The sequence below is a fragment of the Pseudophryne corroboree genome, chromosome 1, assembly GCF_028390025.1.
Source record: "Pseudophryne corroboree isolate aPseCor3 chromosome 1, aPseCor3.hap2, whole genome shotgun sequence".
NCBI lineage: Eukaryota > Metazoa > Chordata > Amphibia > Anura > Myobatrachidae > Pseudophryne > Pseudophryne corroboree.
Window position 1 is genome coordinate 301,053,295 of NC_086444.1, and position 139,731 is coordinate 301,193,025.

General features: G+C 46.2%; 1 protein-coding gene across 1 annotated transcript; it reads left to right on the forward strand.

Moving 5' to 3' along the window:
* The first annotated feature begins 34,465 nt into the window (after positions 1-34,465).
* PPTC7 (protein phosphatase targeting COQ7) lies at positions 34,466-116,294 on the forward strand. The gene is made up of 6 exons (XM_063964400.1): positions 34,466-35,061; positions 87,474-87,653; positions 92,581-92,779; positions 101,016-101,139; positions 102,530-102,659; positions 114,538-116,294. Exons 1-6 carry the CDS (start codon positions 34,860-34,862, stop codon positions 114,594-114,596), a joined length of 894 nt encoding a protein of 297 aa, XP_063820470.1. The 5' UTR covers positions 34,466-34,859; the 3' UTR covers positions 114,597-116,294.
* The last annotated feature ends 23,437 nt before the right edge of the window (positions 116,295-139,731 follow it).

The window sequence follows — 139,731 nt, forward strand, 5'->3', positions numbered from 1 at the left end:
GCTTTGTATTTGTTTGTTGCTTACTGCTAATAGGCCTGGGGATTTGGTATTACACTCTGCCAATCCAGACCTAGCAGTAAGACTGGAGTCAGTCGTTTAGCTTGCTGGGGTTCTGTTACTACTCTGTGAACTTAGCAAGTTTGCGGCTGTATTCTTAGACTTGCCTGTCTAATCCTGTCTCACTGTGCTAGGTGTCAGGGGTCAGTTTAGTGGCAGTAAGCTAAAACCTGTGCACTGCAAGTGAGAAATAGGATTGTGGAGACTCTCCTTGTGTCTATCATTCCATCTCTGACCAAGGAGTTTACTGCCACACCCGTTGGTAACCCTTTAGGGTTTTGCTGTTGCCCTTAGCAACAGCATTTCGGGTTCTCTACGTATTAAAACACAACATCTTGCTTTTTACATCTGAGCAGTTCTAATACAAGGGAGATACCCAGTTCCTTAGCCTCTGGGCTTCTCTGTTCACTTCGTGTGTATTTTGTTACCCTATTACCTTCTGTGTACGTTATGTCATATTCCCCAGTTTGTCTGTGAGTCCATTTGTTTTGCATAACAGTTCAAACACCAGTACATTCCTGCAGACACTGGAGTGCATAACAGTTCTGACACCAGTACTTTCCTGCAGGCACTGGTGTGCATAACAGTAACCCTTGGAGAGGGGTAATTCGGTAATAAAGTCCATAGAAATATGGGTCCAGGGTTTCTAAGGAATGGACAGTGGACGAAGCAACCCCGCAGGAGGCAGACGAAGAGTTTTGTGCTGAGCACATTGAGGACATGAATTGACATAATCTTGTATATCCTTCTTCATGGTGTCCCACCAATATGACCTTCGTAGAAATTCACACATTTTTTGAACTCCAGGATGACCGGAAAACTTGGAGATATGAGCCCACTGCAGTAACTTTGGTCGAAATTCAACTGGTACAGACATTCTCCTAGGAGGAGGACCCAGAGAGGTGGGAGCTGCTGAAATAGAGACTGGACTGAGAATTAAACTCTTTTCAAAGGAATTCTCCTCATCTGAGGCCATTAAAGAACGAGACAGAGCATCAGCCTTAGCGTTAAGAGTCCCGGCCCAGTACTTAATAACGAACGAGAACCGAGTGAAGAAGAGCGCCCATCTAGCTTGACGGGGATTCAAGCACTGGGCCGTCTTGATATACAACAAGTTCTTGTGATCGGTGTAAATAGTAATTAGGTGTTTAGCACCTTCCAATAAGTACCTCCATTCTTCTAGGGCAGATTTTATTGCTAAAAGTTCCTGATCTCCAATGGTGTAGTTTCGTTCAGCAGGAGAGAACTTACGAGAATGGAAACCACATGGATGTAACTTCCCATCAGAAGAGTACTGTGAAAGGACGGCACCGATGCCTACTGAGGAAGCATCGACTTCCAAGAAGAATGGTTTTGAGAAATTCGGTTGTTGGAGTACCGGAGCAGACATAAAGGCTGATTTCAACCGGGCAAATGCTTCTACAGCTTCGGAAGACCAGAGACTTGGGTCAGACCCCTTTTTGGTTAGGGCAGTAATGGGTGCAACGATGGTAGAAAATCCCTTAATGAATATCCGGTAGTAATTTGTAAAGCCCAGGAATCTTTGTACCGCTTTCAAGGAGAGAGGCTGAGTCCAGTTCCGAATGGCAGTGAGTTTTTCCGGATCCATGCGAAGCTCCGTACCCGAGATGACATAACCGAGGAACGGAATCGAAGGGACCGCAAAGATACATTTGGAAATCTTGCCGTAGAGACAATTCCTTCGTAAGCGAAGTACTTCTTTGACCTGTACTCTGTGCTCTGCAAGATTCTTAGAAAATATCAGAATGTCATCCAAGTACACCACTACGCTTTGGTATAACATATCTCGGAAGATTTCATTTACAAATCCCTGAAAAACGTCAGGGGCATTGCTGAGACCAAACGGCATTACCAGATATTCGTAATGCCCGTCCCTGGTATTGAAGGCCGTCTTCCATTCGTCCCCCTGTCGGATACGTATCAGATTATAGGCTCCTCTTAAGTCGAGCTTAGTGAAGACGTGGGCTCCACTAACCCTATCAAATAGCTCAGTAATTAGCGGCAAAGGGTATTTGTTCTTAACGGTGATATCGTTTAAGCCACGATAATCAATACATGGTCTTAACCCCCCATCCTTCTTCTTCACGAAAAAGAAACCTGCTCCAGCTGGGGAGGTAGAGGGGTGAATGAATCCTTTCAGTAGATTAGATTTGATATAGTCCGACATAGCTTGGGTCTTGGGTAATGACAAGGGATATGTGCGTCCCCGGGGTGGCATTTTCCCTGGGATAAGCTCAATGGGACAGTCCCAGGGTCTATGGGGTGGTAACTGATCGGCCACCTGTTCCGAGAACACATCTGTGAACTCCCGGTAGGCCTCCGGAATGAGCTCCTCATCCGACTTGGAAGATGCACGGAGCGGGTAGACAGGAGTGAGACAACTAGAGTGACAAAACGAACTCCAGGACAATATTTGTGACGACTTCCAGTCGACGTGAGGGTTGTGAATTTTAAGCCAAGGTAGACCAAGAACAAGATCGTGAGGCATCTCCGGAATTACTAGAAACTCCAAATGTTCTTGATGCAGAGCTCCGACCTGCAGCTTGATTGGCTCTGTGCGACTTGTAATAAGACCATTAGATATTTTGGTACCATTGATGGCAGTCAACGTTATAGGTCGTTTGACAGACTGTAACTGTAAACCCAGACTCTGAACACAAGAAAGAGAAACAAAATTCCCTGCAGCCCCAGAGTCCAGCAGGGCCTTAACAGGTTTGGCTATAGACTCAGAAAACAGAGACATGGAGAGTAAACAATCCACTGTCGGAGAAGATTTAGATGTAACCCCTAACTTGACTCCTCCGGAACAAGCTAGGCCTGCCCATTTCCCGGACGGGACTTGCAGAACTTGATAAAGTGATCCGCGGCTCCACAGTAGAGGCAGAGTTTACCCTCACGACGGCGCTGTCGTTCCTCCGGGGACAGCCGGGATTGGTTGATTTGCATGGGTTCGTCCGGACTCGGGGTAACTGTTTGCTTAGGCGGGAGAAGCCAGAATCTGGATCGATCCGACCGACTACGTTCGCCACCTCATTCCTGCATGCGAAGATCCACCTTGACACAGAGTGAGATCAACTCTTCTAAAGGATCCAGCAGATCCCTAGTGACCAGCTCGTCCTTCAGACGGTCAGAGAGCCCGTTCCAGAAAGCGGCCCTGAGAGCATCATTATTCCAGCGTAGTTCTGAGGCAATGGTCTGGAAGTGAACCACATACTGTCCCACAGAACGGGAGCCATGACGGACTCGGAGCAGGTCCGAGGAAGCAGTGGTCGTTCTGCTGGGCTCATCAAAAATCCTTCGGAATGACGCAATGAAATTAGTGTAACTGGAAACCAATGGGTTAGATCGTTCCCACAACGGAGACACCCAATCCAACGCTGAACCTTCAAGAAAGGAAATAATGTATGCCACTTTGGACCGATCCGTGGGGAAATTGTGTGAGAGAAGTTCAAAATGCACCTCGCATTGGTTGAGAAAACCACGGCAATTCTTTGGATTCCCATTAAAGCGAGAGGGAGTGGGAAGCTGAAGGCGTGACCTGGGTCCAGACGAGGATTGAACATTACTGGAGATGACTACTGGAGCGGGTACTGGAGCAGGAGCCGGAACTACTGAAGCCAGGGAGGCCTGAATTTGATCCAGCCGGCTGGATAATTCCTGGAGATACTGCATCACCTGGCTCTGTGCCGTCTCCTGACTCTGAACTCGGGAAGCCAAGTTTTGGATGGCGCTTGACTCTGGGTTCCGATCCCCCGAGTCCATGGGGCCTGAGTATACTGTCACTGACCTGGGTTGGGAGTGTTGTGAACTCGGGGGTTCTTCCGATGGTAGGGAAGAGGAACCACAGCTGGGCCGGAGCAGGGATGGCCGGATGTAGGTTTTTCTCATGCAGAACTTAGCCGTTGTAACCGACATGTAATGCTAAAGAATTAGTTGTGGCCAAGGCTTGGAAGCGATGCTGAAGTACACAGAATGAAGAACTTGTGAGCGATGTTGAGGAAATGAATGAAGATTTGTGAACGATGTTGAAGCACACAGAAGAATGAAGAACTTGAGCGATGCTGAAGAGATGAATGAAGATTTGAGAACGATGTTGAAGCACACAGAAGAATGAAGAACTTGAGCGATGCTGAAGAGATGAATGAAGATTTGAGAACGATGTTGAAGCACACAGAAGAATGAACAACTTGTGAGCGATGCTGAAGAAATTAATGAAGATTTGAGAACGATGTTGAAGCACACAGAAGAATGAAGAACTTGTGAGCGATGTTGAAGAAATGAATGAGGATTTGAGAACGATGTTGAAGCACACAGAAGAATGAAGAACTTGTGAGTGATGTTGAAGAAATAAATGAGGATTTGAGATTCAGTGTAACTCTGGAAGTTTGGGAGGCGTTCCACTTAGGGATACCCTGTAATACTGAAAGCACAGGAGGTATCCCTATGAGAGATACACTGTAACGCTGCTAACGCAGAGAATGTCCCACTGAGTGATACACTGTAACGCTGGTAGCACAGGGAAGGTTCCACTGAGTGATACACTGTAACACTGGTAGCACGGGGAAGGTGTTGGAGGTAAACCTCCTTTAGCCTCAGCCTTCTCTGAGAGGACTCCAACAACAGCCTGTCTTTTGCATTCAGAACTACCTGTGAATAAAATATGTGCCGTGCAGCCAGCTGGAGAAATCAAATATTCACACACTCAGCCTGGTGTATTCAATCTGAGTTCTGGTTTAATGTTCTTACATACATATATATATATACTTGGAAAAAAAAACTCAGAGGAGTTTACAGTTTAACCTCAGGGTTGTGTCCTCTTCCTGATAACGGTCTTGTTCTTTTCCTTTTCTTTATCTCTATCAGACATGGCTTACCCACAAGTTCCTTTCTTTATCTCTATCAGACATGGCTTACCCACAAGTTCCTCTTTTTGCTAACAGAATATTTCATCATTCTATACTTTTCTTTTTCCCCCAGCATATTTAAGCATATCATATATTAATGCTAAAGTAAGTTTATAATCTATTGAATATAACAAAATGGAGTAACATTGGCTTTGTTGCAGAATCACACTAATGCTTGCCCATCTACCTTCCTCATTTTTCCCTCCTTTTGATTCTCAAAAAGACATCACACTATACCTTGCTACCCTACTTCGCCGAGCAGGCCAGGCGATGACCTGGTCAAGTACGTCTGTCTCCCTGGGCCTATTGCCAGGGGAGGGTAATAACCATCCCGTACAGACAAAATAGTCACAAGGCATAGATGCATAAGAGGCCTTTTTACAGTCTTTTTTGATTGCTTCCATTTTTGTAGACGGGTGGTCTGTCATTACGTGATTCAATATCATCATATTCATCTTGGTCACATTCATCCATTTCCTCTGTATGCTCGAATTTTACGTGTTTAGCAGGTTTCTTTTTGTTTATATTGCGTTTTACTTTTTTCGAAGTGCATGAAATACAACAGAGAATAATATGTATGAGTACATATACCAACAAACATACTCCAGCTACTTTTGCAATTAGGAGAACAATGCCCATTAACCATCCTCCAATCCCCTTGAACCAATTTGCAGGGTTTAACCATCCAAAATCCCAGTCTCCCCATGTCCATGATGATTCCTCCACCTTTCTCACAAACTGCTGTTTTATATCTTCTGCTTCCTGCATTTTTGCTTACTGCCCTCCTGTTTCTCTTATGCTTGGCTTCTAACAGCCATGCCCATTCGTTACTCTTATGCAGGGAGGGCCTTGTCCAACATCCAGTCATACATGACCATTTCAAACTGTTTTCTGGGTAACACTTCCAACATGTCTGTACCCTTGCAAAGTATATTTTCCCCATGTACTGTAATCAAATTTACATTTTAGTCTGACATTCCATTGCTTTTTCCATTGGTTCCTGTCCACGCTCACACAAACATTTATCCCTGCCTTCCATTTTTGCACACTGGAGTATAAGCCACACTGCATGTCTTTCTTACACTTCAGGGGTATTTATTCATGGTTACAGGGTATTTTTCCTGCTTATCTCAGGGGCTGGAGTAGGACCTTGACTTACAGGCGTGTTTACCAAATGTACAGTAAATACAATTGCAACAATCAACATTGCGGATCCCAAATAACTCCCCCCACAGGGACCTATCAGGCTTAGGTCCAAGTAAATGCATAGTTATTACTTTCCTGGGGGTTTAATAGTGATCTTGGTCTTTTTGCAGTGCGATGCATGCACCCACGCGTCTCGACCCTCGAGTTTCACCGAGGTGGGGGTCACTAGCAACACTTGGAAAAGACCATCATATCTGGGCTCAAGTGCTCCTCTCACGTGTCTTTTTAGGTAGACCCAATCGCCAATCTGGATGCTGTGTGGTCCAAGATCAGCTCTTTCAGGTCCTGAGGATAAAACTTGAGAATGTATTTCAGTTAGGTGTTCATTCAACTGCTTTATATACTCTGTCATATTTCCATGTTTATGCTGCAGTTCCTAGGGCAAATAACACCCTGTCTTGGGTTTTGTCCCAAATAAAATCTCATAAGGTGAGTACCCTGTTTCCTTGCCTGGTGTTGTTCTAACTGCAAACAATTCTAAGGGCAAGCACTCTACCTATGCTTTCCCTGTCTCTTGCATGGCTTTCTGTATTTTAAGTTTTAGGGTCCCATTAAGGTGTTCAATTCGGCCACTGGCCTGAGGCCTATAAGGAGTGTGAAAGGCTTGTTGTACCCCTACATCTTCCATTATGTGCCTCATAACTTCTCCTGTAAAGTGTGAACCCCTATCTGACTATTACTTCTGGAACCCCAAATCTGCATACTATTTCTGCTATTATTTTCTTTGCAGTAGAGATGGCATTTGCTTTGGCCACTGGCCACGCCTCAGGCCATCTGCTAAAAATGTCAGTACATGTTAGGGCATATTCATATGTTCCATGCTTTGGCATGTGTATATAATCAATTTGAAGTCTCTGAAAAGGGAAATAAGCTTGTGGTGTCTGTCCAAGGCTTGTCCTTGTTCTTCTTCCTGGATTGTTCTCTGCACATATCCAGCATTGGTCTGTAAAGTTCTTTGCTGCCACATAAAATCCTGGTGCTATCCAGTGGTCCTGTACCAGCATAGTCATTTGTTCTTTTCCCTTGTGATCTGATCCATGGGATACATGTAGCATAGGTGGTTATAGTGCTCTTGGTAAGCACCATTTGTCTTCTTTCTTCCATAACCCTAAACAGGTTTCCTTGGCTCCCATCTTTTCCCATGCCTTGTGTTCTATTTTTGCTTGTTCTTGTAGCTTGATGAGAGTCTTTATGTTCACTTCTTCTGCTTCTTCCTGAACATAAATGGCTGGTTCATGTTTGTTCTTTAGGGCTGCCTTTCTTGCTTCTGCATATGCATTTCCTCTACTTTCTTCTGTTTCTTCCTTGGTGTGTGCCTTGGTCTTTATGACTGCCATTTGTTTAGGCAGTTTCAATGCTCTTGTTAGTCTTTGTATTAGATGCCCATTCTTTATAAGTTTACCTGCTCCTGTAAGGAAACTTCTGTTCTTCCAGACTTCATGCGGAGAAACAATTGCATACCCCGCCACCCTGTATCCTTGAACATAATAACTAGAACCATCGGTAAAAAATAAAAAATTTATATTATGTATCGGTCTGTCATCAATCTTCCAATCTGGCTGTATTTCTTCCACCATGAGGGCTATACAGTCATGTTCTTGTTCCGGGTATGGTTCTGTTCTTTCCTCTGGATGTACTTCTTCATCTTTCCCTCCTTTTGAACCGTCAGGTATATCTTTAAGAGGTAGTAAAGTTGCAGGGTTGAGAGTGGTACATCTCTTAATAGCAAGGTTGCTTGCTGATAGAAGGGCTACTTCATATTTTGTCAGCCTTGCTGTGCTGAGATGTCTTGTAGATGTCTGTTGCAGTATTTCTGTGACTGCATGTGGAAATTGTATGGTAAGTGGGTGATCTATCACAACATCTGCACATTTGTCCTTTAGGATGGCTGCAGCTGCTACTGACCTTATGCAGGTTGGTGATCCTTGCATCACTCCATCCAGCGCTGCTGAATAATAAGCGACCTCCTGTGTCAGGACTCCTGTTGCATGTCCCCTATGTTCATGGCAGAACAAGGTAAAAGGCTTTGTGTAGTCTGGGAGTCCCAGGGCTGGAGCTGAACATATGGCTTCCTTCATCTGCTTAACTGCCACCCATTGTGTCTCTTGCTCTTCTTGGGAGTTTGTAGCAGTCTTCTTGGCATTATACAGTGGTTGCATAAGGGCTGAAACTCCTGGTATCCAGTCTCTGACATAGGACACCAAACCTAGAAAGGCTCTTTTCTGTGTTAAGGTCTGTGGATTTGGAGCATCCAGTATAACTTTTATTCTTTCTGTTGTATGGTGGCATGTTCCTTGAGAAATGCAGTGTCCTTCTGGGCAAATTGCAGCTTGGCTTGTGTCACTCGGCAGTCTTTATCTGCAAGAAACTTTAACAATGATATTGTCTCTTCTTGGCATTGCTGTTTGGTAGCAGTTGCTAGTAGTAGATCATCCACATATTGCAGTAGCTGAGTTTCTTCTGGATACTCAGGTGCCCATTTCTTCAAGACTGTGGCCATGGCTTCTGTGAACTCTGATGGGCTTGTAGCTCCTCCTTGAGGTAGTCTTGTCCAGCAATATTGCTGTCCATCATGTGCAAGCATATCTTTGATCTGTACTCCTATGGCTGCTGTCTGTTCCTTATTCAAGGGGTACTGTTTTATAGTTACTGGTACAGTTCCTGGTTTGATAGCTTCACAGGTTGGACCTTCATGGTTCCCACATCTCTTTTTCCTTTTGCCCATACCTTGTCTGGAACTCCCCATCCTCGCCAGGTTTTAATTTGTTCTGGGGTTTCTTCTTCATCCTCTTCTGCGGTGGTTGCTAGAAATATCTTTATAGCGAATTGCACTTGATCATAGTCTGTGGGTGATAGTGCTGTCTTGAATATCACCTTGTTCCCTCTGTACAGAATACTTGCTTGTAGTTTCTGCAGCAAATCTGCTCCCAGCAAGTTGACTGGGCAGGTGGGAGATACTAGGAACTCTACTGGGATTTCATGTGGATGTCCTTGTACTTGTACATTGAGGATCCTAGTTTTCCTCAGCTGGATCTTTTCTCCACTTAATCCCTTTGCTGTCACTGGTTTTCCTGTAATGAGGTGTGCTGGTACTTCTTCCTGTCTTATAACTGATTGGCTTGCCTCAGTATCAAGCAGGCAGGAACCATTTTCTCCCGTTGGCAGTTTGACTTTAATAAACCCATCTTCCATTCTGTCGGGGGGGTTCATCGGGAGTATCATTGGTACTGGGGTGCCGGGACTTCAGTCTGACTTATCCTTGGGGGCTTGATTGCCCCTTTTCTCTATCCAACTCTTATATGTGCGACAGTCTCTTTTGAAGTGTCCTGGTTTCTTGCACCAGAAGCATTTACCCGATTCGGGCTTGATCATGGCTCTTCCTTCCCCTTCTAATTTTTTTCTTTGAGCCTTCTTCTGTGACCAGGTAGACGGTTTTGGGTTTGGCTACCTTTTTCTCCTTTTCCAGATCTTCTAAGGCCTCTACCGTATCCATAATTTGATCCATAGGTGTAGACCTATATGCAGAAGTACTAGTAATTAATTTCTGTTTTAGACTTGGTCTTAAACCTTCCAATACTCGATATCTGACCATCCTTTCTCCTGCTTCTGGGTCCAAACCTTCATTTCGGACCATATCCTTAATTTTACAGCGGTAACCTCTAAACGGTTGTTCTCCTTGTGGTCCAATGGCTTCTGGATACTTTTGATTTCTTAAATAACACCATCTCCTTAGGCGTGCCACAAATTGTGGTCCACTGGCTATAGTTTTCCTTTGTGCTTCTAGTACATCTTCTATCTGTTCATGATAATCAGTGGCTTGATGAGCTGCCATATCCTTAATCTGTCTTAGATCACCCTCTGCTAATTTATTTTTACATATTTGTTCCACATCTACCCATGCTGCGGAATGTAAATTACACATAGTCTCCATATATAACCCAAACCGTCCTGACTGTTTGTAGGGATCTGGGCTATCTTTTATTATGGCTGTAACTTCCATTACTGAAAAAGGGGTATGTTGTTCTCTTGTAAGAAACTGTGGTCTAAAATTATTCTGTCCTCCTTGAACATATCCCTCCTCATTCGCTAATATAGCCTGTCCTCCTCTTGGATTGACATAGGCATAGGTACGTACTGGGTAACAAGCAGGAACATTTAAGTTTTCTGATTCATCTTCTTCCTCAATTTCATGCATCTGTAGAGTTCCATTTTTTGCTTCAGTGTAAAATACATTTCTTGTTCCCAGTCTCCCCTTTCTCAGTTTTCTTTTGTCTTTATGAGACAATGGGGATCCTGAATGCATTTCCCCTTGACCGGGCAGGTTGTACGGTTTCAGTCTATTTATCATTAATGGAGTTCTGTGGCCTGTTCCTATCTGGGGTGTACAGTTGGGACATGTCATCCTCTCTGGTTCCAACAAAGATGCACATTGGGGACATTTAGTTAAATCAGGGTACTGGTTCCATACTATGAGGTTGCCCTGGGGTTCCCAGATTTGCGGGGTAAGGGGGTGGATCTGTGACTAGTGTAGGTACTGGGACTGGTATTACAGGTGGAGGAGGGGGCGGATTGGGAATAACTGGCACATTATGGCCCTGGTTCGTTCCTGTAGTTGCTAAACAGACTGTCATATGCTGGTCATCTTCCCTCTCTTTCTTCTTCCTTTCCTCCTCCTGCTCCCATTTCTCACTTGCTGTTAGCCAAATATAAACCTGATCCCCTATCTTGCGTTTTTCTATCCATTCCCTATTACAGATTCTGAACTTTCTCCATTTGTCAGTGTTAAATTCCCCATCTGGAGGAAATCCTCCCCTTTTAAATACCTTGGCTATATCTTTGACTGCATGTGGTCCAACCTCCTGTTTAACTATTTCCACAGGGGTTAATTCACCCTTGCTATTAGAGGTTCCCATCCTGCCTTCTGCCAACTTATAAACACTTCTCTCTCCGATATGAGTTACACAATTTCAGTACTCTATGTTGATTATTGTAAAGATGGGTTTCCTGAACACTACAGGTTTACCTCTGTCCTACTGATTACATACACCTGTAATCATTCAGTTTCCTTATGGGTGGACTCACACTCTTCCGTTATCAAGGTATATCTCAATCTGGTGGGTCTGACAGAATAGGGACAAAATAATCTTTCAGGTTCTTTCAGTATCTGGCGCAAGTCCTTGCCTTCCCTTAGATTAACAAAACCATGACATCCTGTCGTTAATATACCTTTCATATAACCCACAGTTTTACCATAAGCCCCTTCTTCATGTCCCCTACGCCTTTTAAAACCTGATATATCTTTTTCAGTGCGTATTACAAATGTAATATTTACTGACCCATGAGGACCTTGCACAAACCACTTTAAACTAACAGTATAACACCCACAACCATATGAGCTTTCAAAATCAATACATTCTTCAATTTCAGACATAAATTTACATTACTGTTCTGATACAAAAGAGGCAAGGCTTTTACTAGGAAGCGCTTGAGTTGAACAGAGAAAACTGACACCTCTGACACAGACGTTAAAACACGTAAAGTAACAATTGGCGAAAATCGCAATCAATTTGTTACTTACCGCGGTTTAAACGGTTCCAACGTCTAGAGTCAGGTGACTTGTTGCTCCTCTATTCAACTTCTTGGCTTCCCGGGTTTCGGCACCATGAAAATGTTGGAGGTAAACCTCCTTTAGCCTCAGCCTTCTCTGAGAGGACTCCAACAGCCTGTCTTTTGCATTCAGAACTACCTGTGAATAAAATATGTGCCGTGCAGCCAGCTGGAGAAATCAAATATTCACACACTCAGCCTGGTGTATTCAATCTGAGTTCTGGTTTAATGTTCTTACATACATATATATATATATATATATATATATATACTTGAAAAAAAAAACTCAGAGGAGTTTACAGTTTAACCTCAGGGTTGTGTCCTCTTCCTGATAACGGTCTTGTTCTTTTCCTTTTCTTTATCTCTATCAGACATGGCTTACCCACAAGTTCCTTTCTTTATCTCTATCAGACATGGCTTACCCACAAGTTCCTCTTTTTGCTAACAGAATATTTCATCATTCTATACTTTTCTTTTTCCCCCAGCATATTTAAGCATATCATATATTAATGCTAAAGTAAGTTTATAATCTATTGAATATAACAAAATGGAGTAACATTGGCTTTATTGCAGAATCACACTAATGCTTGCCCATCTACCTTCCTCAAAGGTTCCACTGAGTGATACACTGTAACGCTGGTAGCACAGGGAATGTTCCACTGAGTGATACACTGTAACGCTGGTAGCACAGGGAATGTCCCAATGAGAGATACTTTGTAACGCTGGTAGCACAGGGAATGTTCCACTGAGTGATACACTGTAACGCTGGTAGCACAGGGAATGTCCCACTGAGAGATACTCTGTAACGCTGGTGGCACAGGGAATGTCCCCCTGAAAGATACTCTGCAATGCTGGAACACAGGAGACGCACAGCTTGAGAACACGCTGAACGCCGCTAGCACTGGTGATCATTGGAAAAGACGATACTCAGGCGCCGGGGCTCTGTACGGCGTCTGCCTTTGAACTTCCCGCCCTCTCCTGATTGGCGAAAGGGGCCGATGATGTCACCCGCTCACCACGCTCTCGTGGATGCCGGGCGCAATGGCGGCGCCCACACCCCGGGAACCCGCCGGAGGCAGCGCCAGCAAGACGCGACGACCCGGAGCCCACCGGGGGCGATGACCGCCGGGAGACCCAGCGCACCCAGAGCGGTAAGCGCGGCAGCCGCAGCGCCGCGAGTGTGACACTATCACCCTCAAACCAATGGGCAAACTGAGAGGGTGAATCAAGACTTGGAGGCCTTCCTCCGTATCTATGTATCTTCTTCCCAGGACGATTGGGTTCAACTTCTCCCATTGGCTGAATTCTGCCACAACAATCAGTATCATTCTTCATCTTCCAACATGCCATTCTTCACCAATTATGGGTTTCACCCAAAAGTTTCTGAGTTCCAGTCGCTTCCTGCAACATCGGTGCCTGCAGCTGATATCACGATTCGACAGTTTTCAAATAACTGGAAGAATGTTCGTGCAGCTCTTTTGACAGCATCATCCAGGAGATTTGCGGATAAGAAGCGTAGGGCAATCCCTGCCCTTAAAGTTGGTGACCGCGTTTGGCTGTCTACGGAGAATCTACAACTGAGGGTTCTGAGTATGAAATTCGCTCCCCGCTATATCGGACCTTACCTGATTGAGCAAGTCGTCAACCCAGTGGCTTACAAATTTCAGCTACCTCCGTTTTTGAAAGTTCCTAAGACGTTTCATGTTTCTCTCCTCAAACCAGTGATTTTGAATCGCTTTCATTCAGCGCTTCCCTCTGCTCCCAAAGTCCAGACTCAACGTAGTATTGTGTATGAGGTCGCCAAGATCCTGGATTCTCGCATTAGATATGGTCGTCTTCAGTATCTGATAGATTGGAAGGGCTATGGTCCTGAGGAACGTTCCTGGACAAATGCATCTGATGTCCATGCTCCTAAATTGATCCAGAAATTCTATTTCAGATTTCCGCGAAAACCTAAGATGTGTCCTGGGGCCACTCCTAAAGGGGGGGTGCTGTCACGATCCGGGTAACTAGACGCCGGTTCCTACCTGTTAGGTGCCTCCTGAGATTGGCTCAGCGAGCCAGGGCCGGGCTATAGCTATGTTTTTGGCTATTGCCTGCAGCGCTGGTTTTAGCGGCCTCCTCAGTGTGTGCACTTGCGGTGGTGCGGCGCTCTCAATCCCGTTGCGGCTGTCACTGCCGCGCCCGTGGTCCTCTGCTGGATGTGCGTCCTCTGTGTGCTCCGGCCGCCGCTTCCATTCCTGTGGCCGCTGTGCGCGTCTGGGCGCGTGGAGTTTCTGCTGCTGTGGCCTCCGCCGCCATTGTTGTATAACACATGGTTTCGGAGTGCTTCTTTCCCCTTCAGTCTCCTATCCATGGACTTGGATCACATGTCACCATTCTCCCCTATCCACAGTGCTGCTGGAGCCAGGGCATAATTGTCAGCCAATGCCTGCTATCCAGCAGATATAAATATCCTGTCCCACAACCCAGAAGGTTGTCAGTGCTTCAATTGTCTCTCCAGGGATTCCAGTGTGCAGTTCACTGTGGACTCTCCTGTGGACCTTTCCTGTAGCATAGCCTGACTCCCTGGTGGTTTCCCTCTGCGGTGCAGTTCCAGCTCTCCTGTACTAGTGCCCTTGGTGCAACCTGCCTCCTTTGTTCCCGCACCCAGCACTAGCAGAGTGTATGACTCCGGCTTTCCAGCATCCACTTTCCAGCAGTCCTCTGTATACATTCCTGCCGGTACTCACTAATATTGTGGAGTACAAATCCTGCGAACCCCAGCTTCATTCACAGCTTACCTGCGAACCCCAGCTGCATTCACAGGGTAACAAGCAGGAACATTTAAGTTTTCTGATTCATCTTCTTCCTCAATTTCATGCATCTGTAGAGTTCCATTTTTTGCTTCAGTGTAAAATACATTTCTTGTTCCCAGTCTCCCCTTTCTCAGTTTTCTTTTGTCTTTATGAGACAATGGGGATCCTGAATGCATTTCCCCTTGACCGGGCAGGTTGTACGGTTTCAGTCTATTTATCATTAATGGAGTTCTGTGGCCTGTTCCTATCTGGGGTGTACAGTTGGGACATGTCATCCTCTCTGGTTCCAACAAAGATGCACATTGGGGACATTTAGTTAAATCAGGGTACTGGTTCCATACTATGAGGTTGCCCTGGGGTTCCCAGATTTGCGGGGTAAGGGGGTGGATCTGTGACTAGTGTAGGTACTGGGACTGGTATTACAGGTGGAGGAGGGGGCGGATTGGGAATAACTGGCACATTATGGCCCTGGTTCGTTCCTGTAGTTGCTAAACAGACTGTCATATGCTGGTCATCTTCCCTCTCTTTCTTCTTCCTTTCCTCCTCCTGCTCCCATTTCTCACTTGCTGTTAGCCAAATATAAACCTGATCCCCTATCTTGCGTTTTTCTATCCATTCCCTATTACAGATTCTGAACTTTCTCCATTTGTCAGTGTTAAATTCCCCATCTGGAGGAAATCCTCCCCTTTTAAATACCTTGGCTATATCTTTGACTGCATGTGGTCCAACCTCCTGTTTAACTATTTCCACAGGGGTTAATTCACCCTTGCTATTAGAGGTTCCCATCCTGCCTTCTGCCAACTTATAAACACTTCTCTCTCCGATATGAGTTACACAATTTCAGTACTCTATGTTGATTATTGTAAAGATGGGTTTCCTGAACACTACAGGTTTACCTCTGTCCTACTGATTACATACACCTGTAATCATTCAGTTTCCTTATGGGTGGACTCACACTCTTCCGTTATCAAGGTATATCTCAATCTGGTGGGTCTGACAGAATAGGGACAAAATAATCTTTCAGGTTCTTTCAGTATCTGGCGCAAGTCCTTGCCTTCCCTTAGATTAACAAAACCATGACATCCTGTCGTTAATATACCTTTCATATAACCCACAGTTTTACCATAAGCCCCTTCTTCATGTCCCCTACGCCTTTTAAAACCTGATATATCTTTTTCAGTGCGTATTACAAATGTAATATTTACTGACCCATGAGGACCTTGCACAAACCACTTTAAACTAACAGTATAACACCCACAACCATATGAGCTTTCAAAATCAATACATTCTTCAATTTCAGACATAAATTTACATTACTGTTCTGATACAAAAGAGGCAAGGCTTTTACTAGGAAGCGCTTGAGTTGAACAGAGAAAACTGACACCTCTGACACAGACGTTAAAACACGTAAAGTAACAATTGGCGAAAATCGCAATCAATTTGTTACTTACCGCGGTTTAAACGGTTCCAACGTCTAGAGTCAGGTGACTTGTTGCTCCTCTATTCAACTTCTTGGCTTCCCGGGTTTCGGCACCATGAAAATGTTGGAGGTAAACCTCCTTTAGCCTCAGCCTTCTCTGAGAGGACTCCAACAGCCTGTCTTTTGCATTCAGAACTACCTGTGAATAAAATATGTGCCGTGCAGCCAGCTGGAGAAATCAAATATTCACACACTCAGCCTGGTGTATTCAATCTGAGTTCTGGTTTAATGTTCTTACATACATATATATATATATATATATATATATACTTGAAAAAAAAAAACTCAGAGGAGTTTACAGTTTAACCTCAGGGTTGTGTCCTCTTCCTGATAACGGTCTTGTTCTTTTCCTTTTCTTTATCTCTATCAGACATGGCTTACCCACAAGTTCCTTTCTTTATCTCTATCAGACATGGCTTACCCACAAGTTCCTCTTTTTGCTAACAGAATATTTCATCATTCTATACTTTTCTTTTTCCCCCAGCATATTTAAGCATATCATATATTAATGCTAAAGTAAGTTTATAATCTATTGAATATAACAAAATGGAGTAACATTGGCTTTATTGCAGAATCACACTAATGCTTGCCCATCTACCTTCCTCAAAGGTTCCACTGAGTGATACACTGTAACGCTGGTAGCACAGGGAATGTTCCACTGAGTGATACACTGTAACGCTGGTAGCACAGGGAATGTCCCAATGAGAGATACTTTGTAACGCTGGTAGCACAGGGAATGTTCCACTGAGTGATACACTGTAACGCTGGTAGCACAGGGAATGTCCCACTGAGAGATACTCTGTAACGCTGGTGGCACAGGGAATGTCCCCCTGAAAGATACTCTGCAATGCTGGAACACAGGAGACGCACAGCTTGAGAACACGCTGAACGCCGCTAGCACTGGTGATCATTGGAAAAGACGATACTCAGGCGCCGGGGCTCTGTACGGCGTCTGCCTTTGAACTTCCCGCCCTCTCCTGATTGGCGAAAGGGGCCGATGATGTCACCCGCTCACCACGCTCTCGTGGATGCCGGGCGCAATGGCGGCGCCCACACCCCGGGAACCCGCCGGAGGCAGCGCCAGCAAGACGCGACGACCCGGAGCCCACCGGGGGCGATGACCGCCGGGAGACCCAGCGCACCCAGAGCGGTAAGCGCGGCAGCCGCAGCGCCGCGAGTGTGACACTATCACCCTCAAACCAATGGGCAAACTGAGGGTGAATCAAGACTTGGAGGCCTTCCTCCGTATCTATGTATCTTCTTCCCAGGACGATTGGGTTCAACTTCTCCCATTGGCTGAATTCTGCCACAACAATCAGTATCATTCTTCATCTTCCAACATGCCATTCTTCACCAATTATGGGTTTCACCCAAAAGTTTCTGAGTTCCAGTCGCTTCCTGCAACATCGGTGCCTGCAGCTGATATCACGATTCGACAGTTTTCAAATAACTGGAAGAATGTTCGTGCAGCTCTTTTGACAGCATCATCCAGGAGATTTGCGGATAAGAAGCGTAGGGCAATCCCTGCCCTTAAAGTTGGTGACCGCGTTTGGCTGTCTACGGAGAATCTACAACTGAGGGTTCTGAGTATGAAATTCGCTCCCCGCTATATCGGACCTTACCTGATTGAGCAAGTCGTCAACCCAGTGGCTTACAAATTTCAGCTACCTCCGTTTTTGAAAGTTCCTAAGACGTTTCATGTTTCTCTCCTCAAACCAGTGATTTTGAATCGCTTTCATTCAGCGCTTCCCTCTGCTCCCAAAGTCCAGACTCAACGTAGTATTGTGTATGAGGTCGCCAAGATCCTGGATTCTCGCATTAGATATGGTCGTCTTCAGTATCTGATAGATTGGAAGGGCTATGGTCCTGAGGAACGTTCCTGGACAAATGCATCTGATGTCCATGCTCCTAAATTGATCCAGAAATTCTATTTCAGATTTCCGCGAAAACCTAAGATGTGTCCTGGGGCCACTCCTAAAGGGGGGGTGCTGTCACGATCCGGGTAACTAGACGCCGGTTCCTACCTGTTAGGTGCCTCCTGAGATTGGCTCAGCGAGCCAGGGCCGGGCTATAGCTATGTTTTTGGCTATTGCCTGCAGCGCTGGTTTTAGCGGCCTCCTCAGTGTGTGCACTTGCGGTGGTGCGGCGCTCTCAATCCCGTTGCGGCTGTCACTGCCGCGCCCGTGGTCCTCTGCTGGATGTGCGTCCTCTGTGTGCTCCGGCCGCCGCTTCCATTCCTGTGGCCGCTGTGCGCGTCTGGGCGCGTGGAGTTTCTGCTGCTGTGGCCTCCGCCGCCATTGTTGTATAACACATGGTTTCGGAGTGCTTCTTTCCCCTTCAGTCTCCTATCCATGGACTTGGATCACATGTCACCATTCTCCCCTATCCACAGTGCTGCTGGAGCCAGGGCATAATTGTCAGCCAATGCCTGCTATCCAGCAGATATAAATATCCTGTCCCACAACCCAGAAGGTTGTCAGTGCTTCAATTGTCTCTCCAGGGATTCCAGTGTGCAGTTCACTGTGGACTCTCCTGTGGACCTTTCCTGTAGCATAGCCTGACTCCCTGGTGGTTTCCCTCTGCGGTGCAGTTCCAGCTCTCCTGTACTAGTGCCCTTGGTGCAACCTGCCTCCTTTGTTCCCGCACCCAGCACTAGCAGAGTGTATGACTCCGGCTTTCCAGCATCCACTTTCCAGCAGTCCTCTGTATACATTCCTGCCGGTACTCACTAATATTGTGGAGTACAAATCCTGCGAACCCCAGCTTCATTCACAGCTTACCTGCGAACCCCAGCTGCATTCACAGCTTACCTGCGAACCCCAGCTTCATTCACAGCTTACCTGCGAACCCATCTGCATTCACAGCTTACCTGTGAACCCCAGCTTCATTCACAGCTTACCTGCGAACCCCAGCTTCATTCACAGCTTACCTGTGAACCCCAGCTTCATTCACAGCTTACCTGCGAACTCCAGCTTCATTCACAGCTTACCTGCGAACCCCAGCTTCATTCACAGCTTACCTGCGAACCCCAGCTTCATTCACAGCTTACCTGCGAACCCCAGCTTCATTCACAGCTCACCTGCAAACCCCAGTTGCATTCACAGCTCACCTGCGAACCCCAGCTTCATTCACAGCTTACCTGCGAACCCCAGCTTCATTCACAGCTTACCTGCGAACCCATCTGCATTCACAGCTTACCTGTGAACCCCAGCTTCATTCACAGCTTACCTGCGAACCCCAGCTTCATTCACAGCTTACCTGTGAACCCCAGCTTCATTCACAGCTTACCTGCGAACTCCAGCTTCATTCACAGCTTACCTGCGAACCCCAGCTTCATTCACAGCTTACCTGCGAACCCCAGCTTCATTCACAGCTTACCTGCGAACCCCAGCTTCATTCACAGCTCACCTGCAAACCCCAGTTGCATTCACAGCTCACCTGCGAACCCCAGCTTCATTCACAGCTTACCTGTGAACCCCAGCTTCATTCACAGCTTACCAGCGAACCCCAGCTTCATTCACAGCTCACCTGCGAACCCCAGCTTCATTAACAGCTTACCTGCGAACCCCAGCTTCATTCACAGCTTACCAGCGAACCCCAGCTTCATTCACTGCTTACCTGCGAACCCCAGCTTCATTCACAGCTTACCTGCGAACCCCAGCTTCATTCACAGCTCACCTGCGAACCCCAGCTTCATTCACAGCTTACCTGCGAACCCCAGCTTCATTAACAGCTTACCAGCGAACCCCAGCTTCATTCACAGCTTACCTGCGAACCCCAGCTTCATTCACAGCTTACCTGTGAACCCCAGCTGCATTCTCAGTTCTTCCTGTGAACCCCAGCTTCACTCTCAGCTTTATCTGCGATCCCCAGCATCTCCTTTTACCTCACCTGGGTCCCCAAGTATATACAGCACTCCCACTCACATTCTGGATTACTGGTCTTAACCAGTTGTGGGGTTATTGTTCGTTTGTGACATTTCTTGTTTAGTAGCACATTATTGACTCTTATAATTTAATAAAAACCCTCAAAGACATCTTCTGTTGTCGTGGTCACGCCTTCGGGCATCTGGTACTACTGTCTAGCGGATGTCTAGGAGTCTTCTCTCACCTCCTAAATTCCGGTACCCGTCAGCCCCTACAACTGAGGCTTCCAGTTACCGACACCAGCCCTTAGCTGTGACAACGTTTACCTATTAAAAACCTACTCACTTGACCTAGGAAGCATATAATTGTTTTGAAGTTAATTTTATTTATTTTAGTTTGCCTTACTTGCCACTTGGTCTTTTCCACTTACTTTATTTCAGAGAATATAATGCGGGGTTGGTTTGCATATTTAGGCATAAGCTTACAAATGGCAAAATTACATATATAATACATGTATAGTAGAAATATTTAGGCTACTTGCAATGTCTTAGGCAGTGTCAACTGCAATTATAGCTCATGGTTCAAACAAGCTGAGATACTAGAAAGGTCTCCTACGCCCGAGAGTAGGTCCGCTGTCTGCTCAGTTTGCACATCAAATTGGATTTAATTTGTGTTTCTATATTAATCATTTATTATTTACACAATATACACTTTTATCTGTGGGCTGAACTATTTCCATTTGCTCTATATCAACATAATACAGTGAAGGTTTAGCGTTCATTCTGGCATCCTGCACCTTTCAAACCCTGTGCAGTTTCTCTTTCCTGAATGGAGTGTCGCTCCCTGCTGTGGTGCTTCTAGCACACTCTGGTCTGTATCTCAGTGCTGAGATACAGACCAGAGTGTGCTAGAAGCATTAAAGCAGAGAGTGACACTCCAGGAAGGAATGAGGAACTGCACTGGTTTTGAAAGGTAGAATGAACACTAAACCTTCACTGCATTATGTTGATATAAAACAAATGGAAATAGTTCAGCCCACAGATAAAAGTGTATATTATGTAAATAATAAATGATTAATATACAAACACAAATTAAACCCAATTTGATGTGCAAACTGAGCAGACAGCTGACCTACTCTCAGGTGGAGGAGGCCTTTCTAGCATCTCAGCCTGTATATTACAGGACAGTATTCACTCTTCAGAATGTATGAGTAACTGTAACGGGAATAAGATAGTCAAATAGGGGAAATCCTGCTGTTAGATGTAAGATCCTAACAGGACTAATATCCAATTTGGCCACACACATAAAGACTGACAGGGCCTATTATCAGGAGTGGTGGGAATGTGGCCAGTGTTGTTTGGACGTGGTCAGTGGCATGAGGACAGTACCATAGGAAGCAAACCTAGCACCTACCTCCAACCACCTATAACCCCCTCCATATACCCTATGGTTTATGCAGTAATAAAAGTGAAGAGTAGGAAGAACATCAAAACAGTCTCTCACGATGGGGCAAGCTACTGGCTGATCATGAAAGTCTCTCAACATCAGGATTATACTATGTAACCGGGTAAATTGGGAGGTAAAGGTTTTTATTTTATTGACCACTGAAGACAAAAATCCAAACTATGGTTATTACTATTTTATTGTATAAAGAGTTTTAACGTAATGTAGCATGAAAATGTGCACATTTCCAGTATTCAACCCTGAACCAAGTTCATGTGTGTAGAAGGAAAATCTAAGAAACATAAATAAATAATAAGAATTTACTCACCGGTAATTCTATTTCTCGTAGTCCGTAGTGGATGCTGGGAACTCTGTAAGGACCATGGGGAATAGACGGGCTCCGCAGGAGACTGGGCACTCTAAAAGAAAGATTAGGTACTATCTGGTGTGCACTGGCTCCTCCCTCTATGCCCCCCCTCCAGACCTCAGTTAGGGAAATTGTGCCCGGAAGAGTTGACACAACAAGGAAAGGATTTGGAATCCAGGGTAAGACTCATACCAGCCACACCAATCACACTGTACAACTTGTGATAACCATACCCAGTTAACAGTATGAACAACAACTGAGCCTCCTTGTACGGATGGCTCATAACAATAACCCTTTAGTGAAGCAATAACTATATACATGTATTGCAGAGAGTCCGCACTTGGGACGGGCGCCCAGCATCCACTACGGACTACGAGAAATAGAATTACCGGTGAGTAAATTCTTATTTTCTCTGACGTCCTAGTGGATGCTGGGAACTCCGTAAGGACCATGGGGATTATACCAAAGCTCCCAAACGGGTGGGAGAGTGCGGATGACTCTGCAGCACCGAATGAGCAAACTCAAGGTCCTCCTCAGCCAGGGTATCAAACTTGTAGAATTTTGCAAATGTGTTTGAACCCGACCAAGTAGCAGCTCGGCAAAGCTGCAATGCCGAGACCCCTCGGGCAGCCGCCCAAGAAGAGCCCACCTTCCTTGTGGAATGGGCTTTTACTGATTTCGGATGCGGCAATCCAGCCGCAGAATGAGCCTGCTGAATCGTTACAGATCCAGCGAGCAATAGTTTGCTTTGAAGCAGGAGCACCCAGCTTGTTGGGTGCATGCAGGATAAATAGCGAGTCAGTTTTCCTGACTCCAGCCGTCCTGGAAACATAAATTTTCAAAGCCCGGACTACGTCCAGCAACTTGGAATCCTCCAAGTCCCGAGTAGCCGCAGGCACCACAATAGGTTGGTTCAAATGAAACGCTGATACCACCTTTGGGAGAAATTGGGGACGAGTCCTCAATTCTGCCCTGTCCATATGGAAGATCAGATACGGGCTTTTACATGACAAAGCCGCCAATTCTGACACACGCCTAGCTGAAGCTAAGGCCAACAGCACGACCACCTTCCACGTGAGATACTTTAGCTCCACGGTCCTAAGTGGCTCAAACCAGTGTGATTTCAGGAAATCTAACACAACGTTAAGATCCCAAGGTGCCACTGGAGGCACAAAAGGGGGCTGAATATGCAGCACTCCCTTAACAAACGTCTGAACTTCAGGCAGTGAAGCCAGTTCTTTTTGAAAGAAAATAGATAGGGCCGAAATCTGGTCCTTTATGGACCCCAATTTTAGGCCCATAGTCACCCCTGAGTGTAGGAAGTGCAGAAATCGACCCAGCTGAAATTCCTTTGTTGGGGCCTTCCTGGCCTCACACCAAGCGACATATTTCCGCCATATGCGGTGATAATGCTTTGCTGTCACATCCTTCCTAGCTTTTATCAGCGTAGGAATCACTTCATCTGGAATGCCCTTTTCCGTTAGGATCCGGCGTTCAACCGCCATGCCGTCAAACGCAGCCGCGGTAAGTCTTGGAACAGACAGGGCCCCTGCTGTAACAGGTCCTGTCTGAGAGGCAGAGGCCATGGGTCCTCTGAGATCATTTCTTGTAGTTCTGGGTACCAAGTTCTTCTTGGCCAATCCGGAACGATGAGTATAGTTCTTACTCCTCTCTTTCTTACTATCCTCAGTACCTTGGGTATGAGAGGAAGAGGAGGGAACACATAAACCGACTGGTACACCCACGGTGTCACTAGTGCGTCCACAGCTATCGCCTGAGGGTCCCTTGACCTGGCGCAATATTTTTTTAGCTTTTTGTTGAGGCGGGACGCCATCATGTCCACCCGTGGCAGTTCCCAGCGATTTACAATCTGTGTGAAGACTTCTTGATGAAGTCCCCACTCTCCCGGGTGGAGGTCGTGCCTGCTGAGGAAGTCTGCTTCCCAGTTGTCCACTCCCGGAATGAACACTGCTGACAGTGCTAGCACGTGATTCTCCGCCCATCGAAGAATCCTTGTGGCTTCTGCCATTGCCATCCTGCTTCTCGTGCCGCCCTGGCGGTTTACATGGGCGACCGCCGTGATGTTGTCTGATTGAATCAGTACTGGGTGGTTTTGAAGCAGGGGCTCTGCTTGACTCAGGGCGTTGTAAATGGCCCTTAGTTCCAGTATATTTATGTGTAGTGAAGTCTCCAGACTTGACCACTGTCCTTGGAAGTTTCTTCCCTGAGTGACTGCCCCCCATCCTCGGAGGCTTGCATCCGTGGTCACCAGGACCCAGTCCTGTATGCCGAATCTGCGGCCCTCGAGAAGATGAGCACTCTGCAGCCACCACAGCAGAGACACCCTGGCCCTTGGGGACAGGGTGATCAACCGATGCATCTGAAGATGCGATCCGGACCATTTTTCCAACAGATCCCACTGAAAGATCCTTGCATGGAACCTGCCGAATGGAATTGCTTCGTAAGAAGCCACCATCTTTCCCAGGACTCGCGTGCAGTGATGCACCGACACCTGTTTTGGTTTCAGGAGGTCCCTGACCAGAGATGACAATTCCTGGGCCTTCTCCACCGGGAGAAACACCTTCTTCTGTTCTGTGTCCAGAATCATGCCCAAGAAAAGCAGACGCGTCGCAGGAATCAGCTGCGACTTTGGGATATTCAGAATCCAGCCGTGCTGTTGCAACACCTCCTGAGAGAGTGCTACGCTGACCAACAACTGCGCTCTGGACCTCGCCTTTATGAGGAGATCGTCCAAGTACGGGATAATTATAACTCCCTTCTTCCGAAGGAGTATCATCATTTCGGCCATTACCTTGGTAAATATTCTCGGTGCCGTGGAGAGACCAAACAGCAACGTCTGGAATTGGTAATGACAGTCATGTACCACAAACCTGAGGTATTCCTGGTGAGGTGGGTAGATGGGGACATGCAAGTAAGCATCCTTGATGTCCAGCGACACCATAAAATCCCCCTCTTCCAGGCTTGCAATAACCGCCCTGAGCGATTCCATTTTGAACTTGAACTTCTTTATATAAGTGTTCAAGGATTTTAAATTCAGAATGGGTCTCACCGAACCGTCCGGTTTCGGTACCACAAACATTGTGGAATAGTAACCCCTGCCCTGTTGAAGGAGGGGGACCTTGATTATCACCTGCTGGAGGTACAGCTTGTGAATTGCCGCCAGTACTACCTCCCTTTCCCTGGGAGCAGCTGGCAAGGCTGATTTGAGGTAGCGGCGAGGGGGAGTCGCCTCGAACTCCAGCTTGTATCCCTGAGATACAATTTGTACAGCCCAGAGATCCACTTGTGAGCGAACCCACTGGTTGCTGAAGTTTCTGAGACGCGCCCCCACCGCACCTGGCTCCGCCTGTGGTGCCCCAACGTCATGCGGTGGACTTAGTGGAAGCAGGGGAGGATTTTTGTTCCTGGGAACTGGCTGCCTGGTGCAGCTTCTTTCCTCTACCCTTGCCTCTGGCCAGAAAGGATGCTCCTCTGACCCGCTTGCCTTTCTGAGGCCGAAAGGACTGCACTTGATAATACGGTGCTTTCTTAGGCTGTGAGGGAACCCGAGGTAAAAAAGTCGACTTCCCAGCAGTTGCTGTGGATACGAGGTCCGAGAGACCATCCCCAAACAATTCCTCACCCTTATAAGGCAAAACCTCCATGTGTTTTTTAGAATCAGCATCACCTGTCCACTGCCGAGTCCATAATACTCTCCTGGCAGAAATGGACATTGCATTAATTCTAGATGCCAGCAGGCAAATGTCCCTCTGGGCATCCCGCATATATAAGACGACGTCTTTTATATGTTCGATGGTTAGCAAAACAGTATCCTTGACGAGGGAATCAATGTTGTCTGACAGGGTATCAGTCCATGCTGCTGCAGCGCTACACATCCAGGCTGAAGCAATAGCAGGTCTCAGTAGAGTACCAGAGTGTGTATACACAGACTTCAGGATAGCTTCCTGCTTTCTATCCGCAGGCTCCTTTAGGGCGGCCGTATCCTGAGACGGTAGTGCCACCCTTCTAGATAAGCGTGTCAGCACCTTGTCCACCCTAGGGGATGTTTCCCAACGTAACCTATCCGTTGGCGGGAAAGGGTACGCCATCAGTAACCTCTTAGAAATCACTAGTTTCTTATCAGGGGAACGCCACGCTTCTTCACACAAATCATTTAATTCATCAGATGGGGGAAAAAATAAGAATTTACTTACCGATAATTCTATTTCTCGGAGTCCGTAGTGGATGCTGGGGTTCCTGAAAGGACCATGGGGAATAGCGGCTCCGCAGGAGACAGGGCACAAAAGTAAAGCTTTCCGATCAGGTGGTGTGCACTGGCTCCTCCCCCTATGACCCTCCTCCAAGCCAGTTAGGTACTGTGCCCGGACGAGCATACACAATAAGGGAGGAATTTTGAATCCCGGGTAAGACTCATACCAGCCACACCAATCACACCGTACAACTTGTGATCTAAACCCAGTTAACAGTATGATAACAGCGGAGCCTCTGAAAAGATGGCTCACAACAATAATAACCCGATTTTTGTAACTATGTACAAGTATTGCAGATAATCCGCACTTGGGATGGGCGCCCAGCATCCACTACGGACTCCGAGAAATAGAATTATCGGTAAGTAAATTCTTATTTTCTCTATCGTCCTAGTGGATGCTGGGGTTCCTGAAAGGACCATGGGGATTATACCAAAGCTCCCAAACGGGCGGGAGAGTGCGGATGACTCTGCAGCACCGAATGAGAGAACTCCAGGTCCTCCTTAGCCAGGGTATCAAATTTGTAGAATTTAGCAAACGTGTTTGCCCCTGACCAAGTAGCTGCTCGGCAAAGTTGTAAAGCCGAGACCCCTCGGGCAGCCGCCCAAGATGAGCCCACCTTCCTTGTGGAATGGGCATTTACATATTTTGGCTGTGGCAGGCCTGCCACAGAATGTGCAAGCTGAATTGTATTACACATCCAACTAGCAATAGTCTGCTTAGAAGCAAGAGCACCCAGTTTGTTGGGTGCATACAGGATAACAGCAAGTCAGTTTTCCTGACTCCAGCCGTCCTGGAACATATTTTCAGGGCCCTGACAACATCTAGCAACTTGGAGTCCTCCAAGTCCCTAGTAGGTGCAAGGCACCACAATAAGCTGGTTCAGGTGAAACACTGACACCACCTTAGGGAGAGAACTGGGGACGAGTCCACAGCTCTGCCCTGTCCGAATGGACAAACAGATATGGGCTTTTTTGAGAAAAAACCACCAATTTGACACTCGCCTGGTCCAGGCCAGGGCCAAGAGCATGGTCACTTTTCATGTGAGATGCTTCAAATCCACAGATTTGACTGGTTTTAAACCAATGTGATTTGAGGAATCCCAGAACTACGTTGAGATCCCACAGTGCCACTGGAGGCACAAAAGGGGGTTGTATATGCAATACTCCCTTGACAAACTTCTGGACTTCAGGAACTGAAGCCAATTCTTTCTGGAAGAAAATCGACAGGGCCGAAATTTGAACCTTAATGGACCCCAATTTGAGGCCCATAGACACTCCTGTTTGCAGGAAATGCAGGAAACGACCGAGTTGAAATTTCTTTGTGGGGCCTTCCTGGCCTCACACCACGCAACATATTTTCGCCACATGTGGTGATAATGTTGTGCGGTCACCTCCTTTCTGGCTTTGACCAGGGTAGGAATGACCTCTTCCGGAATGCCTTTTTCCCTTAGGATCCGGCTTTCCACCGCCATGCCGACAAACGCAGCTGCGGTAAGTCTTGGAACAGACATGGTACTTGCTGAAGCAAGTCCCTTCTTAGCGGCAGAGGCCATAAGACCTCTGTAAGCATCTCTTGAAGTTCCGGGTACCAAGTCCTTCTTGGCCAATCCGGAGCCATGAGTATAGTTCTTACTCCTCTACGTCTTATAATTCTCAGCACCTTAGGTATGAGAAGCAGAGGAGGGAACACATACACCGACTGGTACACCCACGGTGTTACCAGAACGTCCACAGCTATTGCCTGAGGGTCTCTTGACCTGGCGCAATACCTGTCCCGTTTTTTGTTCAGACGGGACGCCATCATGTCCACCTTTGGTATTTCCCAACGGTTTACAATCATGTGGAAAAAACTTCCCGATGAAGTTTCCACTCTCCCGGGTGGAGGTCGTGCCTGCTGAGGAAGTCTGCTTCCCAGTTTCCATTCCCGGGATGAAACACTGCTGACAGTGCTATCACATGAATTTCCGCCCAGCGAAAAGTCCTTGCAGTTTTTGCCATTGCCCTCCTGCTTCTTGTGTCGCCCTGTCTGTTTACGTGGGCGACTGCCGTGATGTTTTTCCCACTGGATCAATACCGGCTGACCTTGAAGCAGAGGTCTTGCTAAGCTTAGAGCATTATAAATTTACCCTTAGCTCCAGTATATTTATGTGGAGAAAAGTCTCCAGACTTGATCACACTCCCTGGAAATTTTTTCCTTGTGTGACTGCTCCCCAGCCTCTCGGGCTGGGCTCCGTGGTCACCAGCATCCAATCCTGAATGCCGAATCTGCGGCCCTCTAGAAGATGAGCACTCTATAACCACCACAGGAGAGACACCTTTGTCCTTGGATATAGGGTTATCCGCTGATGCATCTGAAGATGCGATCCGGACCATTTGTCCAGCAGATCCCACTGAAAAGTTCTTGCGTGAAATCTGCCGAATGGAATTGCTTCGTAGGAAGCCACCATTTTTACCAGGACCCTTGTGCAATGATGCACTGTTTTTAGGAGGTTCCTGACTAGCTCGGATAACTCCCTGGCTTTCTCTTCCGGGAGAAACACCTTTTTCTGGACTGTGTCCAGAATCATCCCTAGGCACAGCAGACGTGTCGTCGGGATCAGCTGCGATTTTGGAATATTTAGAATCCACCCGTGCTGTTGTAGCAGTATCCTAGATAGTGCTACTCCGACCTCCAACTGTTCCCTGGACTATGCCCTTATCAGGAGATCGTCCAAGTAAGGGATAATTAAGACGCCTTTTCTTCGAAGAAGAATCATCATTTCGGCCATTACCTTGGTAAAGACCCGGGGTGCCGTGGACAATCCAAACGGCAGCGTCTGAAACTGATAGTGACAGTTCTGCACCACGAACCTGAGGTACCCTTAGTGAGAAGGGCAAATTTGGGACATAGAGGTAAGGATCCCTGATGTCCCGGGACACTATATAGTCCCCTTCTTCCTGGTTCGTTATCACTGCTCTGAGCGACTCCATCTTGATTTGAACCTTTGTAAGTGTTCAAAAAAATTTTTTAGAATAAGTCTCACCTAGCCTTCTGGCTTCAGTACCACAATATAGTGTGGAATAATACCCCTTTTCTTGTAGTAGGAGGGGTAATTTAATTTTCACCTGCTGGGAATACAGCTTGTGAATTTTTTCCCATACTGCCTCCTTGTCGGAGGGAGACCTTGGTAAAGCAGACTTCAGGAGCCTGCGAAGGGGAAACTTCTCGACATTCCAATCTGTACCCCTGGGATACTACTTGTAGGATCCAGGGGTCCTGTACGGTCTCAGCGCCATGCTGAGAACTTGTCAGAAGCGGTGGAACGCTTCTGTTCCTGGGAATGGGCTGCCTGCTGCAGTCTTCTTCCCTTTCCTCTATCCCTGGGCAGATATGATCTTATAGGGACGAAAGGACTGAGGCTGAAAAGACGGTGTCTTTTTCTGCAGAGATGTGACTTAGGGTAAAAACGGTGGATTTTCCAGCAGTTGCCGTGGCCACCAGGTCCGATGGACCGACCCCAAATAACTCCTCTTCCTTTATACGGCAATACACCTTTGTGCCGTTTGGAATCTGCATCACCTGACCACTGTCGTGTCCATGACATCTTCTGGCAGTTATGGACATCGCATTTACTCTTGATGCCAGAGTGCAAATATCCCTCTGTGCATCTCGCATATATAGAAATGCATCCTTTAAATGCTCTATAGTCAATAAAATACTGTCCCTGTCAAGGGTATCAATATTTTTAGTCAGGGAATCCGACCAAGCCACCCCAGCTCTGCACATCCAGGCTGAGGCGATCGCTGGTCGCAGTATAACACCAGTATGTGTGTATATACTTTTTATGATATTTTCCAACCTCCTGTCAGCTGGACCTTGAGGACGGCCCTATCTATAGACGGTACCGCCACTTGTTTTGATAAGCGTGTGAGCGCCTTATCCACCCTAAGGGGTGTTTCCCAACGCGCCCTAACTTCTGGCGGGAAAGGGTATACCGCCCATAATTTTCTATCGGGGGGAACCCACGCATCATCACACACTTTATTTAATTTATCTGATTCAGGAAAAACTATGGTAGTTTTTTCACATCCCACATAATACCCTCTTTTGTGGTACTTGTAGTATCAGAAATATGTAACACCTCCTTCATTGCCTTTAACGTGTGGCCCTAATAAGGAATACGTTTGTTTATTCACCGTCGACACTGTCTGTGTCTGTGTCGACCGACTAAAGTAAACGGGCGTTTTAAAACCCCTGACGGTGTTTTTGAGACGTCTGGACCGGTACTAATTGTTTGTCGGCCGTCTCATGTCGTCAACCGACCTTGCAGCGTGTTGACATTATCACGTAATTCCCTAAATAAGCCATCCATTCCGGTGTCGACTCCCTAGAGAGTGACATCACCATTACAGGCAATTGCTCCGCCTCCTCACCAACATCGTCCTCCTACATGTCGACACACACGTACCGACACACAGCACACACACAGGGAATGCTCTGATAGAGGACAGGACCCACTAGCCCTTTGGAGAGACAGAGGGAGAGTTTGCCAGCACACACCAAAAACGCTATAATTATATAGGGACAACCTTATATAAGTGTTTTCCCTTATAGCATCTTTTTTATATATTTCTAACGCCAAATTAGTGCCCCCCCTCTCTGTTTTAACCCTGTTTCTGTAGTGCAGTGCAGGGGAGAGCCTGGGAGCCTTCCCTCCAGCCTTTCTGTGAGGGAAAATGGCGCTGTGTGCTGAGGAGATAGGCCCCGCCCCTTTTTCGGCGGCCTCGTCTCCCGCTCTTAACGGATTCTGGCAGGGGTTAAATATCTCCATATAGCCTCCGGAGGCTATATGTGAGGTATTTTTAGCCAAAATAGGTATTCATTTGCCTCCCAGGGCGCCCCCCTCCCAGCGCCCTGCACCCTCAGTGACTGCCGTGTGAAGTGTGCTGAGAGGAAAATGGCGCACAGCTGCAGTGCTGTGCGCTACCTTTAGAAGACTGAGGAGTCTTCTGCCGCCGATTCTGGACCTCTTCTTACTTCAGCATCTGCAAGGGGGCCGGCGGCAAGGCTCCGGTGACCATCCAGGCTGTACCTGTGATCGTCCCTCTGGAGCTGATGTCCAGTAGCCAAGAAGCCAATCCATCCTGCACGCAGGTGAGTTCACTTCTTCTCCCCTAAGTCCCTCGTTGCAGTGATCCTGTTGCCAGCAGGACTCACTGTAAAATAAAAAACCTAAGCTAAACTTTTCTAAGCAGCTCTTTAGGAGAGCCACCTAGATTGCACCCTTCTCGGCCGGGCACAAAAATCTAACTGGCTTGGAGGAGGGTCATAGGGGGAGGAGCCAGTGCACACCACCTGATCGGAGAGCTTTACTTTTGTGCCCTGTCTCCTGCGGAGCCGCTATTCCCCATGGTCCTTTCAGGAACCCCAGCATCCACTAGGACGATAGAGAAAACACTGGCTGCTTTTTCTCCCCAAACATAATACCCCTCTTGGTGGTAACCGGGTTAATATCAGAAATGTGCAATACATCTTTCATTGCAGTAATCATGCATCGGATGGCTTTTGTAGACTGTACATTTATCTCATCCTCATCTACACTGGAGTCAGACTCCGTGTCGACATCTGTGTCTACCATCTAAGCTAGCGGGCGTTTATGAGCCCCTGACGGCTTCTGAGTCGCCTGGGCAGGCGCGGGCTGAGACCCCGGCTGTCCCAAGGCTGCTGCGTCATCGAACCTTTTATGTAAGGAGTTGACACTGTCGGTTAAGACCTTCCACATATCCAATCAGGTGTCGGCCCCGTCGGGGGCGACACCACACTTATCTGCCCCTGCTCCGCCTCCACGTAACCCTCATCAAACATGTCGACACAGCCGTACCGACACACCGCACACACAGGGAATGCTCAGACTGAGGACAGGACCCCACAAAGTCCTTTGGGGAGACAGAGAGTATGCCAGCACACACCACAGCGCTATATAACACAGGGATTTACACTATAAAAAGTGATTTACCCAATAGCTGCTTAATATCTTATTTGCGCCTAAATTTATGTGCCCCCCCTCTCTTTTTTACCCTTCTTGTATCAGGATACTGCAGGGGAGAGCCTGGGGAGCTGCTTCCAGCGGAGCTGTGAAGGGAAAATGGCGCTGGTGTGCTGAGGAAGAAGGCCCCGCCCCCTCAGCGGCGGGCTTCTGTCCCGCGTTTTCTGTAACTTAATGGCGGGGGTTTGTACACATATACAGTTTCCAGGCTGTATTATGTGTATTTTATGCCAAAAGGTATTATAATTGCTGCCCAGGGCGCCCCCCCCCCCCCCAGCGCCCTGCACCCTACAGTGACCGGAGTGTGTGGTGTGCTGTGGGAGCAATGGCGCACAGCTGCGGTGCTGTGCGCTACCTTAATGAAGACAGGAGTTTTCTGACGACGATTTCATCGCTTCTCTTCTGTCTTCTGGCTCTGCAAGGGGGACGGCGGCGCGGCTCCGGGAATGGACGATCGAGATCAGGCCCTGTGTTCGAACCCTCTGGAGCTAATGGTGTCCAGTAGCCTAAGAAGCACAAGCTAGCTGCAAGCAGGTAGGTTTGCTTCTCTCCCCTCAGTCCCACGTAGCAGTGAGTCTGTTGCCAACAGATCTTACTGAAAATAAAAAACCTAACAAATACTTTCTTTTCTAGCAAGCTCAGGAGAGCCCACTAGGAGCACCCAGCTCTGGCCGGGCACAGATTCTAACTGAGGTCTGGAGGAGGGGCATAGAGGGAGGAGCCAGTGCACACCAGATAGTACCTAATCTTTCTTTTAGAGTGCCCAGTCTCCTGCGGAGCCCGTCTATTCCCCATGGTCCTTACGGAGTTCCCAGCATCCACTAGGACGTCAGAGAAATATAAAATGAGCAGCCAGGTATCATCATCCGGATGGGTCTATTTCTGTATGGAGTGCAGTGGCTGCAGCCTCGTTAGCCCCATTATTAATCTAGCCCTGCATAGGTGAGATCTGACAATTTGGCCAATCATGACTAGTGTATATGGCATGTTTAAAGTTATAATGCCCACATGGTTAAAAAGCTTTATGTAATATTGCAACTGTGTTGGGATATTGGCAGAGGCACTCTTTTGTCGGCATACTGACTGTCAACGTAATAACTACCGTATTTGCCGGCGTATAAGACGACTGGGCGTATAAGACGACCCCCAACATTTTCACTCAAAATATAGAGTTTGTTATATACTCGCCGTATAAGACTACCCCCTTCCACACACCAAATAAAACGTAAAAGAACATCAGATTTGTGACATACTGTATATTATGACCTGATAAGAGATTTGGATAGGGAGTATTTATCAATGTATGCATAAGAAGGGGGGAGGGGGCGAGTAGAAAGTTGTAAAATGTATAAAAGTATACCCCTGTGTGCATTTAGTGTTACCGGTTTCACATGAGTGCCATTAGTATTAGTATTAGTGCCATTACAGTACCTGTCATTGTCACCATTGTACGGCCACAACGCGACTGCAGCGCCTCCGGCCAGTCCCTGCATCTCCCTGTAATTGGCACTAGTGACCCGCCGCGGCCGCACTGGATATCGCGCGATACTGGATGGTGAGTAGAATGAGGTGGGCGGGCATCGGGAGGCCACTATGGGCACCGGGCGAGTATCGGAAGGCCACTATGGCAGCTATGTCTATCCCAACTGAAGTGCACCCGGCGTATAAGACGACCCCCCCACTTGGAGGCATGTTTTTCAGGGCAAAAAAGTAGTCTTATACGCCAGCAAATACTGTATATACCAAATTGGGGGGTATAGAATAGCATCAGTTTTGATACAGAGAGGGATGAATGGTTTATTATGATGATCTTCTAGAAAATCAAACTTGAAAGGGGAATTGGAGGGGGATGCGCACTACAAGCTCCAGGGTGGCAGAGTTTGCTGTGGGGAGTCTATCCGGTGTGCCGGGGGCCAGACCGTTCCAGCTTTTACCCAATCACATCAATTTGTGGCATTGATGAATGTGGTCACTTTCAAAACAGCAAGTGATCCAGCAAGGAGCAAGTTCCACAGACTTTACTGACATCTTCTGCCATATACTACCGTACTGTCTCATTGGGGCCTGTTGTATATGCTAGGATGTCAGGGCCTTTATTACCAAATACATGCTGCAACATTACACACCCTATAGTGGCGGTATTATAATGTTCTTCACTTTGCCCCAGACATTCCAATGAATCTGGCAAGCCTGTAATCCGCTCAGTGAGATAATAAAGGGTATTTCTCATCTTTAATCTACGGTTGTAACACCATAAAAGCATTTGTTCCAGGACTGCGCAGGAAGCGTACACCTTACCCATGTGACAGCAGCGCACTGCCCAAAATAGTGTCGTCTCCCCCCCACCCCCCCCGGGGTGCTGCTATATACGGCTCATGGAAGGATAATAAATACATGTGCTCCTGGGCGGCAGAGCCATTTCCTCCCTGGTGTCTGCAGCCCGGTGATCACTCACAGCACACTGCTCTCACTGTTGGCACAGTACGCGCTGCCGCTGCCGCTGCCGGGAATCCTCAGCTCGTGGCGTAGTAGTGACGTCAGGCGGTCACGTGCCCCGCCGCCGCAGCAGCCTCCCTCCTCCGGCCTCCGGAGTATGTCAGTGCGGTCCAAGATGGCGGCGGCAGAGGTCAGCTGGACGCGAGAGAGCCGGCACTGAAGTGCGGGGCGCACAGACACACGGGCTGCGGGAGGGAGCCGGGAGACAGCACCGGAGGCCAGGGAAGGCTGCTGAGTGTCACTGAGGAAGAGGAGGGAGCGAGCGACACGGAGGAGGACAAGGAGGAGGGCAAGAGGCGCGGGGGGCCGTCCGGGGCCATGTTCTCGGTACTGTCATACGGCCGGTTGGTTGCCAGAGCGGTGCTCGGTGGCCTCTCCCAGACGGATTCCCGGGACTACAGCCTAGTGACCGCCAGCTGCGGCTTCGGGAAAGATGCCAGGAAGGGAATCCTGAAGAAGGGCATGTGCTACGGGGACGACGCGTGCTTCGTTGCCCGGCACCGGACGGCAGATGTCCTGGGTGAGTGTGACCCTCCGGTATACACGGTGCACTGTATCCCATAATAACCGGCAGTGTGACCGTCACTGACCGCTGTGAGCTGTCTGTGTGTAACCCCAGGCCGGGGTCCATGTGTCCTGTGTAATAACACATACTGTATATGCATCAGCTGTAGTAATACCCCATAGTAGCCCGCCCTGTAGCGGCGATCTGCCTGATACTTCTCTGACCGTGCGATTTTGGTGCGTTTTACCTGCGTTTCTGTAGCGCAAGTAGACCGGCTGCTTTCCCATATGATGTGGAAATCTTTATTCAGAGCTTAAATATGAAACCAGTTGTATTGGCACAGATCCCAGCATAGCTTAGTCCTTGCACAGACGAGTCCTTATTGCACGGTATGACATTCCGAAAGTGATGCTTTATCTACACGTAAGTTAACTTTAGTAAACGCTGTGTTTGTCCTAATAGTATGGCTGTCACCTACGGATCTTTAGCTTACTGCTGTACAACCATATATCCTGTGCTGCTGCTGCTTTCTGTTACAATTGTGTATTAAACAGCTGATAGGGAAATCGGTTTCATATTTTTTAGTTTCCTTCATTTATTGCGCAATGTTACCTTTTCTGTAAATCACATAAGTAATCTTTACAGCAGTTTCTTTCAGCATTTTGACCTATTGACTTTCAGACATTTTACCCTTGTAGAGGACACAGGACTGGAATCTATCCTGACCTCCTATTGGCAAGAAACCTGTATCCCAACCTTACCTCTGGTGTAAACCAATCTGAGCAGGATGTTTCTTCTCCTGTTTATAGAACCACTGGTTTCTGTTACGTGTATTTTTTTATTTTTTTTTGTAAATGTGCAGCATTTTTTTTTCTCACTTTCCTCCTTTTGAGAATAAAATGTAGTTCTCTATTATGTGATAACTGAGAATAGGATCCAAAGGTTGGTGCTTTTACTACTAAATATATGCATTCATAACTTGCGCCTGACTCATGTCTGCTTTTCACCTAATTGAATGCAATGGTTAAGTTACGGGTAGAGTCAAAGCATTCTTTAATATCTAATGTCACTTTAGCAAATGGGTTCACTTGCAAAGAGGGACTGGAAAAATAAATGAATGTAGCAAACAGTCATTGTGTAAAATAAACTGTTGCTATATTAAACGCGTGTAGTCAGGGTTCATAATATATATAGATAATAAGAATTTACTCACTGGTAATTCTATATCTCGTAGTCAGTAGTGGATGCTGGGACTCCGTAAGGACCATGGGGAATAGCGGCTCCGCAGGAGACTGGGCACAACTAAAAGAAAGCTTTAGACTAACTGGTGTGCACTGGCTCCTCCCACTATGACCCTCCTCCAGACTTCAGTTAGGATACTGTGCCCGGAAGAGCTGACACAAGAAGGAAGGATTTTGAATCCCGGGTAAGACTCATACCAGCCACACCAATCACACCGTATAACTCGTGATACAATACCCAGTTAACAGTATGATAACAACTGAGCCTCTCAACAGATGGCTCAACAATAACCCTTTAGTTAGGCAATAACTATATACAAGTATTGCAAACAATCCGCACTTGGGATGGGCGCCCAGCATCCACTACGGACTACGAGAAATAGAATTACCGGTGAGTAAATTCTTATTTTCTCTAACGTCCTAAGTGGATGCTGGGACTCCGTAAGGACCATGGGGATTATACCAAAGCTCCCAAACGGGCGGGAGAGTGCGGATGACTCTGCAGCACCGAATGGGCAAACTCTAGGTCCTCCTCATCCAGGGTGTCAAACTTGTAGAATTTAGCAAACGTGTTTGACCCCGACCAAGTAGCTGCTCGGCAAAGTTGTAGAGCCGAGACCCCTCGGGCAGCCGCCCAAGAAGAGCCCACCTTCCTCGTGGAATGGGCTTTCACTGATTTAGGATGCCGCAGTCCAGCCGCAGAATGTGCAAGCTGAATCGTACTACAGATCCAGCGAGCAATAGTCTGCTTTGAAGCAGGTGCACCCAACTTGTTGAGCGCATACAGGATAAATAGCGAGTCAGTCTTTCTGACTCCCGCTGTCCTGGAAACATAAATTTTCAGGGCCCTGACTACGTCCAACAACTTGGAAGCCTCCAAGTCTTTAGTAGCCGCAGGCACCACGATAGGTTGGTTCAGATGAAAGGCTGATACCACCTTAGGGAGAAATTGGAGACGAGTCCTCAATTCTGCCCTATCCATATGGAAAATCAGATAAGGGCTTTTACATGACAAAGCCGCCAATTCTGATACACGCCTGGCCGAAGCCAAGGCCAACAACATGACCACTTTCCACGTGAGATATTTCAATTCCACGGTTTTCAGTGGCTCAAACCAATGTGACTTTAGGAAATCCAACACCACGTTGAGATCCCAAGGTGCCACTGGAGGCACAAAAGGGGGCTGAATATGCAGCACTCCCTTAACAAAAGTTTGAACTTCAGGTAGAGAAGCCAGTTCTCTCTGGAAGAAAATCGATAGAGCCGAAATCTGGACCTTAATGGAACCCAATTTTAGGCCCATAGTCACCCCTGACTGTAGGAAGTGCAGGAAACGGCCCAGCTGAAATTCCTCCGTTGGGGCCTTCCTGGCCTCACACCACGCAACATATTTTCGCCATATGCGGTGATAATGGTTTGCGGTTACTTCTTTCCTAGCTTTAATCAGCGTAGGAATGACTTCCTCCGGAATGCCCTTTTCCTTCAGGTTCCGGTGTTCAACCGCCATGCCGTCAAACGCAGCCGCGGTAAGTCTTGGAACAGACAGGGCCCCTGCTGCAGCAGGTCCTGTCTGAGCGGCAGAGGCCATGGGTCCTCTGACATCATTTCTTGCAGTTCCGGGTACCAAGCTCTTCTTGGCCAATCCGGAACAATGAGTATAGTTCTTACTCCTCTTCTCCTTATTATCCTCAGTACCTTTGGTATGAGAGGAAGAGGAGGGAACACACAAACCGACCGGTACTCCCACGGTGTCACTAGAGCGTCCACAGCTATCGCCTGCGGGTCTCTTGACCTGGCGCAATATCTTTCTAGCTTTTTGTTTAGGCGGGACGCCATCATGTCCACCTGTGGCCGTTCCCAACGGTTTACAATCAGTTGGAAGACTTCTGGATGAAGTCCCCACTCTCCCGGGTGGAGGTCGTACCTGCTGAGGAAGTCTGCTTCCCAGTTGTCCACTCCCGGAATGAACACTGCTGACAGTGCTAACACGTGATTTCCGCCCATCGGAGAATCCTTGTGGCTTCTGCCATCGCCGTCCTGCTTCTCGTGCCGCCCTGTCGGTTTACATGGGCGACTGCCGTGATGTTGTCTGACTGGAGCAGTACTGGCTGATTTTGAAGCAGGGGTTTTGCCTGACTTAGGGCATTGTAAATGGCCCTCAGTTCCAGAATATTTATGTGTAGGGAAGTCTCCTGACTTGACCATAGTCCCTGGAAGTTTCTTCCCTGTGTGACTGCCCCCCAGCCCCGAAGGCTGGCGTCCGTGGTCACCAGGACCCAGTCCTGTATGCCGAATCTTCGGCCCTCTCGAAGATGAGCACTTTGCAGCCACCACAGCAGAGACACCCTGGTCCTTGGAGACAGGGTTATCAGACGATGCATCTGAAGATGCGATCCTAACCACTTGTCCAACAGGTCCCACTGAAAGGTTCTCGCATGGAACCTGCCGAATAGAATTGCTTCGTAGGAAGCTACCATCTTTCCCAAGATCCGCGTGCAGTGATGCACCGACACCTGTTTTGGTTTTAGGAGGCCTCTGACTAGAGATGACAGCTCCTTGGCCTTCTCCTCCGGGAGAAACACTTTTTTCTGTTCTGTGTCCAGAACCATCCCCAGGAACAGTAGACGTGTCGTAGGGACCAGCTGTGACTTTGGAATATTTAGAATCCAGCCGTACTGTTGTAGCACCTCCCGAGATAGTGCTACCCCGACCAACAACTGCTCCCTGGACCTCGCCTTTATCAGGAGATCGTCCAAGTACGGGATAATTAAAACTCCCTTCTTTCGAAGGAGTGTCATCATTTCGGCCATTACCTTGGTAAATACCCTCGGAGCCGTGGATAGACCAAACGGCAATGTCTGGAATTGGTAATGACAATCCTGTACCACAAATCTGAGGTACTCCTGGTGAGGATGGTAAATGGGGACATGCAGGTAAGCATCCTTGATGTCCAGTGATACCATGTAATCCCCCTCGTCCAGGCTTGCAATAACCGCCCTGAGCGATTCCATCTTGAACTTGAATTTTTTTATATATGTGTTAAAGGATTTCAAATTTAAAATGGGTCTCACCGAACCGTCCGGTTTCGACACCACAAACATTGTTGAATAGTAACCCCGTCCTTGTTGAAGTAGGGGCACCTTTACTATCACGTGCTGGGAATACAGCTTGTGAATTGCCTCTAACACTGCCTCCCTGCCTGAGGGAGTTGTTGGCAAGGCAGATTTGAGGAAACGGCGGGGTGGAGATGTCTCGAATTCCAGCTTGTACCCCTGAGATACTACTTGAAAGATCCAGGGTTCCACCCGTGAGCGAGCCCACTGATCGCTGAAATTTTTGAGACGGGCCCCCACCGTACCTGGCTCCGCCTGTGGAGCCCCAGCGTCATGCTGTGGACTTAGAGGAAGCGGGGGAGGACTTTTGCTCCTGGGAACTGGCTGTATGCTGCAGCTTTTTCCCTCTGCCTCTGGGCAGAAAGGACGCACCTTTAACCCGCTTGCCCTTATTGGGCCGAAAGGACTGTACCTGATAATACGGTGCTTTCTTTGGCTGTGAGGGAACATGGGGTAAAAATGTAGACTTCCCAGCTGTTGCTGTGGAAACGAGGTCCGAGAGACCATCCCCGAACAACTCCTCACCCTTATAAGGCAAAACTTCCATGTGCCTTTTAGAATCTGCATCTCCAGTCCACTGCCGAGTCCATAACCCTCTCCTGGCAGAAATGGACATTGCACTTATTTTGGATGCCAGCCAGCAAATATCCCTCTGTGCATCCCTCATGTATAAGAGTGCGTCTTTAATATGCTCTACGGTTAGCAATATAGTGTCCCTGTCTAGGGTATCAATATTTTCCGACAGGGAATCTGACCACGCAGCTGCAGCACTGCACATCCATGCTGACGCAATAGCTGGTCTCAGTATAACACCTGTGTGTGTATATATAGACTTCAGGATAGCCTCCTGCTTTCTATCAGCAGATTCCTTCAGGGCGGCCGTATCCGGAGACGGTAGTGCCACCTTCTTTGACAAGCGTGTGAGCGCTTTATCCACCCTAGGGGATGTTTCCCAACGTGACCTATCCTCTGGCGGGAAAGGGTACGCCATTAGTAACCTCTTAGAAATTACCATTTTCTTATCGGGGGAAGCCCACGCTTCTTCACACACTTCATTTAATTCGTCAGATGGAGGAAAAACTGGTAGTTTTTTCTCTCCAAACATAATACCCTTTTTTTGTGGTACCTGGGGTAACATCAGAAATGTGCAACACATTTTCTCTAACGTCCTAAGTGGATGCTGGGGACTCCGTAAGGACCATGGGGAATAGCGGCTCCGCAGGAGACTGGGCACATCTAAAGAAAGCTTTAGGACTAACTGGTGTGCACTGGCTCCTCCCCCTATGACCCTCCTCCAAGCCTCAGTTAGATTTCTGTGCCCGACGAGAAGGGTGCACACTAGGGGCTCTCCTGAGCTCTTTGTGAAAGTTTTAGTTTAGGTTTATTATTTTCAGTGAGACCTGCTGGCAACAGGCTCACTGCATCGAGGGACTAAGGGGAGAAGAAGCGAACTCACCTGCGTGCAGAGTGGATTGGGCTTCTTGGCTACTGGACATTTGCTCCAGAGGGACGATCACAGGTTCAGCCTGGATGGGTCCCGGAGCCGCGCCGCCGGCCCCCTTACAGAGCCAGAAGAGCGAAGAGGTCCGGAAAATCGGCGGCAGAAGACGATCCTGTCTTCAGATAAGGTAGCGCACAGCACCGCAGCTGTGCGCCATTGCTCTCAGCACACTTCACACTCCGGTCACTGAGGGTGCAGGGCGCTGGGGGGGCAGCGCCCTGAGACGCAATAAATCGATAAAAACCTTATATGGCTAAAATAAATGCATCACATATAACTCCTGGGCTATATGGATGCATTTAACCCCTGCCAAAACATACAGAAAAACGGATGATAAGGACGCCGAGAAAGGGGCGGAGCCTATCTCCTCAGCACACTGGCGCCATTTTCCCTCACAGCTCAGTTGGAGGGAAGCTCCCTGGCTCTCCCCTGCAGTCACTACACTACAGAAAGGGGTTAAAAAAGAGAGGGGGGCACAAATTAGGCGCAGTATAAACAATACAGCAGCTATAAAGGGAAAAACACTTATATAAGGTTATCCCTGTATATATATAGCGCTCTGGTGTGTGCTGGCAAACTCTCCCTCTGTCTCCCCAAAGGGCTAGTGGGGTCCTGTCCTCTATCAGAGCATTCCCTGTGTGTGTGCTGTGTGTCGGTACGTTTGTGTCGACATGTATGAGGAGAAAAATGATGTGGAGACGGAGTAGAGTGTCTGTAATAGTGTTGTCACCCCCTAGGGGGTCGACACCTGAGTGGATGTACTGTTGAAATTGCGTGACAGTGTCAACTTTGTATTAAAGACAGTGGTTGACATGAGACAGCCGGCTACTCAGCTTGTGCATGTCCAGACGTCTCATACAGGGGCTCTAAAGCGCCCGTTACCTCAGATACAGACGCCGACACGGATACTGACTCCTGTGTCGACGGTGAAGAGACAACCGTGATTTCCAATAGGGCCACACATTGCATGATTGAGGCAATGGAAAATGTTTACACTTTTCTGATAATATGAATACCACCAAAAAAAAAAAAAAAAGGGGGTATTATGTTTGGTGAGGAAAAACTTCCTGTAGTTTTCCTGAATCTGAGAAATAAAATGAGGTGTGTGATGATGCGTGGGTTTCCCCCCGATAACAATTGATAATTTCTAAAAAGTTATTGGCAGTATACCTTTTCCCGCCAGAGGTTAGGGTGCGTTGGGAAACACCCCCTAGGGTGGATAAAGCGCTCACACGCTTGTAAGAACAAGGGCTCTATCCTCTCCTGAGATGGCCGCCCTTAAGGATCCTGCTGATAGAAAGCAGGAGGGTATCCTAAAATGTATTTACACACATACTGGTGTTATACTGCGACCAGCAATCGCCTCAGCCTGGATGTGCAGTGCTGGGTTGGCGTGGTCGGATTCCCTGACTGGAAATATTGATATCCTAGATAAGGACAGTATATTATTGCCTATAGAGCAATTAAAAGATGCATTTCTATATATGCATGATGCACAGCGGAATAATTGCCGACTGGCATCAAGTATAGGTGCGTTGTCCAATTCTACCAGTAAAATGGTCAGGTGATGCGGATTCCAAACGGCATTTGGAAGTATTGCCTTACAAAAAAAAGGGGATGTACCCCTGGTCGCCTCTCAAAATAAGACGCCGTATTATCAGGCGCAGTCCTGGTCGGCAAGCGGACAAAAGGGTTCCTCTTTTCTGCACATGACAGAGGGAGAGGAAAATGGCTGCAGAGATTAGCCAGTTCCCAGGAACAGAAACCCTTTTCTGCCTCTGCCAAGCCCTCAGTATGACGCTAGGGCTTTACAAGTTCAGGCACGGTGGGGGCCCGTTCTCAATGAATTTCAGTGCGCAGTGGGCTCACTCGCAAGTAGACCCCTGGATCCTTCAGGTAATATTTTCAGGGGTACAAATTGGAATTCGAGACGTATTCCCCTCGCCGTTTCCAAAAGTCTGTTTTACCGACGTCTCCCGCTGACAGGGAGGCAGTTTTGGAAGCCATTCACAAGCTGTATTCCCAGCAGGTGATAATTAAGGTACCCCTCCTGCAACAGGGAACGGGGTATTATTCCACACTATTGTGGTACCGAAGCCAGACGGCTCGGTGAGACCGATTTTAAAATCTAAAATCTTTGAACTCTTACATACAGAGGTTCAAATTCAAAATTGAGTCACTCAGAGCAGTGATTGCAAACCTGGAAGAAGGGGACTACATGAGGTCTCGGGACATCAAGGATGCTTACCTTCATGTCAAAAATTTACCCTTCTCAATGGTACAGAACTGTCACTATCAGTTCAGACGCTGCCGTAGGGATGGGCCACGGCACCCCGGGTCTTTACTGAAGTAATGACCGAAATGATGATATTCCTTCGAAGGAAGGGAATTTTAGTTATCCTTTACTTGGACGATTCCCTGATAAGGGTAAGATCCAGGGAACAGCTGGAGATCGGTGTAGCACTATCTCAGGTAGTGTTGCGGCAGCACGATTGGATTCTCAATATTCCAAAATCGCAGCTGGTTCCGACGACTTGTCTTCTGTTCCTAGGGATGATCCTGGACACAGTCCAGAAAGAAGGTGTTTCTCCCGGAGGAGAAAGCCAGGGAGTTATCCGAGCTAGTCAGGAACCTCCTAAAACCGAACCAAGTCTCAGTGCATCAATGCACAAGGGTTCTGGGTAAAAATGGTGGCTTCCTACGAAGCAATCCCATTCGGCAGATTCCACGCAAGACTTTCCAGTGAAACCTACTGGACAAATGGTCCGGGTCGCATCTTCAGATGCATCAGCGGATAACCCTGTCACCAGGGACAAGGGTATCCCTCCTGTGGTAGTTGCAGAGTGCTCATCTTCTAGAGGGCCGCAGATTCGGCATTCAGGACTGGGTCCTGGTGACCACGGATGCCAGCCTGCGAGGCTGGGGAGCAGTCACACAGGGAAGGAATATCCAGGGCTTATGGTCAAGCCTGGAGACATCACTTCACATAAATATCCTGAAGCTAAGTGCCATTTACAATGCTCTAAGCTTAACAAGACCTCTGCTTCAAGGTCAGCCGGTGTTGATCCAGTCGGACAACATTACGGCAGTCAGCCACGTAAACAGGCAGGGTGCCACAAGAAGCAGGAGGGCAATGGCAGAAGCTGCAAGGATTCTCCGCTGGGCGGAAAATCATGTAATAGCACGGTCAACAGTATTCATTCCGGGAGTGGACAACTGGGAAGCAGACTTCCTCAGCACGACCTCCACCCGGGAGAGTGGGGACTTCACCCAGAAGTCGTCCACATGATTATAAAACTCGACAGGTATTGCGCCAGGTCAAGAGACCCTCAGGCAATAGTTGTAGACGCTCTGGTAACACCGTGGGTGTACCAGTCAGTATATGTGTTCCCTTATCTGCCTCTCATACCCAAGGTACTGAGATTGATAAGATGGAGAGGAGTAAGCACTATATTCGTGGCTCCGGATGGGCCAAAAAGGACTTGGTAACCGGAACTTCAAGAGAGGCTCACGGAGGATCCGTGGCCTCTACCTCTAAGAAGGGACCTGCTCCAGCAAGGACCCTGTCTGTTCCAAGACTTACTGCGGCTGCGTTTGACGGCATGGCGTTGGAACGCCGGATCCTGAAGGAAAAAAGGCATTCCGGATGAAGTCATCCCTATCCTGATCAAAAGCCAGGAAGGATGTAACCGCAAAAACATTATCACCGCAATTGGCGAAAATATGTTGCGTAGTGCGAGGCCAGTAAGGCCCGACGGAGGAAATTCAACTGGGTCGATTCCTACATTTCCTGCAAACAGGAGTGTCTATGGGCCTGAACTTGGGGTCCATTAAGGTTCAGATTTCGGCCCTGTCAATTTTCTTCCAAAAAAGAACTAGCTTCAGTCCCTGAAGTTTAGACGTTTGTAAAAGGGGTACTGCATATACAGCCTCCTTTTGTGCCTCCAGTGGCAATTTGGGATCTCAATGTAGTTTGGGTTCCAAAAGTCACATTGGTTTGAACCACTTAAATCTGTGGAGTTAAAATATCTCACATGGAAAGTGGTCATGCTGTTGGCCCTGGCCTAGGCCAGGCGCGTGTCAGGATTGGCGGCTTTATCCTGTAAAAGCCCTTTATCTGATTTTCCATTCGGACAGGGCGGAATTGAGGACTCGTCCTCAGTTTCTCCCTAAGGTGGTTCCAGCGTTTTCACCTGAACCAACCTTTTGTGGTGCCTGCGGCTACTAGGGACTTGGAGGAATCCAAGTTGCTGGATGTTGTCAGGGCCCTGAAAATATGTTCCAGGACGGCTGGAGTCAGGAAATCTGACTCGCTGTTTATCCTGTATGCACCCAACATGCTGGGTGCTCCTGCTTCTAAGCAGACTATTGCTCGTTGGATTTGTAGTACAATTCAGCTTGCACATTCTGTGGCAGGCCTGCCACAGCTAAAATCTGTAAAAGCCCCTTCCACAAGGAAAGTGGGCTCATCTTGGGCGGCTGCCCGAGGGATCTCGGCTTTACAACTTTGCCGAGCAGCTACTTGGTCAGGGGCAAACACGTTTGCTAAATTCTACAAATTTGATACCCTGGCTGAGGAGGACCTGGAGTTCTCTCATTCGGTGCTGCAGAGTCATCCGCACTCTCCCGCCCGTTTGGGAGCTTTGGTATAATCCCCATGGTCCTTACGGAGTCCCCAGCATCCACTTAGGACGTTAGAGAAAATAAGAATTTACTTACCGATAATTCTATTTCTCGTAGTCCGTAGTGGATGCTGGGCGCCCATCCCAAGTGCGGATTGTCTGCAATACTTGTACATAGTTATTGTTACAAAAATCGGGTTATTATTGTTGGGAGCCATCTTTTCAGAGGCTCCTCTGTTGTCATACTGTTAACTGGGTTCAGATCACAAGTTATACGGTGTGATTGGTGTGGCTGGTATGAGTCTTACCCGGGATTCAAAATCCTTCCTTATTGTGTACGCTCGTCCGGGCACAGTATCCTAACTGAGGCTTGGAGGAGGGTCATAGGGGGAGGAGCCAGTGCACACCAGTTAGTCCTAAAGCTTTCTTTAGATGTGCCAGTCTCCTGCGGAGCCGCTATTCCCCATGGTCCTTACGGAGTCCCCAGCATCCACTACGGACTACGAGAAATAGAATTATCGGTAAGTAAATTCTTATTTTTCATTGCCTCAATCATGTAACGTGTGGCCCTATTGGAAGTTACATTTGTCTCATCGTCGTCGACACTGGAGTCAGTATCCGTGTCGACATCTGTGTCTGCCATTTGAGGTAGCGGGCGTTTTAGAGCCCCTGATGGCTTTTGAGACGCCTGGGCAGGCACAGGCTGAGAAGTTGGCTGTCCCATATTTGGTATGTCGTCAAACCTTTTATGCAAGGAGTCGACACTGTCGCGTAATTCCTTCCACAGAACCATCCACTCAGGTGTCGACCCCGCAGGGGGTGACATCACATTTATCGGCATTTGCTCCGCCTCCACATAAGCCTCCTCATCAAACATGTCGACACAGCCGTACCGACACCCTGCAAACACACAGGGAATGCTCTGACAGAGGACAGGACCCCACAAAGCCCTTTGGGGAGACAGAGAGAGAATATGCCAGCACACACCAGAGCGCTATATAACACCGGGATCCCACTATTAATGAGTGTTTTTTTCCCTTATAGCTGCTTATATTATATATATACTGCGCCTAAATTTAGTGCCCCCCCTCTCTTTTTTTACCCTTATGTAGCTTGCCACAATGCAGGGGAGAGCCAGGGAGCGTCTTTCCAGCGGAGCTGTGAGGGAAAAATGGCGCCAGTGTGCTGAGGGAGATAGCCCCGCCCCTTTTCCGGCGGACTTCTCCCGCTTTTTCTGGAATTTTGGCAGGGGTATTTTTACACCTATATAGCCTTCCTGACTATATATGGTGTAGATTTGCCAGCCAAGGTGTCTTATATTGCCCTCAGGGCGCCCCCCCCCCCCCCCCCCCCCCCAGCGCCCTGCACCCATCAGTGATCGGAGTGTGAGGTGTGCATGAGGAGCAATGGCGCACAGCTGCAGTGCTGTGCGCTACCTTGTTGAAGACAGAAGTCTTCTGCCGCCGATTTTCCGGAACACTTCTTGCTTCTGGCTCTGTAAGGGGGCCGGCGGCGCGGCTCCGGGAACGAACACCAAGGTCGGGTCCTGCGGTCGATCCCTCTGGAGCTAATGGTGTCCAGTAGCCTAAGAAGCCCAAACTACCACCAGTTAGGTAGGTTCGCTTCTTCTCCCCTTAGTCCCTCGCTGCAGTGAGTCTGTTGCCAGCAGATCTCACTGTAAAATAAAAAACCTAAAATATACTTTCTTTCTAGGAGCTCAGGAGAGCCCCTAGTGTGCATCCAGCTCAGCCGGGCACAAGATTCTAACTGAAGTCTGGAGGAGGGTCATAGTGGGAGGAGCCAGTGCACACCAGTTAATCTAAAGCTTTCTTTTAGTTGTGCCCAATCTCCTGCGGAGCCGCTATTCCCCATGGTCCTTACGGAGTCCCAGCATCCACTTAGGACGTTAGCGAAATATATATTTACTGTGATACAGGTAAAAGGACCCAAGCTATTACAATGCCAAGCTTGTTGTGAAATGGAATGTGAAGTCCAACTGTAATAATTATCTAATATTAAGTTCCCTATCAGAATGATACCAATGGTTCTTCCAAGGATGCTCTTGTATTATTCTACAGGCTGCAGCGGTGCTTCTAGTTGACTAACAATATGGAAAAAGCAGATTGCATGGCCAGAAAGGGTTGGGGGGAGGGGCTGACGTTTATCATATATAATAGTCTATTTCTGAGGTTTTGTTGAATGATGCAACATAACATTCTTTGTTCAAAATGTATTGTTTCATAAGTTCAAGAAAATTAACATTTGTCCAGTGCGCTCCTTTTGGAATTTATAGCTAGCAAAGCAAACGCATGGCAGCTCCCACTTCTGTTAACCTTTACAATTAATGGGTGCGCTATGGAGCAGTTCAGTTGTTTTCGGTAGCCCGTTAATTGTCGCGCCCAAACAGACTGGGTTTAGCAGCGTAGAATGAACTACAGAGTTTTTGCATATTTCTGCTCGCCACTTCAGGAGGCTGTGAGCAGAAATGTCAGGCACCCACTAGTAAAAGTTGCCAGGGAAAACAATTGAATCGCCCTCTATGAATGGTTGTTTTGCTTCAGCTAAATATCAAGAGAACATATAGTTTCAAAAATATTTCTTTGAAGATCCCCCCCCCCCCCCCTTTGTTATTTGAATGCTAGACTATGACTTTTCAAGTACAAGGAACCAGAAACGGACATTAAGCAGGCCGTTTGTGGCCCTCTAACCAGAGGAGCACTTAGGTCCTGTACCTAATCATTTTTGTGCCAGAATTGACCTCTTTTGCAATATAGTCAAATGTCAACAATTACAATGGGGATAATTCATTTGTTTTGTGATGCCGAAACATATTGGGCACTCACCGGGCTATTCATTTGTTGCCCCTGTTGGGTGTGCACGCAGGTTATACGCACCCATTAGTACCGGGTTTAGTTGCACAAAGTGCCTAAACCCATCTAAAGTACATGTTAGAGCGCTCAACTCCTGTTTAAGTGTCCAAACTACGGAATTTACACACATTTCAGCTTGCACCTCAGGAGGCTGCGAGCTGATATGTGTCTCCCTGGCTGCATGCCTGCCCATCGGAACAACAATTGAATTGCTCCATTGGGTGCCATCTAGTGGTGACTGGAGAGACCAACAATTTAATTGTTCTCAGAATATTGACTTTAGGGTTAGGCACTTGAGGTAGGGGTTTAAGATAGGGGAGAGAGACTCATCCGAACGTTAGACAGTCACATGACTGCTGGACCCCGTAAGATGACACTGGGAGCAGGAAAGTGACCACTGGGCCACCAAGAACGACATTTGAACATGATGACATTTCATCACAGTCTACATGAGGAATGGCAACATCGATATTATGACAATGTCCCACAACTCGCTAATTCATTATGTAACCGCTTAGTGCGTGATTGGATGGTGATGACCAGCCAACAATATTAACCTTCTATTTGGGATGTGCGAACACTTTTAGCAAATGTTTTTGGAAGTGACCTGTGAGGCCCATGAAAAATATTTTGCTTAGCTACTAAACAGATTTCCATACATTGCTGTGCATTTCCATTTGTACATGATGTTCATACATAAATGCATCAGGTAGTTGCTGTTTAATACCCCTTTCACATCGCACAAATAACCCGGTATCGACACTGTATATTGCCGTGTCGAAACGGGTCAGTGTGCGATGTGAAAGCTCCTTTGCTGAATTAGCGGGTCGCCTGACCCGGTAATTCAACCCGGTAAAAAAGAAGGGTTATTACCGGGTTGAATACTGGGTCAGGTGCAGTGTGAATGGGAGCCGTTTCGATGCGACACTGCTCCCATTCACAGCATAGAGAGAGGCGGCGCAGGAGATGAGCTCATCTCCCAGCGCCGCCTCCACCCCCGCCCCTGCTGCTGCACCCCCCCGCTGGCAACCGACAAGGTATATTGCCGGGTCGGAAAGCCAGCAAAGGAGCGCAAATGCCGGATCCCACCCGGTAAGGACACGTTTCTCTTACCAGGTGGCATCCGGCATTTGCGATCTGAAAGCAGCATAACTTTCTTGGAGGGCGATTCTATGCTCATAATGTGGTTTAGCTCCCAGGCAAAGAGCTATCCAATTACTTCTTGCAGTGGTCACTATTCCTGGCTATAATGCCCAGGATTAGTTGAGGTAAACAGCAGCACCCAGGCTAGGTGTTGGGTGCGAAGCAGCTGTCTGGTTATGATTAGCCCCTGAAGTCCTACCTAACGCACGTATTTCTATTCATCCCTCAGAACGGTGTGAGCAGAAATCAGTGATAAGCATACCCTCTGGGCTAGTCTGCCCTTGTAATTAAGTAGCTCCAGGGCACTTAGCCCTGGAGCCAAATTACCGCAAAAGAGTTGAACTATCCCCATGTTGATGTGACTCATAACAGCATTTTCATAGTCTGTTGCTGATTAGATGGAAATAATGTCACAATGTTTATTCTATATTCATATAGGTGGAATATTTACCAGAGCAATGGTTTGTGCAGGTTTACAGATGTAGCCATGTTCATCTTTGCTGCCATGCAGCAGCACTGTTTGCTGTATGGCGTGCCAGGCTGTGACTGTTCACCGCCTGGCATGCCGTGATGCATCGTGCCGCATTTACAAGTATCCTGCTTGAAGAATGACCTTGAGGCATCTCTTTCAAATCTAATTTGTGGCTTCCATCTCAGTCACACATGGGCTTTGTAGATACAGATATTTAATTTACGTAGCTGTAAACGAATAGGGACATTGCAAACACAGTAACATTATGCTTGTTTATTCTGTGAAAAGCTTCTTCATTTGAGCAGACTTTGTTTCTGTTGAAGAGTGCTGTCCCTTTCTGGGGAGTGGAATAATAGATGTACAGTAAAAAATGAGTCACGACAGTGGAAGCATGTTGTGCTAGGTCTAGTGACTTTTTCTACAATTAATGCCTAAAAAGTTTGATGACTCATGTGCACAACTAATTTTTCCATTTCATTCTTCCCATAAAAGGGATCAAGCTTGTTTTGTAGACTGATTGTGTGTACCTCAAACCAGATGCAGGAACTTCACACTTTGTTTCCTGGGCCCTTGTATTCTTGTTCATCCTATAACCAGGTTCAGTGGGGAGCGTGCAGATAGAAGCACTAGTCCGTGTATGCTGCAAGATACACTTACTAACTCAGAATCCGCTTAATTGGCCAGGTGTACTCGCGTACACTAGGATTTTTTTGCGGTACAAAGCAGCAACATGAAGGGGGGAAAAAATGTAGCATACATTACACGTATGAGTTCATACTGCACATTGCAGCTGTACGATAGACTCAACATATTAGTCATGTTATACATGTTAGACTTTTAATATATTGTTCAGCTAGTGGGAAGAAGCTTTTAATGGATCTGGTCGACTTCATAGGAATGGAACAAGTAGTGTGTGTGGTTCCTTGTCTTTATCTAGGTGTGGAAAGGTGACACATGTTACTGGCTTCTTTCCAGATTTTAGAGGCGCTGTCAAGCTTTCAGATCTGGTAATGCTGAAGGTCATATGAAGGACATCATAGGTATTTGAATTCCATTTGGCTTTATCATGGCATAAACGGGCTGTTTGCACAGTGCTCACTTCCACTGGCACCGTCCTTGCACTAATCTGCAGGCTGCAATACTTAGCAAATATAATTGAGAGCGATTACGGTCATGAAAATGGACTAGAAGAGACTTGTGCAGCGGCACCAACATGATGGCTGTTGGTGCCTTTGGAAGAAAACTTGCAGTAAGAGAGGATATAGATTAGAGCAATAATTTTTTTTTTTTTTTAAGTAGGCTTTAAAGAAATATTCTCTTGGAAGACTTTTCTAATTGTTTGTACAGCTCTACTCAGTGGTTTTCAAAATCGTATATCCCTAGTTGCTAAGTTTAAAGACTAGCCTATCCTGTATGGCACAGATGCGTTTTGCATGGCAGCCTGCACTTATAACTAGTGCATAATATATGTAACTGTAATTGACAAAATGGTGGCACCACCGCTCAAATTTTGTTAGCCCCTCTTGCTATCCCTTCTGATGTCTTAATGATGGATACAGTAAAAGCACAATTGATTATCGCTTCTGATTTCCCGTCTAAAGTGACGAAAGGTAGGCGGGACTGTATACAAATTTCTCTGACGTCCTAAGTGGATGCTGGGACTCCGTAAGGACCATGGGGAATAGCGGCTCCGCAGGAGACTGGGCACAACTAAAAGAAAGCTTTAGACTAACTGGTGTGCACTGGCTCCTCCCACTATGACCCTCCTCCAGACTTCAGTTAGAATCTTGTGCCCGGCTGAGCTTGATGCACACTAGGGGCTCTCCTGAGCTCCTAGAAAGAAAGTATATTTTAGTTTTTTTATTTTACATTGAGATCTGCTGGCAACAGACTCACTGCAGCGAGGGACTAAGGGGAGAAGAAGCGAACCTACCTGACTGGAGATAGTTTGGGCTTCTTAGGCTACTGGACACCATTAGCTCCAGAGGGATCGAACACAGGACCCGACCTCGATCGTTCGGTCCCGGAGCCGCGCCGCCGTCCCCCTTACAGAGCCAGAAGCAAGAAGTGGCCCGGAAAATCGGCGGCAGAAGACTTCGGTCTTAAACAAGGTAGCGCACAGCACTGCAGCTGTGCGCCATTGCTCCTCATGCACACCTCACACTCCGGTCACTGATGGGTGCAGGGCGCTGGGGGGGGGGCGCCCTGAGCAGCAATATAAACACCTTGGCTGGCAAATCATCACAATATATAGTCCCAGGGCTATATATGTGATAAATTACCCCTGCCAGAATTCCTGAAAAAAGCGGGAGAAAAGTCCGCCGAAAAATGGGCGGGGCTAACTCCCTCAGCACACTGGCGCCATTTTTCCCTCACAGCTCCGCTGGAAGGATCGCTCCCTGGCTCTCCCCTGCAGTATCAAGCTACAAAGGGTAAAAAAAGAGAGGGGAGGCACTAAATTTAGGCGCAGTATAACTATATAGCAGCTATAAGGGAAATAATTCAGTTAATCCCTGTATTATAGCGCTCTGGTGTGTGCTGGCATACTCTCTCTCTGTCTCCCCAAAGGGCTTTGTGGGGTCCTGTCCTCTGTCAGAGCATTCCCGGTGTGTGTGCGGTGTCGGTACGGCTGTGTCGACATGTTTGATGAGGAGGCTTATGTGGAGGCGGAGCAGATGCCTATAAATGTGATGTCACCCCCTGCGGGGCAGACACCTGAGTGGATGGTTATGTGGAAGGAATTACGTGACAGTGTCGACTCCTTACATAAAAGGTTTGACGACATACCGAATATGGGACAGCCGGCTTCTCAGCCTGTGCCTGCCCAGGCGTCTCAAAAGCCATCAGGGGCTCTAAAACGCCCGCTACCTCAAATGGCAGACACAGATGTCGACACGGATACTGACTCCAGTGTCGACGACGATGAGACTAATGTAACTTCCAATAGGGCCACACGTTACATGATTGAGGCTATGAAAAATGTGTTGCACATTTCTGATGTTACCCCAGGTACCACAAAAAAGGGTATTATGTTTGGAGAGAAAAAACTACCAGCAGTTTTTCCTCCATCTGAGGAGTTAAATGGTGTGTGAAGAAGCGTGGGCTTCCCCCGATAAGAAACTAGTAATTTCTAAAAGGTTACTAATGACGTACCCTTTCCCGCCAGAGGATAGGTCACGTTGGGAAACATCCCCTAGGGTGGATAAAGCGCTCACACGCTTGTCAAAGCAGGTGGCACTACCATCTCCGGATACGGCCGCCCTAAAGGAACCTGCTGATAGAAAGCAGGAGGCTATCCTGAAGTCTGTATATACACACACAGGTATTATACTGAGACCAGCTATTGCTTCAGCATGGATGTGCAGTGCTGCAGCTGCGTGGTCAGATTCCCTGTCGGAAAATATTGATACCCTAGACAGGGACACTATATTGCTAACCGTAGAGCATATTAAAGACGCAGTCTTATACATGAGAGATGCACAGAGGGATATTTGCCGGGTGGCATCTAAAATAAGTGCAATGTCCATTTCTGCCAGGAGAGGGTTATGGACTCGGCAGTGGACAGGTGATGCAGACTCTAAAAGGCACATGGAAGTTTTGCCTTATAAAGGTGAGGAGTTGTTCGGGGATGGTCTCTCGGACCTAGTTTCCACAGCAACAGCTGGGAAGTCTGCATTTTTACCCCATGTTCCCTCACAGCCAAAGAAAGCACCGTATTATCAGGTACAGTCCTTTCGGCCCCATAAGGGCAAGCGGGTTAGAGGCGCGTCCTTTCTGCCCAGAGGTAGAGGGAAAAAGCTGCAGCATACAGCCAGTTCCCAGGAGCAAAAGTCCTCCCCCGCTTCCTCTAAGTCCACCGCATGACGCTGGGGCTCCACAGGCGGAGCCAGGTACGGTGGGGGCCCGTCTCAAAAATTTCAGCGATCAGTGGGCTCGCTCACGGGTGGATCCCTGGATCTTTCAAGTAGTATCTCAGGGGTACAAGCTCGAATTCGAGACTTCTCCCCCCCGCCGTTTCCTCAAATCTGCCTTGCCAACAACTCCCTCAGGCAGGGAGGCAGTGATAGAGGCAATTCACAAGCTGTATTCCCAGCAGGTGATAGTAAAGGTGCCCCTACTTCAACAAGGACGGGGTTACTATTCCACAATGTTTGTGGTACCGAAACCGGACGGTTCGGTGAGACCCATTTTAAATTTGAAATCCTTGAACACATATATAAAAAAATTCAAGTTCAAGATGGAATCGCTCAGGGCGGTTATTGCAAGCCTGGACGAGGGGGATTACATGGTATCACTGGACATCAAGGATGCTTACCTGCATGTCCCCATTTACCATCCTCACCAGGAGTACCTCAGATTTGTGGTACAGGATTGTCATTACCAATTCCAGACGTTGCCGTTCGGTCTCTCCACGGCTCCGAGGGTCTTTACCAAGGTAATGGCCGAAATGATGATACTCCTTCGAAAGAAGGGAGTTTTAATTATCCTGTACTTGGACGATCTCCTGATAAAGGCGAGGTCCAGGGAGCAGTTGTTGGTCGGGGTAGCACTATCTCGGGAGGTGCTACAACAGCACGGCTGGATTCTAAATATTCCAAAGTCACAGCTGGTTCCTACGACACGTCTACTGTTCCTGGGGATGGTTCTGGACACAGAACAGAAAAAAGTGTTTCTCCCGGAGGAGAAGGCCAAGGAGCTGTCATCTCTAGTCAGAGGCCTCCTAAAACCAAAACAGGTGTCGGTGCATCACTGCACGCGGATCCTGGGAAAGATGGTAGCTTCCTACGAAGCAATTCCATTCGGCAGGTTCCATGCAAGAACCTTTCAGTGGGACCTGTTGGACAAGTGGTCCGGATCGCATCTTCAGATGCATCGGCTGATAACCCTGTCTCCAAGGACCAGGGTGTCTCTGCTGTGGTGGCTGCAAAGTGCTCATCTTCAAGAGGGCCGCAGATTCGGCATACAGGACTGGGTCCTGGTGACCACGGATGCCAGCCTTCGAGGCTGGGGGCCAGTCACACAGGGAAGAAACTTCCAAGGACTATGGTCAAGTCAGGAGACTTCCCTACACATAAATATTCTGGAACTGAGGGCCATTTACAATGCCTTAAGTCAGGCAAAACCCCTGCTTCAAAACCAGCCGGTACTGATCCAGTCAGACAACATCACGGCGGTCGCCCATGTAAACCGACAGGGTGGCACGAGAAGCAGGACGGCAATGGCAGAAGCCACAAGGATTCTCTGATGGGCAGAAAATCACGTGTTAGCACTGTCAGCAGTGTTCATTCCGGGAGTGGACAACTGGGAAGCAGACTTCCTCAGCAGGCACGACCTCCACCCGGGAGAGTGGGGACTTCATCCAGAAGTCTTCCAACTGATTGTAAACCGTTGGGAAAGGCCACAGGTGGACATGATGGCGTCCCGCCTAAACAAAAAGCTAGAAAGATATTGCGCCAGGTCAAGAGACCCGCAGGCGATAGCTGTGGACGCTCTAGTGACACCGTGGGTGTACCGGTCGGGTTATGTGTTCCCTCCTCTTCCTCTCATACCAAAGGTGCTGAGGATAATAAGGAGAAGAGGAGTAAGAACTATACTCATTGTTCCGGATTGGCCAAGAAGAGCTTGGTACCCGGAACTTCAAGAAATGATGTCAGAGGACCCATGGCCTCTGCCGCTCAGACAGGACCTGCTGCAGCAGGGGCCCTGTCTGTTCCAAGACTTACCGCGGCTGCGTTTGATGGCATGGCGGTTGAACACCGGATCCTGAAGGAAAAGGGCATTCCGGAGGAAGTCATTCCTACGCTGATTAAAGCTAGGAAAGAAGTAACCGCAAACCATTATCACCGCATATGGCGAAAATATGTTGCGTGGTGTGAGGCCAGGAAGGCCCCAACGGAGGAATTTCAGCTGGGCCGTTTCTTGCACTTCCTACAGTCAGGGGTGACTATGGGCCTAAAATTGGGTTCCATTAAGGTCCAGATTTCGGCTCTATCGATTTTCTTCCAGAGAGAACTGGCTTCACTACCTGAAGTTCAGACTTTTGTTAAGGGAGTGCTGCATATTCAGCCCCCTTTTGTGCCTCCAGTGGCACCTTGGGATCTCAACGTGGTGTTGGATTTCCTAAAGTCACATTGGTTTGAGCCACTTAAAACCGTGGAATTGAAGTATCTCACGTGGAAAGTGGTCATGTTGTTGGCCTTGGCTTCGGCCAGGCGTGTATCAGAATTGGCGGCTTTGTCATGTAAAAGCCCTTATCTGATTTTCCATATGGATAGGGCAGAATTGAGGACTCGTCCCCAATTTCTCCCTAAGGTGGTATCAGCCTTTCATCTGAACCAACCTATCGTGGTGCCTGCGGCTACTAAAGACTTGGAGGCTTCCAAGTTGTTGGACGTAGTCAGGGCCCTGAAAATTTATGTTTCCAGGACAGCTGGAGTCAGAAAGACTGACTCGCTATTTATCCTGTATGCGCCCAACAAGTTGGGTGCACCTGCTTCAAAGCAGACTATTGCTCGCTGGATCTGTAGTACGATTCAGCTTGCACATTCTGCGGCTGGACTGCCGCATCCTAAATCAGTGAAAGCCCATTCCACGAGGAAGGTGGGCTCTTCTTGGGCGGCTGCCCGAGGGGTCTCGGCTCTACAACTTTGCCGAGCAGCTACTTGGTCGGGGTCAAACACATTTGCTAAATTCTACAAGTTTAACACCCTGGCTGAGGAGGACCTAGAGTTTGCCCATTCGGTGCTGCAGAGTCATCCACACTCTCCCGCCCGTTTGGGAGCTTTGGTATAATCCCCATGGTCCTTACGGAGTTCCAGCATCCACTTAGGACGTCAGAGAAAATAAGAATTTACTCACCGGTAATTCTATTTCTCGTAGTCCGTAGTGGATGCTGGGCGCCCATCCCAAGTGCGGATTGTCTGCAATACTTGTGTATATAGTTATTGTTAACTAAAGGGTTATTGTTGAGCCATCTGTTGAGAGGCTCAGTTGTTATCATACTGTTAACTGGGTATTGTATCACGAGTTATACGGTGTGATTGGTGTGGCTGGTATGAGTCTTACCTGGGATTCAAAATCCTTCCTTATTGTGTCAGCTCTTCCGGGCACAGTATCCTAACTGAAGTCTGGAGGAGGGTCATAGTGGGAGGAGCCAGTGCACACCAGTTAGTCTAAAGCTTTCTTTTAGTTGTGCCCAGTCTCCTGCGGAGCCGCTATTCCCCATGGTCCTTACGGAGTCCCAGCATCCACTACGGACTACGAGAAATAGAATTACCGGTGAGTAAATTCTTATTTTTTTATTTTTTTTATCGTGCACAGAGAGGTCGAGTTTAACCACATAAAGCAGCTAAACCTGACCCTTAGGGGCTAGCGAGCTGAAATGCCGGCTCTGGCAGCGGATTGCACCCGACAACAATTGAATTCCCAGATTCCTATGGTCACCATGGCTGACCATTTATTAAGAAATGGGCTCGATTCGACAAAAACGGCCATTAAACAAAGCTTTCACTGCACCACCTGGTACGGATACCAAATTCTAGCAGACAACTCCCCCATTTCTATCCCGTAACTGCCTCCCTCTCCTTCCTCTTTGTTCTCATTCTCTCTCCTTTCTCTCCTCTCGACCATCTCGTTCTCAGATGCCCACTCCAAACCGCTATGCCCTTTGTCCTCTTCTACTACTTGTTTCTGGATCTCTATCGTCTACATACTCTCTTTTTTTTCCTTCTTTGCTCTGTTGATGTCTCCGTAGATGGGTCGGCGATCCCCTAGCCCTGGCAGGTACTACTATTGTTATTATTGTTATTCTTCTGTTGGTTTTTTTGTTTATTTTTTATTTTAGCGCCCCCCAAAGGGGGAGGCGCATTAGCATGTTGTATTATTTCTCTCAATTTTTCCCTATATCAAGAACACGCTTGTTGCTCTGATATACTAGACTAGGACAAAATCTGCTTCAAGCTCCTATATTTAAAGAAAAATCTATTTTATATATAACACCAAAGCGCTGCCTTATACGGCACTGGGTGTGTGCCTTAGACTGTTTTTGTCTTTTTCCTTTGTCGTGTGTTATCTTGTTACATGTATTTAGATGCTCTAAATTGGATCCCTACCACTTTGTGTATGATTAGCTGGATGACCATTGTGATCCTACATACTGTTGGACTACTATTTTGGGAAAAGAAAAGAAATGGGCTCGATTGAATTCAGCGCAATGTCATGCCAGACTAGAGGATTTCTTTTCGCACTCCTCCTGAGGTGCAAGCAGCAATCTGACAAAACTACTGGGGCAACCCTGTTTTCTGCCCTTAGCTTGGTGGAAACGAGCATCGCGCCAGGCACTTAAGTTGGAGAAAGACATTTCTTGCTACTAAACACCGTATGTAATGCGCAAGAACCAGCATTCTACGAATTAACAGCGCTCTGAATTGAATAGCTCTGGGACCTCCTTCCTGGCACTATTCAATTCTCGCTGAATTGAATCGAGGACAAATTCACTTTCGCTAGAAATCATAGGTCTGCAACCTGCGGCTCTCCAGCTGTAGTGGAACTACACATCCCAGCATGCCCTGCCTCAGTTTTAGCATACCTTAATAGCAAAACTGTGGCAGGGCATGCTGGGGTGTGTAGTTCCACAGCAGCTGGTGAGCCGCAGGTTGCAGACCCATGCACTAGATCATAGGTTCTCCAGTTTGGTCCTCAGGACCCCAAACAGCTCATGTTTTCTGTATCTCCTCAAAGAATTGCAATTGAAATAATTAGGAGCACCTGTGGATCTTTTACAATGTGTCCACATTGGCTGTGGAGGTCTGGGGGGCTCACTTCACTTGCATACGTCACTTCACTCGCATATGTAAGAAGATGTCTATAGACAGCACAGTGCAGAGGCTGGTGGGGGGGGGGGGGGGGGGGATTACTTCACTCATAGGGGCAGATTAAATTGTTTTGGGCATCTAAAAATCCCCTCCTAAATGGGACTTTTTAGATACCCAAACAATAGTCACAATTCAAATGTGCGCTCATGCCAAACCCATCTAAACTCCCTGCTTTGTGGGTCCAAACTGCACTATTCTCGATCACACCCAGCACTTTGATCGGGTTTAGCTTCTTTACGTGGCTAAAACCGACCTTTATGGTCGCAATCGGGGCAAAAGAAAAAACAATCAAATTGCTCCCTGCCATCTCCCGTCACTTTAGAAGGGAGATTGGGCGATATTCAAGTGCTTTGCGCCCCCAATGTGTTGTCCTTAGGAGCGAGGAGAGATTCCTCATCCACAGCAGACACCCCCAGATCACCACTATGGGATGTAGATATCTCACCGGCGGTCAGGAGACCACCGATCACAATGCCTCCCTCTACATCCCGCCCGCTGAGAATCCCAACAGTCTGCATGCCGACTAGCAGGGACTATTCCCACTTGTGGATGTCCACGACACCCAAAGAGTGGGAATAGAACCTGTGGTGAACGCAGCGAGCACGCAAGGGCCTTGTTGTGCACCCCTTCCTGCTGGCATTTTGCTGCCGGGAAACTGGCGGAGGTATGCTGGTAACCCACCACTACAGTAGATCAACACTAGAATATCAAATTGTTCAGTTTGCTAAACTTACTGCGCACATTGAAAAAAAACAATGGCAACCTTGTTAAATATGTGGATACACACTGATCCTCCCACAATGGCGTTATTTAGAGCAAACATTTGTTATTTCTTGAAGGAACGGGCCGAGGCTTCTTTACACAAGGAAAGGCATATGCAACATTTGTTTGAGACTTGTGCTTTATCAACATTTTGTTACTTTTAATTAAAACCCAAATACACAAGTGTTTCTGTACAACATTGGTTTGAGACCAGGTTACTCTTTCAGGACGACCCGGTTCAACTTACTGTAGTTGAGTAATGTTTTGTTTTGTGGATCACACATGCCTGCCTAGACGAGTATTTGCTACTATTTGTGTTTATAGGTGATCAACAACTGTACTTTCCCATATTTATTGTTTACTGGTTCATCTGCACTACTAACTGATTTATGTGTGAGGACATTGTTATTTCTTACGTGAAATGTTCCTATCATACCCTCCTGAAGTGCGAGCAGAAACCTGCGTAAAGTGGGGCTTTAGAGCTGGTTGTGAGTGACAGGTGCACTGTAACTGCAGCATGCCTGGCACTTAGCACAGGAGAAGCTGCTTAACGTGGCTAATCCTGGGCGTGAGAAAGGGGTCATCACAGGAATTGATTGAATAGTTTCTGGGCACTTTCAGTAGCCCTCTTATTCTCATCTAACCAAGTATCTTCAAAATTAAAATTGTCTTCTTTATTTGTAAACACCATTAATATATTTGTAATTAACGTGAAAATATATCTTATTAGGGTCAATATAAAAGCACTGTTTCCCAGGATGGTAGACATCTGGGAACTGCCATTTACATGCAGCCCGTATGGGCAATACTTTGCATGCCGTGCTTTAGAGCATGACTGGCTTTAACTAACAAAACAATTATCCGCATACACATCTGTTTGTGCAGAATCGGATTGTATGGTTATCGTGTGACAAACTGTGAAACATCTGAGAATCCTCCCCTTTCACATGGAAAACAAGGTCTCCCTTCTGTGTGTAACTATGGAAGCTGCTGAGCAGTGGGCCTTTTGTGGCTGGAAAAGAACATTGTCCATATGACCTCCGCCTACGTGAGATCCTTAAAGTGGACAGAGCAACGCAGGAGGCAGCAATAGGGGTTTATTCATTTTAAATGGTCATTGGTTTTATCACTTTATTAAAATGAAACAAAAAATGTACAAAGCACAGATGACAAGTGCGAGATAGCATATGTAGGCAAAACTATTTCCCACAATGATAATGATACCTCTGGTGGGAGGCGATCACATGACCGCCTGTCGGAATCCCGGCAGTCACAATGCCGACGCCGGAATCCCGCCTGGCGAAGAAATGCCGCAGCTGGAATACCAGCACCACAGTCTTTCTCCCTCTATGCGTGTCCATAACCTGGCAAGGGGCTTTCTAGGACTGCTGGCATACTGGTGGCCAGGATCACGCTGTCGGCATCATGACAGCTGGGATGCCGGCCGACGGTAACAAGTATGTATTCCTATTTGGCTTATTAGGTTTCCAGTATATTAGGTCTCACTTTTGTACTTAACTACTGTACAACACACCTAAAAAGGGTGGAAATTCAATAAATTTTTATCTCACCCGATCTTCCGTCCAAAGTAACGGGAGATTGCGGGGCGATATTCAGTTGTTCCCACTTAGTGCCCCCTTTAGGGACGGGTTTAGGCGTGCAAAGCACCTAAACCCGACTAAACGAATAGGCTAGAGCATGAAAAGACACGTTTGGGCGCCCAAACGGGTCTCTCTATGCGCCTTTCAGCTCACCACCTCCAGGGGTAGCGTGCGTAAATTAACTTCTCGCGCCTGTCGGCAGCAACAATTGAATAGCTGTCGGTGGGCACTCGCGGGTGCTGGGACCCGCGATAGCATTTGAATACAGCCCAATGTGTTTTGTAGGGGGTCACAAATAGGAATTTAGCACTGGTCTAATATGCTCTTTAGCATATTGGATGTGATGCAGGCATGGCTCTGTTCATGGAACACGAGTGAGTGAAAAACATTAAAATCATAATATATCTATATCTGAGAGCGATGTTTGCTGTGCACTATTACACCGGCCCGAAGGAGAACCAGCTGAAGGATGGCACAGGGGCTGCTTTGACAGGGAGCCCATGCAGAATGTAGAGGAGGAGGTCTCTGATGCTTCCGACTTTGGGCGGGATTCAAATGTAGGCTCTGTAAACCTCATCCGGGGGCACTTAAAGTGCATTCTAGAACTTCCCATTCAGGTTTCCTCAGCCTGGTACACTATAAGTTGAAAAGGCCATATAGTGGTGGTGAGGTTCCACTGCATGTACAGGATTCACTATATTTGCCACTCACCAATAACTGCCCTCCACCAGAGTATATATGCTAGTCACTATGATGCCCCTCTACTCTGTCATATGTCCTGTGGTTTTATGAATGGAGAGGCCTGCCCTCTTTCTGGAGAGGGGGTTACATGAATTATTGCATTATTGTGGAAAACAATGGCCTTCGTGGGAAGTAATTGACCCATGTAAGTGAACACTGGTTTCAAGTCATGTCACAGAAGCTTGAAATCCTGTTTACACTGCAGGCTGGTCCCGGGTTAGTAGCAGGTCTTCCCTCTGTCTGCACTTGGAGAGGACATCATCTCCAAGTGCAGGTGGCCGGCTCTCCTTAGAGTTTTAATGGGACCAGTTTACACTGCACCCTTATCCATGTCCGACCTTAGTAGCTTCCCGAATCAGATTCATGGCCAATACCCCTTTCAGACTGACAAATATTTCCCGGGTTCTTGAACATGAACGCGCATCAACACGGGAATTTGCTCAGTGTGAAAGGGTCCTGAAAGAATCTCCCGACCTGGGTTGAATCCGGAATCGACCAGGGATGCAGTGCAGTGTGAATGGACCCTACCATGTATCCAGTACACAGGACTGTTAAAAGGCCTCTCATTGGAGCTTTCTTGGGCTCAGAAAAGATGTCATATTCCAGAGTCCGGGAAAGCAGAGTAGACAGGCAATATGGTGACCTGGACAGATCAAGAGATCAGAGAACTGCTCAGCATAAGGGGGAAGGAGGAAATAAAGAGACGGATAACAGGCGCAGTGAAGGATGCCATTGTTTATAAGAACATTGCAAAGCTGCTTGAAGCCAGAGGAATTATTCGTACACAACAGCAAGTTAATAAAATGAAGACTCTGAAAAGGCAGTTCTTGAAGGTGCTATGTGAGCCAGAAAAATTACATACATATGTATTTGCATGGCTGTCCCGGTTCAATCCCAGGTCTAAGTGCAGTGTGAAAGGGGTCATTCCCGGGTTCTGTCCCGAGATGCGTCCAGGAACATATTCCCGGGTGTGACCCGGCTCTGTCAGTCTGAAAGGGGTATAACTGGACTCTGTTCAGGAACCCTTTTACACTGAGCCACGTCCCGGATAGACCCAAGAATAACCCAGTGGGAGCGGGGCATTAATGAATCTTTGTGTCCGTGTGTTATGGAATATAGATTTTAAACTCCACTTGGACATGGATGATTGTGCATGATTGAATATAGTCTTTAACTTAACTGACTATTTTTCCCTTCAAAACTGTTAATAACATTGTTTTTTAAAATTTATTTTATTTAATAAAGTTTAAAAAGTATTCTAAATATTTAAACATTATATTATGCACATCTGCAGAATGGATCTCCTCATCAAAAACGGGGGGACACGGTGGGACAGTGCAGTCGCATGAAATCTGACCATGCCAGTTAAGTGGTAAGCAATGTGTAATGTAGGTGCTATCTAAGCAAGTGTTAATGCTATGTAGCTTCTGCCAAATTAATTAAGTAAAAGCTGCAGGATCAAGGAATACTGCTCTAAAGCGGTGGGGTTTACATTCAACAGAAGCCTATGTATCCAACTACAAATCAGGGTATTTTAGCAGCTCAGCTGTCTTGTAGCAGCACTGGAAGTTAGACAGAACACCAACACACTGAAATTACTGATCACAAGAGCGGATAACACCCTATCCTCAGGCCAGAAATTAAACTAAGGAACAAATTAAAATATATGAACAGTTTGACTTGTTTTTGTGCCAACAAGCAAGCACACCGTGATATAAAATTAGACATAAGTGAGTAACTATATTTATAGTCAACAGAAATCTTGTGCTTCCCCATCCTTGCAAAACAATATATAAATTTTAGCACATTCTGGTTGACCTGCAATTTGTTCTGCCAGCCCTCCCTTCCCCATGAATATTACGTTATCACTACGTGCCCAAACCCATCTGTGTTGCTGTGCCTGAGAATAGTCATTGTCTTGCATAGAGACCTTAGTGTTTATGGTTCAAATGTATTATCTTGACCATAAACTCTGCACTAAGTAACATTCTGCATTACCACTTCGCAATTCAAATGTTTCTTTTGTGGTGATCGAGCCCAGACAGACCGGATCTACCTGCATAAAGCAGCTACACACATCTAATGTTCAGAGTGCGATGCTACAAGTGCCCAAACTTTTTTTTTTTTCCACATTCCTGCTCGCCAGCTCGGGAGCTGCAAGCAGAAATGTAAGGGCCGGTGGCTGTTTGTGCTCAAACAGAGCAATAATTGAATTGCTCCATCGGGCGCTAGTAACAATTGAATTCCCTATAGTCATATGACAGGTGGTGTAAAACTGCTCACCCCCAGCAATCCCTTCCCTGACTTTATCTAGTGTTGATGTGATATGGCGCTGGTCCCGGTAGGTACAGTAAACCTGCAGGATCTCATTCTGTGGTCTGACAACAAGTGGAAGTATGGACTGGTAGCAGGAATTCTTGCTGATACCCCTTTCAGACCGCCAGCTTGTAACCCAGGTTATTGAACATGAGCATGCAGTAACCCGGGTTGCTGTGCCGTCTGAAATGTGCCTGGGGAAATATCCCAGGTCCAGCGACCCGGTATTTGACCCTCGTAGCGACCAGGGTTGAATACGGCTTCAACCTGGGTCGCTGTGCTGTGTGAATGGGTAGCAGGGTCGATGCGACCCGTTTCCTGTTTACGCTGTATGGACGGACAGCACTTGGAGATCATCTGATCTCCAAGCGCTGCCTCTGCACGTGTCACTGCTGATGTCACCAACCCAGCAATATGCTGGGCTGGGAACAGCAGTGTGAAAGGGGCTCAAGCACACCTGTGTATGGCTCCCAGGAGTGACCCGCCAAATGCAGTCTGAAAGGGGTATTAGTAAGTTCCCCAGAATGCTTCAGTTATGGCGGTGGCATTTTTTTGTCTTACACATGTTGAAGGCTTATTTTAAAAGCGAGCTATCTGACAAACAGGATACAGAAGCCATATTGGAATATGTGATGCCAGCATGGAATTCAGTATTTTCCATGTACACTCGCCAAATAACTAATGTTCTACATAAAATGGGAAAGGCTAAAACAGAGTAACGGATAAAACTGGCAGGTCCGTACATACACACCAGCTATTGGTTGGTTGGGAAGAATGCTTTTAAACTTTAATGCACCTGAAATAACCTTCAGGGGACTTTCACAAGGTGAAAGTAAAATAGCTGTGATTAGCCAAGAGGTAGGTTAAAGATTAGTTCATTTTGGATGCTGCCAGGATGTAGGTTTCTGGAGGACAAGGATATCAAACTCAAAATCAGCAGTCTGGTTTTTACCAAAGTTTTACAGAATGACCCAAGGATCCAGACAGCCCCTAACACAGGGTTTCCCAGGCTCTGTCCTCAGGGCACTTTAATGTGGAATATACACTTGAAAGATGTAATGCATGTCCGACTGATTTAACAATTTAGTAAACTATGCACCCCAACAGTATCCAGCATTCACACTTACCAATCGGCTGCATAATGTCTGTTCAGTAGTACCCTTTTTAATATGCCCACACAGTTTTCATAGATTCCTGCATCCACAATATGTGGACGGCAAATCTGCACAATATATCACATCTGCCTTACAGCATGGCCGAAGTGATGCACTGATTTTTAAATAAGAACCTGGTACAAAAATGTATTGGGTCTGCACACTCAGTTTGTCAGGATGATGTATTATTCAACTGCACAATCAATATATTGTATGGATATGCCTTTACTGTGATTGTAACATCACTTCCTTCTGCAGACATAAGCAGAAGCAAATCGGGGCTATAGGTATATATAGATATAAATTTGTTTAGAACCAAAAAACAAACTGGCATTAAGCATGTAAATGACTTCTCCAAAACAACAGAATAGTAAACATTCATGGTACATCAAGCACTCAGACAGTTGTTAGTAAATACCGATACAGCATTAACAATCAAGGTCAGGTACCTCTAACTGGTTGCCAAGCTTTGTTCACCAAGCGGTAACACACTTGTAATGCATTGTGTATGCATGGCATGACTGACCGTGGATAAAAGCTATCATTTTTAATAAGCCAATTCAGAGCCTCTGATCATTCACAGAGTTCATTTAATATGTAGAACACAATCCTAGCTTTCCTCCTGCATTGCGATATTCATACTCCGTACTACAGAATCCTCTTCAAAACTCCTCACCCTCACATACAAGGCCATCTCTAATTCCACTGCTCCATACATCTCCAACCTCCTCTCCCTTCATACTCACTCCCGCCCCCTACAGTCGGCCAATGACCGGCGCCTCTCCTCTGCCTTGGTCACTGCCTCCCATGCTCGACTTCACGATTTTGCACGTGCTGCACCCCTTCAGTGGAATGTGCTCCCCTGCTCCATTAGACTCTCCCCGACCTTGCAAAGGTTCAAACGGGCACTGAAAACCCACCTATTTATCAAAGCGTACCCTTCCGATGCATAACCTAGTCCTGAGGCTGCTCCTCCATCCCCCTGCCCCATGCCTTGAACATCTCTGCTTTGCTTACATCCTGCCACCTCCCACCTGCTTGCACCTCATGTCATCTGTCTGTTGCCCCTTCCTACTAGATTGTTAGCTCCTCAGAGCAGGGACATCTTTCTTCTTCTTGTCAAAACTCTCTTCTGGACACATTTCACTCACAGCCCTCTCCTACTCTGCAGCCATCTTTACTCGCTTTTTCTCCTGCTGGTAAAGGCTCATCTCTATCTGTGGCCATCAGCCCCTGGTAGTATGCTGATCACTCACTCGCTACTTCCATCTAAGCTGAATTATGTTTTGAGAATTGTGGTGCTCTCAGTTACCTGTACTCTATTTTTGTAATTTATTTACTGTAATGTTAAGTTTTGTCTCCCTGTACTGGCCTTTGTACGGCGCTGCGAAACATTTGTGGCGCCTTATAAATAAAATTTAATAATAATACAAGTGTGTTTGCTTCAGAACTTCTATGACAATTTTTTTCCCTCAATGTCCCAAACTGTATTTTAAGTCTAATAGCTCTTTGAATCAAATGTGCCTAGATAAATAAAATGAGAGCTGTCTTGCTTTACCATATCCCTATGATATCACCACAATGGTGATTCAGTGGCCTGCACTAATTAATGAGCGCCTGATGGAGCAATTCAATTGTTACTTCGGTTGGACGCAAATGCCGGGGTGGACACAAATGTGCGTAAAGTCCATAGTGGGTGCCCAAACTGCTGTTTATGCGTGCTAACCGAGAGTTTACACAGGTTTAGCCGCTTTGGGCGTTATTATCTAAAGTGACAGCAGATCGCAGGGGGGTGCGAGCTGAAATGCCTGCGCCGGCAGCTATCATGCCCGAACAGAGCAACAATTGAATTGCTCTGTTGGGCACAATCTAGTGGCTCCCGGCGTGAAAACCGTTGAATATTGCCCTTAACATTAACTGGGCACAACAATTAATGTGTCCAAAAACTATTGAATTAATCCATTGGGTGCGCCAACATTTTTAATTTCCTCCGTATAATTTATTAACTGTTCAGCACTTCCAATGATTGAGTATTGAGCTAACATTGCTCTCCCAATACACTAACGTGTTGCAGATGTTAAATGACGTACATCACGGTGAAACACTCAGATAATATCCGTGCCCTCTATGGACACACATGGGGCCGATTCAATTGTTTTAATCATGACCGCCACTAGATGGTGCCTGATGACAGCAATTCAATTGTTCGCCCAGCAGCCATGGAGGTCACATTTTTTTCTCGTGGCCTCCTTTTACTACCAACTCGATCAGTTACTTCAACCAAAACAGGTTAGCAACAGCAAAATAAATAAAAATTTTCAGGTCTAATGTTTAAATGCAAATGCACTGAACTTCTGTAATCTTCAAACTTCTCACCTTATGGGCTCTATTCTATCCAGTAAGAATTGAATTACATTCAGGCTATGTGTATATGAAACATAAATGCATTCTGTGCTTAGACTTGGGTCCCATCGCCATGATATCTCATTATGGTATGCAATTATTCCAAAAGATGCAAAAATCTGATATCCAAAATACTTCTGGTCCCAAGCTATAATTGTTTAGCTATGGAGAAGTTCTTTCACTTTGCCCCAAATACCACCCATTGAGCATTGTTGTAGTTAATGAAAACGCAATTATTAACATTTCATGTATCATTCGACACAGTACATATTCACAAATGGCAGGTGGGAATAAAGATTAATAGCTTGGAAAACATGTAAAGGATGTTTAAGCACTCTATTCTTTGGGGTCGATTCAATTCAGCAACAGTTGAATAGCGCCGGGAATTAGCTCCCGGCGCTATTCAATGCAGCGACCAGTTACCCTCAACTGTCGGGAATTATTCTCTCACCCCCGGGGGGTGAGAGAAGAAAACCGACAAGAGCGCTGCCGCGAGGCTAATTCTCTTGGGAATCTGCATCGCCGCGGGTAGTTAAGTCGGAGAATGCCCGTTCTCCCAACAAAACGACCTGTTATGTCCGCGAGAACGGGCATTCACCGACTTAACTTTAGCTGAATTGAATAGCGTCGGGAGCTAATTCCCGGCGCTATTCAACTGTCGCTGAATTGAATCGACCCCTTTGTTTGGTTAAGCAGATTATGGGAAAACATACATACCCCTGTGGGTGTAGTACTGGTGACCGGCAGTCTCCTGACCGCCGGCAGCATACCGACGCCGGGATCCCGGCGGGGAGGGGCGAGTGCAGCAAGCCCCTTGCGGGCTCGCTGCGCTCGCCATACTGCGGGCTCCCACGAGTGGAACCCACGAGTGGAAATAGTCCCTGTTGGTTGGCATGCCGACCATCGGGATAGTGAGCCGTCGGGCTCACGGAGGAGGTCATGTGACTGTCGGTCAGCTGACCGGCGGTCACATGAATACCACCCACCCCTGTACAAGGAACGTGCAGTGAGGTAAATTGCTCAGGAGCTAGTTTTACATACAGTGTATGAGCCCAAGCGTTCATGTGGGCAGTATATACTGCTGGAAATTTGGTGAGTTTTGATCAGTGATTTGCGTGAAAGGTAGGCAGGGTGGGACATTGCATCACCTGTCATAGACTTTTTACTCCAGAGTTTTGACTATAAAAATTATTAGAATAATATGAACAAGATATTTGCATTTTTCATAAACCTTGTAGAGTCAAAACAGGAGTATGACAGGAAAGGCTATGCTTCACTTCATGTTACTGCCCTGTAGACACTTTCTTCTGATTCTTGAATAAGACCAAGGGGTCTATTCGCAGTGAAAAGTGTGGCGAAGTTGCCCATGGCAACCAATTGCCTGCTCCTTACAATTGTATAGTATGCAAATTAGAAATGTTACTTCAGTGCTGATTGGCTGCCATGGGCAGCTTCTCCACTGGCTCGCCTCTCCACACTTTTCACTGCTTCATGAATAGACCCACAAGGGTCATATAGCCTGCAATAAGAAGTTAGTTTAAGCATCTTAATAGTGCAGCTAAAGCTGTTATCACTGAATATCCACCACCCCTCCCCACACTTAACCGGCTAATATTTTTCCAAGAATGTTCCTAAGTTCCTAATTTGATTTTTTTTTTTGTGTGCAAATTGCTATTTAAACCTGATTCCGTATAATTTTATTAACAAATGCAAATTTGATAATAAAATCATACTGAATTATAACCCTTTTACACCAAAGAAATAACCCGGGTTATTGCCAAGTCAGTCCAGGTCAGGGCTTGGTGTAAATGGGCTCTAAAAAAACAACCCGGTTCCTGTTTCCCGGAAATCCACCCCGGGAAATGATCAGGGTCGGACCTGGATTCTGTGGCAGTGTAAACGCTCCCAACCCAGGTTATTTGACCCGGCTTTTGCAGAGAGAAGCTGATTGGTGCTTCTGTGGCACTGGCAGATGTCATTTGTCAGTGCCCAGCAGACAGTGCACATGGACCATCACCACAGCGTTTATGCTCCCTTCACTACAGCCACAGCCTGACCTGCATACAATATCCCCAGTTTGCTCACAGCTTGATCTGCACCAAGACACTGCTGACACGCAGTGTGAGCCAGAGCTTCAGCCTGCAGAAGGTACAGTAGCACAGAATTAGAAGCTGCTTCAAGCTCTCTGCTGCTGTATAGAACAGCAGGAACTGAAATACAGCTACTCCGTCTGCCATCATTGCTTCAATGCTGGGAGCAGGCACCACGCCTCCCTTTTGTTACCTTTAGTGACCTCATCTTTATCAGCCCTAAAAGGCATCCACAGGGAAAAGCATGGCTGACCCAGCTTCAGTGTAAACTGTGCTGACCCGGGAATAACCCGGGTTGAAGAGCAGTGTAAATGGGGTATGAAGCCGAGTCCAAGCCGGGAATCTCCCGTGTTCAAAATCTCGGATCGGACCCAGGATTTTGGTGTTAAAGTGGTATAAGGGTTTAATCCTTCCTGATGCTATTCAATTCGCGTTGAATTGACCCCATAGTTGGTGTGACCACCCTTTGCATCCAAAGCAGCATCAATTATTCTAGGTACGCTTGCATAGTTTTTGAAGGAACTCTGCAGGTTGTTCCCAACATCTTGGAGAACTACTAACCACAGATCATCTGTGGATGTAGGCTTGCTCAAATCCTTCTGTTTCTTCATTTAATCCCAGACAGAGTCGATGTTAAGATCAGGGTTCTGTGGGGCCAAATCATCACTTGCAGTTCTCCTTGTTCTTCTTTATGCTGAAGATAGTTCTTAATGACATTGGCTGTATGTTTGGGGTCATCCTGCTGCAGAATAATTTGGAGCCAATTAGAGACTCCCTGATGGTATTGCACAAAGCGTTGGAGGGGAATTCAGTTGCTATCGTGGGTCCCTGCACCCTAACGTGCCAACCGGCAGTTACTCAAATGTTTATGGCGCAAGAATATAATTTCAGCACGCTACCCCTGGGAGTGGCATGCTGAAATGCTTGGAAAGTGACGTGTTTGGGCACCCATTTGTTTAGTTTGGTTTACGCAGCTAAACCCGACTGATATCACCCGGCAATCTCCCGTCACTTTGGATGGGAGATCGGGCACAAGAAAGCAATGACGTACAGAGAAACGGACAATGTTGAGGACCGTAGACGCAGTGGTCAGCAATGGAAACTTAGGGGCCTATTTATCACCATCCGCATCCAGGATGCGGATGACAGGTGATAAAATCGCCCAAACTCGTACTGCTATAATTGATTACATCACAGAGATGTATCAATTATCGCATGCAGGAACAGAGCTTGCAGTCAAGCTTTGTCCCTGCGATGCCTCTTCGTAGCATCATCGGGGTATTTTTTGTAAAAAATACCCCGATGTCCTGCTGCGCATGCACCGCCCCGCGCCGACATTGCCGCTGCCGCCTGGTTGACTTCCCCCGTCGCGACTACCCCTGAGCGCCGTGGACATCCCCCCTCCCCCCCCCCCCCCACCCCACCCCAGCAGGATAATATACTCACCTGTCCAGGGAGCTGATCTGCGCTGCGTCAGGAGGCTGCCGGGTCCTTCTCCTGCGCTGTGACACCGCGGTCACATTGCAGCATATGGGGGACCCGGCTCCCAGCAGCGCCCACCGGAGCCGCTGACAGAGGCTCCCTGGTCAGGTGAGTATGTTTTTGATTTTTACACTGTGATCAGCTTGTGTGTACATCGGACACACACAGCTGATCACTGGAGCCGGGTCACCGCTCAGCTTTCTCTGCCAGGGGCATTTTTTTTTTTATTTTTTTTTTTGTAAATCTGGTCAGATCTCATTTCCCATTATAAGTATGGGGTATGCGATGTGGCTTACTAAAAAAAAAAAGCGAATTAAAGGGTTTGGAGCAGTTTTTCATGAAAACTGCTCCAAATGCCCTTTAATACATTCAGGTGATACTAAAATAATGTGAAAAGTTTGTGAAAACACCCTTTTTCACAATATTTTAGTAAAAATTTTAATAAATAGGCCGCTTAGTGCATCAGATGGAAGATACACAGTGCTTACTTCTCTTTAAAATCGGAAGATGTCCAGCAGTAACATCAACTCAGAACGGGCAGAAACCAGTGGGACCAAGGTACACCCATCTACTGTTCAGAGTAGTCTGGCCAGAAGTGGTTTTATGGAAGAATTGTGGCCAAGAAGCAATACCTTCAATTCATGAGAACATAGGAACTGGGATGCAGAAAAATGGCAGCAGGTGCTCTGGACTGATGAGTCAAATTGTGAAATATTTGGCTGTAACAGAAGGCAGTTTGTTCGCCGAAGGGCTGGAGAGAGGTACAATAATGAGTAGTTGAAGGCCCAAAGCAGGACTTTAGACGGGTTTAGGCAGCTAAACAGTGTCTGTCTAGGCGTGACATGTGCGATATACATGTCTGTCCAAACAACAATTGAATTGTGATAATTTTTCAGGCATCTAAACAGTCCCGTTTAGACAGGAAACTTAGACGCCCAAAACAATTGAATTCCCCCCATTGGAAACATTTATTTTGTACGCATACAAAATTTTATAGGCACATTTTGGGCTTTTGTGATTTATACAGTATAAATTACGTTTGACCGCTAATAATGACTGTTTACAGGTCGCATAACACCAGACATACGAACAAGACAGACTGGGAACTGTACAGGGTACAGCGATTTCATTCTTTTATATAATTACACGATTACCTTTCTCAAGTCTTAAAAGCAATATTATGGTGCAGGTCATTACATCCAATCTACTCATGTAAAAACTGCTCCGTGTTAATCTGCAATGACCTCTAATCCCCCTCACTCAATATGCATATTATAATTATAGATTAGTCTTCTGTTTACACACACACCCATTCGCCATAGAATATGTAATGCACTTAACCTAGTGCAGATGCAAATAATCTCTTTCTGCTTGTGTATAATTGTCACCAAAAAGCTTCTTCCCCTATATTGACGTTTTATTTCAGATATTTTTATACTGGGGTCCAAGCCTATCCATGTAGTTATTAATAAAGATGACCACTATGTAATCTAGTTATGTAATATCACAATTATAAATTGCTATACCTGATATAATACAATTTTACAGTACTATTGGTTGACTTTTTTGTATCCTGATCCGGTTTAAGGCATGTATTTTTTTTTTCTATACGTAACATTGTTATTCTGCTCCATATAACTCATGCCAGTTGTATTACAGTTAGAAAATGTTACACAATGTCAGCCAATTTCTGAAATGTATTTTCTTACGGTGATGCTACTGTAGGTTAGTCGGGGGCAGACCTTAATAAAATCACTTTTACTTACTGTATGTTTTATAATATAATTTCATGTATAATGGGTTCCTGTCTGTGTTTAGAAGAGCAGGTGGCTAAAAGGTTGACCTCTATTTTTGGGCAGAATCTGATTAATCCATCCAGGCAGTGTTGAGTCTGGCAGCAGGCTGTTTGCAGATTACAGAGTTCATAGCTGGGTCAAGGCAAAATCTTGTATTGTCAAACTCTGAAGGCTCCTTTAAGGGCAAAATGGACCAGTGATTGCTTGCTGAAGAGATGTTCTTGCTTTATGGAATCTTATGTTTCCCCCATGTTATGTGTATTGGTAAAGTATACAGTAGACAACACAATAAGGTCACATTAGCTTGTACAAACATGTTAGACAGTTATGGGTGATTCAATTATGGGTGATGTACTGTTGAATTTCACCGCAGTGATCGTCTGACACACATTAATCTATTAACAGTATCTGCAACATTGTTAGGTTTCCTATGCCACCTCTATGGGGTGTGAGGTAGAACGGACAATGTTGCTGGCTGCTATATGCCATTCTAGAACAGCACATTGCAGGCACTGCATCTGATTGAATCGTCGCTGTAAAGGCCCATACACATTAGACGATTTCGCTCTGTGAGCGACATCGTCTAACGTTTCCCCCTCCCGGGCCGGCCGGTCGCCGGCCGCCTGTACGCACTGAGCGATATGGCCGCTCATATCGCTCAGTGACGTCACGCCCCCGCCAGCCCTGCATGAAGGTCGTGAACGACAGTCCACATCCTTCATGCATGCCCTACCGACAGCGACGATCGTTGCCGACCCGCGGGGCCGCGCATCGGTCGTCGCTGGCGGCATACACACTTGACGATAAAATGAGCGACGTCGCTCAAGGAGGGAGAAAATGAGCGACGGCGCTCATTTTATCGTTAAGTGTGTATGGACTTTAAGCCAAGTTACCCAGTTAGTAGTATTGGACATGGTGCTGTGTACCAGGGAACCTGGGAGTCAGTGCTGCATGCAGTGTCCACAAGCTACTGTTGCTCCCATCTGCTTCTGGGTTAGTGGAACCAATAGGTTTACATGCTTTAAATAGCTTTAAAAAGCATGATATAATATTGCTGGTCAGTGCTGATACATTGGTTGCCAAATGATAGACCATTCACAAATGCAAATGCCTACTTAAGATATAGCTAAATATACATTTTTCTAAATCGATAAAAAAGGATGCTGACAAAAAAGAAAAAAAAAAGTTATGTCTATACATTTTAGAACAGTAGTTTTCTTTCCCCATCCACCATACAAAACTGATAGATCAAGAACAGAATCAGCTTACCCAGATCCCGACGGGCAGTATTTTAACCTCATTCTCCCCTTTCATTACCTGAAGCGCATGGCATCTGTTCATATACTAGAACGTCAACTGTTTTTCCTCTAACGTCCTAAGTGGATGCTGGGGACTCCGTAAGGACCATGGGGAATAGCGGCTCCGCAGGAGACTGGGCACAAAAGTAAAGCTTTAGAACTACCTGGTGTGCACTGGCTCCTCCCCCCATGACCCTCCTCCAAGCCTCAGTTAGATTTTTGTGCCCGAACGAGAAGGGTGCACACTAGGTGGCTCTCCTGAGCTGCTTAGTGAAAAGTTTAGTTTTAGGTTTTTTATGTTCAGTGAGACCTGCTGGCAACAGGCTCACTGCATCGAGGGACTAAGGGGAGAAGAAGCGAACTCACCTGCGTGCAGAGTGGATTGGGCTTCTTAGGCTACTGGACATTAGCTCCAGAGGGACCGATCACAGGCCCAGCCATGGATAGGTCCCAGAGCCGCGCCGCCGGCCCCCTTACAGAGCCAGAAGACATGGCCGCCCTTAAGGATCCTGCTGATAGAAAGCAGGAGGGTATCCTAAAATGTATTTACACACATACTGGTGTTATACTGCGACCAGCAATCGCCTCAGCCTGGATGTGCAGTGCTGGGTTGGCGTGGTCGGATTCCCTGACTAAAAATATTATTGCCTATAGAGCATTTAAAAGATGCATTTCTATATATGCGTGATGCACAGCGGAATATTTGCCGACTGGCATCAAGTCTAAGTGCGTTGTCCATTTCTGCCAGTAGAGGGTTATGGACACGACAGTGGTCAGGTGAGGCGGATTCCAAAACGGCATTTGGAAGTATTGCCTTATTAAGGGGAGGAGTTATTTGGGGTCGGTCTTTTCAGACCTGGTGGCCACGGCAACAGCTGGGAAATCCACGTTTGTACCCCAGGTCGCCTCTCAACTTAAGAAGACGCCGTATTATCAGGCGCAGTCTTTTCGTAGGCAAGCGGGCAAAAGGTTCCTAATTTCTGCCCCGTGACAGAGGGAGAGGAAATAGGCTGCAGAAATCAGCCAGTTCCCAGGAACAGAAACCCTCTCCCGCCTCTGCCAAGCCCTCAGTATGACGCTGGGGCTTTACAAGCAGAATCAGGCACGGTGGGGGCCCGTCTCAATGAATTTCAGCGCGCAGTGGGCTCACTTGCAAGTAGACCCCTGGATCCTTCAGGTGATATCTCAGGGGTACAAATTGGAATTCGAGACGTCTCCCCCTCGCCGTTTCCTAAAGTCGGCTTTAACGATGTCTCCTTCTGACAGGGAGGCAGTTTTGGAAGCCATTCACAAGCTGTATTCCCAGCAGGTGATAATCAAGGTACCCCTCCTGCAACAGGGAACGGGGTATTATTCCACACTGTTGTGGTACCGAAGCCGGACGGCTCGGTGAGACCGATTCTAAATCTAAAATCTTGAACACTTACATACGGAGGTTCAAATTCAAGATTGAGTCACTCAGAGCAGTGATTGCGAACCTGGAAGAAGGGGACTACATGATGTCTCGGGACATCAAGGATGCTTACCTTCATGTTAAAATTTACCCTTCTCACCAAGGGTACCTCAGGTTTATGGTACAGAACTGTCACTATCAGTTTCAGACGCTGCCGTAGGGATGGTCCACGGCACCCCGGGTCTTTACCAAGGTAATGGCCGAAATGATGATACTCCTTCGAAGGAAGGGAATTTTAGTTATCCCTTACTTGGACGATTCCCTGATAAGGGTAAGATCCAGGGAACAGTTGGAGGTCGGTGTAGCACTATCTCAGGTAGTGTTGCGGCAGCACGATTGGATTCTCAATATTCCAAAATCGCAGCTGATTCCGACGACTCGTCTTCTGTTCTTAGGGATGATCCTGGACACAGTCCAGAAAAAGGTGTTTCTCCCGGAGGAGAAAGTCAGGGAGTTATCCGAGCTAGTCGGGAACCTCCTATAACCGAGCCAAGTCTCAGTACATCAATGAAATGGTTCTGGGAAAAATGGTGGCTTCCTACGAAGCAATCCCATTCGGCAGATTCCACGCAAGAACTTTCCAGTGGGACCTGCTGGACAAATGGTCCGGGTCGCATCTTCAGATGCATCAGCGGATAACCCTGTCACCAAGCACAAGGGTGTCTCTCTCCTGTGGTGGTTGCAGAGTGCTCATCTTCTAGAGGGCCGCACATTCAGGACTGGGTCCTGGTGACCACGGATGCCAGCCTGCGAGGCTGGGGAGCAGTCACACAGGGAAGAAATTTCCAGAGCTTATGGTCAAGCCTGGAGACATCACTTCACATAAATATCCTGAAGCTAAGGGCCATTTACAATGCTCTAAGCTCAGCAAGACCTCTGCTTCAAGGTCACTCGGAGTTGATCCATTCGGACAACATCACGGCAGTCACCCACGTAAACAGACGGTGACACAAGAAGCAGGAGGGCAATGGCAGAAGCTGCAACGATTCTTCGCTGGGCGGAAAATCATGTGATAGCACTGTCAGCAGTATTCATTCCGGGAGTGGACAACTGGGAAGCAGACTTCCTCAGCAGACACGACCTCCACCCGGGAGAGTGGGGACTTAACCCAGAAGTCTTCCAAATGTTTATAAAACTCGACAAGTATTGCGCCAGGTCAAGGGACCCTCAGGCAATAGCTGTAGACGCTCTGGTAACACAGTGGGTGTACCAGTCAGTGTATGTGTTCCCTCCTCTGCCTCTCATACCCAAGGTACTGAGAATTATAAGATGGAGAGGAGTAAGCACTATATTCGTGGCTCCGGATTGGCCAAGAAGGACTTGGTAACCGGAACTTCAAGAGATGCTCACGGAGGATCCGGGGCCTCTACCTCTAAGAAGGGACCTGCTCCAGCAAGGACCCTGTCTGTTCCAAGACTTACCGCGGCTGCGTTTGACGGCATGGCGGTTGAACGCCGGATCCTGAAGGAGAAAGGCATTCCGAATGAAGTCATTCCTATCCTGATCAAAGCCAGGAAAGATATAACCGCAAAACATTATCACCGCATTTGGCGAAAATATGTTGCGTGGTGCGAGGCCAGTAAGGCCCCGACGGAGGAATTTTCAACTAGGTCGATTCCTACATTTCCTGCAAACAGGAGTGTCTATGGGCCTGAAATGGGGGTCCATTAAGGTTCAAGTTTCGGCCCTGTCAATTTTCTTCCAAAAAGAACTAGCTTCAGTCCCTGAAGTTCAGACGTTTGTGAAAGGAGTACTGTATATACAGCCTCCTTTTGTGCCTCCAGTGGCACATTGGGATCTAAATGTAGTTTTTGGGTTCCAAAAGTCACATTGGTTTGAACCACTTAAATATGTGGAGTTAAAATATCTCACATGGAAAGTGGTCATGCTGTTGGCCCTGGCCTGGGCCAGGTGCGTGTCAGAATTGGCGGCTTTATCCTGTAAAAGCCCTCATCTGATTTTCCATTCGGACAGGGCGGAATTGAGGACTTGTCCTCAGTTTCTCCCTAAGGTGGTTTTCAGCGTTTCACCTGAATCAACCTATTGTGGTGCCTGCGGCTACTAGGGACTTGGAGGACTCCAAGTTGCTAGACGTTGTCAGAGCCCTGGACATATAGGTTTCCAGGACGGCTGGAGTCAGAAAATCTGACTCGTTGTTTATTCTGTATGCACCCAACAAGCTGGGTGCTCCTGCTTCTAAGCAGACTATTGCTCGTTGGATTTGTAGTACAATTCAGCTTGCACATTCTGTGGCAGGCCTGCCACAGCCAAAATCTGTAAAAGCCCATTCCACAAGAAAGGTGGGCTCATCTTGGGCGGCTGCCCGAGGGGTCTCGGCTTTACAACTTTGCCGAGCAGCTACTTGGTCAGGAGCAAATACGTTTGTAAAATTCTACAAATTTGATACCCTGGCTGAGGAGGACCTGGAGTTCTCTCATTTGGTGCTGCAGAGTCATCCGCACTCTCCCGCCCGTTTGGGAGCTTTGGTATAATCCCCATGGTCAAAAAGAAAAATGGGGTATGGCACTGCGCTAACAGACTATAAATCCTGCTTTACTATAAATGCTGCTTAGGGAAGAAGTGCAGAATCACTACCTAATTCTGCTGTTGGGATTGGAGTGTAGATAGGTTTTTTTCCCCAGCGCAAACCTATCTACACTATAATCCCCATGGTCCTTACGGAGTCCCCAGCATCCACTTAGGACGTTAGAGAAAATAAGAATTTACTTACCGATAATTCTATTTCTCGTAGTCCGTAGTGGATGCTGGGCGCCCATCCCAAGTGCGGATTGTCTGCAATACTGGTACATAGTTATTGTTACCAAAAAATCGGGTTATTGCTGTAGTGAGCCATCTTTTCTAGAGGCTCCTCTGTTATCATGCTGTTAACTGGGTTTAGATCACAAGTTGTACGGTGTGATTGGTGTGGCTGGTATGAGTCTTACCCGGGATTCAAAATCCTTCCTTATTGTGTACGCTCGTCCGGGCACAGTATCCTAACTGAGGCTTGGAGGAGGGTCATGGGGGGAGGAGCCAGTGCACACCAGGTAGTTCTAAAGCTTTACTTTTGTGCCCAGTTTCCTGCGGAGCATCTATTCCCCATGGTCCTTACGGAGTCCCCAGCATCCACTACGGACTACGAGAAATAGAATTATCGGTAAGTAAATTCTTATTTTTTTTTATAGTTTTTTTTTTTTTCTTATTTGCAAAAGCCACTATATAGTTAATTTAGATCTTTGGAAAACGTCTGCTGCTGTGCAGTAAATATGCCTGTGAGTGGGACCATAGTTGTAACTCTGCAGTTTCATTTTAGTATTTAGGTAATATATTTTCCTTGTTAAAGACCATTACTAATCATCCAATGTAAGGACAGATGAGATTTCCATGCAGACTCTCTTTGGTCTGCTGTCCATGCCATAATATTGATTACAGTTCATATGAGAGTCGAAAACCTAATAGGTCGAAACATTGGATTTGAAATAGGAGTGTAAGGGTTATTGCCTGCCACCGCAATCATCAGACGAATGTGAAACTTTACTGATATTCAGTTGGACACCATTTTAAGACCAGGTGTAACTTTATAAAATCCGACCATTGACTAAACAAGATAACTTTGTGGATTGACATTGGAATACAGGAGTGGAGACATCTGACATTCCATTGCACTCTTGTGGGTATACAATGTGATCTCCAGGTACTTGCCAAGCTAACACTGCTGTTTTGCACAGTTGCACTCGTAGATCTCGGCCGTTAGCATAGAGTTGCATGCTGTTTTGGATATGCTCCCTTGCTGAGTGGCTGTTGGATTCTTTCGCCTCATGCGCATCTAGTTTGACTAAATTTCTTCTAAGCGCAGAGTGTAAGCAATGAACATTGATGTCTGCTGGGCACAGCATCAAAGCACACTGGTGCAAAAAGCTGTTGTGCTGAACCTTGTTACTGACCTCAAGGGCAATCTGATGGCAAGAAACCCAAATGGCTCGTCGCTTGTGCATGCAGGCCAATATGGACGATCTTGTCCATATTTGCCTGCACTGCTATGGAGCCAAGTGACGGGGGAGTGAAGAATCTCACTCCCCCCATCACTGCCCCTCGCCCCCGCGGGGTCGCCCATTGGCTGTATCCGCTGTCGGGCAGCTCGGTAGCGGATCGACATAGATTTCTGGAAGGCTGTGTGCATTTATAACAAATGTAGCTTGACGTATATAAACCTAAAAATAGATAAATGGCTATATTTAGTTCTGATTACTGGTAACTGGTACTTAATGATATTCGGATAACCTTCCGATTTTTGACAAGTGCATGTTCAGTTTATAGCTTCAGTAGTAAACACATTTGGTTTAAAGTTTAAACTAAACAGAAAATATCTTCATTTTTGTTCGACACAGTACTGTGATTTACATGCAGATGAGATGCCGGCTGTCAGTATCCCGACAGAGGCATCCCATCCCCAGAATGCCGGCAGAGCACAAAGAGTCTCCTTGCAGGCTCGCTGTGGGAATAGTCCTGTTGCTACGGGCTTCCGCTGCCGTCATTGTTGGCTGTCGCAATTACAACATCAGTATCCTGACCACCAGGATCCTGACAGCCGTCAAATTAAACGCACCCCGGAAAAAGGATCCATGCAGATTTGTATCAATTCCACAGTCTCTGCTTTCGCTATGAAGGTGGGAGCTGGTGTGTGTGTGTGTGTGTGTGTGTGTGTGTGTGTGTGTGTGTGTGTATATATATATATATATCATGCCTTTACGCCTCAGAAAAATATAGTTTGGTTTTTTAATGATTTTAATTTATTTTTTCAGTTCCATTTTAAAGTTGTTGCTTTTGCTGGAATCCTGCTTAATTTGGTAAAGTTACATGAAGGCAAACTCTCTGCCACCACGGCCTCCTACCCCACAATCAGTGCATTTTCTGAGCTATCAGACTGTAGTTGCTGTAAACAATTGTCAAAGCGAGATGTAGAGTGAGTGAACAAGCAGGTGCTGTGGCCGTCCAAGGATTTAGCATTCAACACTGTGTAGCCTTCCACAGCCCTTTCATTTGTTCCCGGAGCTTGCAGTCTGCCGGAGCATGGAGTGGTCAAAAATGCCTGTGGTAATTTTATTTGGTAGGAGTGGAAATTCCAGAGTAGCTGCAGTTTGCTTGGTGTTAGTAGCGTTCTGATTCACTCACCTGTTTGTATAATAATGTAGTTCTGAAAGATGTCCGAGTTAGACAATTAAGGATATCATTTAACATCATCAAAAAAGAAAATAATCTATGGTGGCCATGTTGAGTTTGATGTTTTTCAATTAAAACCATATCAATATATTTCAGATTTGTCCAGTCATTGTTTAAACAATGCTTGCAGCTTCTTTGCTGTATTCCTTCTTTCCATTGTGTTTCATCCAGACATTACTCTGATCATCCTCTCCATCCCTACTCTTCTCCAGTTACAGAATCGTCTCACAGGAGACAGTCGTGTTGGGCTGATCACCCTCTTATGTAATAAAGTAAAAGTATGTAACCATTTTACTTATACCCCTTTCGCACAGGCAAATTCCCGAATGAAGAAGTACTACCCGGTAATTTGCTGCTAAACACGGGTACTTCTTCTGTGTGAAAGGGTAAACCTGGGTTGAAATTCCGGGACTTCGACCCAGAAATTTACCAGGGTTGGTGACCTGGGATTTTTGACCCGGGGTGACCCTTTCACACAGACAAAATACATGTTTTGATCCGCAAATTACCGGGTAGAAATTCTTGACGCGGTAATTTGCTTGTCTGTGTGAGGGGGGGTTGGTCAGGCAGAGACCAGAAAAATTACCAGGCAATGAAATGCTGGGTAAAAGCCAGGTAATTCAGACATTTCTGTCTGGAAAGGGTATGAATTATTGATGAAGTACTAAAACATTTTTATTTCCTTGTCCAAAAAATAAATACTACTTGTGTACTGAAATGATCAATGCACCCCCCTTTTCTCTTACGTCCTAGAGGATACTGGGGTCCATTTAGTACCACGGCATATAGGCGAGTCCACTAGGAGCCATGGGCACTTTAATAATTTGATAGAGTGGACTGGCTCCTCCCTCTATGCCCCTCCTACCAATCTCAGTTTAGAAAATGTGCCCGGAGGTGCCGGTCACCCTGAAGGAAGTTCCTGAAGAGTTTTCTGCATTTATTTTCTATGTTTGTTATTTTCATGCAGGGCTGGTTGGCACCAGCCTGCCTGCTTCGTGGGACTTAGGGCGGGAACGGCTCAATCTCTTGAAGGGTTAATGGTCCCATTCCCCTAACAGGGTACTTAGTCTGTGACCCGGCTAAGCTTGGCATTAGCGGTAAGGGTGCAGTGGGTGCTGGCTCCAAACAACTCTGTCTCCCTGAAGGGCTCTTTGTGGGTTACTCGTGCTTAACCTTTTCCTGTGTGTGTGTGTGCTGTCACATTACATTGTCAGGCAAAGAGTGTGTTTCTTGTACAGCGGAGTGTTCCTCTTCACCAGGGGGCTCACTACTGTGTACTCGGGGTTCACAGAATATCGGAGCTGAATCGGAGTGGGTTAATTCTCTTAAATGAATGATCTCCACTCTTTATACAAAATTGTCCCACAATGAGAAAGACGCAATACTTAAAAAAAAAAACTGGATGAGTTTATGAACAGAGACTCAGTCACCAAAACAGCATCTCAATCCCCTCCCATTTGTCCGCAAAAACGATCGCTGGCCCATATCCTGCAATCTGACTCTGACGGGTCAGATTTGGAGGGGGGGCATGCAGCTCTGTCACAGGGAATAGAGGCTCTCACAGAGGCTATCAGTGATGTTCTGCATATTCCTGATAAGGTGTCAGAGGAGTGTGAGGAATCTTTAATGTAAAAAAAAGTCCTCAGTCACTTTTCCTGTGTCAAAGCAATTGAATATCCTGTTGGAAGAACTGTAGGTTAATCCTGAAAAGAAATTTCAGATCCCTAAAAGGTTACTCATCTTTTCCCTTTCCTCTGGAATATAGGGAAAAAATGGGAAAATCCACCGATAGTGGACGCATCAGTCTCTAGACTGGCACGAAAAATTGTATTGCCTGTTCCTGGTGCAGCCTCCCTAAAAGACACGGATGATCGTAAAATTGAGACTGCTCTCAAATCGTTGTACACAGCTGCTGGGGTGGCCCAAAGACCCACTATTGCATGTGCGTGGATCACAAAAGCCATTGCAAAATGGTCAGGTAACCTAATTGAGGGGTTAGATTCCTTGTCTAGGGGGGATGTTTTACTCCTGCAGCATATACAGGACTCTGCGAACTTTATGGTGGAAGCCATAAAAGAGATTAGTTTGCTTAATGCATGCACCACTGCTATGGCAGTGTCGGCATGCAGGGGCTTGTGCGTGCGCCAGTGGACTGCTGAGGCGGACTTCAGGAAAAGTGTGGAAGGCCTACCATTTACTGGAGAGGCCTTGTTTGGAGATGAACTAGACAATTGGATCTCCACAGCTACTGCAGGTAAGTCTACGTATCTTCCTTTCCGCAGCCCCCTTACCAAAAAGACTTCTTCAGCTTCTAAGTTACAGTCCTTTTGGACGGCCAAGTTCAAGGGCAAATCCAGAGGTGCTTCTACGTCCTTCAGCGGCACAAGAGGTAAACCACGCAAACCAGCAACTGCAGGTGCTCAGGAACAGAGCTCAGGCTCTGCTTCCTCAAAGACTTCAGCATGACAGCGGACTGCAATGCCTGGAAGGCTGTCAGGTGGGAGCCCGCCTACAATCCTTCAGTCAGATCTGGTCACGTTCGTGCCAGGATCCCTGGGTAATAGATCTTATTTCCCAGGGCTACAGACTGGAGTTCCAAAAGCTCCCACCTCACAGATTCTTCAAATCAGGCTTGCCAGTTTCACAAAAGGCAAGTATTACTTTACAGCATGCCATTCAAAGACTGGTACAGACTCAGGTCATTGTTCCAGTTCCACCTCATCTGCTCAACAAGGGTTACTACTCCAACTTCTTCGTAATACCGAAACCGGACGGTTTGGTAAGACTGATTCTGAACCTCAAGTCTTTGAACCCGTACTTACGAGTTTTCAAATTCAAGATGGAGTCTCTGAGAGTGGTAATCTCAGGTCTGGAGGAGGGGGAATTCCTAGTGTCTCAGGTTATCAAGGATGTGTACCTTCACATTCCGATCTGGCCCCCTCATCAGGCTTATCTACGGTTTGCATTGCAGGACCGTCACTACCAGTTCCAGGCCCTGCCATTTGGTTTCTCCACGGCACCAAGGGTGTTCACCAAGGTGATGGCAGAAATGTTGTTTCTACTCCGCAAACAGGGAGTGAACATAATTCCATACCTGGACGATTTCCTGATAAAAGCACTGTCCAGGGAAAGGTTGCTGGACAACATTGGTCTCTCAACCAAACTCCTCCAGGATCACGGGTGGTTTCTGAACCTTTCAAAGTCTCACCTAGAGCCAACAAGGAGGCTCCCATTCCTGGGAATGATACTGGACACTGAGTCGCAGAAAGTGTTCCTTCCATTGGAGAAGGCATTGGTAATCCAGTCGATGGTTCGGGATGTCCTGAAGCCAACCGGGGTGTCAGTGCATCTGTGCATTCGCCTTCTGGGGAAAATGGTGGCCTCAAACGAGGCTCTGCAATACGGAAGGTTTCACGCAAGACCCTTCCAGCTCAGTCTGTTGGACAAATGGTCCGGATCACATCTTAATATGCACCAGAGGATCTGTCTGTCGCCAAAAGCCAGGATCTCCCTTCTGTGGTGGCTACAGACTTCTCACCTCGTCGAGGGTCGGAGGTTCGGCATTCAGAACTGGATTCTGTTAACCACAGACGCAAGCCTCAAAGGTTGGAGAGCAGTCACTGCAGTTTCAAGGAAGACTGTCAAGTCAGGGAGTCGTCCTTCCTATCAACATTCTGGACTCTGGGCCATATACAACGCCCTTCTGCAGGCCTCACATCTTCAAGATCGGGCCATTCAGGTTCAGTCGGACAATGTGACGGCAGTGACATACATAAACTGACAGGGAGGAACGTAAAGCAGAGCAGCAATGTCAGAGGTGTCAAGAATTCTCCTCTGGGCAGAAAAAAACGCTGTGGCGTAGTCAGCGGTCTTCATTTCGGGAGTAGACAACTGGGAAGCAGACTTCCTCAGCAGACACGACCTGCACCATCCACAGATCGAAATGATGGCCTCTCTTCTCAACAAGAAGCTCAAGCGGTATTGTTCCAGTTCGAGAGACCCACAGGCAGTGGCAGTTGACGCCTTGACGACTCCATGGGTTTATCAGATGGTGTACGTGTTTCCTCACCTTCCTCTGATACCCAGAATTCTCAAAAGAATAAAAAGGGAAAAGGTTCAAGCAATATTCATTGCTCCAGACTGGCCAATAAGGGCCTGGTACGCGGACCTTCTGGAGATGCTACTCGAAGATCCGTGGCCTCTACCTCTTTGCGAGGATCTTCTGCAATAGAGCCCGTTCGTCTTTCAGGACTTGCCACGGCTACGTTTGACGGCATGGAAGTTGAACGTCTGATTTTAGCTAGGAGAGGGATCCCTCACAAGGTTACCCCCTTCCTGGCTTGGATCATAGTCTGATAACGTCTAAGCATTACAATCGTATTTGGAAGAAATACATCTCTGTGTGAGAGCAGAAAGTATTCTGCAGTGGAATTTCATCTGGGACGTTTCCTGCTTTTTCTGCAGGCAGGCGTGGATGTGGGCCTGTGTCTGGGCTCCATAAAATCCAGATTTCCTTGTCCATTTTCTTTCAAAAACAATTGGCTTCTCTCCCTGAGGTCCAGATGTTCTTGAAAGGTGTTCTGCACATCCAACCTCCCTTTGTGCCTCCCATGGCACCTTGGGATCTCAATGTGGTGCTGCAGTTCTTCCAATCGGACCGGTTTGAACCGTTACAGGAGGTGGACGTAAAATATCTTACGTGGAAGACCGTCACACTGTTTGCCTTGGCTTCACCAAAACGTGTGTCGGAGCTGGGGGCTTTATCTCGCAAAAGTCCCTATTTAATTTTCCACAATGACAGAGCTGAACTCAGAACTCGTCAGCAATTTCTTCCTAAAGTGGTGTCCGCATTTCACATCAACCAACCTATTGTGGTTCCGGTTGTCGCCGACTGCTCTGCTACTTCAAAGTCTTTGGATGTTGTGAGGGCTTTGAAGGTGTATGTAAAGCGAACAGCTCGTCACAGAAAATCTGACTCGCCCTTTGTTCTTTGTGATCCTAATAAAATTGGGTGTTCTGCTTTATAGCAGACCATTGCACACTGGATCAGGCTTACTATTCAGCATGCTTATTCCACGGCAGGTTTGTGGTGTCCAAAATCTGTACAGGCCCACTCTAGTATGTCGGTGGGTTCTTCCTGGGAGACTGCCCAGGGTGTCTCGGCTTTACAGCTCTGCCAAGCAGCTACTTAGTCGGGTTCGAACATGTTTGCAAAGTTCTACAAGTTCGATACTTTGGCCTCTGAGGACCTTCAGTTTGGTCAATCAGTTCTACGGGAACCTCAGCACTCTCCCACCCGGTTTAGGAGCTTTGGTAAATCCCCATGATACTAAATGGACCCCAGTATCCTCTAGGACGTAAGAGAAAATAGGATTTTAATTACCTACCAGTAAATCCTTTTCTCATTGTCCGTAGGATACTGGGCGCCCACCCGGTGCTTTGTTCTTCCTGCAATGTTACTTGGTTAAGTAATGTTGGTTAAGCCATTGCTGTTCCTGTTTCAAGTTTTGGTTAGCTTGGCTTTCCTCTTGTTGTGTGTGTGCTGGTTCGGAATCTCGCCACTATCTTTATCTATCCTTCTTTCAAAGTATGTCCGTCTCCTCGGGAACAGTTTCCTAGGCTAAGTCTGGTAGGAGGGGCATAGAGGGAGGAGCCAGTCCACACTATTAAATTCTTAGTGCCCATGGCTCCTAGTGGACCCGTCTATACCCAATTGTACTAAATGGATCCCAGTATCCTCTACGGACTACGAGAAATGGATTTATCGTTAGGTAATTAAAATCCTATTTTGTGAGGTGCATGTCCCATGACATGACTGTCTATACAGTTGTATATAAAGAAGAATTTCTAAATTTATTATTGTGACTGACACATTTGTAGTATACAGGTTCCAACATTAGGTAAATGGATACATCATGGGAATTTAATTTTTTTTTTTTTTGCATTTACAATTCCGTATGTGTCTATTTTCTTGCTTGGTTTGTATTTATTATGCTATAGTGTTAAGGGGGGTATGCACGGAGAGATCCTTGCTTAAATTGTAGGCAATCTGACTAGATTGATGCCCTGCGCGTCGCTGTCGCCGGTACTAGATTGGCCTGGCAGGCACAATCTAGCACATCGCTTATTTCACCCCTGGGTGAATTGAGCGGCCGCCCCCTCGCTCAGCACACACCTACCGTGTGTACGGGGCTTAACAGGCATGCTTTGTGATAAATGTATACTAGGTTTCCAATTCCAATCAAAATAGCACTGCATTTTTATTTTTACTTTTAGGTGTGGCTGATGGAGTGGGTGGATGGAGAGACTATGGAGTTGACCCTTCTCAGTTTTCAGAGACTCTTATGCGTACTTGTGAGCGTTTGGTTAAAGAAGGACGGTTTATGCCAACCAACCCTGTTGGGATCCTCACCTCAAGTTACTGTGAACTTCTTCAGAACAAAGTACCTTTACTAGGTAAGAGGAGTGATCTCTAGGTAGGAGTACTCACTGAACGATTTGTACATGTTTTCTTTCCACACTGTCATTAACTTTTAAGTATGTTGTCCAATGTTTCTATTAAAGCTTTATTTAGTTAGTAAAATGTGTGGTTAGTTACATGCAATATTCTTTTAGATCTGTTATGGACTGACTCAGTTATTTCCTGCGCCCCCTGATGGGCGTCTATAGCAATGGGCATCTGTTGGAGCTATTCAATTGTTGCTCCGATCAGACACCCATTACCAGTTAAGGTGCCTGACAGTTCAGTGTTTAGTCATGCAAAGTGGCTAAACCTGTCTAAAGAGCTTGAATGGGTGTCTAAAGTCTGGGTTTGGGCGTCCAAATTACAGACTTTATAACATTTTTTTTTCTTGCACCTCCTGAGGCTGCAAGACGAAATGTGACTGCTGTGGCTAATGGCTGTCTATCCGAGAAACAATTGAAGTTTCAGTAGACACCCATTACTATAGACGGCCAGTAGGTGGCGCGCGCCACAATTGAATCGACAGTTTAGCGTTTTGTACAGGGTATTATAATGTCTGCGTCTATGGATTCCACACACGAATGTGAAGAGCACTAGAACAGCAACCTTAGGGTGGAATTCAATTGTTTGAAAAGTCGGTTGGGTGTCTGTTTTTTCCTGCCTATTAGATAGGAAAAAAGAGACACCCAACTGACTTTTCGAACAATTGAATATCCCCATTAATGTCAATTATAAACCAAAGCACCTGTAATATGTACAGTATTTTATTCTTAAAGGTTTAGCACTTCCAGTATTTTCTCTAAATCCTGTCTCCTGTTGTCAAGACACATCAAGGGCATGCTGAAGGTTATATGCCAGGACACGTGTATTACTTTTGATGGAGCATATGTTTATCTTAATCTAAATGTAAAGGTCAAACAGGAGCAGCATGTTCTGCTGAAGCACAAGAAGACTTTTTTTTTTTTTTTTTTTTTTTTTTTTTTTTTATGGCTTTCCAAGTATAGGAGCTCATATTAATAACACAGAACATGAGATGAGTGAGGTTTTTTTTTTATTGGGAGAATAGGGGCCAGTGACTATGATCCATATTTAGCGTAAAGCATATCCTATTCAGGGTTTTTTTTGTTTTGTTTTTACTTTAATGTGGTGTCGAAAGTGAACACCCTTTTGGGGTAAGTAGAGGGGAAGAACAAGCGCCTTATGGTGTAGTAAGTTATTAAACGGTGTGCTAAGACACGCAGACAAATTATTGCGTACCCGATAGTAACTTGTATCAAGGCCTATCAAAACTCCTTTCCAGTAGTTCCACACCACCTAGATATCAGGAAACAAAAGACAATCGCCACATAGTGTAGTGGTCCAATCTGTCAGATAAGGGCCCCTCAAACCCACAAATTATGCGTACCTTTTGGGGTACCTGGAAAAAATTATACGTTGCAGTATGTTGTAGACCTGCTGCACATAATATTGTATTTCGGATTACAACTTTGTGCTGGAATTCCGCTAAATTTCTTTTGCAGCATATGGTTGTATTAAGACTAGAGGTAGTGAAATAGGTGAGATTTTAGTTAAAATGTAATTTGTTAGGCATGCAGGATTGGCGTGTTACCTTTAGAGCAGTGACCACACATTTCCATGTGCTCTTAATGGGATTGGTAATAACTTTATTTGGTTTCACTCCATGGGGGTGATTCAATTTGAACCATGGTGATGTAAGTTAAACGCCTAGTGCTATTCAATTGACTCCATCGAACCTTGCACGGGAGATGCAGCTTACTGTGACTAATGCCCAGGGCTTAGTCATTGTATGGTGTATCTCCTAGGTCAAGTGCCGGGGTAAGGCTGCGACTAGCCCCGAGGTTGTAGTTAACATGGAAGGGTGCAAGCAAAATTGTGTTTAGGGCTGGTCATGGGTTTACCACGGGAGTAATTAGATCGCTTGGGGCGCGCTACATCCCCGCAGTACTAATTGAATCACACACCACCACCACCCCCCCACACCCCCCCCCCCCCCACCCCCATATTTGTAATGGGCTTATTATTTTAAGTGAATTATGATGAAAAGAATTTCCTGCAAACATGAAATAATGCTGGTCAGAGAACCTTGAATGGTCCTACTTAGCAGCTGTAGAAACATACATTGTTTTCTATTCTACAATTTGTTTTGAACTGATATGTCACCAAACAGTGAAGGTCCGTAAAGCTAAACAGTGGGAAGGTCATCCAATGTAAGCCATTTCTCTGTAATATTTTCACAGCATTAGCAACATTATCTCTTGATCTTACTTATTTCACAACTACTTTATAATATATTTCATTGCTGTGCCCAGCTCATTTGTTATGCCAATGCTTAACATTGAAACTTTGTAACAAATGTCACCAATATGTGAAGCCACTTTCTTTAGTTTATTCTGCAAAAGTGACTTTTTAGATTGGAATATCAGTACTACGGAACATCATACCCAGAGAGTGAGTATGATGAACATGGGAGCAAAGAGCACAGGCATATTATACCCATGTATGACGGGCGCTATCCGCCCCTATCTGTATCGGCACTGCTATCTAAAAGATAGCACGCCGATATGAACAGTCAGTGGCAGGTCTCGCCCATGCACACTAGAGTTAGATAGGGAGACGCAGCGCATCAGCACTAAGTTTATGCGCTGTGGTCTCAGGCAGGGATCGCCAGAGGGGGTTGCTCTCGCTAGTGCTTCTAACTTCTCATTTCTCATATTAGACTTATGATCTTTAGGGGACTTTTTAAATTTTATAGAATGTACATAAGGTAAGGAAATGCCAGAAAGTTATACAATCCTGTAAATTATACTACGTTTTTTTTTTTTTTAGTGATTATATTCTGTCAGTACATAATATGTATTACACACTGGTCCATATAAATTTGCTGTAAATTTTTATTTCAGCTGTTTACGACACACAAATTGGAGGGAGGGTTTAGGAATTACAGCTGTTTAATATGTAACCCCATCTCTTTCAAGGGACCAAAAGTAATTAGAATGTTGCCTCAGACAGGTCTGGGCGAATCCTTCATTATTTCTTTATCATTTAAGCAGGCAAAATGTCTGGCATTGATTCCAGGTGTGGCATTTGCATTTGGAAGTTGTTGCTGTGAGTACACAACGTGCTGTCACAGGAGTTCTCAACACAAGTGTAACAGTCTGCAAAACAAAATCCATCGGAGAGATACCGGGAACCTTAGGAGTGGCTAAATCAGCAGTTTGGTATTTTCTGAGAAAAAGGGAATGCACTGGTGAGCTGGGGAGCACAAAAGGCGGGACGTCCGTGGAAGACAGCAGTGGGTGATGATCACAGCATCCTTTCCAACAAAACCCCTTCACAACATCCAGCCAAGTGAAGAACATTTGCCTGGTAGAATAATCTATCATAAAGAAAATACTTCACAAGAGCAGACACAGAGGACTCGCCACAAGGCACAAATCTTTCAGAATCCTCAAGAATAGAAAGGCTCAATTAGAGTTTGCCAATAAATAACCCCCAAACAAACCCCAGATGAAGCCAGCCCAGTACTGGAACAACATTCTTTGCACTGATGATACTAAGCTCAACCTGTACCGGAATGATGGGATGAAAAAAAATATAGAGGAGACTTGGAATGACTCATGGTCTGAAGCATATCACATCATCTGTAAAACACAGTGGCAGGAGTGTCATACATGGCATGGGCATGCATGGCTTCCAATGACACTAGTGTTGATGTGACAGAAGTGTATAGGAAGGAATGTACTGTCTGTCAGATTTTAGCAAAGTTGATTGGATGGCACATCACAGTACGCACGGTCAAGGACCAAAATCAAACTGTGAAGGCAACCCAAGAGTTTTAAATCTAAAAACTTTAACTTTCTGCAATGGGTGAGTCAGTCGCCTGTTCTCACCATGGCTAAGCATGCATTTCCCTTGCTGAAGACAAAACTAAAGACAAAGATCCAATAACAAACATCTGCAGTAAGGGACTGACAAAGCACAGCAAAGGAGGAAACCCAGCATTTGGCAATGTCCTTGGGTTCCAGATTTCTCACAGTGACCCAGCTTTAGTTCCCACTGCCAGCTGGGAGTCTGCTTAAGTGATGCCATGCAGCTAAAGCGTTCCACAGTGGCACATATTCCAGAATTGCTGGCCAGTTCTATAGACTGTGACATCCTCAGAGTATAAGTACCCAGCCATAAACCTTGGAAAAAGAACTGCCTTGACCCTTTTCTATCTTGCCCAATGCTTCCAGTACCTACTGATAAGGATTGGCTGTACACTATAGCTTGTGTTCGATATTTGATGCCCATATAATATTCTTCCACACTTACTCCATATCATAACACTGAGAATGCAGGTGGATGTTGCAGTGACCATGCTTTCACCCATGGTAACCCACATTGAGATGCACAAATAAAGTTCATTGATTGGTTGAAAGTGTTCACCCTGTATATTTTAGTCTTGCGCCACTCATGGGACTACTTGGTTTCCCATTTTGCTTTAATGCAACAACAGACGTTAGCTGGACTTTGTGTGAAGTAGAGGGTTAAATTAAATAGTGATATCTGTTTTTATGTTTTTTGTTTTGTTTTTAAGCTTCAGTTTATGGTGAAGGAATGGTGACAAGTTGGGGAAATAAAATATTGCGATAAAGTTCTTGTTTAGTTTTAGTGCATGCACATCCCATTTAAAGTAACATGTAAGCACTTATGTATTTTCATTATCTTTAAATGACCATGTAAAACATGCTCACTATTATCTGTGCTGTACAAAGATGTAGTTGCAGGTATTGACAGTATAGCAGTATCGTTTAATAATCTTAACCAAAGTTGAGGAGTTTTAAAACCATTTTGAAAGTAGAACTTGCAGACCTTGTTTTAGACTCTGTGGTACTAATGTTGTTTTTGGTTTTTAAGGAAGCAGCACGGCCTGCTTAGTCGTTCTGGATAGGACAAGTCATCGTTTACACACAGCAAATCTAGGAGATTCTGGTTTTCTTGTGGTAAGGGCAGGAGAAGTTGTGCATCGATCAGACGAACAGCAACATTACTTCAACACTCCATTCCAGTTGTCAATCGCGCCTCCTGAAGCTGAAGGTGTAGTTCTTAGTGATAGGTACGTATCTCCGATGAATTGTGAGTGCACACTCAGTATTGGGTAACTGTAAAGCCATACAGCAATGTTTGTAAGGTTAAGTGAAAAATTATAATCGGTATTCCCAAGAGTAGGCATGGGAATAGAGAGCATAGATGGGGCAGATGTATTAACCTGGAGACGGCATAAGGAAGTGATAAACCAGTGATAAGTGCAAGGTGATAAATGCACCAGCCAATCGGCTCCTAACTGTTAATTTACATATTGGAGCTGATTGGCTGGTGTGTTTATCACCTTGCACTTATCACTGGTTTATCACTTCCTTATGCCGTCTCCAGATTAATACATCTGCCCCTATATAGTGCTCAATAGGTTACTAGCTATAGTGGACATGTTCACTATTATAGCAGCTGCTCACTGTGCATGTTAGTTGTGTCATAATATGCAGAAAAAACCCTTCCTCCCATGTGTCATAATACACATGGATCAAACCACCCCCTTCATGTGTCATACTGCACAGGGACCTCCCTCCCACCATATGTCATGATGGACATGTCCCCCTATATGTCTTTATATAGGTAAATCATAATATGAGGAGGTGGTATTCCTGTATATATATCTTAATATAGGGGTAGATTGAATTCAGCGTGAATAGCGCCAGGAAGGAGTTCACAGAGCTATTCAATTCAGCGTAATGTTTTGTTGGAGAATGCTGGTTCTTGCGCCTTAAACATGGTGTTTAGTCGTGAGAACCGGTGTTCTCTGACTTAAGTGCCGGCGTGGTGCTGTTTCTGCTGCGTTAAGGGCAGAAAACAGCATCGCGCCATGAGTTTGATTTCTGCTCGCACCCCCGGAGGGATGCGAGAAGAAATCCTCAACTCCAGCATAATATCGCACTGAATTGAATAGGGAGCTTCTTCCGGCGCTATTCAAATCGCATTCAATTGACCCCATAGAGGCAACGCCTTCATGTATCTTAATATACAGGCACTGCAATTACTTTTCTCTATCGTCCTAGTGGATGCTGGGGTTCCTGAAAGGACCATGGGGAATAGCGGCTCCGCAGGAGACAGGGCACAAAAGTAAAGCTTTCCGATCAGGTGGTGTGCACTGGCTCCTCCCCCTATGACCCTCCTCCAAGCCAGTTAGATTTTTGTGCCCGGCCGAGAAGGGTGCAATCTAGGTGGCTCTCCTAAAGAGCTGCTTAGAGAAAGTTTAGCTTAGGTTTTTTATTTTACAGTGAGTCCTGCTGGCAACAGGATCACTGCAACGAGGGACTTAGGGGAGAAGAAGTGAACTCACCTGCGTGCAGGATGGATTGGCTTCTTGGCTACTGGACATCAGCTCCAGAGGGACGATCACAGGTACAGCCTGGATGGTCACCGGAGCCTCGCCGCCGGCCCCCTTGCAGATGCTGAAACATGAAGAGGTCCAGAATCGGCGGCAGAAGACTCCTCAGTCTTCTAAAGGTAGCGCACAGCACTGCAGCTGTGCGCCATTTTCCTCTCAGCACACTTCACACGGCAGTCACTGAGGGTGCAGGGCGCTGGGAGGGGAGCGCCCTGGGAGGCAAATGAAAACCTATTTGGCTAAAAAATACCTCACATATAGCCTCCGGGGCTATATGGAGATATTTAACCCCTGCCAGAATACACTAAAGAGCGGGAGACGAGCCCGCCGGAAAAGGGGCGGGACCTATCTCCTCAGCACACAGCGCCATTTTCCTTACACAGCTCCGCTGGTCAGGACGGCTCCCAGGTCTCTCCCCTGCACTGCACTACAGAAACAGGGTAAAACAAGAGAGGGGGGGCAAAATAGTGGCAAAAATTATATTATAAAAGCAGCTATACAGGGAGCACTTATTATAAGGCTATCCCTGTCATATATAGCGCTTTTGGTGTGTGCTGGCAAACTCTCCCTCTGTCTCCCCAAAGGGCTAGTGGGGTCCTGTCTTCGTTAAGAGCATTCCCTGTGTGTCTGCTGTGTGTCGGTACGTGTGTGTCGACATGTATGAGGACGATATTGGTGTGGAGGCGGAGCAATTGCCAAATATGGGGATGTCACCTCCTAGGGGGTCGACACCAGAATGGATGCCTTTATTTATGGAATTACGGGATAGTGTCAACACGCTAAAGCAGTCGTTTGTCGACATGAGACGGCCGGACAATCAGTTAGTGCCTGTCCAGGCGCCTCAAACACCGTCAGGGGCTGTAAAACGCCCTTTGCCTCAGTCGGTCGACACAGACCCAGACACAGGCACTGATTCCAGTGGCGACGGTGACGAATCAACCGTATTTTCCAGTAGGGCCACACGTTATATGATTTTGGCAATGAAGGAGGCGTTACATTTAGCTGATACTACTGGTACCACTAAACAGGGTATTATGTGGGGTGTGAAAAAACTACCTATAGTTTTTCCTGAATCAGAAGAACTAAATGATGTATGTGATGAAGCGTGGGTTGCCCCCGATAAAAAGATGCTAATTTCAAAGAAGTTATTAGCTTTATACCCTTTCCCGTCAGAGGTTAGGGCGCGCTGGGAAACACCTCCTAGGGTGGATAAGGCGCTCACACGCTTATCTAAACAAGTGGCGTTACCCTCTCCTGAGACGGCCGCACTTAAAGATCCAACAGATAGGAGGATGGAAAATATCCAAAAAAGTATATACACACATACAGGTGTTATACTACGACCAGCTATAGCGTCAGCCTGGATGTGCAGTGCTGGAGTAGTTTGGTCAGAGTCCCTGATTGAAAATATTGATACCCTGGATAGGGACAATGTTTTACTGTCTTTAGAGCAAATAAAGGATGCATTTCTTTATATGCGTGATGCACAGAGGGATATCTGCACACTGGCATCACGGGTAAGTGCTATGTCCATTTCGGCCAGAAGAAGTTTATGGACGCGACAGTGGTCAGGCGATGCGGACTCAAAACGGCATATGGAAGTTTTGCCGTATAAAGGGGAGGAGTTATTTGGAGTCGGTCTATCAGATTTGGTGGCCACGGCTACAGCCGGGAAATCCACCTTTTTACCTCAAGCTACTCCCCAACAGAAAAAGACACCGACTTTTCAACCGCAGTCCGTTCGTTCCTTTAAAAACAAGAGAGCAAAGGGATATTCATATCTGCCACGAGGCAGAGGAAGGGGGAAGAGACACCAACAGGCAGCTCCTTCCCAGGAACAGAAGCCCTCCCCCGCTTCTACAAAAGCCTCAGCATGACGCTGGGGCTTCTCAAGCGGACTCGGGGGCGGGGGGCGGTCGTCTCAAGCATTTCAGCGCGCAGTGGGCTCACTCGCAGGTAGATCCCTGGATCCTGCAGATAATATCTCAGGGGTACAGGTTGGAACTAGAGACAGATCCGCCTCGCCGTTTCCTGAAGTCTGCTTTACCAACGTCCCCCTCCGAAAGGGAGACGGTTTTGGAAGCCATTCACAAGCTGTACTCTCAGCAGGTGATAGTCAAGGTACCTCTTCTACAACAGGGAAAGGGGTATTATTCCACTCTATTTGTGGTACCGAAGCCGGACGGCTCGGTAAGACCTATTCTAAATCTGAAGTCCTTGAACCTGTACATAAAGAAGTTCAAGTTCAAAATGGAGTCACTCAGAGCAGTGATAGCGAACCTGGAAGAAGGGGACTTTATGGTGTCCTTGGACATCAAGGATGCGTACCTCCACGTTCCAATTTACCCCTCACACCAGGGGTACCTCAGGTTCGTTGTACAAAACTGTCACTATCCGTTTCAGACGCTGCCGTTCGGATTGTCCACGGCACCTCGGGTCTTTACAAAGGTAATGGCCGAGATGATGATTCTTCTTCGAAGAAAAGGCGTATTAATTATCCCATACTTGGACGATCTCCTAATAAGGGCAAGGTCCAGAGAACAGCTAGAGAGGGGATTGGCACTGTCTCAAGAAGTGCTAAAACAGCACGGCTGGATTCTGAATATTCCAAAATCCCAGTTAATGCCGACAACTCGTCTGCTGTTCCTAGGGATGATTCTGGACACGGTTCAGAAAAAGGTTTTTCTCCCGGAGGAAAAAGCCAAGGAGTTGTCCGAGCTTGTCAGGAACCTCCTAAAACCAGGAAAGGTGTCTGTACATCAATGCACAAGAGTCCTGGGAAAAATGGTGGCTTCTTACGAAGCAATTCCATTCGGCAGATTCCATGCACGAATTTTCCAGAGGGATCTGTTAGACAAATGGTCAGGGTCGCATCTTCAGATGCACCAGCGGATAACCCTGTCTCCAAGGACAAGGGTATCTCTTCTGTGGTGGTTGCAGAGTGCTCATCTATTGGAGGGCCGCAGATTCGGCATACAGGATTGGATCCTGGTGACCACGGACGCCAGCCTGAGAGGCTGGGGAGCAGTCACACAAGGAAGAAACTTCCAGGGAGTGTGGACGAGCCTGGAAACGTCTCTTCACATAAACATTCTGGAACTAAGAGCGATCTACAATGCTCTAAGCCAGGCAGAACCTCTGCTTCAAGGAAAACCGGTGTTGATCCAGTCAGACAACATCACGGCAGTCGCCCATGTGAACAGACAGGGCGGCACAAGAAGCAGGAGTGCAATGGCAGAAGCTGCAAGGATTCTTCGCTGGGCAGAGAATCATGTGATAGCACTGTCAGCAGTGTTCATCCCGGGAGTGGACAACTGGGAAGCAGACTTCCTCAGCAGACACGACCTTCACCCGGGAGAGTGGGGACTTCATCCGGAAGTCTTCCACATGCTGGTAACCCGTTGGGAAAGACCAATGGTGGACATGATGGCGTCTCGCCTCAACAAAAAACTGGACAGGTATTGCGCCAGGTCAAGAGATCCGCAGGCAATAGCTGTGGACGCGCTGGTAACGCCTTGGGTGTACCAGTCGGTGTATGTGTTTCCTCCTCTGCCTCTCATACCAAAAGTATTGAGAATTATACGGCAAAGAGGCGTAAGAACCATACTAGTGGTTCCGGATTGGCCAAGAAGGACTTGGTACCCGGAACTTCAAGAGATGATCACGGAAGATCCGTGGCCTCTACCTCTAAGGAGGGACTTGCTTCAGCAGGGTCCCTGTCTGTTTCAAGACTTACCGCGGCTGCGTTTGACGGCATGGCGGTTGAACGCCGGATCCTAAAGGAAAAAGGCATGCCGGAAGAAGTCATTCCTACTTTGATTAAAGCAAGGAAGGAAGTAACCGTGCAACACTATCACCGCATTTGGCGAAGATATGTTGCGTGGTACGAGGATCGGAGTGCTCCGACGGAGGAATTTCAACTGGGTCGATTCCTACATTTCCTGCAATCAGGATTGTCTATGGGTCTCAAATTGGGATCTATTAAGGTTCAAATTTCGGCCCTGTCGATTTTTTTTCAAAAAGAATTGGCTTCAGTTCCTGAAGTCCAGACTTTTGTTAAGGGAGTGCTGCATATACAGCCTCCTGTGGTGCCTCCAGTGGCACCGTGGGATCTCAATGTGGTTTTGGAATTTCTAAAATCTCATTGGTTTGAACCACTAAAAAAGGTGGATTTAAAATATCTCACATGGAAAGTGACCATGTTACTAGCCCTGGCTTCGGCCAGGAGAGTGTCAGAACTGGCAGCTTTATCTTACAAAAGCCCATATCTGATTTTCCATTCGGACAGGGCAGAACTGCGGACTCGTCCGCATTTTCTCCCTAAGGTGGTGTCAGCATTTCATCTGAACCAGCCTATTGTAGTGCCTGCGGCTACAAGTGACTTGGAGGACTCCAAGTTACTGGACGTTGTCAGAGCATTAAAAATATATATTGCAAGGACAGCTGGAGTCAGAAAATCTGACTCGTTGTTTATATTGTATGCACCCAACAAGATGGGTGCTCCTGCGTCTAAGCAGACGATTGCTCGTTGGATCTGTAGCACAATCCAACTTGCACATTCTGTGGCAGGCCTGCCACAGCCTAAATCTGTAAAGGCCCACTCCACAAGGAAGGTGGGCTCATCTTGGGCGGCTGCCCGAGGGGTCTCGGCATTACAACTTTGCCGAGCAGCTACGTGGTCAGGGGAGAACACGTTTGTAAAATTTTACAAATTTGATACTCTGGCTAAGGAGGACCTGGAGTTCTCTCATTCGGTGCTGCAGAGTCATCCGCACTCTCCCGCCCGTTTGGGAGCTTTGGTATAATCCCCATGGTCCTTTCAGGAACCCCAGCATCCACTAGGACGATAGAGAAAATAAGAATTTACTTACCGATAATTCTATTTCTCGGAGTCCGTAGTGGATGCTGGGCGCCCATCCCAAGTGCGGATTATCTGCAATAATTGTACATAGTTATTGTTAACTAATTCGGGTTATTGTTAAGAAGCCATCTTTCAGAGGCTCCTCTGTTATCATACTGTTAACTGGTTTTGATCACAAGTTGTACGGTGTGATTGGTGTGGCTGGTATGAGTCTTACCCGGGATTCAAAATTCCTCCCTTATTGTGTTCGCTCGTCCGGGCACAGTACCTAACTGGCTTGGAGGAGGGTCATAGGGGGAGGAGCCTGTGCACACCACCTGATCGGAAAGCTTTACTTTTGTGCCCTGTCTCCTGCGGAGCCGCTATTCCCCATGGTCCTTTCAGGAACCCCAGCATCCACTACGGACTCCGAGAAATAGAATTATCGGTAAGTAAATTCTTATTTTTTTTTTTAATCCCCCAAGGAGACTTAGTATACATTACAATGATCTTGACCTGCTATGTGTTTATATAAGTTGTCTTATCCCTGGTACACATGCAGTTTGTTGTTGTACTGTTTCCAAACTAAGTGTTTGTTCCAGTTAGGTGTTTGTCTTCGAATGCAAGTTTGTTTCATGAAACGTGCAGACTTTGCACAAATTTTCATACCCGGGAAATGCAAGATCCAATTAGAAATTCCTATTTGCTGTAGTCTCGGCTAGAGTGTGCAAAGTTTCTACAAAATGCAACCCGGGAGAAGTGCATAAAAAAAAGTGGGGAAACTATTCTGAAACAGAATCGGCAGATAAGAACCATTTGACCTATCTAGTCCTGGAACCATTGATAGCAGAATCATGTAGAAAGCTATTAGTGGGCATAAAGAAAGTACTGGACAGTCTGGAAAGGTGTTAAATGGCTGATTTGGGAGTTATTTTTTTAATAAAAAGGTTAAATAATATTAAAGAGCAAATTAATTTAATTACAAATTAATTAAATGGAAAATGCAGAAAAAGTAGTAGTGATCTTTCAAAAATAAACAATTATTTTTTGCTGAAATTTAAATTGGGTGCATAAAATATGCTGATTTTCATGTAATTTGAGGCCAATTTTATTTTTAATTTACACCAGTAAGGACATGTATTTATTGCCCCAGTTAAGTTAATTGAAAACTTTTAAATGCCTAATTAGCCATTAGTAGTGATGTCCAAGTGGCTCTGAAGCAACTCCCAACATTTGTACCTTTTTAAGATAAAATATTTTCCCTATCTTTTCACTTGCTCAGTGCGCACAAAAAACACAAATTTCCTCTAAAAAGAATGGCTTTGGATTGCAAATGCAATTAGAAGTGTGAATTTGGCGTGAAAACTACTCGCACCTAATTGAATTGACCTCTCCTTCTGCAAATAATGTTAAATTGATGCGTGACTCCAAAATGTGAAAATAAAGATGTATTTTTATTGATGCTGCATTTATCAGTGGTTCTAGAATGACATGAGATTTGGATCTGATATCTCCTTTCCTGAGTGCAGGGCTGTAGGCATGTGATCATAGAGGGCTCATGTTGCTTTCACATCAGTGTGAAAATAGTTCCATCAGCACACTGTGTTCTTGTAATGGAAAGCCACACTAAACTTGGCAAGCAATCCCTTTTAGATGGGAGTGTTCAGATGCCTGGCTGTTCATAGGACACGTGAAAGGTTTTTGTCCCCTCCTCAAATGATACACAGCGTGTGTTCAGCAGGAGTCTGACCACTGAACTGGACCTTGATAAGTAAACGTTCTAGAACACCAATATTTGAAAGAAGAAAAAAAATCATAGATCTGCATTGTCTGTCTGTGTCATTGTAAAGCATAGGTTACTATGTACTGCTAGAAATCAGACATCTTACTAATGGGTACGTACATGTGGAGGCTATTTTGCCTATAGAACAGTAAACTCTGTAATAAAGAGGGCTTTTTGGGAAGATGAGGTCCAGAGGGAAAGTATCTCTAATGTGCGTTTATTGTTTCTGCAGTTTGTTTTTACTTGTGTGCTGACGTTCACTTTCCCATCTGTTCTCTCTACAGTCCTGATGCTGCAGACAGTAGTTCATTTGATGTTCAACTGGGTGACATTATTCTTACAGCAACTGATGGACTTTTTGATAACATGCCTGATTATATGATACTTCAAGAATTAAAAAAGTTAAAGGTATGCAAAACAATGTAACTTTTTGACCAATAAAATATCTAGAAATCTGCATAGAAGTGTAACATTGCTGCCTGTTTCTCACGGCAACCAGCTGTAATGGTCTGTTGTCTGGGTGTGTTTGGTGGTTTACATACCATCACCTGCAAATAAAAGCAGTTATAGGTCTATTTACTAAGCCTTGGATGGAGATAAAAGTACAAGCCAATCGGCTTCTAACTGCCACAGGCTGGGGATGAAAAATGACAGGAGCTGATTGGCTGGTACTTTATCTCCGTCCAAGGCTTAGTACATAGACCCCTAACCATCAAATGACAGGAGCTGATTGGCTGGTACTTTATCTCCATCCAAGGCTTAGTACATAGACCCCTAACCATCCTTTTTACAAGAAGTCATTTGGTGCATTACTGTAGTATCTTGTTTACTATGGGGGCCACTAAAGCTAAAATGTAAGCTGGCTTATGTAAAAAAAATCTCCCAATAATGTTTGCGAGTATATTTTTAAAACTCTCTGCAACGTGTCTGATTAACAGATACTTTCATACACACAACAGACTTCAAGTCATTAATCACATTGCAGGACACTAATCAGCTATTCCTTGCCAGTGAGACAAAAATGGTTAATAATATAAAAGCTGTAGATTAAACACTTGCTGCTTAAGTAAGGACAGGCAAAAGGATTAATGTTCACTTTTGAGGCCATCATTATATTGGGTGTGGTATAGAAGATCTACAATAATAAGATAAGACAGTCATTAGTTGACAGGGTAAAAAATCGACAGTAGAAAAGGTTGACAGTCAAAAGGTCCACATTGAAATAGTCCACACAAAAAAGGGTGACACCATTTTTTTTTTTTTTTACTGATTTTGGTGTTTTCTTTGTAAAGTGATGGGGAACCCCAATTAATGCTTCCTGTCCCCTCGCATGGCTCGCTTCGCTCACCATGCTTAAGGCAAGGTGCCTTGCTCCACTACCGCTGCGCTCAGCACAGGCTATCGTTCCCAGTTGTAGTCCACTTGGAACGTATAGTATGAAAAAGTAAAAAAATTAAGAAAAAAAAAGTGAAAACCCCATGTTGACTTTGTTCACGTCGACCTAATGGTCATCCTAATGACTGTCGACCTAATGACCGTATCCCACTCTGCACAGGTTACTATTCCATATCATAGTCCATGTGGATGGTAAATCAAGTAAAAGTTTGAAAATAATGTGAAAACCCCCAAGAAACTTGTGTCGGCTTTCTAACACCGTTGACCAAATGCATGTTGATCATATGGTGTCGACCTATTGACTATCTATCATCCGGAAACCATTATACTTTGGGTTTAGTGGTCCTTTCAGTTTGAGATTTTGTTAGCTGTATAGTGAAATGTCTTTCCTGATTCTTTGCAGAATGCGAATTATGAAAGTATACAGCAGACAGCACGTAGTATTGCAGAGCAAGCTCACGATCTCGCCTACGATCCCAATTACATGTCACCATTTGCACAATTTGCATGTGACTATGGGCTAAATGTCAGAGGTAAGTGTGCTATGTAACTGCCCTACTTTGAATGTCTGATCTCCACTGTTGGAGAGAACTTTGAGCTGCAATGTGGCAGACAACATAGAGCATACTCAAGAAGTAACGTGCAAACATGGTTCGTTTTGCTGACCCAAAACCGTTAACAGTGACACAAGCACCTCAGGAGGCTGCAAGCTGAAATGTCCCCCTGGCTGCATGTGTGCCCAAATGGAGCAACAATTGAATCGCTGTCGGGTGGCATTTATTGGCAGCCTGGTCAACCAACAATTGAATCGCACCCTAAGTGAGCTTGTTTATATTTTATTTAACCCTGGAACACTGACTTTTAAAAAAATAAATAAAAACATGGGTCTGAGTGACCCAACTATTTAGAATCACACTGTTCTGACACTAATCAATGAATATTTGTTCTAATAACGTACATGTTTAAGAACTCAAGGTAATTGGAGTACACAATAAAATACACATAAGGGCATCATTTTCTTCAGTAGTAAGAGGCAATAGAGCACAACTGGTCAAAGGTGTTCACTCCTCCTTTGGTGGTGGTGTATGTTGTTATTACAGATATGTCCTCATACATCTTTGCTGCATTCACACCAAACAGACCCTCTTGGCAGGCCAGGTCACGTGAGAATCTTAAAGCGTTGGGTGTCTTTTGCTTCATTTTTGACAAAAATGTTTTATTTGCATTGCGATTAGGATGCATGAGGAGATTGTGCTGATTAATTTTATATATGACACTTGTATATCTGTGTGCAACTGAGTCTCTGAATCTTTACACAAAGTTCTACAATGTAGCAGCTGCAGCTTTTTTCCAATACAAGTTCTGTTCTGCTTTGTGTATATACTGCGTCACACACAGTACAAGTGTCAATATATCAAATTAATCAGCAGTCTCCTTGTGTGTCCTAGCCGCATTGTGTTGCATATAAGATGCATTTTCAGCAAAAAAAAATGTGCAACATTAGCAGAGTTGCACAGGACCTGGCGGCTCACTCACATCAGGCATCTCGCGCTACATGGTGCATTGAGGCTAGATGTATGAGCAGCACTTTGATTAACTTCAAACTAAATCTACACCCATTGAGCTTGCACTGCTTTTCTCACCTGCATTTCTGCAATTCTTCTGCTCTGATTCTCTTACAGCCTCCACTCCTACTCCCAGTTTCTCTGACGTCCTAGTGGATGCTGGGACTCCGTCAGGACCATGGGGAATAGCGGCTCCGCAGGAGACAGGGCACAAAATTTAAAAGTTTGACCACTAGGTGGTGTGTACTGGCTCCTCCCCCTATGACCCTCCTCCAAGCCTCAGTTAGGTTTTTGTGCCCGTCCGAGCAGGGTGCAATCTAGGTGGCTCTCCTAAAGAGCTGCTTAGAAAAAGTTTGTTAGGTTTTTTATTTTCAGTGAGTCCTGCTGGCAACAGGCTCACTGCAACGAGGGACTTAGGGGAGAAGAAGTGAACTCACCTGCGTGCAGGATGGATTTGCTTCTTAGGCTACTGGACACTAGCTCCAGAGGGACGATCACAGGTACAGCCTGGATGGGTCACCGGAGCCGCGCCGCCGACCCCCTTGCAGATGCCGAATAGAGAAGAGGTCCAGAAACCGGCGGCAGAAGACGTCTCAGTCTTCATGAGGTAGCGCACAGCACTGCAGCTGTGCGCCATTGCTCTCCGCACACTTCACACCAGCGGTCACTGAGGGTGCAGGGCGCTGGGGGGGGCGCCCTGGGCAGCAATGTAATATACCTATTCTGGCTAAAATATATCACATATAACCCCTGGGGCTATATGGATGTATTTAACCCCTGCCAGGTTCCAAAAAAAACCGGGAGAAGAAGCCCGCCTAAAAGGGGGCGGGGCCTATTCTCCTCAGCACACAGCGCCATTTTCCTGCCCAGCTCCGCTGCGAGGAAGGCTCCCAGGACTCTCCCCTGCACTGCACTACAGAAACAGGGTAAAAACAGAGAGGGGGGGGGCACGTATTGGCGATATATTATAATATTTGAGCTGCTATAAAGGGAACACACTTATTAAGGTTGTCCCTATATATATTTATAGCGCTTGGGTGTGTGCTGGCAAACTCTCCCTCTGTCTCCCCAAAGGGCTAGTGGGGTCCTGTCTTCTATCAGAGCATTCCCTGTGTGTCTGCTGTGTGTCGGTACGTGTGTGTCGACATGTATGAGGACGATGTTGGCGTGGAGGCGGAGCAATTGCCTGTAATGGTGATGTCACCCCCTAGGGAGTCGACACCAGAATGGATGGCTTTGTTTATGGAATTACGGGATAGTGTCAGCACGCTACAAAAGTCGGTTGACGACATGAGACAGCCGGCAAACCAGTTAGTACCTGTCCAAGCGTCTCAGACACCGTCAGGGGCTGTAAAACGCCCTTTACCTCAGTCGGTCGACACAGACCCAGACACTGACACTGAATCCAGTGTCGACGGTGAAGAAACAAACGTATTTTCCAGTAGGGCCACACGTTATATGATCACGGCAATGAAGGAGGCTTTGCATATCTCTGATACTGCAAGTACCACAAAAAGGGGTATTATGTGGGGTCTGAAAAAACTACCTGTAGTTTTTCCTGAATCGGAGGAATTGAATGACGTGTGTGATGAAGCGTGGGTTACCCCTGATAAAAAACTGCTAATTTCAAAGAAGTTATTGGCATTATACCCTTTCCCGCCAGAGGTTAGGGCGCGCTGGGAAACACCCCCTAGGGTGGACAAGGCGCTCACACGTTTATCCAAACAAGTGGCGTTACCGTCTCCTGATACGGCCGCCCTCAAGGATCCAGCTGATAGGAGGCTGGAAAATACTCTAAAAAGTATATACACACATACTGGTGTTATACTGCGACCAGCAATCGCCTCAGCCTGGATGTGCAGTGCTGGGGTGGCTTGGTCGGATTCCCTGACTGAAAATATTGATACCCTGGATAGGGACAGTATTTTATTGACTATAGAGCAATTAAAGGATGCGTTCCTTTATATGCGAGATGCACAGAGAGATATCTGCACTCTGGCATCAAGAGTAAGTGCGATGTCCATATCTGCCAGAAGAAGTCTATGGACACGACAGTGGTCAGGCGATGCGGATTCCAAACGGCATATGGAAGTATTGCCGTATAAAGGAGAGGAATTATTTGGGGTCGGTCTATCGGATTTGGTAGCCACGGCAACAGCCGGGAAGTCCACCTTTTTACCTCAAGTCCCCTCCCAACAGAAAAAGCCGCAGTCTTTTCAGCCGCAGTCCTTTCGTTCCTATAAGAACAAGCGAGCAAAAGGACATTCATATTTGCCCCGAGGCAAAGGAAAGGGTAAGAGACTGCACCAAGCAGCCCCTTCCCAGGAGCAGAAGTCCTCCCCGGCTTCTGCAAAGGCCTCAGCATGACGCTGGGACCTTACAAGCGGCCTCAGGGGCGGTGGGGGGTCGCCTCAAGAATTTCAGCGCACAGTGGGCTCACTCGCAGGTGGACCCCTGGATCCTGCAGGTAGTATCTCAGGGTTACAGGTTGGAATTCGAGAAGTCTCCCCCTCGCCGGTTCCAAAAGTCTGCTTTGCCAACGTCTCCCTCCGACAGGGCGACGGTATTGGAAGCCATTCACAAGCTGTATTCTCAGCAGGTGATAGTCAAGGTACCCCTTCTACAACAGGGAAAGGGGTATTACTCCACGCTATTTGTGGTACCGAAGCCGGACGGCTCGGTAAGACCTATTCTAAATCTGAAATCTCTGAACCTGTACATACAAAAATTCAAGTTCAAGATGGAGTCACTCAGAGCAGTGATAGCGAATCTGGAAGAGGGGGATTTTATGGTGTCCTTGGACATCAAGGATGCTTACCTTCATGTCCCAATTTGCCCTTCACACCAAGGGTACCTCAGGTTCGTGGTACAAAACTGTCATTATCAGTTTCAGACGCTGCCGTTTGGATTGTCCACGGCACCCAGGGTCTTTACCAAGGTAATGGCCGAAATGATGATTCTTCTTCGAAGAGAAGGCGTATTAATTATCCCTTACTTGGACGATCTCCTGATAAGGGCAAGATCCAGAGAACAGCTGGAGGTCGGAGTAGCACTAACTCAAGTAGTGCTCCAACAGCACGGGTGGATTCTGAATTTTCCAAAATCCCAACTGATCCCGACGACACGTCTGCTGTTCCTAGGGATGATTCTGGACACTGTTCAGAAAAAGGTATTTCTTCCGGAGGAGAAAGCCAGGGAGTTATCCGAACTAGTCAGGAACCTCCTAAAACCAGGGACAGTGTCTGTGCATCAATGCACAAGAGTCCTGGGAAAAATGGTGGCTTCTTACGAAGCGATTCCATTCGGCAGATTCCATGCACGAATTTTTCAGTGGGATCTGCTAGACAAATGGTCCGGATCGCATCTGCAGATGCATCAGCGGATAAAATTGTCGACAAGGACAAGGGTCTCTCTGCTATGGTGGTTGCAGAGTACTCATCTGTTAGAGGGCCGCAGATTCGGCATACAGAACTGGGTCCTAGTGACCACGGATGCCAGCCTGAGAGGCTGGGGAGCGGTCACACGAGGAAGAAACTTCCAGGGCGTGTGGTCAAGCCTGGAAACGTCTCTTCACATAAATATACTGGAGCGAAGAGCAATCTACAATGCTCTAAGCCTGGCAAAACCTCTGCTTCAAGGTCAGCAGGTGTTGATCCAGTCGGACAACATCACGGCAGTCGCCCACGTAAACAGACAGGGCGGCACAAGAAGCAGGAGGGCAATGGCAGAAGCTGCAAGGATTCTTCGCTGGGCGGAAAATCATGTGATAGCACTGTCAGCAGTGTTCATTCCGGGAGTGGACAACTGGGAAGCAGACTTCCTCAGCAGACACGATCTTCACCCGGGAGAGTGGGGACTTCATCCAGAAGTCTTCCACATGATTGTGGTCCATTGGGAAAGACCAATGGTGGACATGATGGCGTCCCGCCTCAACAAAAAACTGGACAGGTATTGCGCCAGGTCAAGAGACCCTCAGGCAATAGCTGTGGACGCTCTGGTAACACCATGGGTGTACCAGTCAGTGTATGTGTTCCCTCCTCTGCCTCTCATACCCAAGGTACTGAGAATTATACGGCAAAGGGGAGTAAGAACGATACTCGTGGCTCCGGACTGGCCAAGAAGGACTTGGTACCCGGAACTTCAGGAGATGCTCACGGAAGATCCGTGGCCTCTACCTCTAAGAAGGGACCTGCTTCAGCAGGGACCGTGTCTATTCCAAGACTTACCGCGGCTGCGTTTGACGGCATGGCGGTTGAACGCCGGATCCTAAGGGAAAAAGGCATTCCGGAAGAGGTCATCCCTACCCTGGTCAAAGCCAGGAAGGAGGTGACTGCACAACATTATCACCGCATTTGGAGAAAATATGTTGCATGGTGTGAGGCCAGGAAGGCCCCGACAGAGGAATTTCAGCTGGGTCGATTCCTACATTTCCTGCAAACAGGATTATCTATGGGCCTCAAATTAGGGTCCATTAAGGTTCAAATTTCGGCCCTGTCGATATTCTTCCAGAAAGAATTGGCTTCAGTTCCTGAAGTTCAGACTTTTGTAAAAGGAGTACTACATATACAGCCCCCGGTTGTGCCCCCAGTGGCACCGTGGGATCTCAATGTAGTTTTGGATTTTCTCAAATCCCATTGGTTTGAGCCACTCAAATCGGTAGATTTGAAATATCTTACATGGAAAGTAACCATGCTACTGGCTCTGGCTTCAGCCAGGAGAGTGTCAGAATTGGCAGCTTTATCATATAAAAGCCCATATCTGATTTTCCATTCGGACAGGGCAGAATTGAGGACGCGTCCTCATTTTCTGCCTAAGGTGGTATCAGCGTTTCACCTGAACCAGCCTATTGTGGTGCCTGCGGCTACTAGCGATTTGGAGGATTCCAAGTTGCTGGACGTTGTCAGAGCGTTGAAAATATATATTTCAAGGACGGCTGGAGTCAGAAAATCTGACTCGCTGTTTATACTATATGCACCCAACAAGCTGGGTGCTCCTGCTTCTAAGCAGACGATTGCTCGTTGGATTTGTAGCACAATTCAACTGGCACATTCTGTGGCAGGCTTGCCACAGCCTAAATCTGTCAAGGCCCACTCTACAAGGAAGGTGGGCTCATCTTGGGCGGCTGCCCGAGGGGTCTCGGCATTACAACTCTGCCGAGCAGCTACGTGGTCAGGGGAGAACACGTTTGTAAAATTCTACAAATTTGATACCCTGGCTGAGGAGGACCTGGAGTTCTCTCATTCGGTGCTGCAGAGTCATCCGCACTCTCCCGCCCGTTTGGGAGCTTTGGTATAATCCCCATGGTCCTGACGGAGTCCCAGCATCCACTAGGACGTCAGAGAAAATAAGATTTTACTTACCGATAAATCTATTTCTCGTAGTCCGTAGTGGATGCTGGGCGCCCATCCCAAGTGCGGATTGTCTGCAATACTGGTACATAGTTATTGTTACAAAAAAATCAGGTTGTTTATTGTTGTGAGCCATCTTTTCAGAGGCTCCTACGTTATCATACTGTTAACTGGGTTCAGATCACAAGTTGTACGGTGTGATTGGTGTGGCTGGTTTGAGTCTTACCCGGGATTCAAAATCCTTCCTTATTGTGTACGCTCGTCCGGGCACAGTATCCTAACTGAGGCTTGGAGGAGGGTCATAGGGGGAGGAGCCAGTACACACCACCTAGTGGTCAAACTTTTAAATTTTGTGCCCTGTCTCCTGCGGAGCCGCTATTCCCCATGGTCCTGACTGAGTCCCAGCATCCACTACGGACTACGAGAAATAGATTTATCGGTAAGTAAAATCTTATTTTCCCTCAACCTATTTACCTTCTTAACACCATGTCAAGGTTTTCTTATACTCTCCACATCACTCAGTGTCTACCTAATCATGTATCTTGCCCCCTGTTCACATCTTTATCCTTCCCCCCCCCCCCCCCCCCTAGTCTCCTACACCTCCTCTGTCTCCCCTCCATCCCTCTGTTTCCTTTCCTCTCCTTTCCTGTTACCCCACTTTCACTCACCTCTTCCCCATGGTCCTACTACCCCACAACTCAGCCCTGTTACCTCCCCACACCCCCATCCACATCACACAGGACTCCCTCCTAGCTCAGGCACCCGCACCATCATTACTCTCATCATCCCTGCCCTCAAAGTTAATCTCACATCATCGCTACAGCAACCCTGATAATCTCATTCTCATCTCTCCCACAAACTCATACCCCCTTTCCTGTGCCCTCTGGAATGCCAGATCGGTTTGCAACAAACTGGTCCCAACTCGTGACCTTTTCATTTCTAACTCCCTGCACCTACTAGCCATCACTGAAACTTGGATTACTCCCTCTGACACTACTTCACCTTCTGCTCTCTCTGCTGGGGGCCTCGCATTCACCCCCCCCCCCCCGATCTGGGGGTCGCCATGGGGGGGGGGGGGTGTCCTTTTACCTTCCAGTCCTGCCAACTTAAACCAGCAGAACCATCCCTTACATTCTCTACATTTGAGGCCCATACCATACGCCTCTTGCCAACCAGTCCATCTTAGAGTAGCTGTCATTTATTGCCCCCCCTGGCATTGCTTCCAAATTCATCGACAACTTTTCTTCCTGGCTTCCTCTCTTCTGACATTCCCTCCATTATCCTAGGCGATTTCAACATCCCTGTCGATATCCCCACACAATCCCCTGCCTCTAATCTCCTTAACCTCACCTCTTCACTTGGTCTCTCCCAGTGGACCTCCTCACCTTGTCATGTCTGGTCTTCACTCACCGTTGTGATAGTTCCGATTTTTCCAACTCCCCATTTCCCCTCTCTGACCACCACCTACTCTCCTTTAACCTATCTCTCTCTGCTACCCCATCTCTACCTCCTAAGGCTACCATCACTAAGCGTAACATTGAGGCTATTGATACCACATTCCTTTCCTCCCTGTTTGACTCACTTCTCTCTCCTATTCTCTCTCTCTCATGCCCTGAACAAGCCACCTCCATATACAATGCATCCCTTACTTCTGCTCTTGACTCTGTTGCTTCACCAACCACTATTCACCCTCGCAAATTTACTCCTCAGCCATGGCACACCAAATGCACCAGATATCTGCAAATATGCTCTCGTACTGCTGAGCGACACTGGAGGAAATCGCGCTCTAAGGCAGACTTCCTCCATTTCAAACTTATGCTCTCATCCCTTAGTGCTGCCCTTTCTCTTGCTAAACAGTCATACTTCAAGACCCTCATCTCCTCCCAGTCTTCCAACCCCCGGCGCCTCTTTGCCACTCTCAACTCACTACTCTGCCCACCTCCACCTCGTCTCCCTTCGTCACTCTCTGCTCTTGACTTTGCCACTTCACATCCAAAATTGACTCCATACGTCAGGACATCACACCAGACCATCGGAACCAGCCTCCTCCCATCCCTTACCACCCCTCCCCATCTCACCAACTCTGACATCTTTCTCCCATGCATCTAGTGAGGAAGTCATGGCCCTTATTTGTTCATGTCCCCTCACCATCTCCCCACTTGACCCTATCCCCTCCTCTGCTACCTCTCTCCTTCTGCCTGTTCCCATCTTCTCAATTTCTCCCTCTCATCAGGCACTGTCCCCTCTGCCTTCAAGCATGCACTCCATCTCTACTATTCTTAAAAAAAACCTGCCCTTGATCCAATTACTCTCTTCAATCACCGACCCATCTCTCTCCTCCCTTTTGCCTACAAACTCCTTGAGCGTATTGTGTACAACCACCTTACTTCCTTTCTTTCCTCACATTCACTACTTGACCCATTCCAGTCTGGCTTCCGTCCTCTCCACTCCACTGAAACTGCCCTTACAAAAGTATGCAATGACCTCCATGCTGCTAAATCTAAGGGACACTACTCTCTACTTAATCTTGATCTCTATGCTGCTTTTGACATTGTGGACCACCCTCTCCTACTGCATATCCTTCACTCCATTGGTCTACGTGATACTGCCCTCTTTTGGCTGTCTTCTTACCTCTCTGAACGTTCATTCTCTGTCTCCTCTCATGATTCCATTTCCCCCTCACTACCACTAACTGTAGGTATACTCCAAGGTTCTGTCCTTGGTCCTCTTATACGTCCTCACTAGGTAAGCTCATTACTTCTTTTGGTCTCCAATATCATCTCTATGCTGATGACACTCAAATCTGTCTTTCCTCTCCAGACCTCTCCCCTGCTCTCCTCACTTGTATCTCCAACTGTCTCTCTCTGCTATCTCTGTTTGGATATCCCAGCGCTTTCTTAAACTTAACATGTCTGTGACTGAGCTGATCATCTTCCCTCCCTCCCGCATAACCTCACCTCCTATAATCTCATCTGTTGATGGCACTACTATCTCCTCTAGCCCCCAAGTGCGCTGTTTTGGAGTAATCCTTGACTTCTCCCTTTCCTTCAAACCACACATTCAGCACCTCTCGCAAACTTGCCGTTTTCATCTAAAAAGTATTTCCAGGATCAGACCCTTTCTGACCCAGGATGCTGCTAAGACTCTTATCAACTCATTGGTCATCTCCAGACAGGGCTACTGAAATCTCCTGACTGGCATTCCTGACAAATACCTCTCTCCACTCCAGTCTATCCTCAATGCTGCTGCCAGGCTCATTTTACTCACCAAACGCACTATGTCCACCTCTCCTCTCTCACAAGACCTTCACTGGCTCCCCTTCTCTTTCAGAATCCATTTCAAGCTTCTCACACTCCCAAAGCCCTCACCCACTCCTCTTCCATCTACATTTCTGACCTTACACTCCCACCCGTCCTCCTCGCTCTGCTAATGCACGCCGACTCTCCTGCCTACTGATTACCTCCTTCCACTCCTACCGCCAAGATTTTTCACGTGCTGCTCTATTTCTCTGGAATTCTCTACCTCTCCCCCTCAGACTCTCCACCTCTCTACAAAACCTCAAACTGGCTCTCAAGACCCACTTCACCAAACCCAGCCAAATCTCATCCTAACCCTCTGTTCCACGCTCTCTATGTACCCCACCTGTGTCACCCCTGTCTGTCTACCCCCACCCCCCCTTTAGAATGTAAGCTCTCACAAGTAGGGCCTTCTTCCCTTATCCTTTTTCTTACTTTGATAATCTTCAATTGCACCAAATCCAGCAGTATTCTGCCACCTGATACTTATTCCACTGTCATCTGCTGATGTAGCTATGTTTATTTACCCTGTTCTTGTCCTATATTGTCGTCAACTGAACTGTAAGCTGCTGTTTTCCTGTTTTGATGATTTGTTTAGGTACTCTGTAATTGGGCACTGTGGAACCCTTGTGGCGCCATATAAATGAAGGATAATAATCTGTATAGTGAGTGTCTCCGTTTTAGGAGACTTTACCAGAGCGCATTGTAGATAGCAAGACGCCAGACTTTGGTCGGTTCGGATGAAATTAATCCATTACTAACCATGGGTCTGAGAGACCCGGCTTCTCTCTTAACAGCTAAACTACAAACATTCCCAAAATGTCCATATTGTGGCTGTTAAAGATCTACTATTATAGTAATGTACTGAAGATACCAGATTTTAAGAAAAGTTTTTGTTTTGTTTACAAATGAGAAAAATGTTTGGGTCTGACATGCTTAGTGTCCCAGAGTAAAACACATATAAAGATAATTATTTCTAACATCTGCTAACACATTGCCCATAAAATGTATTCTCACCTTTTGGAATTTTTATACCCTGTCTTTCACAGTTGCATCAAAATGATGTTATTCAGGAACTCTTACCGCTAATCCTCACAAAAAAAAGACTTTTTCGTATAATGTAAAAATAACTAACAATTACAAATACGTATTCACCACCTGTTTTAGTTTTAATACTTTTAGCAGCAATTACCACAGAAGCTTTGCACTTCACCATGGACCATCATATGGTCCTTTCAATTTTCACATAATCTTGGTGACATTGGGCTGGGCTTTGATTGGGTCATTCCAGGTTTTGTTTTTTTTCTTTTACTCCAAGGTTGCGTTTGCTATGTGCTTTAGGGTCATTGTGCTGCTGTAATATAAATAGCCAATATCCTAGGTGTCTTGTAAGCCTTTCACACTGCACAAATAACCCGGTATCGACCCGGTATATTGCTGGGTCGACACAGGTCGCTGTGCGGCGTGAAAGGGTTATTCCTGGACTATTACCAGGTCAGGTGCAGTGTGAACGAGTTTCCCAGATCGATGCGACCTGGTACCCACAATACAGAGCAATTCAGTTTTTACTCCAGGTAGGTTCCCGAGAGCCACGGGGTTGACATTTGTTCTTGTAGCCTCCTGAGGTGTGAAAAGAAATGTGCATTAAGTTGGCACACTCAGGGTCCAAATGGAGGTTTGGACACCCACCCACACAGACTGTAGACTGGTTTAGACATAGTTAACGCCTGTTTGATTTGGCGCGGCATGCGCCATATTCATGGGTGTCCAAGCACAATTGAATCCTGACAATTGCTTGGGTGTCTATACTTTCCCATTTAGATGGAAAACAATAGACACCCAAAACAATTGAATTGCCCCCGTATGTACATTTTAAATGAGTTTGTCAATACTAAAATAGTCCTTTTATGTACATTAAACCTTGGGCTTTTAGTGCCAGAAATGGCAGATCAGGGAGTTAGTGTATAATTTTAACTCTTAGCGACATTTGGACTTCTACATATGCATTTGTGGCCACTTAATATTGGAACTTAATATTGTTTGTTTTGCCCATTATTAACGCTCATGGCAGAGGCCCCTGATTTGTGACACTATATATAAATGGGAAATTAAGCTGACAATTTGAAGGCTGGTTATTACAACAGAGATGGAAACATTTTGCTGCAGTTCATAAGCAATTAATTTTTTTTCTTCCGTTTTTAGGAGGAAAACCAGATGACATCACTGTTCTTCTTTCAATTGTAGCCGAATATACAGACTGAAATGCCTGAACATCTGCTACAAATTTAGATTTTTTTATTCCTTTACAGCCCTTGGACTGCTATTTTGCACTGTATCCTGCTGGCAGGACTGCAATTTATTTTCAACAGATTTCATTGGCCTGTTAGGAAAGAAGCAGAACTTTGTATATGGACATCTGAGGACATTGTAGAAACCACTACTGTCTGTTGGTTGAGGTATCTCTTACAAAAAGGAATTGCCTCAAATGATATAACTTATTTTAGTCCCTGGAACGTCCTATAAAACAGCAAGCTGTATTCTGACAAAATCGTTGTTTTGTTCACGTAATTTATAGTTTGCTGTAAAACTACATTGGGTGCTTTATACAGAATTGTGATGCACTTTTGATTTCCGGTAATCGGTTTTAGCAAAAAAAAAAGCACACTTATAAACCCCAAAAGTTACAATTTGTAAGAATATTACACCGGTGGTATTTAGACCATTTCAAGTCTAGTCCATTTTAATTTGGCCACCATTGTATATCGCATAACCTCAGCTAGAAGTCTTTTATATAATGAACTGCTGTATAATACAAGTTTAAGACATGGGAGTTCCTTCCAGTGTTTATCTGTTATTTCTAAGGATCCTTAACTTAAAGCCATGTTTATATATATATATATATATATATATATATATATATATATATATATATATATATATATATATATATATATAATGTTATATACAGGTGTGTATATAATGTATATTCCGGGTAACATGTAGTGACAATGCAGTGAAATTGTATAAGTCACAAATATTTTTGGGGTAAGTTGTTCTATATGATTCTATTCGGGCTTATTCGATTCCAAACAAAAAAAATCTTCTCAAAAATATTTTGACACTGATTTCATTGTATTATGTGTGGTGTTTAATGTTACCTCATATTGTACTTTTCTTTATGCATTTGTGATATTGTACTGTATATTTGTGTACTTATGTTGAGCTTTTATTTAAATATTTTTTTTAACATGTACCATGTACATGTCATAACAATAGTACATCATGCTTGTAACAGGCATTTGATTCTCAATGATAATGAGGTTATTCATGTGTAAGCAGTCTAGAAATGTATGTTCTCTCTAATGTGGTATGTTGTCTGTGCGAAGTCACCTGGACTGACTTCTATTATTGCCTTAACTGCCCAAAACTTGACAAAGCAGGAAAACCAGCATATGGATTCCCAGAACACATGGATATACGACGTGGCCATTTCGTTTGTTTGCATCAAGCCTTATTATTCCGATTTGCATTATTTCCTCCTCACAAGAAAACTTTGTTTCCTTTCCATTTGTGTATGTTCTCCTTTATTCTCCCACTGATTGTAGAGATCATTGCATCGCTTTATCCTGTAGAATCTGCAATTTTAGCGGTACATTTACTAAGATGGGAGTTCTATTTAAGATGGGATGTTGCCTTATTATCTTCTAGAAGGTGCTAGATAAATGAGAAGTAGAATCTGATTAGTTGCTATGAGCAACATCCCATCTTAAATAGAACTCCCACTTCAGTAAATTTTTAGTGTGATCTGGTTGAGAAACTCAAGGATGAGAAAGATGTATGCTGAACGAAGTCTCCTGATTATACTTACATAACATTTTTATTCTACACCGTCATGGCTCATTTTGTGGCATACTTCTGTATTAAGAGGGGGAAATATAAACCTAATATTTTTCTTTTGACTTTGTTCTATTTAGTTTGTTTTTAATTCTTGGCTGCTGTGACGTCAAGTTGTAATATGAGTTTTCCACAGTCCTATTAGCCATACCAGCCCTCATTTAAAGACGTTTTGCATCACTAAACATGTTATATTCTAGACATATAATGATACACACAAGAGACTTAATAGTAAATAATATGCTGGTGGAATGTAAAAGATCTGTATTAGACCGTTCTTAGGGCAGGTACATTTATAGTAGCAATTAGTATAAAACAATAGACCGTTTCCTATTTGTGCAGTGTAATGCTGCCTAAAGCAAGGACTGCTCTTGGGGCCTATAGATATAAGAGCAGTAAAACAAACGTATAGTGCAATACAAGGTTCCACTGACTACAGATAAGTGGAGCCATTTAAATTGATTCATTCATTGGCTATGAGGATACTAAAAGAGGAATTGTATCCAATTGAAAAATGAGGGAACTACTTTTCTTGTGATACCTGTATAAGGGTGGTTACAATTCAGTATATTTCTTTACGTGGTATTTTCATGAATCTCACTGTGATCTTTCAACATGTTTATTGGTTTAAGTGCCTTGTATTGCACTATAAACTTAGTAGCAATTGGTATGTTTGAGAAACTCCACTTACAGATCTCAGCTGGGGGATACGGATGCCTGGGTTTTTCTTCCCTGTAAGAATTCATGGTATATGCTCTCTTTGGACTATGTTATTAAACAGTGACTTCTAATCACAAAAGTAGTGAAGAGGATTTTACATTCAAATATATCAGAATCCTCATTTGTTTGACTATTTCATATACAGGTCGGGTATCCGTTATCCGGACACCCGTTAACCGAAATACTCCGAAAACCGGAATATTTCAGTCCTGTAGTGACGTCATGATGCGGCCGGCGTCATGACGTCACTGGAGTCTGCGGCCAATCACAGACAGGTGGGGGAGTGGCTTTGCAGCCATTCCCTCACCGCCGCTGACTCCCAGTACCCGCCGCTGACCCCTCGGTCTCCCCCACTGATGCGCCAGATCCCCGGGACCCCTCACCGTCGTGCTGGGCTCACGGCGGTCCCCCCTGCCGACTCGCTGGACCCCCGAAACCCATACAGATAACAGGTAATCTGTTATCCGGAAAAATCCCATATCCGGAATGCTCCTGGTCCCGAGCATTCCGGATATGGGATACTCAACCTGTATACAGTTTTTGCAAAGTCTTAGCATTAAAATAATAGAAATACAAGTTTTATAGAAGACCTTTCGCCAAGTTGCTTCTCTGTGAAATTTAGTTCCTTGTAAATATGGCTAAAGATTTGGATGTTTTTTTCCAATGAAAAATTACAACTGGTCATTAGTTTTCAATGATGGCTTTTACTTCCAGTTTTACTACAAAAATAAATCTTCCCGTAAATACATTAAAGCAGTGGTTCCCAAACTTTGTTGAATCACAGCACCCTAGACTATCAGATTTTTTTACATGGCATCCCTAGGCCAGAAATTAAAAAAAATATTAAATTTAGTAAATTGTGTTTATATGTCATCCTTGGGTTCATTTATGTGGTGAGGGGCAGGATTCACTTCTGTTTGTCCACATTTTGTGTTTGGAATCCACAAGCACTGGTTTTGTCTATTTCATTGAATATAAATAATTTAAATTGGTCCTGGACCACCAATCCAGGGCACCCCTGCACGTACCCACAGTACACAGTTTAAGAACCACTGCCTTAACATTTTGAACATTGGATATGTAATTTTGACCAACTATCTAAGTAACCATCTTAAAATGGTAATTTTGGGGTGTTTTTTTTTTTTTTTTTCTGTTAAGAGTGATCATTCTTCTAGAAAACCTACACAGTAGAATCTCATGCACAGCTGCTGTAAGCTGCTTAGATTTCCATATCCTATATACACACTTCTGATTGAAATGGGAGTGGGCTTGTAGTTTCTAACTCAATGTATTTTCAGCATAGCCTGTATTCCATCACCATTGGCTTATGTACCTGTTCACTCTTGTTTTTTTTATTGTTTTTTTTTTTCGTTTTGTTTTTTTCATTTGTATCCTTCACACAGTACTACGAGCAGACTGACCTGCACTAGCACCTACTATTAACTACTAATTTGCTAATACTCCTTAGCTGTTGCTCCAGTTTCTCTGGTGCTATGCAATGTGGCAGATTAAATTGAACAGTGGGAGTGAATGGTCTAGATACAAGCCACAGTTTCTAATGCCTTGCAAGGTCGTCCCAAACAGACATTGGGGGAAGTCAAATGTTTGAGAAGTCAGTTGGGTGTCTGTTTTTTCCTATCTAATAGGAAAAAACAATCTCATAGACAGGAAAAAACAGACACCCAACCGACTTTTCAAACATTTGAATTTCCCCCCATTATTTGGCCAGTGCTGTGAGAAGAATGGAGGCTTATCTGGAGAAGCTGCTGCATGCTGTAGTGATCTTGGCTCCTACTAGATGGAGAAGCATGTTTAAAAAGAAAAAGAAAAAAAACAATCAGTGTGTATTTGTTCATCTGTGAATACCTCCAGCTTTAAAAACATAATTATAATAATGCTAAATGTCCTTGGTGTCTTTTGATACTCTAAAGAGTGTTGACTCAAACTCAAAGAAAATGATGCATTCATACATGTGCTTACACTATCACACGTTTCTTTTTAAGGAGAAATAAAGACAAAAATGAATGTCGGGAGAAATGATAAGTGAACATTTTTATTTTTTTAATTTTCAGTAACAAATGTTACTGTTGAATGATTTAGCATTCCACGACCACCTCCTAATACTTTCATAACCCTGAATGTAGCTATTCCTCTTGTTTTAAAAGACCAATCCAGCAATCCTTAGTGGATGTATATGTAATATATATATTTATTAAAAAAAACATATATTCCGTCATGCCTGTTTGTGTCACTGCTGGTTATTCAGTAGATGCTCAGAATAATCCTTGTATGGATAAACCTTTGCCCGCACGATATAGTACAGTGTTACACTGTATCAGTCACTGTCCATTAGCACTGTTGAGTAGATTGTATCTCATACTCTGTGTGAAACTGCTGGCTCTTTAGTTGCTTGTTCACACATAGTAAAAAAAAAGTAATTGAGAATTAAAACGCAACAAATAATCTAAGAAGATAGATGTCAATGGCCTGACATGATGTAGTGAGCAGAGATCATCTGGGAAGCCACCTTCTCAGTATGTTCATTCACAACACACCCTTCATCTTCCATCATGTGCATTGATGAAGGTGATCTAAGATCAGACGTTCGAGATCAATAAGTCCCACCTACAGAATGATTTTGGAAAATAAAGACTTCAGTACGGCCGATAGCCTATAAAAATTATGTTCATTTGTAAAAAAAAATATATATAATAATCGTTTGGGATTGCGTCTTTAATATTCATTCTTGTCATTTTAATTCTCCTTAACTATGATGTGTATAATAAGCAGACTGATTAACATAGCAAATTTACTAGTCCTTTATTTCTTATTGCAATACTGTGTTCTGAAAATTGCATCATGCTATATTTTAAAAGTAATACACAGTCTGTATTTCCATCTGCATGGTATGATAATGCAATCTGATAAATCGCTGCTGCTCAGCCTGCTTTTATATCTTCACACAAATTATTCGTTTAGGTCCGATAACAATTAGTATGGCTCTTAATTTCTCTTGCAAGAAACACCAAAGACTGGTAACTTTTTTAATAGCTTTCCATCTCTTTATTAAGCAATACTGTATTATAAATGCTTATTTTTGCAATGCCACTTATTTGAAATTCTGCACTGTAACATATCGGCCTAGTTTGGTCTGTTACAAAGCTGTCTACGCACAAGAGATCTATTTTATGAGTGAAAATAAACCAACTCCATGCACTTTCTAAAGTGAGATATGGTAATCTGATCAAAGATGATGCTAGTAATCCGTTCTCTGTGACATGTACATAACTTCTCTTGCTGATGAAGTGAATGTTGAGTGTGTAACGCTGTTGGAAAAGGGATAATCTGCTACCACTAGATACATACTACTATGTGCATTAGTGGGAGTGTGTGCTCATTCTTTCTGCAAGTCTGCTGAATGAACATTTTAATGTAATAAATAGGTGTACTTGAGTGAATGTATTAGTGTGCTGTCTTTTAAAAGTTGTACCAGCGTTTCCTCTATAAAGTGCACGTTCTCTTTTTTTTTTTTTTTTTTTTTTCTTGTGTGTTTTTTAATAATATAGATTGCTGGGGCCTGAAATCTGGATTCACAATCTTATGGGTGGAACACCATTGTCAGAGCAAATCTAGCATTGATTTTGACATTTTTCAGTTATGTGATGCTGTATGTAACTTCACAGCTTGAGACTTTCTGAAGTAGATATTGGTGGCGAGAGTACCTGAACCAAGTACTTCTATACTTGATTTCATTTTTATTTTCTGTACAATGGCTTATTTCTAAATAAAAATGTCTGCATTTCATGTATGATGTCACTTAAGTACAGGAATAGCTCTGTAAATAGAAGTAAACTGTAAGAAATAATTTAATAAATAGTGTTTATAATATATTTTCTGTTCCAATTTAGATCTAGACACAGCGTTGTAACTATTACAGATGACTGTAAATGGGTATGTATTTTCAGGTTGGGTATGAAATGTCAGCAATCATGTTGACTTGAGAATGATAACTTGGTCATAATGTTGACATAGTAGAATGTCAACATATCGTCCATGCATTGGTGACTTACCTGCTTTTGACTGCTCCAGAGGCGTCTCTGGTTCCTGTCAGTTATGTGACTGTCGTGTGGGTCAGACCCCTGCGCTCGTTCCAATAAGCTTTCACCACAAACCCTGTCCAACCACCAAAGCTTAACCCTTATTTCAACATTCTTACATTGTTGACATTTTAACAATATCTACACCATAACTGGTTGACATTGTTGTCTACCTTTTATCTACATCCTGTATAGTGCAATTAAACAGTTACAGTGCATATGGAAAGTATTCACAGCACTTCACTTTTCTCTTACGTCCTTAAGGATACTGGGGTTCCATGTAGTACCATGGGGTATAGATGGGTCCACTAGGAGCCATGGGCACTTTAAGAATTTAATAGTGTGGGCTGGCTCCTTTCTCTATGCCCCTCCTACCAGACTCGGTTTAGAAATGTGCCCGGAGGAGCCAGTCATGCTTATGGAAGCTCCTGAAGAGTTTTCTGCATTTATTTTATGTTTGTTATTTTCAAGCAGGACTGGATGGCACCAGCCTGCCTGTTTCGGGGAACTTAGGAAAGGGGGGGACCGCCCAACCTCTTGAAGCAGGTATGGGTAACCTTTGGCCCTCCAGGTGTTGTAAAACTACACATCCCAGCATGCCCTGCAACAGTTTTTGCATGGCCAAATAGCAAAACTGTAGCAAGGCATGCTGGTATGTGTATTTCAACAGCTGGAGGGCCGAAGGTTCCCCATCCCTGTCTTGAAGGGTTAATGGTCCCGTTCACCGCTGACAGGACACTGAGCTCCTGAGGTAACTATTCGCAAGCCCCAGCACGGCGAGCGTATATTCCCGCAGCACGCCGCCACTCCTAACAGAGCCAGAAGAAAGAAGAGTGTTGAGTACTAAGCTGGCGTCCCGGGTAGCGTGTCGCCGGCCATTATGGCGGCATGAGGGTACGGAGGCGCACGGCCTCTAACCAGGGCGGAATGTGTCTCCAGACACAGTACACAGCTGCATCTCAGTACACAGTACCCACACTGGCAAAAACAGCCTTAAAATTATTTTCTTTCCATTTTAAGCACCAGATTACCTCAGCCAGTACAAAAAAATTGGGAAGACCGCGTGCCATTAAAGGGGCGTGGCCTTCACTATGGGCGTACCCAGCAGCTCACCAGCGCCATTTTCCCTCTGCAGTGGACACAGACGCTGACTGACAGGGACGCGCAGCTCCTCTGGCGAGCCTCCAGATTACCTCAGCGGTACCAGGGGGTCATAGCAGGGGGGGAGCAATTATTACTGTACTAGGTCACCTATCAGGGTACTTAGTCTGCGACTCGGCTAAGCTTGGCATTAGCGATAAGGGCGCGGTGGTGGCTGGCTCCAACTAACTCTGTGTCTCCCTGAAGGGCTCTTTGTGGGTTAATTGTGCTTAACCTTTTCCTGTGTGTGCGCTGTCACATTACATTATGTCAGGCAAAGAGTGTGTTTCTTGTACAACGGAGTGTTCCTCCTCACCAGGGGGCTCATTACTGGGTACTCAGGGCAGTACACCTTCCCAGAGTAGCGGGGCTGAACCGGAATGGGCTAATTCCATTAAGGGAATGATCTCATATTTCTACAAAGCTATACCGCAATGAGAAAGAGACGCAATACTTAAGACAGACTGTGGATGAGTTTATGAACAGAGACTCAGTCCCCAAACCAGCGTCTCAATCCCCTCCCATTTATCCGCAAAAACCATCTCTGGCCCATATCCTGCAGTCTGACGCTGACAGGTCAGGCATGGAGGAGGGTGAGGTGGATTTGGAGGGGAGGGGATGCTACTCTGTCACAGTTTATAGAGGCTATCAGAGAGGTTCTGCAAATTCCTGATAAGGTGTCAGAGAAGTGTAAGGAATCTTATTTTAATGTAAAAAGTCCTCAGTCACTTTTCCTGCGTCAAAGGAATTGAATACCTTGTTTGAAGAACCGTGGGTTAATCCTGATAAGAAATTTCAAATCCCTAAAAGGTTGCTCTCATCTTTTCCTTTTCCTCTGGAGGATAGGAAAAAATGGGAAAATCCAGCGATAGTGGACGCATCAGTCTCTAGGCTTTCACGAAAAATTGTATTGCCTGTCCCTGGTGCAGCCTCCCTAAAAGAGACGGCTGATCGTAAAATTGAGACTACACTCAAATCATTGTACACAGCTGCTGGGGTGGCCCAGAGACCCACTATAGCAGGCCTGGCCAACCTGTGGCTCTCCAGATGTAGTGAAACTACACATCCCAGCATGCCATGCCACAGTTTTAGCATTCCCTAATAGCAAAACTGTGGCAAGGCATGATGGGACTTGTAGTTTTACAACAGCTGGAGAGCCACAGGTTGGCCAGGCCTGCACTATAGCATGTAAGTGGATCACAAAAGCCATTACTAAATGGTCAGGTAACCTAATTGAGGGATTAGATTCCTTGTCTAGGGGGGGATGATGTTTTACTCCTGCAGCATATACAGGACTCTGCTAACTTTATGGTGGAAGCCATAAAAGAGATTAGTTTGCTTAATGCATGCACCACTGCTATGGCAGTGTCCGCACACAAGGTCTTGTGGCTACGCCAGTGGACTGCTGATGCGGACTCCAGGAAAGGCGTGGAAGGCCTACCAATCACAGGAGAGGCCTTGTTTGGAGACGAACTAGACAAATGGATCTCCAAAGCTACTGCGGGTAAGTCTACGTATCTTCCTTCCGCAGCTCCCCCAGCCAGAAAAGCTTATTCAGCTTCAAATTTACAGTCCTTTCAGACAGCCAAGTTTAAGGGAAAATCCAGAGGTGCTTCTATGACCTCCAGAGGCGCAAGAGGTAAACCACGCAAACCAGCAACTGCAGGTGCTCAGGAACAAAGCTCAGGCTCTGCTTCCTCAAAGCCTTCTGCATGACGGTGGACTGCGATGCCTGGAGGGCTGTCGGGTGGGAGCCCGACTAAAATTCTTCGGTCACATCTGGTCAAGTTTGTGCCGGGTTTCCTGGGTCATAGATCTTATTTCCCAGGGCTACAGAGTGGAGTTCCAAGAGCTTCCACCTCACAGAGTCTTCAAATCAGGCTTACCAGCTTCACAAGAGACAAGTATTACTTTACAGCAGGCCATCCAAAAACTGGTACAGACTCAAGTCATTGTTCCAGTTCCACCTCATCTGCAAATGAGGGGTACTATTCCAACTTGTTTGTAGTACCGAAACCGGACGGGTCGGTACGGCCAATTCTGAACCTCAAGTACTTTAACCCGTTCTTAAGAGTGTTCAAGTTCAAGATGGAGTCTCTGAGAGCGGTGATCTCAGGTCTGGAGGAAGTGGAATTCCTAGTGTCTCTGCATATCAAGGATGTGTACCTTCACATTCCGATCTGGCTGCCTCATCAGGCTTATCTATGGTTTGCACTGCAGGACCTTCACTACTAGTTCCAGGCCCTGCCATTTGGTGTCTCCACGGCACAGAGGATGTTCACCAAATTGATGGCAGAGATGATGTTTATACTCCGCGAGCAGGGAGTGAACATAATTCCGTACCTGGACGATCTTCTAATAAAGGTGCCGTCCAGGAAGAGGTTGCTGGACAGCATTGCTCTCTCAACCAAACTTCTCCAGGATCATGGGTGGATGCTGAACCTTCTGAAATCTCACCTAGAGCCAACACGGAGGCTCCCATTCCTGGGAATGATAATGGACATGGAGTCGCAGAAAGTGTTCCTTCCATTGGAAAAGGCGTTGGTAATCCAGTCGATGGTTCGGGATGTCCTAAAGCCAACCCGGATATCAGTGCATCTATGCATTTGCTTTCTGGGGGAAATGGTGGCCTCTTACGAGGCGCTTCAGTATGGAAGGTTTCACGCAAGACCCCTCCAGCTCGATCTGTTGGATAAATGGTCCGGATCGCATCTTCACATGCACCAGAGAATCCGTCTGTTGCCAAAAGCCAGGATCTCCCTTCTGTGGTGGCTACAGATTTCTCACCTTGAGGGTCAGAGGTTCGGAATTCAGGACTGGATCCTGTTAACCATGGACGCAAGCCTCCTCTTTACAGAAAAAAAACGCTTCAGCGGTCTTCATTCCGGGAGTAGACAGCTGGGAAGCAGACTTCCTCAGCAGACACGACATGATGGCCTCTCGTCTCAACAAGAAGCTCAAGCGGTATTGTTCCAGGTCGAGAAACCCACAGGCAATGACAATGGGCGCCCTGACGACTCCATTGGTCTATCAGATGGTGTATGTGTTTCCTCCACTTTCTCTGATCCCGAGAATTCTCAAAAGAATAAAAAGGGGAAAGGTTCAAGCAATACTCCTTGCTCCAGACTGGCCAAGAAGGGCCTGGTACGCGGACTTTCTGGAGATGCTCCTCGAAGATCTGTGGCCTCTACCTCTTCGCGAGGATCTTCTGCAACAGGGCCCGTTCGTCTATCAGGACTTACCGCGGCTACATTTGACGGCATGGAAGTTGAACAGCTGATTCTAGCCAGAAGAGGGATCCCTCACAAAGTTATCCCGACTATGATCCAAGCCAGGAAGGGGGCAACGTTTAAACATTACCACCGTATTTGGAAGAAATAGGTCTCTTGGTGTGAGAGCAGAATTTATTTTGCGGTGGAATTTCACCTGGAACGTTTCCTGCAGGCAGGTGTGGATGTGGGCCTACAGCTGGGCTCCATAAAAGTCCAGATTTCGGCCTTGTCCATTTTCTTTCAAAAACAATTGGCTTCTCTCCCTGAGGTCCAGACATTTTTGAAGGTTGTTCTGCGCATCCAAGCTCCCTTTGTGCCTCCCACGGCACCTTGGGATCTCAATTTGGTGCTGCAGTTTCTCCAATTGGACTGGTTTGACCCGTTACAGGAGATGGATGTAAAATATCTTACGTGGAAGACCGTCACACTGTTGGCCTTGGCTTCAGCAAGACGTTTGTCGGAGCTGGGGGCTTTGTCTTGCAAGAGCCCCTATTTAATTTTTCATGAGGACCGAGCTGAACTCAGAACTCATCAGCAATTTTTTCCGAAAGTGGTGCCTGCGTTTCACATCAACCAACCTATTGTGGTTCTGGTTATCACCGACACTTCTGCTACTTCAAAGTCTTTGGATGGTGTGAGGGCTTTGAAGGTATACATATGCAGCATGCTTATTCCACGGCAGGTTTGCCGGTTCCAAAATCTGTACAAGCCCACTCTACTAGGTTGGTGGGTTCTTCCTGCGTGGCTGCCCTGGGGTGTCTCGGCTTTACAGCTCTACCAAACAGCTAGTTTGTCTGATTCGAACACATTTGCTAAGTTCTACAAGTTCGATACTTTGACCAAACTGAAGGTCCTCAGAGGCCAATCAGTTCTGCAGGAACCTCAGCACTCTCTTACCCGGTTTGGGAGCTTTGGTACATCCCCATTGTACTAAATGGAACCCCAGTATCCTCTAGGACATAAGAGAAAATATGATATTAATTACCTACCTGTAAATCCTTTTCTTGTAGTCTGTATAGGATACTGGGTGATCACCCGGTGCTTCATTCTTCCTGCACTGTTATGGGCCCTACACATATGGCGATGTGCCGCCGAGGTGGCCGACGGGCGACCCGGCGGTGGGGGGGGGCAGTGACGGGGGGAGTGAAGTTTCTTCACTCCCCCCGTCACCCGGCTCCATAGACGTGCAGGCAAATATGGACGAGATCGTCCATATTGGCCTGCATGCACAGCCGACGGGGGACCAGCGATGAACGAGCGCGGGGCCGCGCATCGTTCATCGCTGGAGCCTCCACACTGAAAGATATGAACGAGTTCTCGTTCATTTATGAACGAGATCGTTCATATTTTTCAAAAAATCGGCATGTGTGTAGGGCCTATTACTTGGTTAAGTATTGTTGGTTCAGTTGTTCCTGTTCAAAGTTGGGTTAGTGTAGCTTTCCTCTGTGTTTGCTGGTTTGGAATCTCACCACTATCTAATCTATCCTTCTCTCAAAGTATGTGCGTCTCCTCCAGCACAGTTTCCTAGACTGAGTCTGGTAGGAGGGGCATAGAGGGAGGAGCCAGCCCACACTATCAAATTCTTAAAGTGCCCATGGTTCCGTCTATACCCCATGGAAACCTAGTATCCTCTGCGGACTACGAGAAAAGGATTTACCAGTAGGTAATTAAAATCCTATTTTTACACATTTTGTTATGTTACAGCCTTATTCCAAAATGGAATAATTTAAATTTTCCCTCAAAATTCTACACGCAATGCCTCATAATAACAATGTGAATAAAGATTATTTTTCTAATGTCCTAGTGGATGCTGGGGACTCCGTAAGGACCATGGGGAATAGACGGGTTCCGCAGGAGACTGGGCACTCTATAAGAAAGATTTGGTACTATCTGGTGTGCACTGGCTCCTCCCTCTATGCCCCTCCTCCAGACCTCAGTTAGATTTCTGTGCCCGGCCCGAGCTGGTTGCACACTAGGATAGGAGCTCTCCTGAGCTGCTAGAAAGAAAGTTTAAAATTAGGTTTTTTATTTTACAGTGAGACCTGCTGGCAACAGGCTCACTGCATTGTGGGACTAAGGGGAGAAGAAGCGAACCTACCTGCTTGCAGCTAGCTTGGGCTTCTTAGGCTACTGGACACCATTATCTCCAGAGGGATCGACCGCAGGACCCGTCCTTGGTGTTCGTTCCCGGAGCCGCGCCGCCGTCCCCCTTACAGAGCCAGAAGCATGAAGATGGTCCGGAAAATCGGCGGCAGAAGACATCAGTCTTCACCAAGGTAGCGCACAGCACTGCAGCTGTGCGCCATTGCTCCTCATACACACTTCACACTCCGGTCACTGAGGGTGCAGGGCGCTGGGGGGGGGCAGCGCCCTGAGCAGCAATAATATCACCTTGGCTGGCAAAAATAACCACAATATATAGTCCCAGAGGCTATATATGTGGTAATTACCCCTGCCAGAATTACAGAAAAAAGCGGGAGAAAGGCTGCCGAAAAAGGGGCGGAGCCTTCTCCCTCAGCACACTGGCGCCATTATTCCCTCACAGTTCCGCTGGAAGGAAGCTCCCTGACTCTCCCCTGCATTCTACACTACGGAAAGGGTAAAAAAGAGAGGGGGACACTAAATTTGGGCGCAGTTTAATATAATAAGCAGCTATAAAGGGTCATAATTCAGTTAGTCCCTGTATTATTATAGCGCTCTGGTGTGTGCTGGCATACTTTCTCTCTGTCTCCCCAAAGGGCTTTTGTGGGGTCCTGTCTCCTTGTAAGAGCATTCCCTGTGTGTGTGCGGTGTGTCGGTACGGCTGTGTCGACATGTTTGATGAGGAGACTTATGTGGAGGCGGAGCAGATGCCTATTAATGTGATGTCACCCCCTGCGGGGCAGACACCTGCGTGGATGGATTTATGGAAGGAATTACGTGCAAGTGTCGACTCCTTACATAAAAAATTTGACGACATGCCAAATGCGGGACAGCCGGCTTCTCGGCTCGTGCCTGCCCAGACGATTCAAAGGCAGACACAGATGTCGACACGGATACTGATGCAAGTGTCGACGACGATAAGTCAAATTTAATGTCCACTAGGGCCATTTGTGGCATGATTGAGGCAATGAAAGAGGTATTACACCTTACTGATATAAACCCGGGTACCTCAAAGAAGGGTATTATGTTTGGGGAGAAAAAACTACCTATAGTTTTTCCCCTATCTGAGGAATTGAATGAGGTGTGTGAAGAAGCGTGGGCTTTCCCTGATTAAAAAATTGGTGATTTCAAAAAAATTACTAATGGCGTTCCCTTTCTCGTCAGAGGATAGGTCACGTTGGGAAACTCCCGCTAGGGTGGATAAAGCGCTCACACGTTTGTCTAAAAAGGTGGCACTACCGTCTCCGGATACGGCCGCCCTAAAGGAACCTGCTGATAGAAAGCAGGAGGCTATCCTAAAATCTATTTACACACACACTGGTGTTATACTGAGACCAGCTATTGCCTCAGCCTGGAAGTGCAGTGCTGCTGCTGCTTGGTCAGATTCCCTGTCGCAAAATATTGACACCCTAGACAGAGACACTATATTGCTAACCATAGAGCATATAAAAGACTCGGTCTTATACATGAGAGATGCACAGAGGGAGATCTGCCGGCATCTAGAATAAGTGCTTTGTCCATCTCTGCTAGGAGAGGCTTATGGACTCGGCAGTGGACAGGAGATGCAGATTCTAAAAGGCACATGGAAGTTTTGCCTTATAAGGGTGAGGAGTTATTCGGGGACGGTCTCTCAGACCTTGTTTCCACAGCAACGGCTGGGAAGTCTGCATTTTTGCCCCATGTCCCCTCACAGCCTAAGAAAGCACCGTATTACCAAGTACAGTCCTTTCGACCCCAGAAAAACAGGCGCGGAAAAGGCGGGTCCTCTCTGTCTAGAGGCAGAGGAAGGGGGAAAAAGCTGCAACACACAGCCGGTTCCCAGGACCAAAAGTCCTCCCCCGCTTCTTCCAAATCAGCCGCATGACGGTGGGGCTCCACAGGCGGAGCCAGGTACGGTGGGGGGGCCGCCTAAAAAATTTCAGCGATCAGTGGGCTCGCTCACGGGTGGATCCCTGGATCCTTCAAGTAGTATCTCAGGGGTACAAGCTGGAATTCGAGGCGCCGCCCCCCGCCGTTTCCTCAAATCAGCCTTACCGACGACTCCATCGGGCAGGGAGGCTGTGCTAGAGGCCATTCACAAGCTGTATTCCCAGCAGGTGATAGTCAAGGTACCCCTACTTCAACAAGGCCGGGGCTACTATTCCACACTGTTTGTGGTACCGAAACCAGACGGTTCGGTGAGACCCATTTTAAATTTGAAATCCTTGAACACTTACATAACAAAATTCAAGTTCAAGATGGAATCGCTCAGGGCGGTTATTGCAAGCCTGGACGAGGGGGATTACATGGTATCCCTGGACATCAAGGATGCTTACCTGCATGTCCCTATTTACCTTCCTCACCAGGAGTACCTCAGATTTGTGGTACAGGATTGCCATTACCAATTCCAGACACTACCGTTTGGACTGTCCACGGCACCGAGGGTGTTTACCAAGGTAATGGCAGAAATGATGATACTCCTTCGAAAAAAGGGAGTTTTAATTATCCCATACTTGGACGATCTCCTTATAAAGGCGAGGTCCAGGGAGCAGTTACTGGTCGGAGTAGCACTATCTCAGGAGGTGCTACAACAGCATGGCTGGATTCTGAACATTCCAAAGTCACAGCTGGTTCCTTCCACTCGCTTACTGTTCCTGGGGATGATTTTGGACACAGAACAGAAGAAGGTGTTTCTCCCGGAGGAGAAGGCCAAGGAGTTGTCATCTCTAGTCAGAGACCTCCTAAAACCAAAACGGGTATCGGTGCATCGTTGCACACGAGTCCTGGGAAAAATGGTGGCTTCATACGAAGCAATTCCATTCGGCAGGTTCCATGCGAGGACCTTCCAGTGGGACCTGTTAGACAAGTGAGGATCGCATCTTCAGATGCATCGGCTGATCACCCTGTCTCCGAGGGCCAAGGTGTCTCTGCTGTGGTGGCTGCAGAGTGCTCATCTTCTCGAGGGCCGCAGATTCGGCATACAGGACTGGGTCCTGGTGACCACGGAAGCCAGCCTTCGAGGCTGGGGAGCAGTCACACAGGGAAGAAACTTCCAAGGACTATGGTCAAGTCAGGAGACTTCCCTACACATAAATATTCTGGACCTAAGGGCCATTTACAATGCCCTAAGGCAAGCAGAACCCCTGCTTCAAAAACAGCCGGTGCTGATTCAGTCAGACAACATCACGGCTGTCGCCCATGTAAACCGACAAGGCGGCACAAGAAGCAGGATGGCGTTGGCAGAAGCCACAAGGATTCTCCGATGGGCGGAGTATCACGTGCTAACACTGTCAGCAGTGTTCATTCCGGGTGTGGAAAACTAGGAAGCAGACTTCCTCAGCAGGCACGACCTCCACCCGGGAGAGTGGGGACTTCATCCAGAAGTCTTCACGCAGATTGTGAACCGTTGGGAACGGCCACAGGTGGACATGATGGCGTCCCGCCTCAACAAAAAGCTAAAAAAGTATTGCGCCAGGTCAAGAGACCCTCAGGCGATAGCTGTGGACGCACTAGTGACACCGTGGGTGTACCAGCCGGTTTATGTGTTCCCTCCTCTTCCTCTCATACCCAAGGTACTGAGGATAGTAAGTAAGAGAGGAATAAGAACTATACTCATAGTTCCGGATTGGCCAAGAAGAACTTGGTACCCAGAACTACAAGAAATGATCTCAGAGGACCCATGGCCTCTGTCTCTCAGACAGGACCTGTTACTGCAGGGGCCCTGTCTGTTCCAAGACTTACCGCGGCTGCGTTTGAAGGCTTGGTGGTTGAACGCCGGATCCTAACGGAAAAGGGCGTTCCAGATGAAGTGATTCCTACGCTGTTAAAGGCTAGGAAAGACGCTGCCTGAAGGATCTCAACGTAGTGTTGGATTTCCTAAAATCACATTGTTTTGAGCCACTTCAGAACGTGGAGTTGAAGTATCTCACGTGGAAAGTGGTCATATATATTTGGCCTTGGCTTCGGCTAGGCGTGTGTCAGAATTGGCGGCTTTGTCATGTAAAAGCCCTTATCTGATCTTCCATAGGGACAGGGCAGAATTGAGGATTTGTCCCCAATTTCTCCCTAAGGTGGTATCAGCGTTTCATTTGAACCAACCTATTGTGGTGCCTGCGGCTACTCGGGACTTGGAGGCCTCCAAGTTGCTGGATGTAGTCCGGGCCCTGTAAATCTATGTTTCCAGGACGGCTAGAGTCAGAAATACTGACTCGCTGTTTATCCTGCATGCACCCAACAAGCTGGGTGCTCCTGCTTCTAAGCAGACTATTGCTCGCTGGATCTGTAGCACGATTCAACTTGCACATTCTGCGGCTGGACTGCCGCATCCTAAATCAGTAAAAGCCCATTCCACGAGGAAGGGGGCTCTTCTTGGGCGGCTGCCCAAGGGGTCTCGGCATTACAACTTTGCCGAGCTGCTACCTGGTCGGGGTCAAACACGTTTGAAAAATTCTACAAGTTTGATACCCTGGCTGAGGAGGACCTTGAGTTTGCTCATGCGGTGCTGCAGAGTCATCCGCACTCTCCCGCCCGTTTGGGAGCTTTGGTATAATCCCCATGGTCCTTACGGAGTACCCAGCATCCACTAGGACGTCAGAGAAAATAAGAATTTACTCACCGGTAATTCTATTTCTCGTAGTCCGTAGTGGATGCTGGGAGCCCGTCCCAAGTGCGGATTTTCTGCAATACTTGTATATAGTTATTGCTTAACTGGAGGGTTATTGTTATGAGCCATCTGTTCAGTGAGGCTCAGTTGTTATTCATACTGTTAACTGGGTATAGTTATCACGAGTTGTACGGTGTGATTGGTGTGGCTGGTATGAGTCTTACCCTGGATTCCAAATCCTTTCCTTGTAGTGTCAGCTCTTCCGGGCACAGTTTCCCTAACTGAGGTCTGGAGGAGGGGCATAGAGGGAGGAGCCAGTGCACACCAGATAGTACCTAATCTTTCTTTTAGAGTGCCCAGTCTCCTGAGGAGCCCGTCTATTCCCCATGGTCCTTACGGAGTACCCAGCTTCCACTACGGACTACGAGAAATAGAATTACCGGTGAGTAAATTCTTATTTTCACATTGTTATTATAGGGTATTGTGTGTAGAATTTTGAGGGGAAAAATTAATTTATTCCATTTTAGAATAAGGCTGTAACATAACAAAATGTGGAAAAAGTGAAGCGCTGTGAATACTTTCCAGATTCACTGTATAATATCCCTGGTTAAACCAACTGGGCACATTTTAAATTCACAGACCAAATCCTGAAAGCATATTTAACCAGAATGTCTTTCTCTAAAATAAAAATGTAAGTAACACTTATTCAGCAGACCTATATTTATCTTGAAACATAAATTACAGGAATAGGTTTAACAATGCCCCTGTTTTTAACTCGCTGCCAAACATCTCTTTATACAAGTGGAAATCCAGTTCTCTGCTTATTTGTAGATTGTATCCCACACCAGATTCAACAGTTTGCCAATCCGACAGCATTCGACTGTCGAATCCCTCCTTCCCAGTCACTGAATTCGACATATTCAATTTGAAATAGATTCGACACTCCTCCTGTCGGAAAGTGACCAATGCTCGGATTGTCGGCGGCTGGGATTCGATTTCCTGCGCTCTTCGACAGCTTAAAAGGCTTGTTTGCTGCGTGCTCAGCAGCTATTTTGGGAGCCTGCATTATTGTAGTCCGTGTAAAAAAATATTAAATATATGTTAAAAAAACGCAGATTGCCCTACAAAAAAAAAAACGATTCCAGAAGACAGCTGACTGTAATGGCTGCTCTTCTCCCTGAAGTCTCAAACATAGGAGTGGCTTTGGTGAAGTGTAACCTGGGTAAAAATGTGGAATCATGGGTATGTTCCTTCCCTCAGCACAGTAAAGAAAAAAATATATATATAAAAAATAAATCTAAATATAATATTGTGGCTCATAAATACAAAAAACAATTATATAATTACTTAAATATATACACTAGGAGAAATAAAAGAAAGACAAAAAAGTCAAGTATTTAAAAAAAATTGTCAGCTCCTGACAGAAAAACTTGTCGGAGTGAAATTGTTGAAAGTCACATCGAAAACCACTGACACAGATTCGACAATCTTCAATTGAATATGGTTTTGTCGAAAACACTTTTTTTTTTTTTTTTTTTTTACCATTCCAGACACTCGACTGTCGAAAAGTCGGAACGGATCCAACAGTCATTTTGTCGAAAAGCGGTGTATTGAATTGTCGAATGTAATTCGACAGTTTTTTTTTTGTTTTTTTGTCGAAAAAGGCCCATTTTCCAACAAAATGAGGGATACGATACCAATTGAATATACCCCATAGGGCGGTAGTCAATTAGCTCCGATAATTTTAGAGCTATTGAAATAACCCCCCTGTGTATTCAATTGTGGGTCATTTTTGCCTGTTTTTAAGGCATTGGCAAAAAATGCCTCAAAATCCTGGGCCATTTTCGCTGGTGCAGGTCTGAAAACGTGGATTCACCGACATAGATGTCTTTTGCTCATGATGAATTTTTCGCATAGGAATAAAAAGGGGCCCTGCTATTGAATAGGGTGCATCTCCATTTGCCCTAAAAAATAGCAAAAAGTGCAGCCCTAATTGAATACCCCCCTTAGAATACTAAAACAATAAATAACAACAAAAGACTGAAACTGTACTTTACAACATTATATTTATAGTTTCTGGTTTTTAAACAGTAAATTTACATTACTGAAAATTGTCTGCAGAGTAATAAAATTCAGCCATAACATTTAAATAGTCAGCTAAATATTGTGTAGGTCCCCTTGTCCTACCGGAACAGCTTGACCAATTGAGGTATGGACGACTCAAGACCTCTGAAGGTGTACTGTGGTATCTGGCATCAAGACATTAGCAGCAGATCCTTAAAGTCCTGTAAATTGCAAGGTGTGGCCTCCATGCCTTGGACTTGTTTTTCCAGCATATTCCAGAGATGTTTGATTGGCTTGAGATCTGGGGAATTTAGAGGATAAGTGAACAACCTGAACTCTGTCATGTTCCTCATACAGGACAGAGCCTCCTGAAATAGGCTACTGCCATCCGGAAATTATTTTGCCATGAAGTGGTGTACTTTGTCTGCAACAATGTTTAGGTAGGTGATATGTGTCAAAGTAACATCCACATGAATGCCAGGACCCAAGGTTCCCAGTTGAACATTGCCCAGAGCATCACACTGCCTCTGCCAGCATGCATTCTTCCCATAGTACATCCTCATGCCATTACTTCTCCAGGTAAATGTGCTCAGCTGTCCACATGATGTAAAAGAAAACAGGATTCATCAGATCAGGCCACCTTCTACCATTGTCCAGTTCCGACTTTCTCATGTCCACTGTAGGAGCTTTTTAAGGTGGACAGTGACCAGTATAGGCACTCTGATCGGTTTGCGGCTACACAGCAAGCTGCGGTGTTCTGACACCTTTCTATCATAGCCAGCATTAACATTTTCAGCAATTTGTGCTAAAGTAGCTCTTCTGTGGTATAGGAGCAGACTTTGGCCTTGACTCCCCACATCCATGACCCTGTCTGGTTTACTTCTTGTCTTTCTTTGGATCACTTTTGGAAGTTATTAACCCCTGCATACTGGGAATACTCCACAAGACCTGGCATTTTGAAATGCTCTGACTCAGGCGTCAATCACAATTGGGCCCTTATTAAAGTCACTCAGGTCCTTATGCATGCCCATTTTTCCTGCTGCCAACACATTAACTACAAGAACTGAGTGTTATCATATAACTCCCCTAGATAGGTGCCATTGTAACAAGATAATCAGTATTATTCACTTCACCTGTCAGTGGGTTTTTACTGTTATGGCTGATCAGTGTAATAGTAATAATTTGTTTTAGATAGGTGCAATCAAACCCAAACAATTTTTGTGACGTGCCCCAATAATTTACTACAGAGATAAAGAACAAGGAGTCTGGTATATTATGTTGTCATTTAACGTATGGATATTCACAATGTTGTCAAGCTAAACCTAACTCTTACTAAACACTAGTTGCAGCCTAACTTTAAAATTATGTATTGACTTGTTAAATGTCTACATACAGACCATGGCAATATAATGATTACATACTATGAGCAAGGTAGTAGTTTGCACTTAGTAGCATTCATCATCAGTTTCAACTATTTAGTTTTGCCTACACACAGAAATCTGACTTTTTATAAGAGGTTTTTTGGACAACTCCTCTTGGCCTGTGCTTTGTTCTGTATGTCCTGGATGCACTATCACGTAGTTGCTGTTATGATTATTATTATTATTATTATTATTATTATTATGCAACCAGTGTATAAAACCTCCCTTTTGTCTTGATTTTATTTGAAGCCTTAAAATCAGATATTTTTAACTGTATTCTTTCACCGTACTATCACATGTTTTATTGGATCTTTCCCTATGTTTACTTTGTAAAACAGGGTATAGGCTCCAGAGCAATAAGTATCTCATCCACGCACAACCTGCTTTGTCTCATGGAACATGCTACTTGTCACTTTTCGCCAAAGCAGGATGTTTGGAAATTCTCTCCTGTACCTTCTTAAAACCCTTGATATATTTGAAAGTTTCTATCACGTCCCCCCTTTCCCTTCTCTGCTGCAGACTATGGGGGGTATGCAATTAGCTCCGTTTTCTCACCTAGGCAAAAAATCTGAGCTTTTCACAATTTTTAGGGTGAACGGGGATTCGCCCTATACAATTGCAGGGCTGGATTTTCGCCAAGGCGAAAAATGTGGCAGGAGCGGAAAACACATGGATTGACAAATCCACGTTTTCCATTGAAAATGTGGACCATATTCGCAGATTTTGAGGCATTTTTTGCAAATGCACTTTCACTTAAAGGAAAAAAAAAAGTGAAAATGCATTGGTGAAAATGCCTTCAAAACGGATGAAAACAACCCTAATTGAATATAAAATGATCGGAGCTAATTGCATAGCCCCCTATACATGTTAAGATCTTTTAGTCTAACCAGGTAAGTTTTGCGGTGTAAACCATGCATTGTTTTAGTTGCCCTTTTTACGCTCTCTAAGGTATATGTATCCTCCTGGAGATGTGTGGCTGGGATATAATGCAGTCCGAGATCGCCGGAGGTGTGGGCTGCCAGACGATCTCAACATTTTTTTTAAAGGGACAGTCACTTACAAGGCAAAACCATGCCTTGTAACTGGCTGTCCCTTTAAAATAAAAAAGTCTGAGATTGGCCGGCAGCCCGCACCTCCGGCGATCTTGGACTGCATTATATCCCAGCCACACATCTCCAGAAGGATATACAGTTGGAGTTGTGGCTTCGCCTGTGCCTGAGAGCATCGCCGACGAGCGTGCGTGCTCCCATGATGGAGACACGCCCCCTTCGCTAAAATGGAAGAGCGTCGCTGTCGTGCTTCCGGACGGAGACGCTCAGAATGGGAGCATCTCTGTGCACTCCCGCCATTACTAGGCGGACGGATCGCCTATTCACGCCGGGAGTGTACGCCTGCACTGCTCCATCTGTATATACCTTACAAAGAAGGGCAACATGGAGTAAAAAAAAAAAAGTCAGTAAGAGTTGTTGGTCATGATCTTCCCCTAGTAAATGCATGCGGTTTGTGATCCTGTAAGATGTTGGATTTAAGATACTCCACAATTTTTTTTTTTTTTTATATTTCTTTATTTAAAAATGGTCAAAGTAAGTAGAGATGAGGTAAAACGGGGCAGATAAATCCAATGCAGTCAATATTTTAAATATAATAACCATCAAAAAGGATAATGAGGAAAGTCAAGTGATTGAGGGAACAATTGGGGGGGCAAGCATATATATATATATATATATATATATATATATATAAAAATAAGAATTTACTTACCGATAATTCTATTTCTCGTAGTCCGTAGTGGATGCTGGGGACTCCGTAAGGACCATGGGGAATAGCGGCTCCGCAGGAGACTGGGCACAAAAGTAAAGCTTTAGAACTACCTGGTGTGCACTGGCTCCTCCCCCTATGACCCTCCTCCAAGCCTCAGTTAGGATACTGTGCCCGGACGAGCGTACACAATAAGGAAGGATTTTGAATCCCGGGTAAGACTCATACCAGCCACACCAATCACACCATATAACTTGTGATCTAAACCCAGTTAACAGCATGATAACAGAGGAGCCTCTAGAAAAGATGGCTCACTACAGCAATAACCCGATTTTTTGGTAACAATAACTATGTACCAGTATTGCAGACAATCCGCACTTGGGATGGGCGCCCAGCATCCACTACGGACTACGAGAAATAGAATTATCGGTAAGTAAATTCTTATTTTCTCTAACGTCCTAAGTGGATGCTGGGGACTCCGTAAGGACCATGGGGATTATACCAAAGCTCCCAAACGGGCGGGAGAGTGCGGATGACTCTGCAGCACCAAATGAGAGAACTCCAGGTCCTCCTCAGCCAGGGTATCAAATTTGTAGAATTTTACAAACGTATTTGCTCCTGACCCAGGGCCGTTTCTAGACAATTTGGCTCCCAGTGCGAGATTTCAAAATGCGCCCCCCCCCCCCCCATTGCTATAAAAAAAAATTGCGTGCCCCCCCCCATATAGCCAGAAAAAAAGCATGCGCGCGCCGGAGGCGCGCGCGCTCCCGACAAGGCTGTGTGGCCTGATTGAAATGGGCGTGGTCTCATTACAGTGGGCGTGGCCTCGTCTGATATCACGCCCACCACAGGGGGAAAAAATAAAAATAAAAAAGTCCCCTTTTTACACATTACACCAGGCAAGTGTCCCCATATTACACAGCGCGGCAGGCAGGTGTCCCCATTTTACAAAGCGCGGCAGGCAGGTGTCCCCATTTTACACAGTGCGGCAGGTATCCCCATTTTACACAGTGCGGCAGGTGCCCCCATTTTACACAGTGCGGCAGGTATCCCCATTTTACACAGTGTGGCAGGTATCCCCATTTTACAGAGTGCAGCAGGTATCCCCATTTTACACAGTGCGGCAGGTGCCCCCATTTTACACAGTGCGGCAGGTGCCCCCATTTTACACAGTGCGGCAGGTATCCCCATTTTACACAGTGCGGCAGGTGCCCCCATTTTACACAGTGCGGCAGGTATCCCCATTTTACACAGTGCGGCAGGTATCCCCATTTTACACAGTGCGGCAGGTATCCCCATTTTGCAGAGTGCAGCAGGTATCCCCATTTTACACAGTGCGGCAGGTGCCCCCATTTTACACAGTGCGGCAGGTATCCCCATTTTACACAGTGCGGCAGGTATCCCCATTTTACAGAGTGCAGCAGGTATCCCCATTTTACACAGTGCGGCAGGTGCCCCCATTTTACACAGTGCGGCAGGTGCCCCCATTTTACACAGTGCGGCAGGTATCCCCATTTTACACAGTGCGGCAGGTATCCCCATTTTACACAGTGCGGCAGGTATCCCCATTTTGCAGAGTGCAGCAGGTATCCCCATTTTACACAGTGCGGCAGGTGTCAAGTGGGGGGAGGGAGGGGGAGAGAGAGAGAGAGAGAGAGAAAAAGAATACTTACAACTTGCCGCTCTTCGGGTCCCGCGCGCCGGCCGCCTCCTCTGTAGATGGTTATCTCCAGTCCTCCCCTCCTCCCCCCGAGCGCTCCTGCTCGGGGGGCGGGGCTTCGCGGAATGACGCGTTTGCGTCGTGACGTCACGACGCAAACGCGTCATTCCGCGAAGCCCCGCCCCCCGAGCAGGAGCGCTCGGGGGGAGAGAGAGGGAGGAGAGCAGTGGTCACAAAGTGCCGCGGCGGGCGCCCCGTGCGGTTGCACGGCTCGCCCGCCGCTAGAAACGGCACTGTCCTGACCAAGTAGCTGCTCGGCAAAGTTGTAAAGCCGAGACCCCTCGGGCAGCCGCCCAAGATGAGCCCACCTTCCTTGTGGAATGGGCTTTTACAGATTTTGGCTGTGGCAGGCCTGTCACAGAATGTGCAAGCTGAATTGTACTACAAATCCAACGAGCAATAGTCTGCTTAGAAGCAGGAGCACCCAGCTTGTTGGGTGCATACAGAATAAACAACGAGTCAGATTTTCTGACTCCAGCCGTCCTGGAAACCTATATTTCCAGGGCTCTGACAACGTCTAGCAACTTGGAGTCCTCCAAGTCCCTAGTAGCCGCAGGCACCACAATAGGTTGATTCAGGTGAAACG

Excerpts from the sequence above, each read along its gene's own strand:
- PPTC7 (XM_063964400.1), top strand. The coding sequence starts at position 34,860 with ATGTTCTCGGTACTGTCATACGGCCGGTTGGTTGCCAGAGCGGTGCTC. Across the intron at positions 87,654-92,580 it reads GAACAAAGTACCTTTACTAG|GAAGCAGCACGGCCTGCTTA; the intron begins GTAAGAGGAGTG and ends TTGGTTTTTAAG. Across the intron at positions 102,660-114,537 it reads CTATGGGCTAAATGTCAGAG|GAGGAAAACCAGATGACATC; the intron begins GTAAGTGTGCTA and ends TTCCGTTTTTAG.